A 144179-nucleotide genomic window follows, 5' to 3' on the forward strand; every position below is an offset into this window, starting at 1 on the left:
CATATATAGTTAAAGTCAACATGACTTATATGCTACTGCAGAATCTATACAAAGGTGTATGCAGAAATGTGCTACAGACTTATTATTACATAAGCTGCTCATTCGATTAAATAATAAGTCATCATCCGTCGGGACTGTAATGACTTATCCGTCGGGACTATAATTCTTATCCGTCGAGTACTACATTATTTCACTAAGTAAAATCTACTTAGGTGTTTTGTTTATGTCATCATCAAGTACACAACATATGCACAACAGAGTAGATGTTATTTATCCATCGAGTGTATATACAGCTCATCCGTCGAGTAGATGTTGCTTATCCATCGGTATTCTCTGGAGTTTGAATGACTTCTCGATAAGTCATTTTGGAGTTCTTGAATGACTTCTCTATAACATTAAATCTCTGACTTGTAGAGATCTTGACTTAGAACATTTTTCTCCAAACAGATTTATTCAACTCCAAGCTTCTTCAAAATTCTTCTGAGGCATGATCTTCTTGATCTTCTTTCAGATATAATCCTTAGGCCTGATACTGTTTTAGGAAAAAGACTCCAGTCCGCTCCTTTGCATTTTTACAGACTTTAAGTGTTACAAGTACAGAATACAAATTTAGATAACAATATAACTTACTTAGGGTTGACAAGTTATCTTAGTCTTGTTAAAGTACATGCATATCTTTTACAACAATCTCCCCCAATTTGTGAGAAGATTGCTTCACACAAATTCATGCCTGTTAACAAGACTAACCCCAAGTTTAAAACTGATGGGAGATAAGATTAAAACATAAAGCTTGATAAAATTATAACTTGTACAACATAAGATTCACCAAGTTCCAGGATTACAGGAATCAGGTAATGACAGTTTTTACATCTGCTTCCTCTCTAAGTTTATCCTTCAAGTGATCAAGAATTTCAAGTTCTTCTATTATGAGTGTTCCGCTTAGAGCTTTCAGAAGTTTTTGCCTTGCTGCCTTAGGGTACCCTTGGTTCAGATACTCTAGCCTGAATCTTGAGAGTTCACCAACTTTAATGTTTAGAAATCTACCATCTTTAAAAATTCTGCTCAATCCTTTTGCTTTCAACTCTTCTGATCTTTTTATAAACATATTTATTTCCTCATCATGTTTCCTTCTTCTTTCTTTAGCTTCAGCCTTATCTCTTTTCTTTGTTTCCTCCCTTTCAATCAACCATTCAGCCAAAGATGATCTCCAAGTACTTGTAACAGTGTCCTTCCCTTTTAACAAACTTAGCACTCTCTTAATTTCTGCAGGAGTCAAAGAATCCATTAAGTCTTTGTTTAGAAGAGTGAATGTACCATCCTTAAAATAGACTCTAACTTCTCTCAGTGACACAACTCAGATTTTGACAATTTCCTCAACTGAATTTTGGAAATGATCTGCATCTGTGATGCACCAATTTAGAGGTAGAAAGTCAGATTTTTTGAAGCAATTACAGATGGCCCTTTCAATGACTTCCATTTCCTTTGCAGGCTTGACTTTCTTAGGCTTTCTTCCCACAGATTTGAGATTGAATTTTAGTGAAGGTTTGGCTAAAGGTAGGGTTGTTATTTTCTTGAAGTTTGTGAGGCTTGAGGTGATTGGAATTTTTAGGAAGGAGTTGGCAGTGTGTCTGTAGAGAAATTTTGGCTTAGATGTTTGGGAAGATTTGATGTTAGAGATAGTTGATGTTGTGAGTTGAGCTGAGGTTTGAGGTGGTTGTGTTTGGATATTTAGGGTTGTTTGAGTTTTTGAGTCATCATGAGGTTTTCTGCTCTTCCTTTCCCTTTTTCCCTTTGTGTCTTCATCTTTCTTGTCATCCTCCTTCTTCTCTCCACCCCTGCTTCCAGATGGCTTAGTAGACTGACTTGAATTTAAGCCAGAAGAATTTTGATCATCTTTCTTCTGCTCATCATCATCCAAATCATCTTTGTTGATTTTTGTTTTGGGCAAGTTTGCTTCTGCATTATCCAGATATCTTCTCAACAGTTTTATCATCTCCTCATCTTCAACAGTCTTGTTCCTTTTTACTTTCAGCTCAGTTTCAAGAGTCATGATGAGCCTTTTATTTTCCATGACATATTGTTTAGGAACTTGAAAATGTTTGAAATATTTGGTAGTAGAACAAATGTATGCCACTCCCTTGCTAGGATGTAGATAAGCTTCTGGGAAAGTAGCTACTTGTGCATTCTTCAATTCTGTTAGTAAGAGAGTATCTTCATGAATTACAATTTTGACTTTGCTTATCAAAATATCTAATTCAGATGCCCTCCTAGAGATAAGATAGTTATGGGACACCTGCATACGCATACATCTGTCTACCTCTGAGTCATTGATGTTGACCACTATCCTTCTTTCCTTGAAATTGTCTTTAGTTACCAAGATCACTCTTATTGAGTTTATTGTCCTGTCCAGTGCTTTCTTATAGGTGAAGAAATTTTTATTGAGAGAAACTCTGAGTGCCTTAAGCAGTTCATCAAATTCTCTCCTTTGACTGGGACCCTCAGCTGCTTTAAAAAGTCTCTCCATTCCAATATCAATTTTTTGATTTAAACTCTCTTTAGCACTTTGGACTTGTTGAGATGACCTTGACTGTGCCAACCTAGCCTCTATCTCCCCCTTAGTCTTGTTGACAGGTATGAGAAGGGGAGTAGGGATTTCAGGTCTTACTTGTTCAGGCAAAGAAGGTAGTAATATGTTGAGTTTACCCATGATGTCTCCTAAAGCTATGGAATTTTGCATTTGAAGTTGCTTATGGGAGTCTACCAGAGTTTGGATGTCTGTTTGTTGGCTCTTGACAAGAGATGTCAAAGCCTGAACTTGTGCAGTGAGAGAAGAGTTGGAGTCTTGCAATGCTGTGACTTAATCCTATAGAGACTGAATTTGCAGATTTATTGAGGTGGATTCAGGCTCATAAGAGCTGCTAGATGTGCCAAAGTGTTCTCCTACAGCCTCTTTGATCCCTTCCATCAGCAGTGCTGAAGGTTTATATCTGCTCTAGTGAAGTTGATCCAGCTGAACCTTGGTCTCATTTAAGTGAGTAATTTGTTGCTGGATCATTGTATGGAGATTTGTGAAGGATAGTTTGAGATTTTTGACTTCCTTCTCAATAGAGGCAAGATCCATCCTAACCATTTGCTTAGAAAAATGCTTGAATTTTGAAGAGATCTGCTCTTGAGATGGTATGGTCATGTCCATTTTCTCATTCACCAGTTTTCTGATTCTGTCTTCATGACCAGTGAGCTTGATTTCAAGAGCCTTACCAAACAGATGAAATGCTTTAAGCTGAGCTTTGTATACAACTGTAATGGCATCATAGACAGCTTCTGGACTCAAGTCTTTTGCATTGCTTCCCAGAATAGTAACATACTCTTCTCTAAATCTGGCCAAAACTTGATTCATCTCCAAGGAAAAGTCCTCAGACAGCTATGCATCCACATTCTCATCTGGCTCCGCATAATTGACACTTTTCTCCTTTTGCTCCTCAACTTCTTCATTATAAGCAAGCATAATGGCTTGATAATCTTGGTTGCTCATGTTTGAAGTTAAAAGATGCTGTGAAATATTTGCTAGTCCAGAGATCTGCTCTCCTAGTAGATCATCTACAGGAGTTGGTTGAGAGGCAGATTCTTGTAGCCACTGAGAGAGTATATGAGGTTGTTGAGGTTGAGAGCTTGATGGTTCATCAGAATCTCCTGTGACTGAAATCACAGTTTGACTCACATATTTCTCTGTGGTTATGACAGTGTGTTGTCCTCTACTTGTAGTGGGAACCTCCAATTGAATTGGAGGGGATTTGACTGGTTTACTGTCATGTGTACCAGCCTCAAACCCTTGTGTGTTTTGCAACACACTGGCACTTGAATGTGCTAAGCTTGCCTCCCCTATGACGGGATCATGGTCAATTGTACTCCTAGCTTCAACTGTAGAGGCAATTTCTGCTAGGGTTATGAGGGGAGTTGTTCCTTCATAAGGAACCTCCAATTGAATTGGAGAGGATTTAGATAGCTCCCCCTCAGGAGTACCACCCCCAAACCTTTCAGTCTGTGAGGACTGTTTTGCACATGAAGGTGCATTAGAGATATCCATGGGTCTTCAGTCAGGACTGATGAACCCCCCATATTTGTGATGGTGTCATCAAGGTCTACCCCATCATGTAGCCTCTCACCATCTGAATGATGTGTCTGGGTGGTGAACAAAGCTTCTTGAGCTAATACACTTGATTTTTGGTGCACTTGAGAAGTGGAGTCAAGTGAAATTGGAATAGAAGAAATATTAGATAGAAGAAATTGTTGCTCAGTTATGAGTGTTGGCTGCTCCCCCTGAATAGATGAAGGAGCTTCAAGAGATGTGCTCTCACAGTGAGTGCCTTCCTTGTTTCTCCTACCATACACTTGAATTGCTTTTTGTGCAGGTTGTGCAGAGTCACTCCTTGTTGTTTTAACAACTACATCCTGTTGGGAGGAAGTAGAGGAAGATAGAGTGGTCAGCTCTGTTTGTTTACTTCTTTTGGATCTTTTGACCAGAGGTGGTACTCTTTTAGCTTTCTCCTCACCACTCTCATTTAGCACAACTAGGTTTATCCCCTTTCTCTTCTTTTTACTGATCTCACCTTTTTGAGAAGATGAGGTAGTTGGTTTCCTAGCTTCTAAAGGTTGTGAAAGAATGGTTGCAGCTTGGGAAGATCCCTGTTGGTGATCCTGTGTTTGTACTTCCACAGGTTCAGGAATCATAGATGTACTAGATTGTGCATTTGATCTCATGTCAGGCATAAGATAAGGATAAGTCCTAAATCTTTCCAACATAAATGGAGTGATTTTCAGACTTACACTGACCTTATTCTTTGTAGTAAGCGAGCCAAATATTATCTTGGACACTTGCTTACAATTGCCTATCTTAGTACTATATATACCATTCAACAGATGTATGTCAGCTACTTTATTATTTAAAGTGGACATAATAAATCTAGGAAAGAATATTTCCTTACCTCTAGCTGTTTGGGGCATAATAAGCCTGGTTGCAAGTTCTTCCAGGATCAGTAGACCACCATTCAGATGTCTGTTGTGGGCAATTGAATATACCAGCTTTTCCACAACACTTGAGATATTTTCAAATCCAGTTTTTCTGCAAGTAAAGGCCCTTACTACAGAGTCAAAGATGAATGACCACTCCCTCCTTAGATTGGTTATGTTTAAGCTTGACAGGTTCATTCTCCCACCATAATTGATGAAGTCCATAAACTCAGTCAGCTCATCAGGAGTTGGCACCTCCACCAGATTCTCAGCTGGCAGCCCCAAAGCTCTATTGACATCTTGATCATTGTATTCTATTTTTTGGCCTCCAATTGTGCATGTCATCACCAGAGAGAGAGAATTGTTGTTAACATCAGTCCTCACTACAGCTGTAGTCCAGAAATCATGCAGCATACATTACTGGATTTGCAGTCAAGGCACCTGCAAGATAGGATTCAGACATCAGTTTTACAAACCTCTTGAAACTATCAGGAGCTTGTTTTACATCAGTGAAAGCAAGATAATTAGTTCCTTTCTCCGGGATAGATGCCCTAGCAACATTTTGAGCCATAGTTGATTGATGAGAATGAATGGGTAGGAAAGATTTCTGAGAAAGAGTGAAAAATGAGAGAGAAAACGGTTATAGATTGAAAGCCAGGTCATTTTAGATCTCGAAAGCTGTAAGTATGTATGTATTGAGAAGTCTGGGTATTTATAGTAAAAGAAGATGACTTGTCGAGAACTCAAAAATAGACATTTGGAGTTGTCTATCGAGAAGTCATTTAAAGAAGTGAAGTACATGTCAAGAAGTCATTTTAAATTACTCTTATAGAGAACTCAACCTTGACTTATCGAAATGTCAACTAAGTACGCAGTTTGTCCAAAAATTGGACTGAATTAATTCTAACTTTTACTTAAATAAATTTAAAATAAAATTAGAATAAATTTTCCAAAAGTAATTTACCAAAATAATTTATCAGTTTAAACTATTTCAATTCTGAGTTATTTATAAGTCAAGAATTGTACTTGTAGAGAACTCTGTGAATGAACATTATTAGAGAACTCTGCAAGGACTTGTCGATAAGTCATTTTAAACTTATCGAGAAGTCTCTCGAGGAGTCAGTGAGTTGACTTATCGAGGAATCACTCGAGAAGTCCTAAAATGACTTATTGAGAACTCGGTTTGCTAGATACTTTTGGTTATCGTAATTCTGCCTTGAGTTAATTTTATATATTAAGGATGTAAATTAACACCTAAACAGTTTACTCAGAATTTGAAAAATTCCAAGTTAAATGAATTTGAAAGACAAATATACAGAGATTTATGAAATATTTATAATTCATATTTCAGTTAATTTCCAACTTAATCAAATTAATTTTGATTTACTGGAGATTAATCTACTGCACAACATTAGCTGAGTTCTTGCCTTAGGATGAAGAATTGAGCAAACCAATTTCACTTACAAGTCTAGTGAAAGTTTCTTCATCCAAAGGTTTAGTAAAAATGTCAGCTAGTTGTTTTTCTGTTGGTGCAAGAAGTTTTAATGCTAAAACAGGATACAGGTCTGAGAGAGACAGAATTTATATTTGCAAAACCAACAGCTCCATAAATGATTCCCTTGGAATGGCATGATTCTAAGTTGAGCTTCCTTCCAGTATCTGAAGATCCTCTTTCTCCCCCTGAGGCTGTGCAATCAAACTCAGGTGAATGAAATGAGCTTCCATTTGCCATGATTCTCTTGTTGGGTAATTTCTTCATTTCCTTAGTCTGACAAACTTTACAAACTTCAACTTGAGCAAACTTGTTTCTTTCTCCTGATACCTTGGTGTAGAAGCAATAAATACCATTCTTATTTTTTGAGTCAAAATCTTCAACAAACAAGCTCCCTTTCCTTGCTCCCTTAAGAGCAACTTTACCAGTTTTCTTGCTGATATCAGTGCATTCTCCTTGTAGAATAAGACTTGAGACCATTGTCTATAATATGCTAATTCTGAAAAGACCCACTTCAAGATCAGCTACCAGTGCTACATTAATCAAAGACAACATTTTCAAAACATTCTTACCATATCCCATTTTGAATCTTTTGCTGTTGTCTCCAAAGGTCACAAATGGGCCAGCTTTCTCCTCAAATTATGATAGCAGGGCTTTATCACCAGTCATATGCCTGGAACATCCACTGTCTAATGATCCAGATGACTTTCTTCACTTGCCCTGCACACAATGAGTCTTAAGTGTGTTTGGAAACCCAAGCAGTGTTAGGTAGTTTCTTCTTGGTAACTTTTTCAGGAGAAGTAGAATGAGTAATTTTAGAGGAAATAGAATTTAGTGATTGTTATGCATATTTTCCTTCTGATGTAGACTCATTTCTTGATTCTTTAATATCTACTCTCAGTTAATGGCAACTCTTCATTACCTTCATGTTGCAAGGAATGCGGTCAAACTTGTCACAGAATGAATAAAAATCATTAGCATTAGTTTCATTGTATTTGCAAGATCCTTCAGTTGGCTTGCTAACAACCTTTTTACAAAGGTGAGTTAGATGATTTGAAGAGCCACATTTTTCACACTTCTTTCTAGGAGCATTTGTAATATAGGCAAAATTATTGCTTTTGTTTATCCATATTTTTCCATTTCTATTTCTCTTTTTCTTTCTTGCATCTACAGCTTTGGTTTATTGAACATGAGTCTTGGGACTGTGTTTGTTCATGAGCTTCTCTTCAGTTTTTGAAGTCTGAACTGATTCTTCAGTTTTCTTTTCTTTGTCTACATCAGCAATTTCTTGCTTGATTATCAATTCTTCTTCACTGAAGTTGACTACACATGCTTTGAATGTAGGTGCATTAACCTCTTTCAAAAAGGTTGGAGCATTCTCAGTCTTCTTGGCTTTCCCTTTGTCACCTATAATCATCTTTTTTTCACTCATGTCTTCATATTCGAGGCCAATAGCAATGTTTGCACATGGCTTATTCTTCTCATGATATTGTTCAACCAGTTCAGATGCATTTTTAAAAGATTTCATCTTTACTTCATTCTTTTCTAGTTTCTCCCTTAACACTGCTTCAATTTCATTTGCACACTTAAGCTTGTTCTTGAGATAGGCATTTTCTTGTTTTAAAGCTTCAAGCTCAACCATCAATAATTCAGTTTCTTGCTTCTCACTCTCAAGCTTCTTATTTATCTTTGTTAATCTGCTAACTTCTTCATTAGCAGCAACCATGCTTTTATGAATGTGAAACATTTATGTGCTCATCTTTTCAACAATTTCCTTGTATTGATTTACATTTAAATCAATAGTGGTAAGAATTGGTGTTTGTCCTTTTGATGAGGATGATTCACCTTGCTCCAAGGCCATTAGAGCATAGTTTCCAACTTCCTTATCATCATCATTATCTGAATCATCCCAACTCTTTCCTTTTGCAATATAAGCTTTGCTCTGTTGCTTTTTCAGAAGAGCTTCATACTTTGCTTCCAGTTCAAGATAAGCTTTGTCTTTCTTTGCCTTTTTGGGTTTCCTGCATTCTGTAGCAAAGTGGCCTAGTTCATCACAATTGAAGCGCCTTATATTAGATCTATCAACAAATCCAGTTTTGTAACCACTCTTGCTGTCAGAATTGTACTTCCCCTTTTCTTTCCAGACATTGTCTTTGTTGAAGGATTGTCCTTTATTCCTGAAGTACCTTGGCTTCTTAACTCTAATGTTAGAGAATTTTCTAGCTATATAAGCCATAGACTGATCTAGCTCATCCAGTTCTTCAAGAGTGTAAAACTCATCCTATTCCAACTCTAAGATGACTTGCTCCTGTGAATCATTTGTTCTCTGATCACTTGATAAGGCATTTAAAGTTTGGTATCTTAGTTCATTACTGAATGAGTGGCTTTTATTAACAATTAAAGCACTTGAGCCATCCACCATATGTCCTTGACCAAACTTCAGCGATTGCCTTTGAATCATCTCTAGTTCATATGTTTTAAGAATCCAATACAAAACTTCCAGAGTTATTCTGCTCAAGTCTCTTCCTTCCCTGATTGCTGAGATTTTCTATTCCAAATGATCAGGAAGAGTAAGCAAGAACTTTAGATTCACTTCTTCAGCTTCATAGTATTTATCATGAAGCTGCAAGTCATTTATCGACTTGTTGAATCTTTCAAACACATCAGTAATGCTTTCCTTAGGCTTAGCCATGAAACCCTCATATTATGAAATCAGTATCCTTCTTTGATTTGATCTAACCTCCTCAGTTCCTTCACAGAGTATTTCAATGTTCTCCCATATTTGCTTAGCAGTATCACAGTTAACAATGTTGTTGTACATCACATTGTCAAGTGACTCAATCAATATCAATTGTAAACTGCTATCCAGGGAAACCTTCTCCTTTTCAGGATCAGTATACTCAGCCGGATCTTTTGGAGCATAATGAGCTGGTATGACAATGTCTCCATCTGTAGATTCCTCAACCCTTATCACATGAATGAAAGGTCCATTCTTGAGGATCTGAGTGTAGAGTGGATTGGCCATCTTGATAAACAACATCATTTTCTTTTTCCAAAGAGTGTAGTTAGCTTTGTCAAATGTGGGAATTTTGATGCTACTGATTTTCTGTATATTCATTCTTCCAAGATCTTGAATATATTTTCTTTCAGATTTTGCTCTGATACCACTTGTTAGGTAATGACTCACACACAGAGAGGGGGGTGAATGTGTTTTTCTGATTTTAGGCTTTTCTAGAAAGATAATGGTTGAACAAAATAAATTAAATCTTGTATAGAAAGGTGTTCATGCAGAAATTAAACTTGCATAAAATAAAGAACACAGATCTTCAAAACTCACTTAATTTAAGGCCGCCCTCATTGGGAGGATCAGGATTCATGCGTTTAAGGCCGTGCCGTTGACCTACCACGTGGTACTTAAGCCAGCGGAGGACTTGATCCCAATCCATTTGGATCCTTTAGACCAGGACAAGGTCACGTACGTTGGAGCATCTTTAGAGAAGCTCTTGAAGGGCCAACTAACTACGTTCTTGCAAGATAACAATGATGTATTTGCGGTGATAATAGCTGACATTCCTGGAATTGACCCTGATCTTATAAATCACAAGTTGAATGTCGATCCAATCGAAAGGATGTCAAGAAGAAGAAGGGAACTATGCCCCTGATAGGCTAGATGCCATCAAGCATGAGGTTGAGAAGCTCCTAGAAGTTGGATTTATCGAGAAATTGCAATTTCTCGAGTGGTTGGCTAACCCCGTGATGGTCAAGAAAGCTAATGGAAAGTGGAGGATGTATGTTGAGTTCACTGATCTAAACGATGCATTCTCGAAGGACTGTTATCCCCTACCTAGGATTGATATCCTAATAAATGCCATTGATGGGCATGAGATGCTGAGCTTCATTGATGGCTTCAGTGGTTACAATCAGATTAAAATGCACAAAGACAACATCCGTAAGGTATCTTTCATAACCAATTTTGGTGTCTTTGCCTATCTTATTATGGCTTTTGGACTTAAAAATGAAAGAGCTACTTATCAGAGATTGGTGAATAAGATATTCGCCCATCTAATTGGAAAGACCATGAAGCTCTATGTTGATGACATGTTAGTCAAAATCCTAGACAAGGACGATCATATTAATCACCTCAAGAAGGCATTCGAAGGGCTGAGGCACCACAAGATGATGTTAAACCCCATAAATTGCGCTCTTGGTATTGGGTCTAGAAATTTTTTGGGTCACATAGTCTCGAAGAGAGGAATCGAGGCCAACCCCGATAAGATCAAAGCCATCCTAGATATGGATCCACCACACTCCATCAAGGATGTTCAGAGCCTAACTAGAATAATTGCAGCTCTAGGGAGGTTTATCTCTAAGTCAGGAGATAAATGCCTGCCATTTTTCAAAACCCTGAAGAAGGTAAAGAACTTCAAGTGGACAGCTGAGAGCCAAGAGGCCTTTGAACAACTAAAGAAGTACATGACTGAGGCCCCGTTGTTGGCCAAACCAAGTCCGGAGGACATCCTTTACTTATACCTCGTAGTTTCTGAACAAGCCGTGAGTGTCGTCCTGGTAAAAGAAGAACATAAATTCCAGAAGCATGTCTACTATGTGAGCAAGGTACTCCACGGAGCGGAGTTGAACTATTCCACTACTGAGAAGTTTGAACTTGCCCTAGTAACAGCCTAGAGGAAGTTAATACCATACTTCCAGGCCCACAAGATCGAAGTCCTGAGGGACCAACCTTTGAGGAGCATTCTTCATAGCCCGAAAGCAAGTGGAATGTTCATCAAGTAGGCAATTGATTTGGGTGAATTTGATATCAAATAAAAGCCTCGAACAGCCATTAAGGCACAGGCCTTAGCAGACTTCATGGTCAAATACACCATTAATGACCAAAAACGAGAAGAGAAAGAGAAAGATGAAGGTGTGACTTTGAAAGCGTATTGGGTTCTCCATTTTGACGGAACATTCAAAATAAAAACTAGCGGTGTAGCTCTAGTCTTGCAAAGCCCCGAAGGATTTTATGATTGAGTATGCTTTGAATTTGGACTTCCCAACTACCAACAACAAAGCAAAATATGAAATTTTGATAGCAGGCTTAGGCTTGGATAAAGCCGTGAGGGCCAAAAACCTTAAAGTTTGTGGAGATTCAAGACTTGTGGTTGCTCTAATAAATGGAGAGTTTGAGGCCAAGTATGATACAATGCCAATTACCTGAAAGCCGTGAAGAGAATACTGACTTAGTTTGATGAATTGTGCGCTGATAATGTTCCGAGAGAGGAGAACACTACGGCCGATGCCGTATCTAAATTGGCCTCGTCTAAAATCGAGAACTACCCGAGAAGTATCTACTTCCAAGTCCTGAAGACCCATACTATACATGTCATAAATTTGATAGCACCAATCGGGGTGGCGAGTTGTTGGATCGATCCAATCAAGACTCACCTTGAGACTGGATGGTTCCCCGACGATGCCCAGGAGGCACACAAGTTATCGGTGATAGCATTGAGATATTCGTTAATTGAAGGCATCATGTGCCAAAGGTCTTTCGTCATTCCATACTTAAAGTGTTTGAGACCTCTTGAAGCAGAAGAGGTGCTTAAGGAAGCCCGTGAGGGGATTTGTGGACAACATTTGGGAACAGGGCCCTCGCTCACAAGATAACTCGATTAGGGTTCACTGGCCAATAATGCTAGTCGGTGCAAAGGCTATGTGAAGAAATATGACGGATTTCAGAGGCACACTCCCATAGTACGACAACCCCATAGAGGTTTACATCCATCAGCACACCCATTTCTTTTACAATGTGGGGAATTTACATACTTGATTCTGTTAGGTAATGAATCACACACAGAGGGGGGGTGAATGTATTTTTCTGATTTTAGGCTTTTCTTGAAAGATAATGGTTGAACAAAGTAAATTAAATCTTGTATAGAAAAGTGTTCATGCTGAAATTAAACTTGCATAAAATAAAGAACACAGATCTTCAAAACTCACTTAATTTTTTTATTAAAAATTAAGATGCCTTGCTACAAAATTTCTAAGCTCTTTGAAGTTAAAGAGCTCAGCTTCTTCTCGAGAGTGTTACAAGAATTTTTTATCTAAATTGTTACTTCTAACTAGAGGACCAGTGTTAACTTTATAGCTCAGTTAACTACTGGTTTACACAGTGGATAATAAACATGCTATTAGCTTTTCTAAACTGTCACTTGTCATTTCTATTTATAGAAAAGCAAATCTTCCATTTCTGGATTAGCATATCTTTAGCATCCCGTGTTTACTTTAATCTTTCTCTGTCAGTTAATATTTGCCATTGATCTTGCACACTCTTCAAGCTGCTTTTTGTAGACTTGTCAATCCAGCTGTTGGATTGTTTGTTGATTGTTTATCTTGGATATTAAACTGATCTGCAATTCTGTACTTTGAGACTGTACTTCGAGATCTCCAGTTTGATTCATTTGAACACTTGATGTCTCGATAAGTATTAAGGCTTATCGAGATCTCTAGTACTCCTTAATGAGTTTGGTTTGTAGAGGTCTTCAGCTCATCGAGATCTCTAGTCTTCATAACTTCACTTGACTTGTAGATATCTCTGAGTTCTCGAATGGATATAGACTCTGAGTTCTCTAGTGAAGGAATGACTTGTCGATATCTTTTGAGTTCTCGAGTAACTTTCCTGACTTCTCTACTCCCGGTGGAGATTTCTTATCCGTTGAGTAGATATTGCTCATCCGTGGAGTAGATGTTGCTCATCCATCGAGTAGATATTTCTCATCCGTCGAGTAGATGTTATTCATCCATCGAGTGAATATATAGCTCATCCATCGAGTAGATGTTGCTTATCCGTCGATACTCTCTGGAGTTTGGATGACTTCTCGATAAGTCATTCTGTAGTTCTCGAATGACTTCTCTATAACATTAAATCTGTGACTTGTAGAGATCTTGACTTAGAACATTTTTCTCCAAACAGATTTATTCAACTCCAAGCTTCTTCAAAATTCTTCTGAGGCATGATCTTCTTGATCTTCATCCAGATAGAATCCTTAGGCCTAATACTGTTTTAGGAAAAAGACTCCAGTCTGCTCCTTTGCATTTTTACAGACTTTAAGTGTTACAAGTACAAAATACAAATTTAGATAACAATACAACTTACTTAGGGTTGACAAGTTGTCCCAGTCTTGTTAAAGTACATGCATGTCTTTTATAACAGATTCATTTCCTTTGACATCGGGACAAAAGAAGTTCATTGTGGTAGCCATGGACTACTTCACCAAGTAGATTGAGGCTAAAGCGCTAGCCAAGATAACCATCAAGGAATTTACCTAATTCTTCTGGGAAAATGTGATATGTCATTTTGGAATCTCACGCATCCTTGTTACGGATAATGGGTGACAATTTGATAATGCACAGTTCAAGGAGTATTGTGACGATAACAGCATAGAGCTTTGCTTCACCTCGGTTGCTCATCAATAGGTAAATGGACAAACAGAAGTTGCTAACTGGATTATCCTTGATGGACTCAAGAAAAGGGCTGAGCGATCGAGGAACACTTGGGCGAACGATCTACTGCCTATACTATGGGAATATCGAACCACTTATAAAGTGACAACTGAAGCTACCCTATTCATGCTGGCTTATGGAGCCGAAATAGTGGTACCTCTAGAAATTACCCATGGATTACCTAGAGTTGAAGCATATGAGCCAGAGACTAATGAAGAAGTTATGAGACTCGCTCTTGATCTTATTGAAAAGGTCAGAGATGAAGCCAACGCCCGCAATACAGTGCATCAACGAAAAGCATCCCTCTATTATTATAGAAGGGTTAATGAAAGGTTCTTTCAGCAAGGAGACTTGGTCTTAAGGAAGATTGAGGCGTCATGAGTCGGGGAGAGAAGAAAGCTAGCCTCTAATTGGGAAGGGCCTTATAAGGTCAAAAAGATATTAGGAAGAGGATTCTATAAGCTAAATACCTTGAACGGTGATGAAGTGCCCCGCACTTGACACACTTCAAACCTGAAGGTTTATTATGTTTAGGACATTCATAACATGTTCCCAGTACTTAATAGTAGCTATATAAATAAGGTCGACGAAACCATCTTATGTAAGGGTTGAACCTGTTTTTCAAAGATATTACCTATTTATACAAGTTTGTTTCTATCATCTTGTCTACAAATTTATTTAAGTACGAGCATCTAAGCAATGTAAGTCCCGAAGGACCAAATGCCGAAAATAAAAAAACTAGTATGAAATCAAACCAATGATGCATAGATAAGATCCTGAAGGATCACGAATCGGTCCTAAGGGACAGTTAGGTTACAAACCATAAAAGTTCAAGTAAACAAAGTTCAAGTAAATAAGGCTGTCATGATCAATCATCTGAAAAATCCTCCTCATCTTCATTACCCGCTCCATGAGCTACTTCATCCTCCCCCTCGTCTTCCTCTTCCTCTCACCATCTACATCTAAGCCAGCCTTGGAGGAAGAGCTACTACTCCATGGAACTGGCTCCCGGATCTTCTCATTAAGAGCCTTCTTGGAGATAGGGCTTCCTGAAGGAGCTTTGCCTTTAGATCCAGAATCCCCGCGACTCAAACTGGATAGGGACTACTGGCGAGTGGTCTTGGGTACAGACCCGGAGGCCTGTCCGGATGGGTCAACCACAAGAGCTACCCAAGGACAAGTGAGATGGCTCGGGTCAACTACGTCTGCATACAGGCTATGGACATCCTTGGCACCCCTTTACCATCCAATTGCTAGGTTCATAGGATGCATTTAATCATCATGGTCATCCATCATCAGGAGAAACTCTTTAGACTTATGATACATATGCACGAGTTGTCTCCACTTCATCTTCCTCCTTTCCATCTCCTTCGAGTGCTTCTTCTCGAAGAGAGCATACTCTTCCTCCGCTTGATGTGCCTTAGGCTCCCACTCCTCTGAAGAGGTCTTCATCTTGTCCATGGAGACTTGCAGTGCCGTATAGTCACTCCTCATTTTGATGTTCAGTGTAGAGGATGCAGCAAAGTAGGCATTGTCCTGGAAGAGAAAACAAAAAGAGATGTCATAAAAAAGCTAAATCCACGAAAGACGGGGATAAGACGCTAAGACGACCAAGACTCAAGAGGGCCGAGTACCCAATATGGAGAGTCTTAGCTGACCAAGACCTTCAGAAAGGTATGGTCCCGGTCGACCAAGACTCAAGGGGGTCGAGTCCCCCACATAGAGGGTCTAAGCCGACCTAGACCTCACGGGAGGATGTCTTGGTTAGTTCAGGATCTGCTAAAGCTAAAAGAAGTGCTCTTGAACAAATTTTTTTATAATGTAACAGTACCTGCTACAAGGCGTGAGCCCCTAATACCTCGGCCTCGAGTAGCTTCTTACCCGATGAGATATGAACAAGGTCTGGGGGAGTAATGCAATTTTTGGACCATTATAGAGCAAGGGTTGGACTCCCGAACATCGAGTCATTGGAGGATATGCCCCATGAAGATTCAAAGGGGATTTTTATGTTTCCATCTGAGCCCTAGACTCTCTTCTTTCTGGAGCCAAAAGCCTCAAAGAATTCCACGACTTTGGGAATGCGGTTCGCCTTCTTGGTATCTTCCCTAGCCATCCTCCCGGTAATCATATCACTCATGTCAGTCAGCGCATCCAAGGCTTCGGCAGCTGAAATAAAACGAAGTAAAGATAGATATTATAACAAACTTGATCAAGTTTGAGATAGAATAAAAATGAATACCCTCTATAGAGAGGCTGCTAATGTCGGCCTCCACTAGTTTTGTCTTTGTAACAAACTTCAAATAAGGGGTTCATCCATCATCCTCGATAAGAAGGTCACGAGCGTAGAGCTCAACATCTGTGAGGTGAAAAATATAGCGAGCACTGTCTATAGGACATCTAAAATCACATTTGAAGTATGCCCCCTAGTCACCATTCTTCCACTCCAAGACCACGAACTTTTTATTCCACCGATGAATTGAGTCATGAAAAGAGTGAGTATTCAAAATATGAGGAACGAGGCCTGTACTGAATCAGAACCCAGCCGAGCCTGGAGGAAGGAGATGACTTCAATAAGAATATACTTCAAAATATCAAGACACTCAAAGTAATTCCAAGGTCATTGCACTTTAAAATGAAAATGATGATGAAATCCCATACGTTGGGGTAGAGCTGACAAGGGTGAACCTTCAACTCGGCAAGGAGTCTGGGAATGAAAGGGTGCATAGGGAACCTAGCCCAGATTTCAGCGCCACTTTATACACATACATTCTGATGCTACTTAGGTTGCAAGTCCTCTCATTGGACTTGGCCTTGAAAACCTGATACAGTCGGGCCAGGAATAACTTGACCTGATCACGTTAACATCCTCTTCACCGAGCATGCTTCTATGTTTGAAGGCATCAAAGTGCACAGTGCTCGGGTACTCAATAGCTCGCTCATCTAACATGTTCTTCAAGATGTTAGAACAATGATTAAGAGAGAAGGGAGAAAAGAAAGTTATACCTTTCAATGACCTTATCGTGGCTCGCTCATAGCCTCCTGAGCCGAGATAGATGGCTTGCTGTAAGGACCTTGGGACATCCTAAAAACTTGGGAAGTTGAGAGCTTTTAAGCTTGAGAGGATTTGAAAGAAGTTCAGAAATGAAGGTGTGAATGAAAATGAGCCATTCTCATCTTCTTTTATAGGAAAAGAGGCACTTGCTATAGCAGATCACAGCTCTGTCTGATTCGTGCTAGCAGGTAGCACTCGAAAAAAGACCGATGAAATGACAATAAAAGGATCAAGTATTGAAAGGAAAGTACATAATAAGTGATAAATCGATACAAAAATATTGGCTATCGCATCAGTCCTCCGAGAAAAGCTTGACAAAAGCTTAATATAAGACATTAGCCTTAATCCAAGGCTGATTATGCTAATCGTAATGATTAATGAAAGTATTATGGTCAGAGCAAAGTTTAGCTCTTAAGCCAACACTTATGGCCTTCTATAGCCACGACTCGATATTGAGAAGATTGAAGTTCAAGAACTTGCACGAAACAAGGTCCCAAACGTCCAGGAAGCTCTGGACATGGAGTCCCGGCCGACCAGGGCCTCAAGGGCTTGGTCTTCAGGCCGACCAAGACTCCTTGGAGCTGACTCCTCCACATGGAAGGGTTAAGTTGACTGGGACGTCCTCGAAAGAACGTCTACAGATGCCTGGAACCAATAGGGATGTCCCCTAAGTGAAGGTCCTGAGAAAACCATGAACTAGAGCCAATGGATGCTCCTGGTGAATACCTAAACATCCTTGAGAACAAGTTTCATGAAGACTATAACGTCCACGGAAACAATTTTCGTGAAGACTAGAACACTCATAAAAATAAGTTTTGTGAAGAGTCAAATGCTCACGGAGGTGAGATTTTTTCCTACCAAGAGTCAGTGATGCATAGTCCTCCACATGGAAGGGTTAGGACGACTAGAATCCTCGGAGGAAAATAAGTTTTGTAAAGTACAGAATGTTCACGAGAATAAGTACAGAACATTCACGAGAAAAAGTACAGAACCTTCACGAGAATAAGTAGAAAAATTTTTAGAGAGACTCCACGAATCGGCCGACCAGGACCACCACAGAGGTGGCTCCTTGGCCGACCAAGACTCCTAGGAGCCGAGTCCTCCATAGGGAGGTTGGAGGCCGCGTAAACCCTCTTGCAAAAAATAATAAAAATTGGAGAACGTTCACGACCCGGCCGACTAGGACCACCACGGAGGTGGCTCCTTGGCCGACCAAGACCAAGAGGCGCCGAGTCCTCCACATAGAGGCCTTTGGCCGACCAGAATCTCCACGAAGGTTGATCCAGAGCCTCTTGGAGGACTTCCCGTGACCCTCCTGGGAAAATTTTGGAAAATTTATGGAAAAAATTGGATTTTTTTTGAAATTTTTAGGATTTTAAACTTAGTCCCGATTAGGGCCAATTAGTGAGGATTAGCCCCGTTTAGGGCCGATTAGTGTATATAACACGTAATTAGCCTGAATTAAGGGTAATTAGTGGCTTATGTGATATAATTAGCCTTGTTTAGGGTCATTTAACTTATCTACGCACATGATTAGTGTGTATTAGGAATAATTAATGGCTTGTGCATACTAAATAGCCCTAATTAGGATAAATTAGCCTCGATTAGGACCAATTAGCCTCGATTAAGGCCAATTAGTGTGCTCTAGCTTAAAGTTAGGCTATTTTAAGCCTAAGCAGCTTGTACGGTAATTAGCCCTGTTTAGGGTCGATTAGCCTCGATTAGGGCCTGTAAGCAGCTTTCACCCTATAATTAACCTTGACGAAGGTTAAAAGGTGATCAAAGCTTGCTGTTTAGTCCTCATTAAAACTGTTTAGTGTCAAACACTATTCAATTAACTTGTGCTAAGGCCTTAAGTGTATATACTCGCACCAAAAATGCATAAGTCATTGTAAATGTGTAGGTCACTCCACACTTTACGATAAAATGACAATACCCATGAATGGACGATACTCATTAAGGGCCAATACCCATGAAGGGCCGATACCCGAGAAGGGTTGAAAGTACCTGAGTCACGAATAGACGATTATAACTTCCACGAAAGCTTGAATAGTTTTCACGAAAGATAGGGGAAAATGATATGGATAGAAAATACGTCATAAAGACACATTAAATGTCATATTAATTACTCTTGATATTCTTGTCCAAAGCCCAATACAAATCAGGTTGATCAAGACCTGTCACATACTAAAGACGACCCAAGTCGTCAAGGCCCACGAGTCGAGGTCGTCAAGACCCACAAGCAGAAGTCATTAAAATTCACAAACATAAGTTGTTCACGAACTATGCCCAATACGGCTGAAAGACCAAAGACATGACGTCCAACATGAACACTAACTCCTACAAGGAAGGATCTAGAATCACTTGCCTTACAGGAGTCTTAATTACCATCTAAGTTGGAGACTTGTCCAACAAGTCTCCCAGCACAAGTCTAACCTTAGAATCATCTCTATATAAAGGGATCTACCTCTCAACTTAGAACTACATTTTTGGCTTGATTCTCTATAACATAGAGATACGTAGGCATCTTGTGAGGACAGTCAGTCCACGATCGCGAGAACAACCATTAAAGCTCGAAGATCAGAAACCCTAGTTTTTATTCGACAACAATGAGGTTCCCAATAATGCTACTTTTAAATGCAGCTATCGTAGGTCCAGTTGTTACTACAAATTGATAACATGTCATGGTTAATAACATTTCACTACAAGAAAAAGGTTAATAGGCATCAGTTTCTGACCGATGTTTATGTTATTTCTTAACTGATGTAGATATCGGTGATGTCTATTATAGACATCGATCATATACCGATGTCTTTTACCCCTTTAGACATCGATTTTATCCTGAAAAGCTGATGTCTATCTGACCAATTAAACATCAATTTGTCCTGATGTCTATATAGGTTGTAAACATCAGTTTACACTCACGAAAACTGATTTATATTTTATTGGTTGACATCAATTTATACAAAATAAAAGTGATGTATATTTAATTATTACACTGCTTACACAATACAACAATCAAATTACTTTTGGACCAAAATAACAACAAAAAATGAATTCAATATTAACAAAAAAATATTCCAATATTATCATTCTCATATTAGTGAGTAAAACAAATATGACTTGCATATTCCTATTCTATTAAAACTAAATTGTTAATACATTGATCCGTAAAAATGTTTCAAGATTGAATTATAGCTTCTAAATGTTGCTAGAAGCAGGACATCACCCGACTTAGTGTATTATTCTCTGATTGAACGAATCTACCTCGTGATCACTAACTGCACAAACATATGAAACATTCAGTTTATCATATCAAATGGCACAAAAAATTGTAAAGTTTGAACACTAGTTGAAGATTTAAGAGTGGAAAAGGTAGAACGTACTTTCTCGGGAGGTTTTGAGCAGTCAAAGGTTGACATATACACTTCAGCAACTAAATCATATGCTCTCTAACACTCTGCTTCATCTACACTCTGCAGAACTTTAGACATCAAACACCTCCCCATGAATGAATTCGGGGCTAATCCCATTTTTTTCATGTGTTATACGTCCTGCCATCTTATTAGCAGATGAGGAAACCTTACTCATATGAAGAGGTCTGACATCAGTAAAATGGAATCAAGCCTTTTAAGATCCGAATATATAATGAGAAAAAATAAATTTACAGTCAAAAGAGGAACTCACAGCGTGTACATCTTGCTCACCATCATATCATGGATGTCTTTTATAAACTGTAAAACCATAAAGAACGCATAAGTCTCGAAGATATAAGACAATAATGCCAGTTTTCACATATGCAATGTAAGATAATGGTAGCAGAAAGCAACTCCAAAGAGAAGGGTATTAACTTAGTCTTCAAAATTTAGCAATACAGAGTACTACTGATTATACCTCCAAAGCCATAACCGCATCGTCTCTTGCACGCTGCTTGGCAATCAAGTCAGCACGTCGCAAATTAGCCTGAGCATGGGAAACAAGGTTGTCAAAAATAAGTTATACATTTTAATCAGAAAGCCATTTTATATATATATATTTTTTATGAGTATGAGAGATTATGTAAGCATCATATATTTTTTTGCCAACAGCAACAAAGGATTCATCTACTCTGGGAAACAAGACAGAAAGACAAACAGGTCTCATCTACTTTTAAAGATAATTTTAGAATCGACTTTGGGTCAGGCCTCTATCATAATAAGCCTTCATAACAAGGAAACCCACAGTCAAACTGTTGCTAAGTAACGACTTCCGTCATTTATCAATATCAACGGAAATGGAAAAATGTCTAGTTGTCTCTTCATTATAGGACGTGGAAGCATGATGGTTTTATAATGTCATAACTTTTCAGATAGGAAAATTTGGGAGAGAAGACTAGAGATTAGTTAAAACTTATTCCACCACGAACGACTTTACAAAATTAGTTAAATAAACTACATTTGGTCCTCTAGTTCAAGGGTGGAGGCAGGAAAATAAAATACCCTGGGCTACTAAATAAATGCAGAACATAATATAAAAACTACTTACCGACTGTAAGTTGCAGCAACATAAACCATCAGCCTTAAATCAGCAAATCAACATACTGTACATAGACCATACCAGCATTAGTACATGGGGATCAGGTGCTATGTACTGCAAGAAATAGCATGAAAATCATGTTCAGAAAATCAAAACTGCAGAAAACTGTACTGAAATTATAAAATTCAAAAAATAAATCAAATAGCCACTCCTAACACGTGGGAACAAATTGAATTTTAAGAAATCTTACATGTCACTTGAGTTGTAACCTTTGATTCTTCATAGAATAAAACTCATCTATTATGGAATCTGATTCTATATCTTCAACAAGTTCTCGCTCAATATTAATCAACATAGAATCTGCCAAGAACTCCTCTTCCATTTTATTACGTAGAGCAGTTTTAATAAGTTTCATAGATGAGAAAGACCTTTCGGCAGTGGCGGTAGAAACCGGTAATGTCAAAACAAGTTGAATCAACCGATCAATCAAATTATAATGTTGCACCTTATTTGTTTCAATTAATCTGTGACACAATTCATTGATAGTAGTCATATTTTGAAAGCTTGTATGATGAATCACATCAAGTTTATAATGCTCAAGTTGATTTCTCAAATAATGTAATTCTTGTTCACTAAAGTCACCTGGATAAAACTTTTCTGCCAGCTTGTAAATATCTTCAGCTTTAAATGATCTGAAGTTGTCCTTAGGGTCTAAAGCAGAGGTGAGTGTAAGGAGTTCTACTGCTTCATCACTAAACCTGGAATGCAACTCTTCTTGCTGAAAATCTATTGCTGAATTAAATATATCAAAATGGTAGTGCTGGCAGATTGTCATCGAGTCTTTTTGCTGGCATGAGTGTCCTGTTGCGCTTTTGTACAAAGAATTCATATCTGGAATTTCAATTCCATATTGCGTGTAAATGGATTGTACATATACAAAGAGATGATCAAATCCTTCTTCTCTCAAGGTAACAAGTAGTGATTTGGTAGTTGAGACCAGATACATGGCACTTACAATGTCAAGAGACTTGTGTTGTAGTGCCCGGCAAAGCAAGTCAGTAATCCCCATGATTTTATGCATCATGTGAAGTGTAAAAATAAATCAAAAGATTTTATAATTATCAAACAACCTCCGGCTTCTCCACGTAGTGAACTAGATGTACCTTCTTCAACAATACTTTCAGGCACTGAAATGGTTGCACCATACATATCAATTAAACTGCAAATAGAATCAAAATGCGAGCTCCATCGAGTGGCACCACTCCGATGTAGATTACCAATCTGATTAATGCCTCTACCTGTATCATGTTCACCTGAAATTACCATACGAGCAATTTCAATAGCTTGAGCAGAATGCAACTCAGTGTGCCATTTGGGAGAACAACCAATAAGATTAACAATGGCTGATAGTTTTGAAAAAATAGCCAAATATAAATCTCTTTTTAGAAGCTCCAACCAATGTTAGCTGTAATCTGTGAGCAAAGCAATGTATGTAATAGGCATAAGGACATTCATTAAGAAATAGAGCTTGAAGTCCATTTCAAAAAGCAGACATATTGCTAGCACCGTCATACCCTTGACCTCTCATATTAGAGATATGCAAATTATATCGAGAGAGAATGGTAGATATTTTCTCTTTTAATGTTGAAGCAACGGTGTTTGGAACATGAACGATCTCAAAAAAACGCTCCCGTAAGATACCAAGACGATCAACAAATCTCAAATAATAGACATCTCCTTTTTATTTGCAGAATCTTTGGCTTCATCAACTAAAATGCAAAATTTTGCATCTCCAACTTCTTCATGGATTTTGCTTCTCACTCTATTTGCAAAATATGCAAAATTTCTTTCTGAATACTTGGTGAAGAATATTTTGCATTTTTTTGAGCTCTTTCTAAGACTATATCACTATTGTCTTCATTCATCCGACCTGCAAATCTGACCAACTCTATAAAATTACCACAGTTGCTAGAATTTGGAGATCCATCATGACCTCTAAATGGACAAGCTTGCAAACTAAGCCATCGAATACTCTCAATTGTTGCTTTAATCGCAATTGATTCTTCTGGATTTCTTCTAAACTTTAGGTATTAAGCACTTTATCAATATGTCCCGTAACTTTCATTAAATCTTGAACACAATACACTGCATTACTATGTGGTAAAGATGGACCTCCAACATGCATTAAAAGTGGACATCTGACCCCATCATTAACCCTCTTCCAACAATTAAATCCATCAGTGGTAAATGTAGGATGTAGAGGTGCTTTATTTTGAAAAGCATGAAAAAAAATATTGAATCTTTTTTCGGAGAGTATTCTAACCAACGAAATTTTCAAACCATGAGTATTGAAATCTACGGTATTGTGTTTGTGACCCATATCTTGTTTTTGGATACTCTACTAATTTAGGTTGATATGGACCCATTTTGATATAAGCTCGTCTAATTTCATCTCGTTGATTAACGGGATGCTGCCATATAGGAATCCGAATTCCAGGATCCCGTTCAAGGGTATTAATATCAATTTCAACTTTTCAAGATTTTAAAATCGGTTCTTCAATTTCAATTTCCTCAATCTCAGCCCTAGCTGCATTTTCTTCAATATCAATACTAGATGGGGATTTTACCTCATTGGTATTAGTCGAAGAAGGTCCACTTGGTTTGAAAAATGACAATAATGTTTTCCCCTTTTTCCCTTGATTTTCCATATGCTTGCTCTATAAGGCTGTAACTCTTTAAACCTGAAAGATGAAGGCGATTAAACAAAAACTTAATATAATTGATTTCATTACCTTCTCTTGAATTTGTGTTCAACGAACTCTCCAGTTCTCCTTCTTTAGTTCTTGTGTTTCACTCTATTTTTTTCAAGTCAGTAAGTCACGCCTGTACATCAATTTGTTCTATATTTTTTTATCCAAAATAATTATATATGGGTTGGGCTAAGTCTTAAAATTTTGGGTCGGGTAATATAAAAATTTTGAATATTTTTTCCCCTGGACCGGAGCCCACCATAGCCTCTGCTGTCACAAGTTGTGCCTCCTCCCCTGCTCTAGTTAGATTGGCCAACATACGTAAAACTGCATAATACTAGTCCTCAGCTTCGGTATACAACACATATATAACTACATTTATTTATTGATTAAAACTTGTGCACCTATACATATATAACATGCCCAATGTATTTACCTCATGAACACAACTTCTATAAATATAGAGTGAAGATTACAATAGGAAACTACACAGAAACACAATACCTTTCGGCAAGTGGATGTAGGATCATCAGAATAAAATGGGGGATAACCCACAAGCATTTCATACATAATTGCACCTAAAGACCACCTGTATGTGTAGAAAGTTAAATAAAATTAAGACATAATGCAAGAACTATAACACTAAATACCAGAATTTAAAAAACCCTTCAGCAACTATAACAGAAATAACTTAGCTCATATATATTTAAATCCCGCTGAAACTTTTTACTGTTGTACCCATTTTGTTATTGCCTAGTTTTATTATCATGTTTCTTGTATATAATTAGCTAAATAAACTATTCCCTTGATGGCAAAGATTGAGCATCTTCTCAACCATACAGTTTTAAAAAAAGTCAGCAAACGTCATATATACTAATAATTGTCGTAAGGAGATATAAGGCAGGAAATGGCAAGTATCCATCTGGAGGCATACCCATCTTTAAATAATCATGTAGTTCATATATATAATTAAGTTTTTTTAATAATTGGACTTATACGATCCGTTCTAACAAATCTTGAGAAGAGCGATGATCGAACCCGGACAATTAGAGATAAGCCCTTAAATATTTGATTTATATGAGTTATCTCATCGCGTTCACATATATAGTTTAAGTTACTATGTAGGAAAAAGAAATGGCGGGAGATTGAAAAATTAACCAGTTCAATGTACAACATATGTGATGTTCGAATCTCAAATCAAAGTTTACTACTTAATTTTATTTTAAATGAAGGCTATAACTTCATTGATCTTACAAAAACTAAAATTTTGAATATATAATAAGTTCCTATTCCCTAATCTTCAGGCTTAAATTGGCAAAAAAACATATAGGAAAAGTAAGTAAACTGGCAAAAAATCTTATAGTAATTTTTAGAAATAACAAAATTTAGAACAAAAATTAATCATAATTTTCAGAAACAGAGAGAAACTGAGGCAGGAGCATGGTCACCAAGCCTTCTTTGAAACTTTACTAGTTGTTATAGGGAGAATTTCGTATAACAGTGTTGTGGAGGTTGATGGGTGGAATAAGGATTAAGGACGGTGTTTGAGGGCTGAGGAAGGTTATGTATGGTGGTGGTTGAGCTTGTATGTTGACTCCTTAAGAAAGAATAGGGGTTGTTATTCTCTATCAAGTGTCGACTCATGTCTCATACAAGTGCCTACGTACCCTATTTATATGGATGAAGCCTCACGTAGTTCTTGGGGAACAAGTCACATTGGCTAGGGTTAAGGTTCTTCAACTTGTGCAGCCCAAGCCCATGATAAAAGTCAGGCCTTCGGCCAATTAGTCACGTAAATCTCGACCGGCTCCACATGCTTCCTACAATCTCGCGACACCTCTGCATTTCTTCCCGTAATTGTAGGAACAACCTCTGTCGGCCCCGAAATCTACGAGCAACCCGATCATCTATGAGTCACTTTCCATGTTGCACACAAAGTCCTTTAATGCGGGCCGGCTTGGTCATCTCGACCCACACCGCCTTCCTTTTCAATTAATAAATACAATGTTTCCTTCGTTTTCATAAGATGTGGGATCATGGGTTCAGCTCGCGTGTGGGAACCTGAGCTCAGCTCGCGTGTGGGCGCCTGAGCCCAGCTCTTGAATGCGCATCTGAGCCCAGCCCGCGTGAAGGCACTTGAGCCTAGCTCGCGTGTGGGCACCTGAGCCCAACTCGCGTGTGAGAGCCCACCTTACATGTGTGAGCCCAGCTCGCATGTCATGAGCCCAGTCCGCATGTGCTAACCCAAGTCACATTAATTCACGATTCTCCGATTCTAGGCCATACATGAGGGTCCAACTATTCATTGTTCCCATGAGAACCTGTTTAGGGCCCATGACCAAAAGCGGGCCTAACACTAGTTTTGTGCAATAAGCAAATGCAAAGATCTGCTCAGTGCTTTTGTTCCCAAAATATGTTTTTTTAACTTTTTATATGAAAAGGCAGTTCATGTCATAAACTAACTCGATGTTAGATGAAGTTGTGGACTTGTGGCAATATTTCAAGGCACTTGCAGTTTAATTATCTTACCAAGAAAAACTAACAGGATTGGAATACCAGTTATAAGCAGAGCTGAATGAATGAAGAATGTAAAGTACCCAGGATACAAACCCAGCTATAAGTGCCAATACAGGGTTCGTTACAGGTATATATACATGGGTGTGTATTAACTTATATGAACTATCACGTGCTTTTAAATCCTAATATTTAATAATTAAATAAGTTTTTCAATTAAATTACTTTTATTTCTCCTGAAAATATACTCGATTGATGCATTTCATGTAATTGATTTGCTATTTAGCAGATCACGAATTTATATTTAATTAATATATACTAATTTTCTAACTACTAAATAGTGAGTATTTATTATTATGTATAAATCAATTATAAAAAATATGTATACACCATTTAAATATCAAATATAAAATAACGATATATAATATTATTTTTGTAAATCTTATGAAAACTTAATAAAATTTAAATAGAATTTTATATATTATTATTTAATTAATTAAATTAATTTCAATTAATACTCAATTCTATTAATTGCTACCAAACAATACTAGTTTCCGAATTTTACAACAATTAAAAAATTAGTTTGAGCGGAGATAAACCAGTACCGAAATGCCCATACAGGAGACATTGCATTTCACGACAGCGGATGACCCCCAAAACTGCATAACAACAGCCGGGTTCATTACAGGTATATATACATGTGTGTATATATATAGCATAGTTTGTTTGGAACATATGGGTATAATTATTTTTTTTAATTGAATTCTTGAATGTGAATTCTTATTATTGTTATAAGAAATGAAGTATTGGAGTTTGATTTTTATGCTGTTCTGTGTTGTTAGTTCTTGATCCTTATGTTTTAAGAATTAGATAAAGATTATTAGTGAATATTGTAGATTGTGTTACAAAGATTGCAGTTTTATTAATTAAATTTACCAAAATGTTCCAAGCTACTTGTTTAGTTTGTATAATTGGAGTCACAACTCACAAGATCCTGGCTTTATTGCTTCTAGTGGGTTTTCGAGTTTTGTTTTTATACTTATAACTGTGTTGAAGGGGATATCAGTAGAATCTGATTGTTTGCGTAAAGTTCGCATCATTAACTGTGCTGATTGCTTAGATTACACCAGCTAAATCAGCACTCAAATGCCAAGTTTCTCTTTTTAGTGTACCTAACCATATCAATTAACTGTGCGTAAATAAAGCTAGATTCACTAGCTGGATTTTTCGCACTGCTTGACGCCTTCCTAATTTTCTGCTCTTTTGCCTTGTTCCTCTTCTTGATGTTCAACAAAGTTAAATTCTGTTATTTCCATGTGCTAGAAGTACGTAAAGGCACTGTTATAACTTTTAACATGTTAAATGTGTGACTAGTTTTGTTGGGAAACTTTGTTTATGTTCCTGGCTTGGCAGGTCACAGCCTAGAACTATGAGTGTGGTTGCTCCGAATCTTTTGAATAAGATTTAATTATTCAACAAGAAAGGTCTTTTATTCAATTTTAGTGCTGCAATATGCAGAAACTAGATTCTGAAAATGGGATGACTTGTGCTAAAATATTATCGTTGGATATTTCCTTCGTAAACACTTGTGATATGCTTATGTAAGATTTTGGATTATGGTGCTTAATGTACAGTAAGAACTCAGATAATAATAGATTTATCAATAATGAAATTCTCTAATATGCCTCGACTTTAGCATATAGCTGTACTATTCTGAGGATTCTTGTGCCATGAAAGCTTTACCGGCACTTGAAACTATTTTGTTATTGCAGATTATACCATAAGTCCATAAGTGTTATTGTGATGCTTATATATTAATGTTTTTAGGTGATCAGTGAACTCGTACTTGTATAATATACTTCAAGATGACTTCATTGAGTGCAAGCCCTGGTACACGGCTGCCAGGTATGTAACCAAGTATTAATGTCGTAGAGTTTCCAGTTGTCTTGATACATATAAAATTTAGTCAGTAGCAATTTAAGAACTCGCCAACCATGCTCTTTCTCAAGTTCAAGCAATATAAAGTTGTTGCAAGTTGCAATGTCACCTAATCGAGTTGATTGCAGACAGACTGGTGGATGGTTGACAAGCCAAATATTCCTTTGTTAGTTGATAGGATAAAAATATGAAATATATAACATACATTGACACGAACTATAATGTGACAAATTTATAGGAACAAGTATAATGCTATCTAAGTCAATAGATGATGAATTAAGTAAATAAAAAATAATACGGTTATAATATAATACTAATGAGGTGTTATTTAAAAAATTTTGTAATAACTATCTAGTACAGCAGTAAGTCATGCTACTATGTACACACTTATTTAATAACTACCATATACAGCAGTTTGTCTTCAAGCACATTGATCTTCCTCAGGCGTTCCTCTTTCCCTGCAACTCTTGTGCTTCTTTCTTCCATTCTCCCACTATTTTCTCTCTTTTCCAATCAAATTGTTCTACATCACAAATTACCCGGATGGTGTTAGATAAATATGTAAACAACTTTCGCTGCCAGTGCATAACTTTATTTAAAATTGTAATATGCCTGTTAAAGCGAACATTCAAATCCCAAAAGATAGTAAATATATAAGTGTTACACAGGCTTAATTTAGTTTAGATTAAAGTTTTTCAGATTCTCATTCTAATTTCCTCTCGACAGTTCATACCTGTGGTTGATGGGGTTTCTTGAGAAGAATGAAATGTCCATATTTGACCTTTAAAATCGTGACCGTCTATTTAATTAAAAAAAGTAGGTGTCATTGCATAAATCTTCTATGCTTAAACAATGAACAGAATTTAATGTCATGCTACTAGAAGTCGTTTCAGGAAATGTTTTTATCTTCTTCATATTGTTAATATCGACTATTTAGTCATTAAATATATAAATTTTTATGTGTGTGTGTGTGATTTTTTATATTTTGTATACTTCTAATATCGTGATTCACTTTGTGGTTTGCGATTAAGCTCTAGGGAGCTCTTTTTACCTTTAAAAACTACAAATAAGACTTACATGTTGCGCATGGGAATCATTGCTATACTCTTTGATATAATTTGAACTGAACTTGATATATGTATAATTGTGTTGTTAAGGAATTTTGATAAAACAGAAATGATACTGTTACTTGAAGTGTTTATCGACCCTTGTTGAACACCAAGCACTGAGAAATTCTAGAATAACATAGTAATGCTGGATATAACCTCATTTTCAGGGTTTGCTTCCTTTAATTTTTCTAGCTAAATAATGATATTGTCTTAACTCTTCTATTGTGATGTAACACAGTTAGTGCGGTCAGCAGGCAAACCAAGCATATTGAGCATAGTTCATTAAAATTATGTCCGCTTCTTGCTGAAAATCATTCACTTAAGTTCGGCTCCCCTTTTGCCTGGTCTCCTCTCTCCGATGGAAGACAAGCGATCTCACTTTCTAGACAAAGGTGGTCTGCCTCAGTAATTTGCGCTGCTGCTCTTGTAAGTTCACTTTGCGATCAATTTGGAGGAATGTCAAGTAATCAGTTATTATATAAACATGAGAATAATGTTCCTACAGAACAAGAATATGTATAAAGTTTGGTAAATAATGGCAAGTATAAACTGCATATAGGTAGAAAATGTGCTATTATTTTAATGTATATATATAATACACACATAATCAGTTATAGAAACACGGCTGCGCTTTTCAGCATATATTGTCTTAAATCTTCATTTTGCAAGATGTAAATAGGATTTGTGCAGTTACACAGTCAAACATAGTCAATTTGTTGCTTACGAGCCATAAATTCTACCAAATCATGTTTTAATTTTGATTCTGGATTGGAGGAATAATTTATATTGGGGTAACTCTTTGTATAATGTTTCCAAGTATAATGTTTGAGTAAAATAAATTCTTTAACAAATTATAATGTTCATGTTTATATTCAGTTAAGAAAAAGATAACGTATATATGAATTTATTATAATGCTAAAGATATGGATAACGTTTTGTAACTTAACCTTTTTATGGTACATGATAAAATGGAAATTATTTTGTATTTATCAAAATTCTGCTTTTGCCTTGTATTTCTGTCAATCAAAAAATCAAATTATATTCTGAGCATAACAATGCGTTAGCATGCTTTGAGATGTCATATTAAATTTAGTATTCAGAGTAGATATTACACCTATTTTTGTTTCCTTGCCTTGCTGACTAAACCCTCCTAAGTAGGACCTTACTGGATTCTTAGAAAAGAAAGTTAAAAAAGAAGGCTTTGTTCTGGAAAAAAAAAGGGAAAATGGAATTAGAAAAGAAAGCTTTATAGGCGTAGTCGTTCTGCTTAGTGAGTGAATTATATCGAAATGTGTGTAAACTAGATCTTGATCTTATTTCTTTTTATAATGCAGAATGCAAGATGTTCTGCGGAGCAGACCCAAACCGTTACACGGCAGTCGTCTACCATAACTGTTGCTCCAATACAAGGTAATTTCCTCCTGTAGAAAGGCATGTTAAACGGTAGTTCTTGTATAGTATATAATTTATAGTACATTTGAGATTTTTTTATATGGTGTCATCATGAATGTTCAATATATGGACATACCAGCTCAATTCTGATATACATAGTTAAGAGCACCTATTTATGAAGAAATTTCAGCAAGTCAGTATTTTAAGAGTTCAGATGCTATATTTCATTTTGGGGGAGGGAAAGGGGGGGGGGGGTATGAGTAAACAGCATCAGCCATCAGCAGTTTTGATAACAATAAAAATTTGTCCTTGCGACTCGTATACGTATATCAGTATATGATTTCAGGATGCATGCCTTGATGATAGAACATTTCTTCTATCTATGAATTTAAGCACATAGCCTTTTGCATTCCTGTACTTCAAGGTTCTGCCATTCTATTCACGTGCGTCTAAAATGGTTCAAATGTTATAGGGAAGGAGAAGTCTCCGGATCTTGATGATGGTGGAGATGGGTTCCCTCCTCGGGATGATGGAGACGGCGGCGGTGGCGGGGGAGGGGGAGGTGGTTGGTCAGGTGGTTTCTTCTTTTTCGGCTTTCTTGCTTTTCTAGGTCTTTTGAGGGATCAAGAAAGTGAGAGTCCTTACAAGGATTGATCTTTGAAATATCAGGTTGAAATACCTCAACTTGTATAATTTTGTGAGTTCTGATTTTAGTGCATGTAACTTTTTGTGTTGTATCCCTTTACCTTATCAGGAGCTTTAACACCATGTAGCAGACTAGTAGCTTAGCTGTTAATTTAAACACAAAGCTCATGGACTGTGGTGTACAATCTCCTTATTTATTTATTTTTGTATAATTTTTGTATTATGCTACATAGAAAAAAAACTACCCTTTTTAAAATAATGATAAAAATTGTTCAAAGTGGCACATTGTTAATAAAAGCCCCCATTCTTTTAAATTACAACTATTAAGAGGGAGTTAGAAATAAAAAATGAACAGTGATAAGCGACACTGGGTTCTAATTTGTGCAAGTAAATGTAAAAATAGATTAATATTGTTACCATAATTAATTGCTCTAATTTGTCAAATATTTTATTAATATCATGAATAGCATATAATTTAATGTTTTTATTAATAGTATTTTAATTTCGAATATCCCTCGTTTTGTCAAAAATAATTAGTTACACATAGAAAACTGATATTTAGAGTTTAACAAATGGAACAGTCAAATTTATATACTAATGAAATATATAGCAGATCTAATCTTTTCGTTATTTAAAATAAAAATAAGAAATTGTGGTCGAGTATATATTATATGTTTTTCTGATAAATTACATAATATTGTTCAGTAATAAAGAGATACTGAGGTGAAAAATAATCAAAAGCAGACACTCTTGCTAGCTGCAAGCCGGGGACCTAATTGTTATTTGTAAGAAATATATCTGCTACATCAAACATATGTACTACCAAAAATCCCTTCTTGATAGTTTGCTTATCTTATCGCTAAAAGATAATGATCATGGCATAATGTAAATAATCAATTTGCTTGAAAATATAACATTCATGGTATATAACATACTTGAGATTTCAAAAATATTCGACAAATAGAAGGTTCCATTGATAGAGTAATACTATACCTAAACACCTACCAAGTTCCCCCACGACATTTATAGACATTTAACATTAGAGAAAAGGCATAGAACCACTAGGAATAGGAAGACAGCTTAGGCAGCTCTGCTTTTGATAACATCCATGTCCATTTCAGTTGGATCAGTGGCTTGCAACTCTACCTGAATACCATCAAGCTCTCTCTTGAACCTTTCCTTTGAACTTGCATAAATCATTTTGCTTCTCACCTTAGCTGTATCTGGAGACCTTTGATAACAAAAACGAAGAGAAACACGTAAATGAGAAGTAATGCGTAGCCTGCATGACAGATGACTTATAATTTTACTATATAATGGGAATGAAGGTTGCTACCAAGCAATAAAGAAAATCCTGCTCTTTTGGCAATTTTCCTGGGTCACAAAGTCATAATCATAAACAGCATATCGGCACTCGTTGGCAGGAAGGCTTGCAGCAAAGTCTTCGTAACTTTCAGCTGGATCTCCAACCTTTTCTACAGTGACCTGCTTTTGTATCTCTTCAATTTTGAAAATAATTGACCGATAAGTTCTTTTAGCTTTCAGTTCTAAAAACTTCAGTTTGCAGTCATCATGTACAGCTATACCAGATGCCGCATTCGCCTATACATTTCACATAATTGTTAATTATCAAATATCGCTGAAACCCCGCATGGCACCGATGCCATTTAATACAAGTACTGACCAATTAAGGGTAACATGATTCTTTTCTCCTATTCACATACAATATCCTCTTATACAAATTAAGAGATTCTTCTTCTGTTAGTATGCATAAACAGAAAATGATACTGTACTCGGTCAAAACCAAAATTAGAGTACAATGTTCTTATCTGTTTATATTAAAACTAGAGATGCTTTTTAGGCTAAAAATTAATACGTATTTCCTCATAAAATTATTAATTTGTAAAGAAAAATTGACTGATATTAAATCAACTTTATTCCGTAGTGTTATAAAGCAATCATTTTAGAAGCACACAAATGTTTTGATAGGTCTGGTTAAAAAATAAAAAAAAACAAAACCTAGGGTCTAGGGAGTGTAAAATCAGAATGTACTTCCTTGCTCCTACTCTGCTGTATGCAGAACAAAAAAAATATCAGTTTCAACAAAGCATTTCTGATTTTGCAATCGGCGTGAAATTATGTTCAAACGTTATAAAAGGATCAAGATATCAAACTGCAGAATAGAATATGGCCATAGCTAAACTTTCATTTTTGCATACAATTATCGAAAATATCTTAATAATGTATGCCAAACTTCTCATAGAGGGTTCAATGTAATCAGGACAAAACAACAAATTTAACAAGAAAACAAAAAAAATTAAACACTATGAAACTATGTTGCATACACAAACAGCGAAGCAACACTTTTTAGAACTTTAGCAACAAGGGTACAACTGACAGCACTGCCCACACACAGATTAGCTCCTAAAATTAAGAGAAGAATTCTTATGGAAAATATAAAATGATTAGAAGTAAAAGATCAACATCAATACGTACTTTTGCAAAAAAAAAACCATTAACATATACTACCACAGTGTACATAGTAGAAGATAGCATCCCTCATCCCCTTTCATCTCCAATTTTCCATTGATAACATGTAACATTTAGTTAATCAATAAGTACAGGCTATGTTAAACAGGACAACGCATATTCTACAAGGTGTTGATTCAAGTGCAAACTGATTTATCCTACAAGCCACAAGCTGGTGATTTGTATTACCGAGAACTGTGAGCTTTTTATTACTGCAACCGGTAATTTTGTAGCTAGCTTTGTAGAATTTGTAGGCTAAAATGGTTTAAAGTTGAACATCATCGTTAATTAGAATATTCAAATACCCATGGCGGACACTCGACCCTCCGATAGGGTTCTCTCGACACTTGTTTTAGGCCAAAAACACATAAAAAAAATTCAAAAAAATTGCCTGAGTCACTTACAGGTAAGAAAGGGAAACATGACCCGATTGTACGATGTCTACATTAGTACTCCTATGAATCACTTTCGGTTTCCAAACAAATACAAACTAAACTAAACACCACTGTTTAGTACTAAACCCTAAAATACAAAACATCATCAAATTATTAGCAGGCAAATCAAAGATCAAATTAAAAATCAGATTCTTATTTAAAAGATTCGAAACAAAACTCAATTATACATCAGTAAAAAAGAACAGTCAACAAAAATCAAAGACATATGGCACCGAAAAACACAAATTGAGAGAGAGAGAGTTGACTGACCATGGTTAAGGAGTCGTGATGGAGATAGTTTTGTGTTGCGTTGTGCAGTGAGTTGGTATATATATGAATTTGTAAGTTGCACGGTGTTTAATGTAATGGATTACACCGGTCAGTAGCAACTCACGTCTCTTCTATATATAATAACAGAACATGGTAATAATATTTATAAGATTAAAAAAATTTATTAAAATGATTAATTTATTTCTATATTTTAAATTTATATAAAAGAGGTTGTCAAGAGGAATTGAAACCTAGTATTTATATTTACAACCATAGTTAAGTTTTTATCATACACATAATATGTGAGTGTTGTAAAATAGCGACAATTTATTTAACTTCAAATATAATTACTAAAATATTTGCAGAGTTAGTTTTGAAAAATTGAATTTGAGATATAAATTTAAGTATAGTAGATAAACGAATCATTCTCTTATTTATTAAATAATTTTTAATTTGAAAAGTATGTCTCATACATTTTTAATATATATTTTTAATAAAAAATATATTATACATATATTTAATTTTTTATATGTTGACAAGAGATACACTTATATAAATAATATATATGTGTACTACATATTTAGATAAGTTATAATTAACATATTTCAATTTATTCGAATTCAAAATTAGAAATTGACCAATTTTTTAAAAAAATACTCGAAATTTGACTAAATGACCGGTCTGTAAATACCACGACACTTCCTAGGTTTAATTTAAATTAAGAGTTTGACTAAAAAATCTTACCAACAAAAAAAGGTTTTGTGATATCTTATGTTGGTAAAAATTAATATCTTTGAGGTCTTTATAGAATCAAGTCAATTGATAATATGTATCAAAATTACTAGTTTCAAAATCAGAATTTTACCCATTATGAAAAATACTCAAAATTTGACTACATGACCCAGCCGAAAATACATCATCACTATCTAGGTTTAATAAATTTAAATTACGAGTTTGACGAAAATATCTTACCAATAAGGATAAATTTTATAATATCTTATATTAATAAAAAAAATAATATTTTTGAGTTCTTTATACGATAAAGTCAATTGATATTATGTATCAAAATTAATAACTGATTGGTTTTACATTATTACATTTGGAACTTGACCCAATATTTAAATATATTCAAAATTTGACATGAGATGTCACAAGCTCTTTTAAAACTACGAAGATATACTAAATCGATTTATTTATTAATGTTTCAGTTTAAAAAATTAGGTTTAAAATATTATTCAATGATGGTGAATTTATAAAGAGGTGATCATAAAGTCCTATAAATTAAACTACGACTATAAAGTAAAATTAATAATTTTCATTAACATGCTATTTAAAAAATGGTAAGACATTTGATGCTTTTTCATAAAAATTGTTAGGAATATATGTATTAGTTTGATGATAAGTTAGACAAAACACTTAAGTAGAAATCTAGTGTTTGTAGTCTCAACGGATAAGACCACTTTGACTATCCGTTGATAGAGTAGCTTTACTTAGAAATAAGTTTAGTATTTTAGCACATTTCAGTCTCTGTATTTAAGTTATAATTCTTAGAAGTTGTGGAAAATTATAAGTCATGTTGACTACTAGTGGATATGCAAATAGGAGGGCTAATTGTAAATATTTCATGCCTTGTAATTTTGGATAAATGAAGTAGTATCAACTGATAGATTAAAGGCCTTCAACGGATTAGAAACAAATCTTCAGCGGATGTCTCTAAAGCATCAACGGATAACATCCATCAACGGATGAGTGCATCAACGGATAAAGCTTCAACTGTTAAAGCATCAACGGATGTCACTAAAGCATCAACGGATAAAGCCATCAACGGATGAAAGTTTCAACGGATGTTCAGTTCCATAGCAGTTGATAGTGACAATTCATAAGCTGACAGAGGCACATGGGTTGACAGAGACAATTGGAATGTGGTAGCCTCTTGGAGGAATCAAGAAAAAGCAGCATTTCCATTCTGGTGCAAACAAGGAAGTATTCAAAGATTTACAGATTATCTTAGATTGCATTGGATAGAGAAATGAAGAAGAAATATATGAAGAACTATTTTATAATTGTATTTTATCTTTGTCTTCACTTGTAAACTTGGTGATATATAAACCAAGTTGCAGCTAGTAATTAGATGTGAATTTTCCAGAACTGTTTAGAAAAATATAGAGAGAAAATCATCTAGTTTGTACTAGGAAGCAGCTGTGAACAATTATTTGTATCACATATTTTCTGAAATACACATCTCTGGTGGAACAACAAATCCACCAGAAAAGTTTTTAAAGCCTTTGTGTTCTTTACATTTATGTCTTGAATATACATCTGTCTGCACCTGCTCAAAGCAATTCACACACATCTGTTCATCATACACTTAGCTTTTGAAACTGCTCAAAACTTGAAAAAGTTTTGAGATTTACATTCAACCCCCCTTCTGTAAATCTCATTGTTAGTTCCTTGGGAATAACAAAAATATAGTGTATTTATCGTATTATTTAATTAAAGGTATATTATCTCATTGTTAGTTCAAGGTTGACTCAAAGTTACCTAAGTCAAAAGGTGCAGGAAGTGTGAAGTCTAGGAAAAAGACTAATAAGGCTGGACCCAAGGAAACTTGGGTACCAAAATCAACTTGATTTGATTTTGTTGTGTGCAGGGAAAAAGAAGGAATCTATGGTACTTGGACAGTGGTTGTTCAAGGCACATGACAGGGGATTTCACCCTGCTCACAGAGTTCAAGAAGAGAGTTGGCCCTAGCATAACCTTTGGAGATGACATCAAAGGGTTCACTATGGGATATGGCTTGATTTCAAAGGAAAATGTCATCATTGATGAAGTTGCATTAGTTGATGGTCTCAAACACAATCTATTGAGCATCAGTCAACTATGTGACAGAGGGAATACTGTTTTCTTCAATTCTGAAGCATGTGTTGTTACCAGTAAGAAGGACAACAAAGTGGTTCTAACTGGAGTTAGAAAAGGGAATGTGTATTTGGCTGACTACAACTCTACAGATGCAGAATCAATTACTTGTCTTTTCAGCAAAGCAAGTCAAGATAAAAGTTGGCTATGGCACAAGAAGCTGTCCCGTTTGAATTTCAAGACAATGGATGATCTAGTCAAAAAGGAATTAGTTAGAGGAATGCCTCTAGTGGAATTTTCAAGGGATGAACTGTGTGATGCTTGTCAGAAAGGAAAGCAAAAGAAAGCATCATTCAGTAAGAAGCTTGAATCAGCAATTGATGAAACATTACAACTGCTACACATGGATATTTTTGGACCAGTCAATGTATTATCAATTTCAAGGAAAAGATATTGCCTAGTGATTGTAGATGATTTTTCAAAGTTTTCATGGACCTATTTTCTTGGATCAAAGGATGAAGCTAGTGAAATCATTATCAATCATATCAAGCAAGTCAACAACCATCCAGATTTTAAAGTAAGGAATATCAGGAGTGACAATGGAACTGAGTTCAGGAATTCTACCATGAGGCTGTTCAGTGAAGAAAATGGGATCATGCATGAGTTCTCAGCTCCAAGGACTCCACAACAGAATGGTGTGGTGGAAAAGAAGAACAAATCACTAATTGAAGCTGCAAGAACAATGCTTGAAGAGTCAAAACTCCCAACATATTTTTGGGCTGAGGTTGTTAACTGTGCATGTTACACTCAGAATATTTCTTTAATCAATCAGGCAAAAGACATGACTCCCTATCAATTGTTCAAGAGAAGAAAACTAACCTTAAACTTCCTTCATGTCTTTGGTTGCAAATGCTACATTTTAAGGAACCAACCTTATCACAAAGGCAAGTTTGATGCAAAGGCTGATGAAGGGATATTTGTTGGTTATTCTGCTGGAAAATCATATAGGGTCTACAATCTAAGAACCAACATTGTTATGGAATCTGTGCATGTTGTGTTTGATGATAAAAAGATTGATGGACTAACAGATGAGGGACATCATGAAGGACTCAAATTTGACAACATTGAGATATATTGTGATGATAGTGAATATGAGAATGATGAAGAAGACACTTCAAAAAGGATTCAAAATTTGCCTTTGGATAATGCACAAAATATTGCATTAGTTGAAAGCCATAACTCAACATCCGTTGACAGAAGTAATGCAGCATCCGTTGAAAGACAAAGTGCATCATCCGTTGAAGTACATAATGGAGCATCCGTTGATCATAGTTCATCAACGGATAATCAATTTACATCATCAGTTGATAGAACATCCAGTTCCTTGCAAAGGACCAATAACTCAGGGGGAGTTTCAACCAATCAACACTCTATCTCACATTATGACAATACTGAGGCCACCTCATCTAGAGCTAATCTACCACCTCAAAGGAAATGAACCAAGAATCATTCCTTTGAACTAATCATTGGTGATGCAACATCTAAGGTGCAAACTAGAAGGGCTACTCAAGATGAATGTCTATACAGTAGTTTCCTATCACAGGATGAACCTAAGAGAGTAGAAGAAGCTATATTGGATCCAGATTGGATTTTAGCTATGCAAGAGGAACTAAATCAATTTGTGAGGAACAAAGTATGGAAGCTGGTACCCCAAGCCAAAGAACAAGAGTTCTATTGACACAAAATGGGTATTCAGAAACAAGATGGATGAAAATGGCATTGTCATAAGGAATAAAGCTATATTGGTTGCCAGGGCTACTCTCAACATGAGGGAATAGATTTTGATGAGACATTTGCTCCTGCTGCAAGACTTGAAGCCATCAGAATTTTTCTAGCCTATGCGGCTCATGCCAATTTCAAAGTCTATCAAATGGATGTCAAGAGTGCATTTTTGAATGGAGAATTGGAGGAAGAAGTCTATGTGAGCCAACCTCTACGGTTTGAAGATCCAAATGTTCCAGACCATGTGTATTATCTGTTGAAAGCACTCTATGGACTAAAGCAAGTACCTAGAGTCTGGTATGAGACTTTGTCAAAATTTCTCCTAGATAATTACTTCACAAGAAGTACTGTTGACAAAACTCTTTTCTTTAGAAATGTTAATGGCTCTACAATACTTGTTCAAATTTATGTAGATGATATTATATTTGGTTCTACAGATGATAAACTTTGTAAAAAGTTTGCTAAGTTAATGCAAAGTAAATATGAAATGAGCATGATGGGAGAGCTAACTTATTTTCTTGGTTTACGAGTTAAACAAGTTAGTGGTGGAATTTTTATTAGTCAAACTAAATAAATTTATGATATTTTAAAGAAGTTTGACGTAATGGAATGTTCATCTGCAAGAACTCCCATGGCCACTGCCACTAAGCTTGAATTAAACAAGGCTGAAAAGTCTGTGGACATTACAAGCTATAGAGGCATGGTTGGTTCACTTCTATATTTAACTGCCAATAGACCTGATATAATGTTTTCTACATGTCTTTGTGCTAGATTTCAAGCTGATCCTAGAGAATCTCACTTAGTTGCTATTAAAAGAATTTTCAGATATCTCAAAGGGACTCCAAATCTAGGAATTTGGTACCCAAGAGAGTCTGGTTTTGATCTAATTGGCTACTCAGATGCAGATTATGCAGGTTGCAAAATAGACAGGAAAAGTACAACTGGCACCTGTCAATTTCTAGGGAATAAGCTTGTGTCATGGTTCAGTAAGAAGCAAAATTATGTTTCTACATCAACAGCTGAGGCTGAGTACATTGCTGCTGGTAGTTGCTGTGCACAAATATTATGGATGAGGAATCAACTATTTGACTATGGGCTAAATGTTGACAAAATTCCAATATTCTGTGACAACACAAGTGCCATTGCCATTACTGAAAATCCAGTGCAGCATTCAAGAACCAAACACATTGACATCAAGTACCACTTCATAAGGGAACATGTGATGAATGGTACAGTGGAACTTCATTTTGTTCCAAGTGAAAAACAAATTACAGACATATTTACCAAGCCACTTGATGAATCAACATTCACAAGATTGGTAAGTGAGCTAGGTATGCCTAATTATTCCTAAATTCATGTCCTAATTGTAATTTGTAATGTAGCCTGAAATGAATTTGTTGCAAGAACAAAGTTGGCTTTAAGTAAAGTTTATTCTATCAATGGATATTCCCTATCCGTTGAAAGTCAAAATTGTTCTATCAACGGATGTCCATTATCCATTGAAAGACAAATACATTTCTGGTAATTTTATCCTTCAACGGATAAAACTGTGTTAATCTTCAACGGATAACTGTTTACCTCATCCGTTGAACTGTCACATCAGTCGTTTTGAGTGAGTCACAGCCGTTGATTCTATTTTTCTTAATCGTCGATACATATATATATATATATACAGTTGTATGTAATTGTATTAAAGGCAGTTTTTAGAATACATACAGTTTTTTTTTATTCTCAAACGGCTGTAATTTACTTAAAAATACTGTTTAATCATTCTTTTTATATTTTAATTTGAGAAAGTATAAAAGCCCCTTTGAATTCTTATTTTCACTTTACGCTTTCTTGCAATTTTCAAAAGCTTTTACTCTCTTTCTCTCCCAAAACTCTCAACTTTTCTCTACAACTTCTACCCACAACAATGGCACCAGTAGTAAAGATAATGTCCCAATCTGGGTTTGTCTATGAGAAAAACAATTTCTTAGCTTTGGTGGAAAAGAATGAAGCCCACTCAGATTATCACAAGATGATGGATTTCATCAAAACTGTAAACTGAGCTATGCAATGCTGGAAGCCCCCGTGATTTACTGTGAGGTAGTTGAGGAGATTTGGATAACTGCTGAGTTCAACCCCACTGATATAACCATCTCCTTCTCTCTCAAATGTAAGGATTACTGTATTAACTGTGATGATATACAGTCCTGTTTTAAATTACCTGAAAATAATGCCATGACACCACACACTGATAATGATGTATCTAGCATTTTAGATTTCATAGGCTATTCCCTTGATTCTACTAGTTTAGGCAGTATTAAGAGAAAAGGCTTAGGAAAGAATGAAGTTTTCTTAGTGATGCCTTTATCAAGGTTTTCTTTGGGAAAATTAATAATTTTGATGCAATAACTTCAGCTCTTGTTAATATGCTCTATATGTTGGTTTCTGATAGGTACTATAATTTTAGCAACTATGTTATGATAGAATTAGGTACTAGATTAGGTAACAAGGCTAATAGACCTCATAACTGAAAGAGATATGTCCTAAGTCCAATCATGTATGAGGATTTATGAATAACTTTTATGTAATCTGTTTTGATTTCATTGATATTAATAAAAGACTTGTTTTGTTTTTATTGCGGGCTCTATCTATTTTAAGTGTTTAAATAAGATATACCACAATTTAGAGTAAAGCTTTTTATGGATTGTGATGAGATCATAATAATGAGACCTAAAAGATGATAACTCTAAACTAAAATAGTTCCGGGTCGTAGGATTACTAACTGGTAATTAATAATCTGCAAAGATCGGTACATACTATGCTTGCTTCATTATGAAGGATGTCTGTTCTCATAGACATTTGTGTGGTGACACTATAGCTAGTATGTAGGTGCTTATTATAGAATAAGTTCACTGAATATGACTCACACAGCTAAACAACTGATGGAGTTCACTCACGTGTCAGCAGTTGTTCACATAGTGATAGTTGTACAAGTATCCTTAGACTTGAGGTCATCATAGTCATCTTGTGTACACTGAACTATGCTTTGGTTTAGTTCTTAGTCTCCAGGGACAATTATAAGGGCTCTACTGGCTATAGAAATTTGTACACGAAGATAGTGTATGATCAATAAAGGATCTACCCCTTCCAGTGAAGGAAGAGAATGTTCAATGCTGATCCACTTATGCTAGTTCAGGAATCTCTGGCTAGAGTGAATGAAATTAGAAAGGAGTTTCTAATTTACATTAAATAGAACTAAGCATAATGAATGGGAAAGCAAGTGATTAAATAAGATAGGTTTGACACAAGTTTCATGCCTTATATTTAATCATGACATTACAGGGTAGAAGGAATTGATTGTACGGTAACTACTCACTGAATAGGTTTTTGGTATTCTAAGCAGTGAATTCGTATTATCCGGATAGTCGCGATATGCTGAGAAGTATCCCTCACGATGTAGAATAAATATGATTAATTAATTAATCATATTTAATGAACTAGAGAATTTATATAAATAATGATAAAATAGTTTTATTATTATTTATTTCTACTACCGGCTTAATATTGAACCTACAGGGTCACACCATAAAAGAGAATGATTTAATGGTGGAGGAATTAATTAATAATGGCTGATAATTATTTATTTATAAAATAAATAATTAATTGGAAAATTTAATAATTGATTAAATGAGATTTAATTGGTTATAAATTAATTAAGAAAAAGTTCTTAATATTATTAATTAAGAATTTAATTTTTTGGAAATTAAATCAAGTGAGTGAATTATTTCTAAAGTGTTAGAAAAAGGATTAATAATTAAAAGGTGTTTTAATTATTAGTGAGAATAATAAAGGATTAATAATAATAATATTTTATGGGAAAATTTTCAGCTGAAAAATTTGCCTATAAATATACTATTATAAACCCTATTTTTTGCCTCAACCTAAAATTTACAAAAATCTCAATTCTCTCCACCTCCTTCTCCTCCATTACATCGATTTCTTGGTGGATATCGGTGGAGTGCTTCACACTTGAGGAGCAGCTGCTAAGGATCTCCGCTCGTGGTTCTTGGATCGCTTTTAAAGGTTAGAAACGATCCCTCGATTTAATTCATGATCTGTATGCGTATTATATGGATTTTATATCGTAAAAATTGTTTTACCATGCTTCCGTGATAGATAAATCCCTACAATGGTATCAGAATATGCATATAGATTTGTGATAAAAATTTCAGAATTTTATGTGCTTGTATGAATTAATTATGATTTTTACAAGTTATATCATGGATTAATTATGACTGATTAGAAATTGTTTCTCAGAATTATTTTGACTGTAGATCTGGGTTCTACAAGTGTTGTAGATTGTCTGGGTATTTTTTTCATAATTTTATGATGTATGGATTAATTGTTATGAATTTTTGAAGTTGTTTTAATTAAATTCGTAATTAAATATATATATATATAATCTGTAAAGTATATATATATGTTTTCTTGCTGTTGTGGCTTTTAAAGCTTTAATGGTGGCACGGAAAGAGAGAAGGCATCATGTTTTTCTGTGCGAAACAAGTACGGCGGCGACTGTCAGAACAAGGGGGGACCGCGCGTCTGACGTGCGCACGTGGGGCACACGCGCTCGTGTGTCATGCGCGGCGCGTGTCACACGCGCGGGTCAAAGGTCAGCGTAGTGTTGACGTCATGCTGACGTCATCAGATGACGTCATACTGACGTCAGCTTAGGGTTTTGGGCGTGTGAGGCGCGTGTGCGCGTGGGGGCGCGTGGACGACAGTCTGACACGCGCCTGACATCGCGTGTGCGCGTGGCGGCGCGTGGGTTTTCTTTTCGGGGCGCGTGTGAGCGCGTGCTTGGTCAGAATGGGGCGTGCTTGGTGCCGTTGGATTCGTCTTTTCGAGACGCATCTAATGGTATATTATATTGTATTTTATGAAATTGTTTCGGACTGTTTATAGCTAACAGAAGTGTTTTAAAGCATGTTTTCAACTGTTTTAATTACTTTTAAATGCCTCATGTGATACATAGAGATGTATAATGCTTAGACCAATATGCTACATAATTTAACATGCCTACCTTTACGTTTATTCATGATTATATATGTGATATATGCTTAGTTTATCATGCGATGATAGATTTAGGTGAACTTAATTAACATAAGGCGTTTGTTAGACAATCTAGTATAGTGAAATTATTTCATGACCTTAATATAAATATTATGAATACGATCATGAGATTCTTGTGTTTATGAAACACGTAATTGAATATGAATTTTCAATATTGAGAGAAAGGATGATTCTGTCAATAACATATTTCTATCTGTAAGAAAGGGTTATTAAGTGACGCCTCTTGACAATGCTCCACCCGATCTGGGAATCATCTGATTATCGATTATTGATTTGAAATATTTAATTTAAAAAGAAGAATCTCTTTAGAATATGATTATGATTGTAACGTAATATAATCCCTCTAAAATTAAATAATATCAAGTAGTAATTGGCCAATGACACAACGGGCTTGTGTCGGTCATAGCCTTCCAATATGGTAGAAAGTGGTTCTTATTTTTAAATCATTGTCGTTTCGTGCTACAGCCGAGGGCTTTGATTTCGAAATAAGAAATACTTGTCTATTACATAGAGATGTGTACATTGAATTAGAATCTAAAGGTCGTTACGTGCTACAGTCGTGGGCCGTTGGAGACTGATTCAATTGTACGAAATGTTGGGTTAGACTTGACTTAGAATATTGAGTTTGTCGTGCTACAGCCGTGACTCAATTATTCAAGAGGATAAAGTTATATTAGGGAATAACATAAGATGTAATTGACAAGAGTTGTCTGCCTATTGAACATCACATGACGTTTCTTGCTACAGCCGAGGTTGTGTGATGGAATGTAGGATCCCTATTCCCACTAGCATTATGAATGCTTAATTTTCACTTAGGGGTTGAATAAATTAGATAAACTAGTGGGAGACACTTATGAATAAATACCCGATTCATATAGTGTTTTGAAATGAAATTGAATATTTGCTAAGTGTTGTTATGTGTTTATCATTTACAGATTTACTATATTTGTCATGTCTTCTGCACTATCACTCCGGAGCATACTAGATGCTTGCAAGTTGACTGGTCCTAATTTAGCTATTTGCTTTCACTGTAACAAGTTGGGGCACTGGAAGAGGAACTGCAAGGTTTACCTTGCATAATTGAAGAAGAAGAAGAAGGGTAGTGAGACTACCGCTTCTGATTCAGGCATGTTCATGATCGAAGTTAATATGTCACTAGGTCAAATTTCTACTTGGGTATTAGATACCGCCCGTGGTTCTCATATTTGCAATTCGTTGCAAGGACGAAAGGGAAGTAGGACTCTTGAAAAAGATGAGGTGATTCTACGTATGGGCAATGGAGCAAGGGTTACGGCCATATCTGTAGGATCATTTAGTTTACATATGCATACGGACAAGACTATTATTTTGAATAATTGTTATTACGTTCCCTCTATTATGAGGAATATTATTTCTATTCCTATGTTGGATTTGGATGGTTTTTCATTTGTTATTAAGAATAATGAATGTTCTATTCTTAGAGATAATGTTCCTTATGGACGTGGTATTTTAAATAATGGTCTGTATGTATGTGACGTAGAGCATGATTTACTTCAGATTGAACAAACTAACAAAAGAAAACGAGATGATGAAAATCTGACCTATTTATGGCACTGTAGGCTAGGTCATATTAGTGAAAATAGACTGCGGACATTGCATAAGGAAGGGTTACTTGACCCCTTTAATTTTGAACCATATCCTACATGTGTGTCTTGTCTATTGGGTAAAATGACCAAATCTCCAAATAGTGGACATGAAGAGAGGGTTGTAGATTTGCTAGGATTGGTACACACAGATGTATGTGGACCAATGTCTACGCATCCCATGGGTGGATTTTCATACTTCATTACTTTCATAGATGATAGATCTAGATTCAGATATGTGTATTTGATGAAACACAAGTCTGAAGCCTTTGAAAAGTTCAAAGAATATAAACATGAAGTGGAGAAACAAACCAAACACAGTATTATAACTCTTCGATCAGATCGAGGTGGTGAATACTTGAATGAAGAGTTTCTAGATTATCTCAAAGAAAATGGTATAGTCTCCTAGTGGACTCTTCCATATACTCCACAGTTAAATGGGGTATCTGAAAGGAGAAATCGAACTTTGTTAGACATGGTTCGGTCCATGATGAGCTATACGAATCTTCCAGTATTCCTATGGGGTTATGCATTGGAAACCTCAGCATATTTACTGAATAAGGTGCCTTCCAAATCTGTTCCTCAAACTCTATATGAGATATGGAAAGAAAGGAAACCGAGTCTTAAACACGTTAAGATTTGGGGATGTCCAGCTTATGTCAAGAAAGTTGACCCAGATAAGCTGGAATCTCGATTCGTAAAATGTAATTTTGTGGGATATCCTAAAGAGACTTTGGGGTATTACTTTTACACCGATCATCAGGTGTTTGTCTCCAGACATGCTACCTTCTTGGAAAAGCAGTTTATCCTTGAAGGAAACAGTGTGAGCAAAATTGAACTTGATGAAGTTCAAGAAGCACAAACTACTACGGATCAAGTGGTAACACCTGTTCAGACTGAACAACCTTCTGTGAAAGAGCCCATTCGTAGGACAGAGAGAGTATCTCGCCAACCTGAGAGGTATTATGGCCTTGTCATTGAGAATGGCAATGAGTTGTCAATCATTGATGATGACGACCCTGTGACCTATAATGAGGCTATGAGTAGTGTTGACTCAGAGAAATAACATAGTGCCATGAAATCCGAAATAGAATCTATGTATACCAACCAAGTATGGACTCTGGTTGAGGCGCCTGAAGATGTTAAGCCTATTGGGTGCAAGTGGGTATACAAAAGAAAGATTGGAGCAGATGGCCAGGTGGAGACCTATAAGACCAGGCTCATGGCAAAAGGATTCAAACAAAGGCAAGGGATTGACTTTGATGAAACATTTTCGCATGTAGCCCTGTTAAAATCAATTCGGATTTTGCTTACGATTGCTGCTTACTACGACTATGAGATCTGGAAAATGGACGTGAAAATGGCCTTCCTCAATGTGGAACTTGAGGAGGAAGTGTATATGACACAGCCAGAGGGTTTTCTTTCCAAGGGAAATGAACACCTAGTGTGTAAGCTGTTGCGAACCATATATGGTTTAAGGCAAGCTTCTCGTAGATGGAACATCCGTTTTGATGAGATAATCAAAGAGTTTGGTTTTATCAAAAATATAGATGAACCATGTGTCTACAAGAAGGTTAGTGGGAGCGTGGTAACATTTCTTGTATTGTATGTAGATGACATACTTCTTATAGGAAATGATATACCGATGCTGCAATCAGTCAAAGTATGGCTATCAAAGAACTTCACCATGAAGGACTTGAGAGAAGCATCCTACATTCTCGGTATGAAGATCTATAGAGATAGATCTAGAAGAATGATAGGTCTTACCCAGGGTACATACATCCAGAAAGTGCTTAAAAGGTTTAGCATGGAAAACTCCAAAAGAGGTCTTATACCGACGAGCCATAGAGTGTCCCTTTCCGAGAAAATATCTCCTAAGACACCTGAGGAACGAGAGCGTATGAGTATGGAGATTGTTGAAAGAGGAGATGTCAACGTCGAGAGAGTTGACACACATAACAACATAGCAGACCCTTTAACAAAGCCACTTTCTCAAAGTCACTTTGATCATCATAAAGACAAGATGGGTATTAGATACCAGAGTGATTGGCTTTAGTACAAGTGGGAGATTGAAAGAGATATGTCCTAAGTCCAATCATGTATGAGGATTTAGGAATAACTTTTATGTAATCTGTTTTGATTTCATTGATATTAATAAAAGACTTGTTTTGTTTTTATTGCGGGCTCTATCTATTTTAAGTGTTTAAATAAGATATACCACAATTTAGAGTAAAGCTTTTTATGAATTGTGATGAGATCATAATAATGAGACCTAAAAGATGATAACTCTAAACTTAAATAGTTCCTGGTCGTAGGATTACTAACTGGTAATTAATAATCCACAAAGATCGGTACATACTATGCTTGCTTCATTATGAAGGATGTCTGTTCTCATAGACATTTGTGTGGTGACACTATAGCTAGTATGTAGGTGCTTATTATAGAATAAGTTCACTGAACATGACTCACACAGCTGAATAATTGATGGAGTTTACTCACGTGTCAGCAGTTGTTCACATAGTGATAGTATCCTTAGACTTGAGGTCATCATAGTCATCTTGTGTACACTGAACTATGCTTTGGTTTAGTTCTTAGTCTCCAGGGACAATTATAAGGGTTCTACTGGGTATAGGAATTTGTACACGAAGATAGTGTATGATCAATAAAGGATCTACCCTTTTCAGTGAAGGAGGAGAATGTTCAATGCTGATCCACTTATGCTAGTTCAGGAATCTCTGGCCAGAGTGAATGAAATTAGAAAGGAGTTTCTAATTTACATTAAATAGAACTAAGCATAGTGAATGGGAAAGCAAGTGATTAAATAAGATAGGCTTGACACAAGTTACATGCCTTATATTTAATCGTGACATTACAGGGTAGAAGGAATTGATTGTACGGTAACTACTCACTGAATAGGTTCTTGGTATTCTAAGCAGTGAATTCGTATTATTCGGATAGTCGCGATATGCTGAGAAGTATCCCTCACGATGTATAATAAATATGATTAATTAATTAATCATATTTAATGAATTAGAGAATTTATATAAATAATGATAAAATAGTTTTATTATTATTTATTTCTACTACCGGCTTAATATTGAACCTACAGGGTCACACCATAAAAGAGAATGATTTAATGGTGGAGGAATTAATTAATAATGGCTGATAATTATTTATTTATAAAATAAATAATTAATTGACAAATTTAATAATTGATTAAATGAGATTTAATTGATTATAAATTAATTAAGAAAAAGTTCTTAATATTATTAATTAAGAATTTATTTTTTTGGAAATTAAATCAAGTGAGAGAATTATTTCTAAAGTGTTTAGAAAAAGGATTAATAATTAAAAGGTGTTTTAATTATTAGTGAGAATAATAAAGGGTTAATAATAATAATATTTTATGGGAAAATTTTCAGCTGAAAAATTTGCCTATAAATATACTATTATAAACCCTATTTTTTGCCTCAACCTAAAATTTACAAAAACCCTAATTCTCTCCACCTCCTTCTCCTCCATTACATCGATTTCTTGGTGGATACCGGTGGAGTGCTTCACACTTGAGGAGCAGCTGCTAAGGATCTCCGCTCGTGGTTCTTGGATCGCTTTTAAATGTTAGAAACGATCCTTCGATTTAATTCATGATCTGTATGCGTATTATATGGATTTTATATCGTAAAAATTGTTTTACCATGCTTCCGTGATAGATAAAATCCTACAATAACATCTACTTTGCTAGATTCTTTATGTTATTGGCTAACCATGTTGCTGAAGGTTTGGTCATAAATAATGAGAGTAATAAACTCAAATGTTGGGCACAAGAGAAGAGGGTCCTTGCAGACCTTTTAAGGATTAACCTCAACAGTCAGGTGCCACTCGTATACTTACCAATCATGGATGCACCTCACGTAAGTGAGGTAAATACTTCTTCAACTCCTACTACTTCCAACTCCATCATTTCTTTGCCTTCAAGTTTGGCCATGGAATCTGTGTTAATGCCCCAACAGATTCCTACCAAGGCCACCAAACCTAAAGTTTCAAAATCCAAGTCAAAGAAAGCCACCTCTGTTGTCTCTCAAAAGACAACAGTTGTAATAACTATCATAAACCATGAGGGGAGTGAACAGGGTGTTAGTGGTAAGGGGAGGGGTGAACATCAAGAAAACCCCCATAATAAGGTAGGAGAGGTGAGTGGTACCCAAGCTAGCCAAGCCACAGTTTCTCAAAAGACTGTGGTGGTTGAAAAGGATTCAAACTCATCCCTAGTTGCATCCTCCCAAAAGGGTGCAGCTATGGAAAATAGTCCCCAACCAGGGACACATAACAAAAGAGGGAGGGACACTGAAGCCACACACTCACCTGTAAAAGCCTTGACAAGAAGAAAGAAGGTCAAAACCCTAGTTTCAACACAGGGTGCACACACTGCACAAATACAACCACCTGTATCTATGCCTTCACAAATTCATCTTGATGTGACTCCAACAAATGTGGAGTCACAACCCCATTCTCTCAAAATTGACACACACCAACCACCAAATTCTCCATCACCATCTCTGGATGTGGACATGATTTTCACATCAATTCCTGATTCTACCTCTTTACAACTCAGGGAGGAGCCCCACTCAAAAACTGGTGATCATCATCTTTTAGATGATTTGTTGGATCATCAGCCAATTCTTTCAGACTTAGTTGAAGAATCTGTGTCACCTAAATTAAAATCAATCCACACAGATTCAACAATTATGTCACTTTCAATTTTTACTTCTTTTCCTTCTTCAACGGATATTCCTCATCCATTGACAAGTGGTTGTTCTTCAACGGATAAGCTTAACTGCAATTATCCATTGATACCATCAGTTTCAACTTCAACGGATATTCCTTATCCGTTGATGGTCTCTACATATACAACTGAATTAACTCCAAGTGTACAAGACATGGTTACTGTACAATCACTTCTAGGGTTGAGGGAAGGGAGTGAAAACTTGAGTGAGAGGCTAGGTTGCTCCCAGGCAAAAGGAGAGCTTGAGAGTCTAAATATACATGCTATTTCTTCCAGCATGGCAAAAGAAAGTGAGAGGAGTACCACCTTAGTAGGTGAAGGTGAGGGTGTGAGGAGTGTGAGCCAGGGGGAGCCCCTGATGCAAGAAAAGAGAGAAATTGAGAGAAAAGCAGGTACATGAGGTATAAGGGTGGATCCGGCCATTGCTAGAGAGTCAATGATTGTGGATGATGCTGAAAAGGAAAGACAATTTCAGTAATATTACAAAGCTGTAATTGATAACATTTCCTTGGATGCTGACACTTTTACTCATCCTGTGTCAGCCTATCAACTGTTGGCTACTCAGGGCAATGAGGAGGCAGAAAAGACTTTAAATCTAGTACATACTTCAGAATCTCTACAAAGGGATAAAGTTGCTGTCAATATGATGCCTTCTACAGCTGGTGAGTCATCTGAAGAATTTGGAGTAAATTCTAAAATGATGACTCTGATTCTTTTGATGGAAGCATGAACTTAGGGGGAGATGAAGGCCCAAGTTCTATTCCAGAGTTACCTGAATGGGCATTGACAAAGGAGTCTACCCAGGGCATTTTAATGTATCCTTAATCAAACAAGTTATGGCTATCCAAAAGGCAATTCAGGAAACTACAAATGCTGGCACCAAGGACATTCTCCAAGCCCACTTAGATTCTCTATATCTCATGAAACTACAACAATTAAGACATAATCTAAGTGTGGATGAACTCAATAAGGATATAGCTGACTTGAAGTCCTACAATACTGAGAAGCTGGATTCAATCATGCCATTTGGTACCATGCAGGAACTATTACTGAGACTGAGAAGCGAATCAGATGCTGAAAAGAAGATGACCAAATTGGAGGAAAGAGTTCAACCTATTGAAAACTCTATGGTCACCATTCTTCAAAATCAACAGTCTCAGACTAGTCTTCTAGTGCAACTGGCTAAAGCACAGGGCTTGACCCCTCTCCTTGATGATAACAAAAAGGGGGAGAATAAAGGGGAAGGGGGAGGGGAGCCATCTACACACATTCAAATATCCAAAGTGCTAGTTCCTGCCATCACTACTTCTCCAACACTTCAAATCAAAGGAAAGCTTGATGAAATTGATCTAATCCAGCTAGCAGCAGCTGAGATGAAGGTGAAAGAGCAAAGGAGAAGAATTGATGAAAGGATGCAACAAGTGTTTGGCTCTACAACTACAAAATCCTTATCTGTGAAACATAGCACAAAAGTTGAGCCAATCATTATGGAGCACAAGCCAGTAAGGAGGAATAAGGTTGGAGAAACTTCTTTAAGGAACCTGAAGTCCATGGTACTCAAGCCAACCACTAGATTCACCAAGGACTCTACAAAGAACCCTCTAAGCTTTGCTCAACTAAAAGAAGTGGATTTTTCTCTTCCAAAGCCTGATGAAGACAAAGTTTTGGGTGGTAACATCATAAAGCACAAAGAGACCAAGGATGTAGTGGAAAGAATGAATATGGCTATCATCTATAGAGAGGGAAAGAGTATCTGTGTGATGTAAGGACATCCCAAATTCTCAATAGCCAAGAGGGAAGAAACCATGAGGTTAAAGGAAGAAGCTAAAAAGCTGAAGGCTGACAAAAGAGCACAAGCAAAGCTTGAAAAATAGCTACAGTCAAGTCAAATTGAAGAAAAGAAGAAGATGGAAGACAAGAGTGAAGGAAACAAGGCTGAAAGCATAAATATGGATATGGGGAATATGTTTGGTGAGAGTGTGGAGGAAAGAAGTGAGGAAAGAAAGGAATGGCAGAAAGGGAACAGAAAGAAGGCCAAAGCAAAAAGGAAGAGTGGAGATGATACTGAGGAAACCCAATCAAAATCTAAACCACTACCTTATATTCCTGAACCTGTTATGGCTGATCCCAGTATAAATATCCATGGTGAAATAATCATCCCTAAAGAGGAACCTATTAATTGGGACACCATAAAATTTCCTACCTTCTTAACTACTTCTCCACCACCAAAGAAACTGAAAAGAAAATCCAAATCAACACTTCCCCTAACCTCAAGTAAATTCACTCAGAAACATAAACCTAAGCCTAAGCCACAAGCCTCAAAGGATGATTATGTTCACATTTGTGACATAAAAGAATATACAGATATTGAACTCTACCTGGATGATCTGGAGAAAGTAAGGGGAATAAATGCCTATGGACAGCTACCAGAAAGGCTAGTGTTCAAGTATAAAGAAAGTGTGGAAAGGACTTGGCCTCTTCAAAGAATTCTAAGTGAGGGCTATTCTACCTTGATTAGAGTCTACTCAGCTATCAAAAGGGATATTGGCTTTACCAGGACTGCCAAAACTGAGATTCTCAACAAGATTGCCAGCATAAGGAAAACTTGGTGGGAGTCAAATTCCTTGCCTAGAACATTACTCATCCCTAAGCAATAAATTACAATTCATAAATCACCTCATTGGTTGATGGAGTTCAGAGATAATAAATGAGTCAGAAGATTTTTCAGACTTGAAGACCAGCTTAAAATTGCCAGTAATGAAACTCTCAAGGACATGCAATCTAAGTTGGATATCAGTGAATAAGATGAAGTTGAATTCTACAGACAACTCCAACTCCAAGTAGAGGAAAATGACAGGAGGCTGGGGAAGAAAACAAGGGAACAAATGAAAAGAAAATGATTTGCTCAGACTAAAGGAGCACCCTTGGAAACACTGTAATTCTTCAACTCTAACTCTGTACATACACTTTTGCAGCACTTTTGAATTTTTACTTGGTTTCAACTCATATATTTGTTAAGTATTTTGTTATCATCAAGTTAACCCTGAATTTATGCCTACAATTCTAGTAGATATAAATAGGGGGAGATTGTTATGAATATATGTATTAGTTTGATGATAAGTTAAACAAAATACTTAAGTAGAAATCTAGTGTCTGTAGCCTCAACGTATCATACCACTTTGGCTATCCGTTGATGGAGTAGCTTTACTTAGAAATAAGTTTAGTATTGTAGCACATTTCAGTCTCTATATTTAAGTTATAATTCTTAGAAGTTGTGGGAAATTATAAGTCATGTTGACTACTAGTGGATATGCAAATAGGAGGGCTAATTGTAAATATTTCATGTCTTGTAATTTTGTATAAATGAAGTAGTATCAACTGATAGATTAAAGGCCTTCAACGGATGAGAAATAAAGCTTCAACGGATGTCTTTAAAGCATCAACGGATAACATCCATCAACAGATGAGTGCATCAACGGATAAAGCTTCAACTGTTAAAGCATCAACGGATGTCACTAAAGCATCAACGGATAAAGCCATTAACGGATGAAAGCTTCAACGGATGTTCAGTTCCATAGTAGTTGATAGTGATAATTCATAAGCTGACAGAGGCACATGGGTTGACAGAGATAATTGGAATGTGGTAGCCTCTTGGAGGAATCAAGAAAAAGCAGCATTTCCATTCTGGTACAAACAAGGAAGTATTCAAAGATTCACAGATTATCTTAGATTGCATTGGATAGAGAAATGAAGAAGAAACATGTGAAGAACTATTTTATAATTGTATTTTATCATTGTCTTCACTTGTAAACTTGGTGATATATAAACCAAGTTGCAGCTAGTAATTAGATGTGAATTTTCCAGAGCTGTTTAGAAAATAATAGAGAGAAAATCATCTAGTTTGTACTAGGAAGCATCTGTGAACAATTCTTTATATCACATATTTTCTGAAATACACATCTCTGGTGGAACAACAAATCCACCAAAAAAGTTTTTAAAGCCTTTGTGTTCTTTACATTTGTGTCTTGAATATACATCTGTCTGCACCTGCTCAAAGCAATTCACACACATATGTTCATCATACACTTAGCTTTTGAAACTGCTCAAAACTTGAAAAAGTTTTGAGATTTACATTCAACCCCCTTCTGTAAATCTCATTGTTAGTTCCTTGGGAATAACAAAAATATAGTGTATTTATCGTATTATTTAATTAAAGGTATATTTATATTTAAATATTTGTGACACAAATCCTAAATTTTATATTATTCAATTCGATATGGTTATTTTAGGTAATCATATACATAACGTCCCTATTTTTTTATGGAGTTATGTAGTCTAAAATCCTAACTTTATATTACAATTCAATCTAATGGTTCAGGTTTTATGTTTCCAATAATTTAAAAACTAAAATAATAAACTACATGATATAAAGTGTGTTATGGTGTTATATCATTAATGTTCAGCAAATTGAATATTTACGTGTTTTACAACGTGATACGTATGTTTTTCAAACTGGTCATGTTCTATAGAATTATATGTTCCGCAATATTCAACTTGTCAAATGTATGAAATTTGCAAGATATTTATTAAAATAGTGATATTTGTAGAACATGATTCACATTATAATACGTTTTACAAAATTTTTTTGTACTATTTTATTTGCAGAACATATATGTACTCTCGTACTCAACTAAAAACAAGGATTCAATAGAACTTAACTTATATATATATATAGGGGAATGATCAAATACAAAATAAAATTAAAATACAAACTAGGAACCAATCTAAGCCATTAGATCTACCTAATCTAATGGTCTCCCTAAATTATCCCACCCAACTACTCTGCACCCTCCCACACCCAATTTCAGCTTTTCTCCTCCGTTTTTAATTTGATTTTTCCCGTCAAACCTTAAGTTTTTTTTAAAATCCGATTTCACTGTATTTTTCTACATCTTTCAACGATCGATTTACATACCATATGTGTTATATTTCGAATTAATTTTATAAAAAAAAATATTTTGTTTCTAGTTTTTATTCTAAATTGATTTCCATTGGAGTAACCCTTATATATATGTGTGTTATTTTTTAGTTTCTTTTTATAATCATATTGACAATATTTGATGTAATAACTTCAATCTTTTCCTTTCACATGTACATTGACTATTGTGCTTATATTCATTTAGTAAATACAAATTACATGACATAATATATTTGCCAAAGTTAATTTTAAAATTTTTATCAGTCTTAATTATTTTATTTTAATCCGAGGCTGCAAATCCAACTAATTGTACGTAATTTATTTTTATTTTTTATTTGTGATTAGATCAATAGTATAATTTTATTTCATATTATACATTATTTTGTTTAAATCAAAACCATTAAAAATATTACAATTCTATTTGTATTTATATAATTATATTATGAATATTAATCTATTTATGAGAGTGGTTTATTTTAAATATTACTATAATTACGGAAAGCAAATCGACTACCAACGAAAGTTTCATTATTTCGTTTTTAATATAATAGTATGGATAGATAGATAGTCAACATATATTAAAAAGAATTATCCATAATATTTTTAGAGAAATATTTGTTTTATTTGGAGAAAATAGAAAAATACAACATGTATTACTTGAAAAAGGTAAAGATTAAAAAGAATTATCTAGAAAGAGTTATTTTAGTTGGTGAAAATAAAAAAGCAATGTATTTTACTTATAAAGATAATTGGTTAGATATTAATAAAGTAAGGGCAATGAATAAAATATTAAATTTTTTAAAGAAAGGGCAATTTTGTAATTGAAGGAAGGACCGTAAAGTTTTGTATTTAATATAATAATATAGATAAATATTTCGACTTCAAAAATCAAATAATTTTTTTTATTTTGTTTATGTAATTGAATTGTAAGATAATACTTACTTCAAGTATATTTGTATTTACATAAATAGTAAAAATTAGATAAAACAAATATTTTTTACTGTAGACCCGTACAAAATATATTTGAGACAACTAATGGTTAGAGGTGCAGATGATTTTGACTTTTACATTGTTTTAAGAACAAAGGGTTTTTGTATTGTCTTAAACGATGAGATGAGATTGTTGTTATTGTCGAGTAATAAGGATGAAGATGTTAAGTTGTTCCTGTAAAGCAAGCAGTTAAGAATTTTTAAATTGCTAAAGTCAAGGAGCTTAACAAAGTCTTTAAGTAAAATAATAATTAATTAAAATAAAAAAGTAAGTAGCTGAAAAAAATAATTTATTAATTCTTAGTGGTTATAATATTATTATTCTATTTTATCAAATAACTTGTCCGTGATATTTAGAGAATTTGTTTTAATTGAGAGAAATAAAAAAGGTAAAATATTATAGTTGAAAATGATTTTTATTTCTTTTTCTACTATAATTCGAAAACTAAGGCTAATAAAACTTTTAAGTAAAATAAGGGTAATTTAGTAAATTCAGCGTGTACCAAAAAACAGGTACCGTACCAAAACTTTCAATGTTTCGTCTTTTATATAATATAGTAATAGATTTTAATCCCATATACTCGTATACATTATTTTAAAATATTATTCCAATAGAAACTCCCTTATAATGAAAATTAAAAATTAAAAAAAAATCTCAGTCATGTCAAAGTATAGCACATATGATATGCAAATTGATTGTTAGGAGGTTTTGAAAAATACAATAAAGACGGATTTAAAAGAAAATTATCGTTTGACGGGAAAAATCAAATTAAAAATAGAGAGAAAAACTGAGATTCTCTATGGAATTGTGCAAATTAGTTGAGTGTGGTGCTTTGAGGGGCCGTTAGATTAGATTGATCTAATTATTTAGAATTATTTTTTAGTTTTTATTTTAAGTTGGGTTTTTATTTGATCATTTGCCTATCATTATTTATTACTCTCAGTCTGTAACACACATTTACGTGCACACACAAGTCGGTATCCTTGCTGAAAACAGCCTCTTTATTCTTTCAAGTGAATGTAAGGTTACGTACACTTCACTTACGCTACTTTATGCGATATGAATTTGTTTGGTTGGTTGGTTTAATCGGATATACTCATATAACATTAAAACAAACCAAACCTAGGCTCCGTTTGGTATTGCTGTTGCAGACGGCTACAACAGCTTTTTGCTGAAAATCTGTCAGAAAAGTGTTTGGTAAATTCTAAAAGCTGCTGTGTGTAAAAGCGCTTTTGGTCTAAAAGCTGCTGTTAGCAAAAACATGTCCCCCATGCTTTTGGAAAAAGCTGTTTTCAGCTTTTGCAGGAAGTAGCTATCAGTTTCATTATCAAATTTTCTCAAAAACATTATTTTTATATATTATATCTCAAAATATGCATAAATTAAAAAAAATTACCAAACAGTCATCTAATTTTCCTGACAGCACTGTTTCCACCGGCACTTTTTCTCACAGCACAGCAGTTTCCAACAGCACTCTCAAACGGAGCCCTACACATTATATCCGGTTATAGCGGGCGAGGCTAAATGTACACAGATCATGCTTTTATTTTGAATAAAAGGGAGACCGTTTTTGTGAAGACTCCCGACTAATAATGGAGGACTGTTTACGTAAAGATCTCAGCTTATGCTTTATTGAGTATTGTTGTTAAAAATCTTGTAAATTGGGTTAAATAATAAAGAAGGGTCTTTGTTGTTAACTTTGTGTGTGTTTAATCTTATATTTATCTTATACTAACTTAAATCCCGTACAATGCACAGGTTATCATTAATATTTAATTTTTTTGTTTATCTCGTTATATTATAATTTTAACATTATTTATATAAATATATAATAATAATAAATTTATAAAAAAATAATAGAATAACGTGTTGTCATAATTTAGTAGGATAATATATTCATGTGGAAGACAGGAAGGGGAAGAGAATGCCAGGATGCTCACGTAAATGACACGTGTAAGAATGAAGGTTAAAGGCATATCCATGTCCTCGGGGGAAGTAGGCCTTCAATTTTCCACATACTGTCTAGATGCAGTACTATTGTAAATGGGATGGAATGTCCGTAGGCACGTGAGATTATAATGTCATCAATCACTTATTTATAAACTGATGTTAAACAGACTACAGACTTTTATCATCAGGTATATTGCGTGCCGATGTCTAAACACTGATGTCGTATGTACTAGAAAATTATTAAGTATGTTTTGGATTCCAATTAGCTATGAAGGAAACTTGAATGTTCTTAGTCCTTTACAAGTCTAGCTTGTGTTATCAACTGCAAGCTTAGTGCAACTACTAATTATTATGCTCCAACATTTGGAAACTTTAAGAGTTTGTAGGGTCGCCTTGGTCGGCTTATAATCAACTAATATGATTTTCGAGTATCATCTACCGACTCCGTGTAAAGTAATGGATTACCCTGAAACACATCTACATCTATGTTTATTTTTTCCTTACAATATGCACATATTGTATTTCAGAAGGTATACTTGATTTAAGATTTAATGAATGTTTGTGTTTGAGTGATGAAATCTTAACCATTTCACAAAGTGTTTTGCTGTTTGTTAAAAATCACAGATTTGATACAATTCTTAGCATCAACAGCTTAGGGAGAAACATTTGCATCAATGCACATCATAAAAGCCAAAAAAAAGGGCAAAAAGTTGAAAAAGCTGGCTGTTGGTTTTGAGTGGCTCATCAGGTGCATAATGGGGATTGTCAAGAATTCCACCGACAGGAGAGGGGAGCGATCGCTGCTCTGTGGAGCCAGCCTTACGCAGTGCCTTCTTCCACTATAAAGACCATGACACCCAGGACTTCGCCCCAGAAACATGGCACAACACTTGAGTTACAGGCCCACGTTACAAGGACCTTTCGTCCAATGCCCTCATTTTATTTCATTATATTGATCCTTTTATTATATTCTGGATGTGATGAGGGTCTTCTTTGTCTTGCTCATTAGTATTTCCTCCTCAAATTTAGGATTCTCTCTCCTCTCCTCACTTCATTTTTTTTATTATTGATACTTAAGATAACCATACAACAGAGCCTTTTGTTCATATATAGCACAACAGTAGTGTTCAGGTACACTACCTTTCTGAGCATCTATGTTCAAAAAATCATGGAGATACATTTAAAGAGGTGTTGAGATAACTATTGTTAGTTGAAGATTCTATTAACAAAATCTTTATCCGATGTGGGAGATTACTGTAAGACAGTAGATTTATGATAACACAAGGCATTTAATCTATAATTGTGCACAAGAAACAGCTTGAGACATTAGATGTTTATTAATAACAAAGCTGAGCGCGCGTTGCTTTCCAATGGGTTCGTTATGGCTTGATATTTTGACAGATTATTATAGTTAAATTCCTCTCTCAAAGTAAATCATGGAAGTATCAATGTTGCAGGTCACCAAAACTAAACCATTGGGAACATTAAAATAGCTATGAATAATAGTTGGGATCCAACAGTCAAGATTTCTTAATTTTTGAAGTTTAAATCGTGGCCTATTTATCATAATAATTTGGAACCCCTATATTATTTTATTATGTTTGATAATTTGACAAGTTGATTGAAATTTTTTAAAAAATATTTCGTGGTGAAGAACAGTTCCAGTTACTGAAAAAATTTAGACTATGTTTTAGTGGGGTGAGCCCGTCCTAAGCGGTAGTGCAACACTTGGGCGACTCTTGAAGACCCCAATAGCAAGCTATTGTGATGAGCCTTCCCCCTTAAAAAATTAATTTAATATCGTGTGAGCCAATGGCCCACATATCAGATATTAAACTGATAAGAACAGATACTACACTTGATCTTAGCCAAAAGGCCGAGAAAGGTATGCCTTGAACCCCAGCCCCGCTTTGAATTTATACAACACTTAAATCATAAATTCTCTGTTGAGTGCGATGAGGTACAAAAACAACGTTGTTGCAAACATAGCCTGTGTATTTAACTAAAACATTATCTTATCGCCTTTAACATCTTCATTATTCATTTGTTTATTCTGTCCAAAATACTGATCACCAACTATTAATTGCACTCAAGCTAAAAGTTTGTTTCACAATTTTGTTGTTCTAACTTTGTTGAGTACCTAGATGAACATGGATATATTGTCGTACTAGATAGACAGCACTAGCAGGAAAAGTGATCTTTAATTTGCTTCAGCTTGTAAACACATTTAATTGTTTCGGTTAGTCTTGAGTTTTATACTTGTATTTAAGTTTTGAATTAGTCCCATTCAGATTTTGATACACATTCTAGACTTGTGTATCCTGTTGATAATATAGACAATGGGTCTAGAGCAGAAAACTCAATTGAATTTACGTGTTGGGTGAAGACGGCTTAAGCTTCATGAGTTGCGTTTTTGGTTCACTAGTCAAACACTTCTTCTGAATGCGATGAATTGATTCAAGTCTTTATACTTTCAATCTATTCGTTTGTTTCATTAGATTTTAATGAACAATAAAATATTTAAAACTAGATTTGCATGGATTCACCTCCCAAATAAAGGGAGCCCTTCCAAAAATTGACCAGCGGGTGTGTGTTTAATTTTAACGAATGTGTGTGTTTGTGTTCGAGTGATGAAATATTGACCATTTCACAAAGTGTTTTGCTGTTTGATATTACTCATAAATGTGTCATCTCGAAGTGATTGTTTATTAAAGTGATTGTTCTAAGTGCTCTCGAGTTGAGTATCTAAAGCAAAGAAACTGAGCTCAAAAAGCACCTACATGACAAATGTAGTTTGAGACTGTCAAAACAGATGGTACAGTTTTGAAGCGTGCCTGCTCAAAAGCACCTACATGACAAATGTACTTCGATAACTCCGTCCACCATTGTCGGACTGGGAAGAGGCCTTGCCTACAAAATGGTAACTTATATACTTGGTTTTTTTTCCAGTATCTCTTCTATTCTACTGACCATTCTCAAGTAGCATGACTTATTGAATATGTTTGGTTGGTTTGATTTGGTTACACATTTTCCTTGTTATAATCTGGACTTTGATAGTTGGTACAAAATAGATTGGAGTAACATGATAGTGTAACAAATTTGGCATTGATTAGTGTGGATCAGAGATGGTTGCAGCAATAGCATTAACAGAGATGTCCAGTCCATTTCTTCACATGAGAGAGCTTCTCAAAGAGCTGGGTCACAAGGACTCTGACCCTTTTTAATTTTATTCTGTATACAATTCAATTGAATTATTTTCTCTAATTTACTCATAATTATAATTTAATATCAGATTTTATTTGGGGTGATATTCTCACTGGCAAGAATTGGCGGGGGAGCATACCTCACTTGCGTGACTTTGACTGCAGACATACCAATTCTTTTGAAGGTACCTTGTTGCTTACATTTCTATTAAGGTATGATTTTGTATCAAGTAATAATTAGTTCCTCTACTGCTTGGTTGTTTCATGTTTGTATAGACAATGGCTTTGGGGCTGCAGCTGGTTAGTGCTTTCTGGTTCTGCAAGATTGCTAGAATGGTCAAGTACAAACTTACTAAGAGGACATCTAAACAAGTGCCTTTGAAGTTAAACTCTCCTCCACGCCATAGCTTTTATCAAACAATTGTCTGTTTTAGAAGCTAGTTATTGTTTAATGTGGCATACAACATTTATTCTTGCATATCAAAATGAGTTTTATAGATTGGGTCACTTGACATTTAAGAAAACCCAGTCAGCTTAGGGAGAAACATTTACATCAATGCACATCATAAAAGCCAAAAAAAAGGGTAAAATCAGGCAAAAAGTTGAAAAAGCTAGGCTGCTCTGTGAGACAACTCAGTGCCTTACTTACAGGCCTTCGCCCAAGAACCATGGCACAACTCCATAAACTTTTAAGTGGGCAAGCCTGTGAATTCCTCAACAAAGCGCGACCTTATACCCTTAAGGAAGGTGCCAATCTCCAGCCAACCTAAAATTCTCACTCGAGTTACAGGCCCACGTTGCAAATAACAATTTCAACTGACTTCAGTTTAATTTGTTATATTGATCCTTTTATTCTATTATGGAACTGATGAGGGTCTTCTTTGTCTTGCTCATTAGTGCATGCCTCCATCCGTGTGATAATATAACAAATTGGTAAACTATAATATTGGTAATCTGAAATTTGTTTCTACTGCTATGAGTTTCCTACCTTTAATATGTAACTTATAATTGATGTTTATATACATTTGTTACCAATATAATTAAGTAGTATGTTGTAGGTGTTATAAGTATTCTTGCCCAAATATATTGTTCCTTTAATCACCGTTTCCCCCCATAACATGATACTTTCTATAGCTCAATACTTCCTCATCAGACATGCGACCTGGTCCGGTGAGATAATAAGTGACTCAAGATCAAAGCATGATTGACAGCCTTTGATGGTCCTAGTGATGGTGACTATTCAGATCATGTATATGATCGTTCTAAGTGCTCTTGACTCAGTTGGTGTTGCGGTTGTCTGAGAGACCCCTAATGCTTCTTTATATCCTAAACATTAACTGAAGACGACATGTACAAACTGTGTAAGCGAGGGAGAAGATTTTTCTAAATCAACGGAAAATGATCATTCTTGATCAGGTACTTTTGGCTCGGTTGGTCTTATGGTAATAAACATTAACTATAGCCTACAGAATGACCTCTCATCCACCTTTTTTCTTTGACATGTTTTTGAAAGATGTATACGGTAATCAACAAATCCGAACTATGTTTGAATTCAGTTATTTAGTGGAAGTTCATAGAAATGTGTTACTAGACGAACCAGCCAACCAATTTCTAATCAGGCCATAATTCAACTTCTCAAGTAACATGGAATTTACGGTAATAACTTTCTGTTTGTATAAGGTTCTGAAAATGACAATCTAGATAAGTTGCGCGCACACTGGCCGGTAAGAAATTTTTGCCATATAACTTGATCTATCAAAATAACCTATGACTGATTGTTACATAGCTACTAAAAAATTAAACTTCAGAACTCATTTGGTGGTGGCTGCGCGGACGCAAGCCACCCCTAACACAAATTATGATGTAGACTCCACCACTAGGGTAGATCTTAGACAAGCGCCCCTCCTGAGTGCAATGGAGGTCGCTAATCTAGGCCATAAGCCTTCTTGTTCGCTCATCGACCCCATCCAGGTAAGTAATTTGAGAGTTAGGAAGTATGTCCATATTTATAACCAGTTGGCAGTGTTTCCTGCTTAATATTTCGATGTGGGAGAGTTGTAATACAACTCCAAGACTAAAGCTAGTCATTCCAGCACCAAATATATGATTTGCTAATGTAACCCCGGCACTCCTACATCACTTAATTATAGATTATAGACTAGTAATGAAGTTTATAACTAAAAAATAGTACAACCATTTTTTCAACTAAAAAAATTGAACGGTTAATATTAAAAGTTCAACTAATATTCCAAATAAAATTTCCAATTATCGATTATATAACTTGATCAATACCTCGATCAATTAGTTATGACTCCTGAATTTACGGTCATAACTACAATGATGTTTTATTTTTATTACGGTTATTGCAAGGGTGCACATTAGGGTTGCAAGTGAATCAAATATCCAACAAGAAACAAAATACGAAATGAAGAATTTGTCTTTTAATTTAGTGTGGTTATGTCTAGAACATTTTCAAGAGCTATTTAAGACCTTTGAAATGCACAAAAAATTAGTGAAAATTTCGATATTTAAAAACGTATCGGTTTATATTTTCTCGAAACTATCTCGATCTTGTCCACGAATGAAAATTAGAACAATCATATTTTTAACAAAAAATTGAGCGAATATGATAGACACAAATTTATTTGGAAATCATCTTTCGTGTGTTATATGTTTTTTTCAATTTAATTGAATTTAACCGAATTAACTTCAATATATTCAACTAATGCTTCCAGGTAATATTTTCAATTATTCTATTAAAAATAGTTTGATCGATATATCAATTAATTAGTTCAAAATCCCGGCTTTTACGACCATAACTGCAAGGAAATCCTGTTTGTTAACTGTTAATGCAGGGGTGCCCATTTAGTCATGATTTACCTAAATTTCAAATATAGTTTTTTATTATTTTAAGCGAGTAGCATGGTTGGAGATGCTATAAATAATTTTTGTTTCTTGTTGTTTATGAGTAAATAGTCTTGTGTTTGTAGTGTTTCATTTTGAAATAGTTATCAAATCATATACAGTAAAATTTCAATAAAAAAATATTCGATAAATGAATAATCTCGTCAAAAAAAAATTCGGTTTAAACCTAATAGACAAAATATATTTTTAATCTCATTAATAAATATATATATATATATGTATATATATATATCGAGGTTTAACTGTATACGGCAAATTTGTAGATACCGGATAGTGTGAAAATACTTTCAAAATGTGTAAACGCTATAGATTGCTATATAATTGCTAAAAAATCTACACAAATTGTAATCAGACACTTGAATTAGAACATTAATTTTTGTTTCATGGTTAACTTTTTTCTCAATTAACTCTAGTTATATGCACATCATAAACTGGGAATTCCTTAAGTATTGATTTGTATGGCGCAAGATAACCAGGTGAGAAAATAAGTTGTGCCCAAGCATAACCTTAGTAGTGTTGAGTTTTGAGTTTTCCCATGAACTGGGAATTCCTTAATTCCCCAAGTATAACCTTAAGCATAACCTTAGTAGTTCTAGTTATACGTACATCATAAACTGAGAATTCCTTAATTCTAATAAGGTTTAGAGGCGCCCGTTATCATAGTATTGATTTGTATGGCGCAAGATAACCAGGCTGAGAAGGTAAGTTGTGTCCAAGCATAATGTTAGTAGTGTTGAGTTTTTCCATAAACTGATTTTTTTTATCTCTCTCTCCCTCTCTTTATCTCCATCTCTCCTGTATAAAGTTTACATCGTATCTCTAGATTCATTACTAAATGACTATTTATTTCCAAATTCTTTCTGTAGGCCAAAGGAATAAAGACATTACAATGTATCATCTTTTAAATAGAAGAAAATATTTACAACCATAACTACAAAAAAATCCTATTTTACTACTAATGCAAGGGTGCACATTGGGATTATATTTAGTCATGATTTATCTAAATTTTAAATATAATTTTTTTTTACTTGTATTTAAACGAGTAAATATGGTTGGAGATGCTATAAACAAATATTTGTTTCGTACTGTTGATAACTAAATATTCTTGTGTTTGTAGTTGAAATAGTTATAAAATCATATATATTTTTAATCTCATTAAATAAATAAATATATTTATCGAGGTTTAACTATACACGGCAAACTTGTAGACAATGATAGTGCTGAAATGCTCTCAAAATGTGTAAAACGCTATAGATTGCTAAAACACAAATTGTAATCAGACACCTAGGACATTGGTTTTTGTTTCCTCGTTAACTTTTTCCTCAATTAGTTCTAATTTTATAACTGTTTTCGCACATCACGAATTCAAACTGCTTAACTGAGAAAGTAAGTTTGTCACGCAATGAATTAGTTCATTAATAGAAGAAAAAATTAAACTTGAATTGTAGGGATTTACCCTTGTTTAGAGGGAGGCCCTTCCAGAAATTCTCAATGGAAACAAGGCAAAGCCAAGACCAAAGAGGGGGTTTGGAAATAGTTTTCAACCAGCAATTGACGCGCCTCGGTTAGTACCTCACTAGCTGCGTCATTGCCCCAAGCGCAAAGATGCCTTTAAACTAACTCCTTGTTCCTCTTTTAAAGTATAGCTTCCTAATTGTGTTCAATAAAAGAGCGATGTGGTACAATTGATCGACTATGTGCCTAGTAAAATTTCCAACTGCTGGAGAGTGTTTTGAACATTTTCTAAGCTTTGTGTCACTTCTTTCCTGAATTTTAATCTTTTTTCGAAGGAAAAAAATATTTTATACTCTATTTGACCTCCAATTTTACGAAGATTTTTACATTACATATTAATCTCCCTCGCTCTCCGGTTTTATCGAACTCGCTGGAATTTTAACTTATTTCATATTTTGATATATTGTCAATAAATCATATCAATGTAAACTACATCCAATCTATTTTCAATATGTTATTTAATGATTTTTTTAAATTTCAAGGAATGAATAAATTTTTATCTTTCCTCGTTAATTTAACCAAATGACATTAAGTTGAAAGTCTCAAAAATTCTACAAAGCTCACCAAGCAACTAAATTTCAAATAGCTCTGAGCATATCAAATTTCACAAAATTTTGGACTTGACTTGTAGGTAGCCAACCAAAAGGAAGACCCCTCCAAAAATAGGCGTATGCCACTTTGAGTGACAAGCACACGGTATTCTTTAGTAAAAGGCGAAAGAATAGTTCGCTTTGTGCTCATCACATGGCTGCGTGGTTTTAGAAGCCTGGGGCAGTTCTTTTTTATACTTCTGCTAGACGATGTCTCAGTAGTTGTTTTCGATGTGGGTTATTATAGGTAGAACGAGTGCTCCCTTGCACTTCACAGTATTGTCTTTTGCCCGGCCCTAATACTTGTCATACTTTATTTGAGATGAACCTTGAAATTTATATGAAATTCTTAGTATTGCTCTTAATGAACATCTATGGGTGTGATCAGTCACAAGTTCGCTTTCAGATGTATTAGGAGATCGATAATTCTTGACCGTTGTGATAACTTCTGAACATCTTGGCAATATGAAGACATGTTTTGATGCTGTATTTTTTTTTTTTTGCCAAGTTATGTACTGTATACCATGTGTCATGCCTTGACAGTTCGAACTTCTGAAAGTTTTATAATCATTAAGCTTAAAGATATGAACTGAGATGAAGAAAAGGCTTTGCAATTTTAATTAAACTAGATCCTAAGCTCTTGCATGGCACGGGCATGCTTTATATCACAAATATTATAGGCATATTACTTGCTTTTCTCGACTAATTGAACTATCTGAAGAAGTTTTCAAAATATCAAAGTACAACACACAGAATGTGTTAAATGCAGTACAATCCTTATCATTGCAACTTGAGAGAAGACTAATTACAGACATTTTCCCATACACATTCCTGACAATCTTCAACCACAAAAAAAAATTAAGAAAAAAAGCACACATTACCTATTAATACACTAAAAAATATTTACACCTTTATCTACCAACACACTATCCGTTTGATAAATCTTAATAAGTAACTTACGACTTAAAATGAATAAGTGAATTATAAATGGTAAGTCCATGAATACTAATAACTTAAATAAGGGCCTGTTTGGGGAAAAAAATAAGTGGCTTATTCACTTATAAGCTCGTAAGTACTTATCGACGAGTGTTTGTCGACCCAGCTTATAAGTTAAATTTACAACTTATAAGCTGATAAGTTAACTTATAAGCTGATAAGTTGAATGTTAGCAGTGACGTACTTTTTCTCAACTTATTTTTATTTTTCGATTTTTTGTTAATTTTTATTTTAAGATTTATGTTTTTACATGTGTTTCCGATTTAAAATTTATGAATTAAGATAAATATATTTAAAATTTATTTATTTTAGTTTATTTAAGTAAAAAAAAATATGACGTTTAACCAAACACTTATTTAACTTATAAGTGTCTATCTACTTATCACTTATAAGTTACTTGTTCATTTTAAGTCATAAGTTACTTATTTTAAGATTTCCCAAACGGGCACTAAGTGTTTGAACAATTTTACTTATAAGTCAGAATTCTTTTACTTAAATGAACTAAAATAAATAATTTTTAAATATAAATATCTTTAATTCATGAATTCTCAATTAGAAAAACATTTAAAATATAAATTATAAAACTAAAGCTAATGAAAAAAGCAAAAAAATCAAAATAAATCGTGAAAAAGTACATCGGGCCTGTTTGGCAATCAATAAAAACTAAAAAGTGACTTATTCACTTATTAGCCCGTAAGTACTTATCGACGAGTGTTTGTCGACCCAACTTATAAGTTATAAATTCAACTTATAAGCTGATAAGTTAAATGTTAGGACCCGTTTGGGATTTTTTTAAAAATATAATTTATGACTTAAAGTTGAAAAGTGTCGTATAAGTGATATAAACATCGTAACTTATAAGTTATTAAGGTGTTTGGATAATTTTATGAGTAAGTTACTTATAAGTTGATAATGTGTTTAATAAATCATAACTTATAAGTTATTATAATTTTTTTGAAATAATATTAAAATATAAATTACAAATTACATGAATTAAAAGTTTAATATATGAATATAAAATAAAAAGAGAAAATTTAAAAATAAGGATAATAATCTCGGGATAAAACTATTCATTTCAATTCGACGAAAATAAAAATTATATTATTGATACGGATTAAAAAATAAACTAAAATAGTATAATTAGATTGATTTAGTTTAGTCGGTATAATGAGCTCGATTTAAAACAAAATTATACAATTATAAATGGTTCAAATATAATTAAAATCAGAAAATAACAAACCATCATTTTAAAATATTAAAATAAACTATTTCATATTTTAAAAAAATCATCAAATTAAATTTAAAAAATTATATAATATTAAAAATATTTGGTACATCACACGAGTTTTAAATTTTAAAATTTAAAAAAACTAAAAATGCACATGATGCACAGGATGAATGAGAGAAAACGAAAAATGAAATGATGAATGTTAGAATATCAAACATTCTGAATATCATCATACATGGTGTGTTTACAGCTTTCACTTATTTAGCCAAACAGTATGCATGACTTGGAAATGGATCATTCTCCGTTTAAGTGAGATAATATGAACGACGTACTTTTTCTTAACTTATTTTGAGTTTTTTTTTATGAACTTTAGTTTTAAAATATATGTTTTTAAATGTTAATTTAGTTGAAAATTCAATAATTAAGATAATTATATTTAAAAATTATTTATTTTTATTTATTTAAGTAAAAAAATTCTGACTTATTAGTAAAATTATACAAACACTTATATAACTTATAAGTATTCATCTTCTTATCATTTATATGTCAATTATTCATTGTAAGTCGTAAGTTACTTATTTTAAGATTTCTCAAACGGACACATAGTTGTTAAAAAATTCATCTTATTAGCTTATAAGTTATAAATTCGACTTATAAGTAAATTGGGTCAACAAACAGTCATTATCTATAAGTTACGGGCTTATAATGAAAAAGTAACTTAAATAATGTCCACCAAACAGTACTATCTAGTATTAACAGTTGATTTATAGACACAATATTGGAGGAGACCTGTCAATCCTCATGTATTATTTGTTCTTTTATTGCCTGTAGTCGCGGAGCACTCTCTCCCTTTCTGCAGGATCAGCAGATAGCAGCCACTTGCTAAATTTAACTTCTTTCATACTCATAAACTTAGCAAGGAGGCTATACTGGCTCTTTTTCTGCATTTTGACAGGCATGTTTACCTTTTTACTAGCTTTGGCGATTTATCCTTATCCAGGTCAGTAGGGTTACTGGTTACTGATAAAGATGTCTCACCGGTCTCTAGACAAGGAAGAAAACATGTTAAAAGATCATTTGTATCATGTTTTGATTTATGAAGTTCTTCTTGGCGTCCCTGCTTTGCGCGTAGTTCAATGATCTCACTGGTAAACAGCTTGTCTGACAGGTCACAGAATAAATTGCAGATTCTAAAAAGTTCACCCTGAAAATTCTTGTTGTCCTGCAAAGAAGCAACAGTGTGTATGGATCTCATTTTATCCAAGAAAAAAATGTAAACCAAGTGAATTTATTCCTTACCTGGACACCTTCAAAATATCTTTTTTCCATTTTCCCAGAAACAGCAATATTTGACAACTGTTGTTTATACACTTGCCGAGAATAAACAAGTTCTTCAAGTGAACAAGCTGAAATAACAGTATAATATAGTGTTTAGTCAATATACTTAACCCGTTAATACAGGATCAAGTGAGGTTTAATTTAATTGCAACACAGATATTAAATGATAAGGGCCAAAATACTCGAGTACTAGACTTTTCTTTGCTGGAAGATATGTACTATATTATATACATTGGTTGATTGACTCGAAAGATTACTTATCATCTTTATAAAACGTCAACGTCTACACAGTCTGTAATCTCATGTACAAACTTGTATATATATATATCTATCTATAATATAAATCATGAATCCAAAATCCCTTTTTTTACACCCCATGCCCCAACTCTTTTACCTAATTTATGCATAATGCCACTAAACAATTAACCTATCATACATTATTATTACAATTTTCCTGGTACCCTTCAACCAAACTGAACCAGGCCCATGCTCCAACTCTTTTACCTAATTTACACATAATGCCACTAAACAATTAACCTATCATACATTATTATTACAATTTTCCTGGTACCCTTCAACCAAACTGAACCAGGCCCGCACGTGTTTTGTAGAAACTGAACACTGCAATACAAATATACACACAAAGGTGTTTATTCTTGTAAAACTGGGAAAACAAAATGTATTATCAGTGATAATAAAAAAGATGGTTACAACGTTAATAAGTAGAAACTGGTGCCTAATAAGGTGGCATGAAAACAGACACAACTACTGACACGACTACTAACATGTATCCATTACTGAGACCTTATTCAAACTTCCTAAAAACTCCCTATTGCTGCATGACCAAGTCATGTAAATAAAACACTTCACATAATAATTATTAAATAATAATAACTAAAACAAATAAGTTTAGATTAAATCCCAACAATTTCTCCCTTAATCTAAACTTGTCTCATGCAATTCTTCCATCCCGTATGGCTTATTCGACTGAGCCCGTATGGCTAATAATCTGAGCTCGTATGGCTATTCAACTGAGCCCGTATGGCTAATAATCTGAGCCCTTATGGCTATTAATCTGAGCTCGTATGGCTATAATAACGTTGGTCCATCATCCTCGACGACTGCCATGTTTACTTCTTGCCTTTTCTCTCTTTCCCGTCGTGATTTGCTACATTCTGATGCATAGTGTCCCAAGGTGTTACAGTTGTAGCACCTGATCCTACTCTTGTCACGGAAATAACCACCTCTAGTTTTTTGATTCTGAGATGCCAAGAGAAGTTGTTGTCTGTCTGCGCTCTCAGACCTGCCCTTCATCCTCTCCTCGTGAGCTTTAAGACGACCCACTAACTCTTCAACCGTCATAGCTTTCATGTCTCCGAACTGTTCGATATTTGAAGCTATCTGGAGAAATTTAATCAGGGACTACACGTAGGATCTTTCTCACAACGCTTGACTCCTCCATCACTTCTCCAAGAACCCGTATGTTGGTTGATATCCCGCTTAGCTTCATACAAAAATTATTGATGTTATATGTCTCATTCATGGTAAGAGACTCAAACTCTCCCTTTAACGTTTGTACCTTAGCCTCCTTCACTCGCTCTGCTCCTACACACATGGTTTTAATGGTTTCCCAAGCTTCCTTTGTGGTTTCTTTCTCAGCAATAGTCAGTAGTACTTCTTCTGGCACTCCTTGGTATATAGCTGCAAGAGCTATCTGTACCGTCCTCTCATCAACAACAGTCTTTGGGTCTTCTTCGATCGCACCTCAAACACCTTGAGCCTTCATGAAAACTTTCATTTTCAGGGACCATGTTGTATAGTTACTTTTTGTTAGAATTGGATAGCTTAAACCCACATAGCCTTCTTTTATCTTGGTTATCTCCGTGATTACGTTTGTGTGTTTGGGTTGATATTTGGGCATACAGCTCCTGGAGCTCGGATACCAAATGTAGAAACTGAACACTGCAATACAAATATACACACAAAGGTGTTTATTCTTGTAAAACTGGGAAAACAAAATATATTATCAGTGATAATAAAAAAGATGGTTACAACGTTAATAAATAGAAACTGATGCCTAATAAGGTGGCATGAAAACAGACACAACTACTAACACGACTACTAACATCTATCCATTACTGAGACCTTATTCAAACTTCCTAAAAACTCTCTACTGCTGCATGACCAAGTCATGTAAATAAAACTCTCCACATAATAATTATTAAATAATAACAACTAAAACAAATAAATTTAGATTAAATCCCAACATGTTTAACCTATGAATGCTTTGAAGCTAAAGCCTTAAAACCTGGATGCTTTTCACTTTTCTGTACCTAAAGTGTAAAAGTTGATTTTGCTAATGTCATATCACCCATCTGAGTATTCAAACAATTCAAATTTAACTTTCAAAATTCAAAGCACAGTAATTTAGAAGACCGTCATTCTTCATTTTCATCTCCAGATTATAAGTTATGAAAGAGGTGTGTAATTATAATCACTTGAAACTAGATAACTTCACTTCCTTCGTTTCCGATCTTGGTAAGTTTTATACCCCAGTTTTCGTAAATTCCTTTTCTCTGAATTAATTATCCTTACATCCTTAAATTTCTGATAAAAATTATTTTTGCAGGTACTAATAGGAAGAAATTGCTGAAGACCGGTGTTAGTAACAAAGAGAATGAGTTCAAATTTGCTTTTAATGGAGGTAAACCCATGCTCCCCAATTTAAGTATGATCTTTGTTTTTACTAGATCTTTGTTACTCCAGCTTTGTCTTTTTTAGATCTTCAATAGTCCACATATTTGATAATGTTCTTTTTTAGATGTACTACATAGCTCTACACAGCTTTATTCATCTTCTACCACCTGTCCACTACAAGAGAGAAGAAATTCCAGAGAAGCACTGAGTGAAATTCAAAATTTATGTGGTCCAGGTGGTAACAATGACAACAACAATCGTGCTAATTATCCAAGTACTCAGACAACATGTACCTCTTCTATCATATTTTCATGAGCAGCTTTAAATTTACCATGACAAGTTTGTCATACTTAATTGTTTGTAGATGTCTCGCCTGTATCGGATGTCTCAATTGTTAAGGAATGTATCAAAAAGCCAGGAAAATCCAATATATACACCTTCTCCCGGAAATAAGGAAAAATTTTATGGGCGGTCCCCATTGAGTGGAACTTCTTCGAATATTAATCCATCTTATTCCCTAACAAATAAGCCACCTAATTACAATCTATCTCTGCCGATTGCTTCTATACCCCTTTCGACCTCTTTAAATACCAAGGATGCGGTGTTTAATAGAGCAGGTATATTTAGGTTCTACAATCCTATTTAGAAACTTCATTAAGTTTATGATACAAGAATTGTAATTGCATTATAAATTTTGTCAGATACCGGTTTAAAGAAGAAGCATTTAACTTCCAAAAAGAATTCGCGAATAGCATCCGATCTTTCGTCATTATCGCCGTCATTTACATCCCAAGACAACTATGATGATACACCAGGTCTTTATATTATCAATTTGTCAAATTATTTACAGACTGTATTTTTCATTATCTTATATTTCCTTATAATCCTCTTTGCATTGTTACTTACTCTTTTGGAACTAATAATAATGTTCTACATACTAGAGATGACATAAAGGTTCCTTATTTTACCTACACTGTTCCATGCAGCTACATTTCATCCAATTTATACCCCTTCTCCCAGATATAAGGAAAATGTATTTGTCCGCTCTCCGTTAAGTGGATCTCCGTCTATTCTGAATCCATCTTCTTCCGTCCCAGAAACAGGACAGAGTACCACCTTACCAAAGTCCACAGGTTCGGTACGCTTTTCTACCATTGTTCACAACCCGACTACATCCTTCAAAAAAACAGGTATTTTTACCTGTTGTATTTGTGATTACATACTTCGTGGACTCTACATATGAACAAGAATAATTTCATCAGGTTGTAAAATTTTTATAATTTTTTGGCAGATGACCAGTTCAAGAAGAAGAATGTACATACTAAAACGAATAGTAGATTACAATCCGATATTAAATCAATATCAAAGTCATTTACATTTGAAGAGAACTATGATGACACCGGAGGTCTGCATATAATCCTCTTTTGCTATTATGTTTTCATTTTAATTGTCTAAATTGAAAATACATTTATTATGGACTTAATATTTTTGTGTTCCTATTTTATTTGTAGATGTATCGACCGTTTCTTTTCCATGAAATGATAAAAGTGACCTGTTCTGGGATGATGGTATAATACATTTGTTTGAAGATATATATTTTTCATACACGTACATTATGTTTTTTTTATCAAACATGCCGATCGACAAATAATTTTGTCTTGACAGATTATGAATACGGAAACGAAGAAGTTGAAAACAGTATGTTTGAAGAGTCTAACGTAGTCGAGAAAGAAGGTACTTTAATCCAAATTTTGCCTTTTTAATGCAATTAAACTTAGGAGGGTATGTATGAAAGAGGGTACTGATATGTATTATTTTGCCTTTTTAATGCAATTAAACTTAGAAGGGTATGTATGAATAAGGGTACTGATATGTATTATTTTATATCCACAGTGCAGAAGGGTATGTATTAAAAAGTTGCAGCTACTGAATGTCGTACAAAATGTCACACAATAAATTTTTTTGCTATGATCCACCATTAATATGTATTATTTTATATCCACAGTACCAAAAGGGTATGTATCTTTAGGTGCACCTACTGAATGTTGTACAAAATGTCATGCAATAATGTGGAAAGAAGAAATATCGAACAAAAATGTCAAATGTGGTGCACCCAAATTCAACGTATGTTGTCAGCAAGGACAAATTAAACTACCACATACTCGGCCAACACCATCTTATTTAAAGAATCTTTATACTCATCCGAAGAAAAGTAGAGCCTTCAAAAGATGTATTTGTTTGTACAATGCAATGTTTGCGTTCACGTCTATGGGGGTAAAGTTGATCACTCTATCAATTGTGGGAAAGCTCCTTACGTGTACCGTCTTAATGGTCAAAACCATCACGTTTTTGGGTCTTTGATCCCTGATGAAGGAAATGATCCCAAATTCTGCCAATTATACATCTATGATACAGAGCATGAAGTGGAGAATCGAATGAGGTGGTTAAATGTAGATAATGGTGACGCTGTTGAAAGTGAAATAGTTGATGGTTTGGTATAAATGTTGGATGAAACAAATGAGTTAGTAAAAAAATTAGGAAAGCACATGATCGTTTCAAGGATAATCCCATTAGAGATTTTGTAGTGAAGTTAAAGGTCTGTCGCTCGGAGAGTGGCAGGAAGAATAATATAGGGCCGTCTAATGAAGTTGCTGGAGTTATGGTTGGTGATGTTGAGACACCTGTTGGTGAAAGAGATATAATCATCCAAAAGCATAACAAAGATCTTGAACGTGTGTCATCAGTTCATCCAAAACTGATGGCGCTGCAGTATCCCATGTTTTTTCCTCTTGGTGAAGATGGTTACCATGACGAAATCCCATATGTATATTCTGAAACTCAGACAAAAAAGAGGAAAAGAATCACAATAAAGGAATATTATTCCTACAAACTGCAAGTATGAAAGAATGAAGGTATTGAAATATATTCCTAAAACAACATCATATAGTGTCACTGTTTATGCATTATTGTTAATTAAATTCATTTTATTGTTATCTCTTTAGGTGAACATGTTCGTTTAGCTGGTTGTCTTTACCAACTAGTACGTAGTTGATGCCTTCTCATGTGTAGAGCAAGCCCGCTTGTGGTGGTTGCGTACCCATCAGAAAAATTTGCGAAGTGATTTGTACAGTTCTGTAGCAAAGAAATTTGCCAGTGGTGTAACTGAAATAACCAATATTGGTAAAGGTTTTGTTCTACCTGTCAATTTTTTGGGTTCCCAACGGTACATGCAACAGAATTTTCAAGACGCGCTAGCAGTATGTAGAGTTGTTGGACATCCTGACATATTCCTCGCCATGACATGCAACCCCTTATGGGATGAAATTCTGCAGATGATGAAAGTCTTACCTGGATGCTCTCCAACAGACTCCCCCGATGTCATTGCACGTGTATTTCATTTGAAGCTCCAACAATTATTAGATGACATTCAAAAGAATAGCTTCTTTGGTACATGTATTAGAGGTAAAAGAAATCCAGCAAACTTCTACATTTTAATTTTTTAGCGTGTTGATAGTATTGTAATAATACGGCTTGCATTTTTAATGAAAACCTTTGCAGTCATGTACGTGGTTGAATTTCTTTGAATTGCAGAGATTGACAAAATTCTCAAGTCAATTGGAAAGTAATTGAAACAATTTAAGCAACTTCCTCAACCTCCATCCAATTATCTCCAATGTGGATCCAACAACTTGGTCCTTGATGAGACAAGTTACAACCTCTCAGAAATGGAAGCTGAGTTTCAGAAATTGTTTCCAAACATTAATCCAGAACAACTACAAGTTTACAATGAAGTATTACAGTCAGTTCAAATGAATGCTAGTGGAATTTTTTTTATTTATGGCAGTGGGGGCTGCGGTAAGACATTTGTTTGGAAAACTCTTATTTATAAATTAAGATCTATGGGGCTGATTGTACTACCAGTTGCATCTTCTGGCATAGCGGCCACCCTGATGCCCAGTAGACGAACGGCTCATTCCAGATTCAAAATTCCCATTATCATAGATGACTGCTCTTCTTGTGCCATTCCACATGATTCTGATATAGCTGTTCTCATAAAGCATACAAGTCTTATTATCTGGGACGAAGCCCCGATGCAGCACAAATATTCATTTGAATGTCTCGATAGATCTTTAAGAGATATAATGAAATCTATTGAGAAAACGAGATATTATATGCCATTTGGTGGCATTACAGTTGTACTTGGTGGAGATTTCAGGAAAATTCTTCATGTAATACCGTTTGGTTCACGAGGTGATGTTGTTTCCTCCACTATTACAAGATCACACCTTTGGCTCAAAGCAAAAATTATGGTGTTGTACCGTAATATGCGTCTTAACATGGGACAAAATGAAGAAGAGAGACAAAGCTTGAAGGAGTTTGCTTAGTGGGTATTACAGGTTGGAAATGGACAACTGCACTTTCCTATTGATTCTCCTGTGAAATTAGAAGATGATGAAATTCCCATTCCTCCCCAATTCCGTGACCCTGAAATGCATAATTCAGTTGAGAATATGATTAAATGGACATATCCTGATTTTGAAGCCAATGACAAGTCCCCATAGTACATAAGTGAGAGAGCCATTTTAACTCCCACAAATAAAGTTGTTGCGCATTTAAATTCTTTAATTGTAGAGACAATCCCAGGTGCTGAATTCACTTATTATAGTGTTGATAAAGCCGAAGACTTTGGTGGAACAACTGAGGAAATGAGTTATGCTTTCCCTCCCAAGTACTTGAATTCACTGAACATTGCAGGTCTCCCGGCCCATGAACTAAAATTGAAGGTAGGTATTGTTGTTATGCTGATGATGAACTTAAATCAGACTTTAGGCCTCTGCAATGGCACTAGAATGATTGTTACTCAATGTTTGAAACAATGTGTTGAGTGTGAGGTTATATGTGGTGCCTACATTGGAACTAGGCACTTCATTCCTCTAATGGAACTTATTCCTACAGACACCAAGTTGCCTTTCAAGCTCATCAGGAAACAAATGCCTCTTCAGATTTGTTATTTAATGACAATCAACAAGTCACAAGGCCAGTCGCTTCAACGTGTAGGTTTGTTCTTGCCTGACCCGGTTTTCACTCACATCCAGCTTTACATTGCTATTAGTCGAGTTACGTCTGCTGAAGGACTCAAAATATTTATCGAGGGTCGCAATGGTTCTCCCACCAATGTAACAAAGAATGTTATCAACAAAGAAGTTTTCTATCAACTACCTAATGCTTAGAATGCTGAATATTTTTATCATTTGATTTTTGATTACATACTTTGACAATGTAAACCAAATATCACCGAATTTAAATGTACATTATTCTTTATTATAGAATTGTAGGATTAGTTTTTTATCTATTACATATATATTATGATTGTAAAGGCTACTAAGGAAGATGAAGTAGACGCAAAATTTTAATTTTTGCACATAGAAGTAAATGGATATTAGTGGTCATATACAACATAAAAAAATGCCTAGCAAAATCAGAGTTGACCATAGCCTGTTACTGAAAGTTCACATGCATCATGTTTCTGAAACCAGCAGTACTTTTTTCTGAAAAATCAATTCACGAGTTGTACCCGGGAAATGTTGATTAATAATAGTAAATTATGGCAACTACCTCCACCATATATTATTTATTACATCACCTGCTATATATTACATAACTATATGTGCATAGTTATCTACATCTTCCTAATCATTCCAGTAATAAATTAGAGATGGAGAACAATCCATATCAAACACTTGACAAACTTGAAGTTATTCAGAAGTTTGATTGGAAAATAAAAGTTCAGGTGTTCAAGAAATGGAGAAGCATGAGTCGTTTCTTTCCAAGTACTGGAAATCTGAATCTCATTCTTATTGATGAGAATGTAAGTTAATATCATCTCCTCATTGAAGATTATTTTTTTAAATAATTTCTGACATTATTCTCTAAGTTTTGCAGAGAAATCGGATTTATGTTTCCATGTCTTCAACTGCAAGCACTATCTTCGACGACATTTTAGTTGTTGGTGAAACAGATGAAATTGAAAATTTCGCAGTTACGAATTTCGTTGGCATGTACAAATGTGTTGAAGGAGATAGACACATTAATTTCAACCACACTACCAAAGCCAAGAAACTAAACGGTGCCGATAGTTTATTGCTTGAAGAAATTTTCAACTTCACTCCTCTGTGTAATATGAATGCGGCTGATTTTCAGACGAACCACTGTATTGGTACGTACCTTTTTTTATGTAACATTATATGTAACTGGATTTTTTAATTTTTAACTTTGTTGAGAATCAGATATCGTAAGAATAGTTCATAGACAACAAAATTTGCGTACCATTACCAACAATGAAAACGAGGAGCAAAAGGTTCTCGAGCTGGTGCTGTCAGATACGCTATAATATCTGAAACATAACTTCGCATCTCTATCGGCCGTTTTATGCTCTTATATTCATCCAATATTTTGAATTTTTACAATATTTTCTCTAATGCAGCGATCATGTAACCGTCCTTCTATGGGATGATCTTGCTATTACATGTAACAATGCGTTGAATGATGCCGCAGTTCACTATCTTAAACCTACTATAATCATTGTTAGTGGTTGTACAAAGATAATGGACAATGTCCTAGGTCGTGTTTCACTCTCTAACTGCGCTTCCACATCTTTCTACATCAACCATAATAGTCCAATTGTCGAAATACTCCGAGATCGGTAAATTTTATAGCTATGTGGGTAATTTCCCCTTTTTGTAGTCATTAACATATTTTTCTTCGCATATACAGGTACTGGAAATATGGTATTATTCACTGACTGTTCTAAATAGCAATGCTAAGACTAGCTGTTCTGAAGAAGTGGACGATTTATCCCCACAATGCTAGATTTTCAGTTTCTATTATCTTTGTTAGGAGAACTATTTTCTGGATGTCCTTTTGATATGAATTATTGATATTTAAGTTTTGTATTGAACCAATTTAAGTTTCTGTTTTTCTAAACCATTTAAATTTAAAAGCCACCTGACCTATATCTGCTTATAGTTTAGATTACGATAGAATGTAGGATTATTCACAATCATTGGATAAAAGAAATTATATAAATTAAATGAAAAAACCCAAAGTTTGTTTTAATACACATATATAATATATAATCTGTATTAAAAGATGAGAACTAATATAATTTTATTGTATGTTTATTATAAATCATTTAATTGTATAGCGTGTTATTATTGAATTGGAGTAAATATAATATTATAATATTGTAAATACCCATATTGTCATGACAATAACAAACAATAAACATAGTTGTTTATAAAAATTACTGATTGACATGTGAGTAGAATCTAATTTTTCTCTTTGACAAATATAAGTACTGTAATTTTTTACTCTCAACTTTGATTTCCATATACAATATTGATGGAAATTTAAGGGAGTTTTCTTCATTTATATAGGATATCCAAAGTAAACTACTAATATTTTTCCAAATTTACAAAATTATTGTTATAATATAGTTTCATTAACCATACTGGCATGATAGTAACTGTCTAACGTGTTATTGTTCAATTTCAGTAATTATAATACTATAACAATACAATTAACCATACTGACATGATAGTAACTAACAATTATCTGAGTTGTCCATATACAGTAAGATTGAAATTATTATTTTATACTAAAAAATATACGTTATATAAGATGCGTATATTTAGTCTATCTATTATTATATGACAGTTGATATATATTTATATTTTGAAACCACCTTCGTAATATATGAGAAAAATGAAATTTTTACTGTTGTCAAATACAAGTACTATAATTGTTAGCTATCGACTACGTTTTCGTTGAATAAATACAAGTATTGTAATTGTCAACTATCAGCTTTATTTTCCTTACACCTTATTGAATAAATTTTAAAACTGTCTTCTTCATTTACCGAGGATATCCAAAGTGAAGCACTAATATTATCTCGAACTCAAAACATTATTCTTATGAAATGGTTGCATATTTTCACTGTTAGTCGATAATTAACTACGTACCAAGAATTAGTACTTCAAGTAATTCATAGTTTATAACGGTATTGTTATAATATAGTTTTATTTGAATCTTTATATGAACCTTCTTTTGGTTTACGATATAAAACTATGACTTTGTTACTCATCTCTACAATTATCCAAGCGAGAAAGTTGTTGATCTCGCATCCAAAATAAATTTGTATATGTAATATATAAAGGCTTTTGATGACTATAGCATTGCAAGTTTTTTGCTATAAGTATTTACTTTTGAATGATTAAACAATACTGTACAAACAAATTACGAAATACGGTTTGTAGTTCATATGAAGGTGTAAAAATATATTGACATTGAGAACTGTAAACTAATTATATGTATTAAAAAATGAGAACTAATATTAATTTTTAATGTACGTTTCAACAATTTGATGGTTGGTAATCTTCTCTACAACTATTCAAGTGAGAATGCTGTTTAAAAACTAAATTTTATTTTTGACAATTTATATGGGAGTGTTTGATCAATATACACAATCACCACCGAATGATCTTTATGCCAGTTAAAATGTTTTAACAATAATAACGGTAATGATGAGTACCAATATTACTTTCTTAATTGACTATTACAATTTAAGTTATTGTTAAATGTGTTATTCTTCAACTTTATTAATTATAATATTATAACAAAACAATTTACCATACTGACATGATAGTAACAAACATGTATCTAAGTTGACCATATACATTAAGATTGAAATTCTAATAAATAATCAGAAATATATGTTGTAATAACCCCAAAAAAATTTGGACTTTTTGTAACCCTTATAAATAGTGATTTTGCTGATTATGCTGATTAAGGAAATTTTTCATGCCACACTATATAGGAGTACTGTTATAGAAATTCTAAGATCTTATTAGTACTTTATATGGGATATAAGTGTATGTAAAGATCGTCAGAATCCAAATTCGAACACTTTGATTTTTCCCGAAAATCCACCAGATACCGAAAGAATTGAGTATAAGGTAACATGATTAAAAGGATTTAAATTCAAGGATTTTAAGAGAGGATCATAAAAGGAATATAAAATATTAAGAAAGGTTTAGGGGAACCCAAGTAATAAGATCCTGGATATGATCCCTCGAACGATCACCGAGAACGAGAGTGAAGCGAACCGTAAAACAAATAAGCGACCAAGGATCAAGCTTATATAAGTAACCAAAGGATTAATCAAATAATTAAGCACTAATCAAAGAGATTAGAGGAGGATGACATCATCAAACCACAAGGGAAGGACATGTGGCAAAGGAATGATGCAAGTAATGACATGTGTGAGTGATGTCATCACTTTATCAAGATATTTGTTCAAAAATCTCCTCCACCAAGCATTTCTTTTTCATTTCCCAAGGAAAAACAAGCAAGCAAAAGCTCTCCCCCATTTCATTCTTCTTCCATTCGGCCTTTTCAAGAAATGAAGAAATAGATTTTCAAAACTCAAGTTCTAGGCCATGGAAAATTACAAGGTTTGTTTCCTTGGATCCTATATTTCATAACTTAGTTATACCATGAGTTTAAGATCAAGATTCCATGGTTTGCTTAGCTAATCCACTCATCAAAGATGAGGATTAATAGTAGTGAATAGTAACTTACTTTGATTTTCTTGATTTTCATGAAAGCTTAAGGTTGATTAAGCATAGATCAAGGTTCCTAGAGGCTTGTTAGTGACTACCCACTCTCCAAGGAAGATATAAACTCTTGAACCCTTAGTTTTAAGTTTGGTTTGTTTGGATGATAATGGTGCTTAGATGAATGGGTTTAGTTTGATGTTGATGGATGTTGGATTTTTGTTTAATTGGTGATGATTTGGTATAGTTTAAACTTTGGAAATCGTTAGGTTATAGCCGTCGTAATGCCCGATTTTCTATAAACTCTTTTGTGATTAACTGTTGGACCCGAACACCCACTTCTATAAACTAACCACTTCCATGCTTAGATAGGTTATGTTTCAAGCTTCGTTTTGATATGTGGTTCGTTTGAATCCAATGTACGGTTTAGGAGAAACGACCGTTTTAAGTAACGGCGTTTCGCGACCGAACCATTACGCCTCGCCTTACTTTAAAACCTTGGTTAAGGACTTTAAATGACTAACTAGGGTATGAAACAATTAGGTTAAGTGGATTAGGCAGTTGTTAAGGTACTCGCGAAAGAATCGCTTTAAAAATCTTAATGGTTAATTTATTAAAAATGGTGGAGCCGAGGGTACTCGAGCGACGTAAGTGAATCATTAAGCGCAAAAGCAAACGTTAGGGTTCAATTGGTTAAAGTCTAGTTTCTTAAGCGACCGGGGTTTAATTCCGACTTATGTTGTTGTTCATAGGTTATCGGACCCACTCTAAGCTTAAGTCTATCCGGGAGCACTCACGCAAGTTTTCTACCCGTTATACTGTTGTGGTGATGTATATATGTATATGCATTATCTTGTGATAGATGCATGTTGGTTAATTAGCAGATTTTGTGATATATTGAAGCATGCTGAGATGGTATATATATGCATGTCTGTTTCGTAATCTGGTTATCTATCTGTTGATTTCAATGCTTAGAAGTTGAATAATACATATGCTAGAGATAAGTAGTAGTTGTGTATACCCTTAGGATAGAGGACCCAAAGGTGAACATTTTCTAAAATCGGGAGTCGATGTTCCCGAGTATATTATATATATATATATATTTATATATATATATTGATATAGTTTCAAAACTATTAATCGAATAAGGTTTATTCGATAGCTTTATTTTATTTAATGAATATTACTTTGAATATTCATTCGAGAACTTATGACTCCGCTTATTTATTTAATGAATATTAGTTTGAATATTCATTCGAGGACTTATGACTCGGTTTATTTTATTTAATGAATATTAGTTTGAATATTCATTCGAGGACTTATGACTCGGTTTATTTTATTTATTGAATATTCATTCGAGGACTTCTGACTCCGTTTATTTTATTTAATGAATATTATTTTGAATATTCATTTGAGGACTTATGACTCCGCTTATTTATTAAATAATATTCTTTATTTTATTAAAGAATAATGTTTCGATAATCAAACTTATTTTCGATTATTCAAATAAAGATAGTACTTTCGTATAAATATATCTTTGGTTATTTAATATTCATTTCAAGTATGAGTTGTAAAACTTCTACTTCAAATTATTTATATAGAGATTATCCTTATGGGAATATTATTTAAATAATAATATTCAGATATTTTCTAATATATCGGGACTGATTTATTTCATTAAATCAGCATTACTCCAAACATTCTTAAAAATGTTTTTGAGTCTTTAAAATGATTTTTAAAAGTTAGAGCGGATCCCAAAACTCATTTATATATTTAAGATCTTCCTTTCGAAGGGGATTTAAATACTCGCTCAAAACCTGAGGGATCCGGCTCAGTGGTGTATTTTACATTCGCAATGAGGTTGCTGTTTTGAGAAACATCTTGATTACTTGCCCATCGTTCGGGAAGTAAGTTCATCTATTTGAGTCGGCATAAGCAACATGGGCTCAGTGGGCGTCCATGAAAGTGTAAGTGGCTCAGCGGGAGTCCATCAAATGCGTAAGTGGCTGAGTGGCAGTCCAACATAAGGTCCTATTGCGGCCAGGGTGATGACCAGTGGGGAATTCGTCCATCTACTAGTAGAAAAGGTTACTTATTGATATCTTTGCCTGATCAGCAAGATATCAGGTTTATGCCAAGGTTTTCTTCTTTCCAAATTCATTGGATATTGCAACTCTGTTTATATTTTCATAACAGAGGTTTTCAAGGAGTGTATGAAATGTATATATATATGTGTATATATATATCGGGACTTAATGAAGTACCTCGTAACTTCATTATTTATAATGATATTCAAAGATTGAATCTATTCAAATCTTGTCTTGTAGTCTCATCAGTGTGATGAACTTTTGAAACTGATTATAACTTGAACGGTGGTAGTTCAAGTAGTATTTGGAAAAGATATAAGTATATTGGAGTATCTTGTAACTTCATCTTTTAAACTTATATCTGGTTAATGATTATCTTATGCATGACAAAGATTTTCACAAAAACGTTGAGACAAGGTTAGATATATGAGATCACATTGCAACGATATTTTTATACAGTTATAAACGGGAACTCTGTGTATATTAGGCATGGAAGAGGACTTCCAAGATTTTGAAAAGTATATAAGTATATATACTGAATATTTTGCGACTTCGTCGCATTAAGATATCAAACTTGGTTCATTTCTTCTTGATTAAGACTTTCATGAGTACTATGAGAATGCTCATATATTGTTAATTATTATACATATTATTTCGGTGAGCTTGTTGCTCACCCTTGCTTTTTTCTTTCATCACACAACAACAGATAGAAAAGATGAACAGGACCAAGCTCCCGATTCGCAAGCGGTTAGGAAACGTTCCGCAGTTTCCTGTAGGCGTTGATGCCGTTATAGCCGAGGTAGGATCTACCAATAGGCTAGGCTTTTAACTTTTGATGTACCAGACTTATGTATATTTATGAATTGTAATAATGGCAAGGAAATGTAAATTTATTCAGAAACCCTTTTAAGGTGTAACGGTTTATAATTGTGGAATAAAATGACTTGTGTTATTTTTGGTATTCATCTCTGAGACTATAACTTGTGGTATGTGTGTATATATTGTGGGGTCACGGTACGCAGTGGTTGGTTGTTTATTAAGATTAAGAGTTGTTAAGGGAATTGGAACTCGTGACAACCCGGATCCCCGACCCCAGATTTGGGGGTGTTACATATGCATTATAAAATACATATAATTTGTCTAGATATTATTATATGACAGTTGATATATTTTCCTAATTTGGAACCACATTCGTTATATATGAGAATAATCAAAGTTTTACAGTTGGAAAATACAAGTACTATAATTGGAGAGACAATTTTAAAACCACAATAAATATCAGTTGCCATATTAAATAATTAAACATATATTAGGTTACTTTATTAGCTATAAGTATTTAATATTGAATTATAAACAATACTAATACAATTATATTTTCAGTAATAGACTAAAAAATTGTATTTGGCTTTAAAAAGGACAATTGATATTATTATAGTGAAAATTGAAAAAAATAAATTATAACAGCTGTCCGCATTTCAGACATGTCAATGACAGCCTTTCAAAAAAGTAATGATCAATTTCTTGGACAAACCAAGTCCTTTTAACCGAAAAATATTTTTATGCATATAAAAATTTACTTCACCTCAATCAGAGGTCCCATATTTTTCTATGGTCCGTTACATCTCATACGAAGACAATGTTCTTTAGTTCATGTCTTAGACCCTTGGTTTGAAGCCGCTCCTATGTGTAAATGCACTTCCACTCTGCACCATATTACAATAATTAAGATAGCATTTAAAATGAAGCTTACTTCAATGACCTTTTACTTGCATCCTGTCTGAAAAAGTATGCCCTAACACTAATATAATACTTACAAAGGTGTAAGTTTCTGAACGCCGGTTGTCCTCTAATTTGTCAGCGTACCCTTTAAACAGTATACAATCTTACTTTTGAGACAAATTTTTTATTTATTACTCGAACTTTTCTATGCTTTTTCTGTCTCAGTAAAGCTTTCCTGTTGAGGTTTGTTCATAAATTGATCATATATTTATTCAGAGTGTGAAAGTTGTATTAATATACACAAGCTGTATCCATCATTTACAGTGATAATGATGTCTACCACATTCAATACCTTATGCAACTTGCGAGCATAGAAGATAGTTTACTTCGTTCGTGTAAGGGCGCAGGCGGTCTGGAAAGGAATAAAAAGGACAACCCAAGAATTTAAAGGCTTCAATATCATATTTATGGATGAATAGGTTAACTACCTTTTACTCCTCATGGTACGAATTAATTATCTTCAACTGCTTCAAAATTAATGTAATTATTCTTTTGCAGAGTTGCAGAATCCATGCATTTATTAGTGAGAAGTTGTGTGATGTGTTTGGAGAGGACCTTGAAGAAGGTCGGGTATACACTCTTTGTAATTTTAAAGTTAATGAGTACACCGGTGAAGAGATCAATAGAGCTGTCGGAAATGAGCAACATATATATTTCGACAACCAGACCAAGTTCGAAAGAGTGAAGGAAGAAGTTGTACTTATGAAACCCTATGCCTTTGTCCTATTTGCTTTGAAAGATGTACCACAGTTTTTGCTTGACAAGCATTTTTTAATTGGTAATGCAACCTTGAAAAATTTAATTTATTGAAATTACAACAAATGTAACCTAATAACATTACTATATATGTAATTGTAGACGTGGTTGGAAAGCTGAACACTTCTTCAGCAAGATCTGTTCCTGGAAAGGATGACTCCTGCAAGGGCTATATGAAATTTAAGATTACAGATGGGAGGTATTGTTCACTACCCAAATACCAAACTTACATTAACATGTTTACAATTCTGAACTTACCTAAGCAATGTACATATCTAATTAATCCATTTACAGAGATGAGGTTAATGTAACTTTCTTTAACGAGCTTGGGCAATGTTTTGAGCGCGATTTGAAAAATATTGACGGTGAAGAAATTTTTGTCATAATCTCCAGTGCTAAAGTAAACAAGTTTGAAGGTAAATACTAGCCTATAACATGTTTTTCAAAGAAAGTACTTGAAGTCTCATCTGTATAACATTATAAGATTCACTTTGTTAATCATTGTAGCTACAGGTGAGACATACCTGACTAATTACCCGGCTACACGATACTATTTTAACCCACAACACTACAGTGTCCAAATCTTGAAGAACATGTATTAGTGATTTTATTGGAAATGAAAATTAAATTAAGACATAAAAGATTTCGAATTTAATTCATTACATCACTACTCAATTAGTTTATTTTTGCACTTATTTTTTAGAATGACAATGTCGATGAAAGAAGAAATTCAAGATGCCACTTTATACACTGTCAAGCAAATTAAAAAATTTCACTGAGAAAGACGTAGAAGTAAATTTTCACACGGTTTGAATACTTAGATTAAAGTAATGCAATACCAGATTGCATGAAAATATTATTAATAAAATTCCCATTATGATCAATACAGATTCCTGTTTTGTGCCGACTAACAGTGAAGAAAGTCGAACAAGATTGTACTTGGTATGACAAATTTCATATAAAATGTGATGAAGAGGTCACCATTGTTGACGGAAGGTATCGATGTAACAACTGCCAAAGGAATCTACCAATTCTGGATAAACGGTATATTTGGCAAAAAAAATTGTAATGGTCATTATTATTATATTATATTACAAGAAAAATAACCTGCAATTTATGTTGCATATTTTTGTAGGTTTAGAATTGTTACAGTTTGCTCAGATGAAACATGATTCATTCCTATTATTTTCCCTGATGATGAGGTTCAACGGTTGATTGGGAAAGATGTTTATGAGGTGGAAAATGACAACCGGGAGGTATGCCATATTTCTAAATTAATAATTATATGTATTGCAAATTAACTAATTTTTATGGGTTATTATTAGGCCGGTGATGAATCGCGATTCCCACCAATTCTTAAGGAATTCGAGAAAAAACAATATATTATCATGTTAGTGCCAACAAAGGACAACATCAACAAAGAGTCAGATGTGTATGCTGCCAAGTATCTTGGTGAACCATTGGAACTTCTAGATACACATAACCCAGATGAAGTTATAAGTCATCAAGTTTTGGAGCTGACAGATGTGGTATTAAGCTTAGTTTTTATAATATGGAACAACATTCTGATTAATTGTTTACATATCAATTGTTTGCAAATGTATTATATAGGAACCTGATTCTCAATCAAGAATGAACAACCAGACAACCCCTCCAGCTGGGAAATCAACAACCAAGACAAGAACCAGGAAGAACAAGTCGGTAATCAAGACTGAATTGGATGAAAGTCAGCGGCTGGCAAAGATTAAAAAATCTTAAAAATTCAACTTTCCTATAAGTCGCATTGTTTTTCAGATAAATTTTTTTAATGATTATTAAGAACTACTAATATTTTCCAGGTTTACTCTGTAGGCTGATAGAAAGTCCAGTGGATCTGTAGTGGAATACTATTTCAAAATTTGTTTCATGTCTACTCATTAGAAACTTTTGCTATTTTCAATATCATGTGTTCAATTCATGTTTAATGTTATGTACAATTTAATTAAGGACATGTATTTGAATTCAAAATTCCAATCTACCAAAGAAGGTGGAAATTAATGAAGTCCGCAATTAAGACATTTGTACCATAATATTAATGTCCAAATCTACACTATAAATAACTGCCATGCCTTTTACATATGTACACTAAACAAGATAACAACTGCATTTTATCAACTATACCATAGATTAGTATGGCAACCAGAAAATATGATTCTTTCAAGGATCTTAGAAAAGGGAAATATGACTGGAAGGTCGAAGCCAGAGTTTTAAACATCTGGAGAGGTCAGACAAAGCAAAAAGAACCATTCAAATGGTTTAATCTTCTACTTGTGGACATCAAGGTAATCCAATTTCAATTTATGATACATTTTTACTTTAATATTACTGTTTTTTGATTAGAACTATTTTTTTCCATTCAGCGTTCACGGATCCATGTCTTTGTTCCTGGTACAGTAGCTCATGTAGTAGAACCCGCTGTTGAAGTTGGAAAAGTTTACCTATTCAAAAACTTCACAATAAAGGATTACAAAGAAGAAGATAAATTTCATTGCATCCTAAAAGATATTCAAATTGTCTTCTCAGGTGATACAAAAATAATTAAGTTGGAAGAGAAAGATGTATGCATAGAGCAAGCCGTTTTTGATTTTTATGACTTGGGAGACTTAAAGGAATTGTCTAAGCAAACTACATATCTAACATGTTATCAATTTTTTTAATTTCTATTAGTTTTTAAGCTAACATATTTGCCTAAGTTAGTTACTTATTCGTTTGCATTTCTAGAAACAGATGTTATTGGTGTAAATGTGATACGCATTTGACATTGTCAAAATTCAAAAACAAATTCCAACAACAACAAACACAGATAAAGTTTCAAATTTCTGACGGGAAGAATAGTTCAAAGGTCACGTTCTGGGATGCATTTGCAGAAGAGTTCGATGAAGCGCTGAAAGGAGATCTAGAGTACCCTCTCATTATCATAATTGGTTGTGGAAGAGTAACTGAATGGCAAGGTGCAATAATGTTCTTTATATCACTAATAATTTTTGTTTTCATTCTACTACAACTGATTTACTAAAGAACATTCACATTATACCTCAGGTCAGGTGGACATATCCAACGTTGCGGCAACCACTTTCCATCTTAACTCGAACCACCATAGTGTGCAACACATGAGACTAATGTATGATATATTCTACGTTGGATGCTTTTCAGAAAATTATAAGTAACTTGTTGTGCATATGTTGTGTACTTGATGATTTCATAAACAAAACATCTAAGTAGATTTTACTTAGTGAAATAAAGTAGCACTCGACGGATAAGAATTATAGTCCTTGCGGATAACTCATTATAGTCCCGACGGATGTTGACTTATTATCCATCGAGTGAGTAGCTTATGTAATAATGAGTCTGTAGCACAGTTCTGTATACATCTTTGTATAGATTCTGTAGTAGCCTATAATTCATGTTGGCTTTAACTAGATATGCAGAATAGGTTGATTAATTGTATATAAATGATGTCTTGTAATTCTGCATAAGTGAAATGAAGTCAAGTGCCAAAATAGCTACCGACGGATGATTAACAAAGCCATTGACGGATGATCAAATGACTATCAACGGATGTTTAATATAGCAGTCAACGGATGATCAATGAAGCCATCAACGGATGTTCAGAAAGTCGACGGATGGTCATATCCAACGGATGTTCATAAAGTCCAACGGATGATCATATAAAGAATTCAAACAACAGTTGAACAGTGAAAGCTGAGCATAGTCGTCGAGATGTATACAAATCTACTATGGAAGCCCATTAACTGGGTAATAGAGGACGAAAAGTAGCAAAGCTTAAGACTGATAGTTTTTATATTTATTCAGTCTTTTTGACTTTGTAATTTTGGTAATATATAAACCAAGAACGTAGCAAATAGAAATAAGAGAGTTGAGATACAAAAACAGAGAAATCTTTGTAAGCAGAATCTTTAGCATTTCCCTGTATTCTCAGTAGTTCAATTTGTAAGCAACTGTGAGCATTCTTGCACACAGAGTTCTCTCGATATATAATATATATCTCTGGTGGAATTGTTTAAATCCACCAGAAAGTTTTTAAAGACTCTTGTTTTTAATTACTTATATTTTGATTCAATTAAATTTCTATTCCACATTGTGCTAATCAAAACACTTATATCTATATTCGAGTTGAACATTTTTATTTCGAGAAAAAGGTTCAAGAATTCCATTCAACCCCCCTTCTGTAATTCTTGCTATATTGTTAAGGGACTAACAATTGGTATCAGAGCAAGCTCTTAATCTACAAAGAGTTTAAAGATCAAAACAATTCAGCAAGATGAACAAGAAAGACGTTGGAGTCAAGATTCCTTTTCTAGATAAAGATAATTACCATCATTGGAAGGTAAAGATGCATCTTCATATGCTTTCTCAAGATGAGGCCTATGTGGACTACATAGAAAGAGGCCCTCATGTTCCAATGAGAGCTGCAACAGGAAATGAGCCATCAGTTCCCAAGCCAAGGCACGAATGGTCTGATCCTGACATTGAACAAGTCAGGAAGGATAAAAAGGCCATGAACATTCTGTTCAATGGAGTTGATGTAGACATGTTTGACAATATTATCAATTGTAAAACTGCCAAGGAAGCTTAGGATACTATACAGATAATTTGTGATGGCACTGAGCAAGTTAGAGAAAACAAGATGCAGCTCTTGATTCAGCAATATGAGCATTTTCACAATGAGGAAAGTGAGTCACTCACTGACATGTTTAGTAGATTTCAAAAACTACTAAATGCTCTGAAGTTGCATGGAAGAGTCTATCAGACTAAAGACTCTAATATGAAATTCCTTAGATCTCTTCCAAAGGAATGGAAACCAATGACAGTCTCATTAAGAAACTCACAAGATTTTAAAGAGTTTACTTTGGAGAGACTGTATGGCATCCTGAAGACCTATGAGCTTGAGATAGAGCATGATGAAAGGATGGAGAGAGGAAAGAAGAAAGGAGGATCCATTGCACTAGTTGTTGATTTGGAAAAGGAGAAGGAAGTGAAGATGGAAGCTGTTGAGTCAACTTCTAAGGTCTGTGAGAATAAGGACAAGGGGCTTGCAGTAGAAAGTGAAGATTCATTGAGCCAAGATGACATGGAGGACATTGATGAGCACCTAGCATTTCTTTCCAGGAGATTTGCCAAGCTCAAGTTCAAGAAGAACTTTGGAGCAGCCAAGCTAAATAGAAACATGGTGGATAAGTCAAAATTCAAATATTTCAAATGTGGCTTGGCAGAACATTTTGCAAATGAGTGTAGAAAGTCAGATTCCAGTAAGAAAAGGTTTGAGTCTGTGGATTATAAGCAAAAATACTTTGATCTACTCAAACAAAAGGAAAGAGCTTTTATTACACAAGAGAATGACTGGGCAGCAGATGGTTTGCATGAAGATGAAGATGTCAACTATGTCAATCTAGCCCTATGGCCAAGTCTGATGAAACATATACAAGTTCCTCAATCAATCATGTAATTACTATAAACCTTGCACATTTATCTAAAGCTGAGTGTAATGATGCCATAAATGACATGTCTACAAAATTATATCATTTGCGTGTTACACTTAAGTCTCTTACTAAAGAAAATGCTAAAATCAAAGAAAATAACTTGTTTTTAAGTGAGAGGAATAATGTGCTTGAGTCTCAGTTTGTTGATTTTGAGAAACTAAGAGTTGAGTGTAAGATTGCCAAGGAGGAATTAACTGAGTCCTTGAAAAAGGAAGAGATTTTAAAGAAGCAGCTCGAGCTTGAACAAGAGGTGATTAAAGCATGGAAAACATCCAGGGATGTCCACGCTCAAATCACCAAAGTTCAAGGAATTGAGTCTTTTTGTGATGAAGCCTGGAAAAAGAGCAAAGAGAAACTAGAACCTAATTTGGTAGATGGTTTGCTAACAGATGTAGACTCGATGGATGATGAGGACTATCCGTCGGATAACAAAAAGTGTTATCCATCGAAAGATGAAAATCCTCATCCGTCGGCTGTGAGCAAGCCCATTAGCAAAGCCAAACTAATCAAGCTGAATGAGAAGTATGGGTCTGTTTCCAAGAACTTTGTTTCATGAGAGTCAAGTCAAGTTAAGAAAGGGAAAAAGGCTAATGTTGGTCACATGCTGTCAAACAGTTAAGTGACAGACTTGAGAAAATTGAGGTAAAAACAGAGACTAAAAGGAAAAACAATAGGAATGGTAAAGTAGGGATTAACAAACACAATAACTACACACCTGATAAATATGCTCCTAGAAAAATCTGTGTCAAGTATGGTAGTATAAATCATTTGTCTGTTAATTACAAATCTTCCATGCCTACTCCCATGTCTGTTCAGTCTCAATTTCCTAACATGAATGCCATGCCTCCCATGCCTGTTAATGTTATGCCTACACAGAACATGAATGCACAGTTAGCTAATATGCCATTTGCACCTAATCCATATTATGTTGCATACAGTATGCCTCAAATGCCATTTAACATGCCTTACCGGAATAACATGTTTACACCAAGCATGCCATTTTCTGTTAGCCATAATATGCATGATAATTCTGTTGCATTGAATGGTTTCAAAGGTCCAACCCAAATGACTAAGGAAGAATCTGAAATTCTTAAGTCAAATGAGATAAGACCTAAGAAACAGAAGAAGAAAGCTAACAAGGCAGGACCCAAGGAAATATGGGTACCAAAATCAACTTGATTTGATTTTGATGTGTGCAGGGAAACAGAAGAAATCTTTAGTACTTGGATAGTGGTTGTTCAAGACACATGACTGGTGATTCTACCCTGCTCACAGAGCTTAAGGAAAGAGTTGGCCCAAGTATTACTTTTGGAGATGACAACAAGGGTTATACTGTGGGATATGGCTTGATTTCAAAGGACAATGTCATCATTGAGGAGGTTGCCTTAGTGGATGGTCTCAAACACAATTTGTTGAGTATCAGCCAGCTTTGTAACAAAGGCAATTCAGTAACCTTCAACAAAGAAGCCTGTGTTGTGACTAATAATCAAAGCAATAAAGTGGTTCTCACTGGTGTGAGAATAAGAAATGTGTATCTAGCTGATTTCAACTCATCCAAAGCAGAATCTGTAACTTGTCTTCTCAGCAAAGCAAGTCAGGATGAAAGTTGGCTATGGCACAAGAAGCTATCCCATTTAAACTTCAAGACCATGAATGAGCTGGTAAAGAAAGAACTAGTAAGAGGCATTCCTCTAGTGGAGTTTATAAAGGATGGACTGTGTGATGCCTGCCAAAAAGGAAAGTAGATTAAAGCATCATTCAGGAAGAAACTTGATTCAGCAATTGAAGAGCCTTTGCAACTGCTTCACATGGATTTATTTGGACCAGTCAATGTATTGTCCATCTCAAGGAAAAGATTTTGCCTAGTAATTGTAGATGATTTCTCAAAGTTCTCTTGGACATATTTTCTAAAGTCTAAAGATGAGGCTAGTGAAATCATCATCAATCATATAAGGCAAGTCAACAATCATCCTGATTTCAAAGTTAGAAGAATCAGGAGTGACAATGGAACTGAGCTTAAGAATTCTGTCATAAGAGCATTTTGTGAAGAAAATGGGATTCTGCATGAGTTTTCAGCAGCAAGGACTCCACAACATTCTTCTGATTAATCAAGCAAGATGCATGACTCCCTATCAATTGTTCAAGAACAAGAAGCCAACTCTAAACTTTCTTCATGTCTTTGGCTGCAAATGTTATATCCTGAGAAATCAAACAGATCAAAATGGGAAGTTTGATGCTAAAGCAGATGAAGGAATTTTTGTTGGATATACTGTTGGTAAAGCATATAGAGTCTACAATATAAGAACCAACATTGTTGTGGAATCTATACATGTTGTGTTTGATGATAAAAAGATTGAAGGACTGAAAGATGGAGATTACCATGAGAGCCTCAAATTCGACAATGTGGAGATGGTTAGTGATGACAGTGATGATGAGAGTGATCAAGAAACAGTGTCTAAGGATAATGCAGATAAATCTACCACCAATGAAGCACAAAACTCAACATCCGTCGAGTTACATAATGCTTCATCCGTCGGAAGACAACCTGCCTCATCTGTCAGTACTCAAAATTCACCACCCGTCGGGTTATCAAAAGGAGTAGGAGGTCAAGACAGATCACCAATAGAAAATTCCCCTTTCTCAAATCAAAGATCCACAAACTCAGGGGGAGTTTCTAGCAATCAAAACTCAATCACACATCAAGACAACCATGAGGTCTCTTCATCTAGAGCTAATCTACCTCAACAAAGGAACTGGACAAAGGATCACCCCTTTGAGCTTATCATTGGTGATGTTTCTTCTAGAGTTCAAACAAGAAGAGCAACTCAGTAAGAATGTCTATACAACAACTTTCTGTCAAAGGAAGAACCAAAGAAGGCAGAAGAAGCTTTGTTGGATCCTGATTGGATTTTAGCTATGCAGGAGGAGCTAAACCAATTTGAAAGGAATAATGTATGGAAGCTGGTACCCAAGCCTAAAGGAAAGAATCCAATAGACACCAAGTGGGTATTCAGAAACAAGATGGATGAAAATGGCATAATAATCAGGAATAAAGCTAGATTAGTTGCTAAGGGTTATTGTCAGCAAGAAGGAATAGATTTTGATGAAACTTTTGCTCCTGTTGCAAGACTTGAAGCCATCAGAATCTTCTTAGCCTATGCAGCCCATGCCAATTTCAAGGTCTATCAAATGGATGTCAAAAGTGCCTTTCTAAATGGAGATTTGGAGGAAGAAGTGTATGTTAGTCAACCTCCTGGTTTTGAAGATCCAAATTTTCCAGAATATGTCTATTATCTTCTGAAAGCACTTTATGGACTGAAGCAAGCACATAGAGCCTGGTATGCCACTTTATCAAAGTTCCTTTTGGAAAATCATTTCACAAGAGGTACTGTAGATAAAACTTTATTTTTCAGAAATGTTAATGGCTCTAGTATACTTGTTCAAATTTATGTAGATGATATTATTTTTGGCTCCACAGATGAGAAACTTTGCAAAAAGTTTGCCAAATTGATGCAAAGTAAGTATGAAATGAGTATGATGGGAGAACTAACTTACTTTCTTGGTTTGTAAGTTAAGCAAGTTAGTGATGGAATATTCATTAGTCAAACTAAATATATTTTCGATCTTTTAAAGAAGTTTGATCTAATGGATTGCACATCTGCAAAAACTCCCATGGCCACTGCAACTAAGCTTGAACTAAACACTACTGAAAAGTCTGTGGATATTTCAAATTATAGAGGCATGGTTTGCTCACTTCTGTACTTAACAGCTAGTAGGCCAGATATAATGTTTACTACATGTTTATGTGCTAGATTTTAGGCTGATCCTAGAGAATCTCACTTGATAGCTATTAAGAGAATTTTCAGATATCTCAAGGGAACACCAAAACTTGGCATTTGGTACCCTAGAGATTCTGGTTTTGATCTAACTGGTTATTCAGATGCAGATTATGCAGGTTGTAGAATTGATAGAAAGAGCACAACAGGAACTTGTCAATTTCTAGGAAACAAGCTTGTGTCCTGGTTCAGTAAGAAGCAAAATTCAGTTACTACTTCTACAGCTGAAGCTGAATATATTGCTGCTGGCAGTTGCTGTGCACAGATTTTATGGATGAAAAATCAATTGCTAGACTATGGTTTGCAAGTTGAGAGGATTTCTATTTTCTGTGATAACACAAGTGCAATTGCCATCACTGAAAATCCAGTGCAACATTCAAGGACAAAGCACATAGACATCAAGTACCATTTCATAAGGGAACATGTGATGAATGGTACTGTGGAATTACATTTTGTTCCAAGTGAAAAACAACTTGCAGATATCTTTACCAAGCCACTGGATGAATCCACCTTTTCAAGGTTGATAAGTGAGTTAGGTATGCTTAGTTACTCTTAAATTTATCTGAGTTATTTTGCAAGTTATAATGTAGCCAGAAATTTAGTTGATTTTTAAGTCTTGGATGAAATTTTGGCTAAGTCAAAATTTGTATCTTGACGGATGACCCTTATCCATCGAGTTTAGTCATCCGTCGATATACTACTTGCTAATAAAAGTCAATTATATTTCTGGAATACTTTATATCTCGACGGATATCAGTTTATCCTCATCCGTCGAATTGTCTAAATCTCAACCGTTAATTCCCTGAACATTATCCATCGAGTATACTTACAGTTTGTAAGCATTACACGACGGATAATGGGTGGAATTTTTACAGTTTACTTTTAAACGGCTATTTTAGGCAATTTCTATTGGTTAATTTACTTTTCTTTATTGTTTTTATCAGTTATTTTTGAGATAGTATAAAAGCTTATTTCATTCCAATTGTTTTCTTTTATCATTCTCAAATTCAACTGCTTTTATTTCATTCTCTCTCAAGCAAATATTCTCTTTCTCTTCAAGCTTTCATTCTCTAATAATGGCACCTGTAGTAAAGATTATGTCTCAAACTGGGTTCATTTATGGGAAGAACAACTTCACTGCTTTGGTCAATAAGGGTATTCAGCAATCAGAGGACTATCACAAGATGATGGACTTTGTGAAGAATTGCAAGCTAAATTACGCCATGTTGGAGTCACCCACAATCTTCTGTGAAGTTGTTGAAGAGATGTGGACCACTGCTATCTACAACTCTGCTGACAAGACCATCACACTAACCATCAAAGGTAATGAGTTCTGTATCAATAGTGATGTGATAAAAGTATGTTTCAAAATTCATGATAATAATGTGACTTCACCACACAATGACACTGATATTATCAATATGCTTAATTCCATGCATTATGCACTTCCTACTACTAAACTAAGTGATATTAGGAGATTGGGTCTTAGGAAGGAGTGAAGTTTCTTGTGTGATGTGGTTACTAAAGTTTTCTCTGGAAAAGTCAGTAATTTTGATTCAGTGAATATTTCCATGCTTAACATGCTATACATGCTAGTTACAGACAAATTTTATAATTTCAGTGACCTTGTCTTGTTTGAGTTAGGTTTTAAACTAAGTGAGTTAGCTAAAAGAGGAAAGAATGTGTATTATGCTAGATTTTTCATGTTATTGGCTAACCATCTATGTCAAGAGATTGTGCTTGAGAACCCAAACAACAAACTGGCTTGTTGGGTTCAAGAGAGAAGACTCATTGCAGATTTGAACAGAGCCAACCATCACAGGGATGTGCCAATATTCTATTTTCCTGTAATGCAGGCACCTCAGGTAAGTGAGGTAAGTTCATCCATCCCTACAACTATTCCAACCTCCACTATTTCTTTGACTTCAGGAGTGGCTACGACAACTGTGCCAATGACCAAACAGTTGCCTACCAAAGCCTCCAAACCCTCTACAATTTCCAAATCTAAATCAAAGAAAACCCCCTCTGGCATCTCTCAAAAGATGCCAGTTGAAAAATCCACAAAAGCAAAAGAGGGGAGTGTTAAGGAGGGAAAGTCAGGTGAGGGAAGGGGTGAACATCAAAGAAAACCCAAGAATAAGGATGGAGAGTTGAGTGAATCCCAACCTAGCCACACTGCAGTTTCCCAACAAACTGCAGTGCTTAAAAAGGATAAAAGCTCACTTCTAGCTGCATCCTCCCAAAAGGATGCAGTTATTGAACAAAGCTCTCAGCCAAGAGCACAGGCCAAAAGGGTTAGGGACACAAGCTCACCCCAAACTTACACAAGAAAGAAGAAATCTAAAACCTCTGGTGATGCACAGGGCACACACACAGTGTAAACTGGTGCTAAAGACACAGTCCCTGCACTCTCTCAAATTCAGTTTGATGTGGCTCCAATAAATATGGAGTCACAACCAAAATCTCTAATAATAGAAGCATCTGATACACCATACTCACCAACAAACTCTCTGGAAGTGGATATGATAAACAATTCAATTCCTGATTCCCCTTCTTTAACTCTATTGGGGAAGCCAAAATCTAGTGCAAGTGAGCATCATCTTTTAGATGATTTGTTGACTCACTTGCCAATTCTTTCAGATACTATTGTGACATATGTGCCTCAAATACCTTCAATCAACACAGAGTCAACAATAGTTTCTCTTCCCACCTCATTCATTTCTACTCTCTCGATGGATATTGCTCATCCGTCGAGTAATGATTGTATCCCGATAGATAAGCTTAACAGTAGTTATCCGTCGGATAGCATTACCACTCACTCGATGGATATCATTTATCCGTCGAGTATCTTTGCACAACTTCAAACTTCAATTATTTCAAGTGCAGAAGATTTAGTGGTTGTGCAGTCACTCTTAGGACTGAGAGAGGAGAGTGTATTGAGTGAGAGGCTGGGTTGCTCCCAGGCAAAAGGAGAGGAAAAGAGTGAAAATCAGCAATCCATTTATTCAGGATTGGCAAAAGTGAGTGAGAGGAGTCCCACCTTAGTAGGTGAAGGTGAGGGTGTGAGGGTGGGGAGCCAGGGTGAGACCCTGATGCAACAAAAGAGAGAACATGAGAGAAAAGCAGGTACAGAAGCTATAAGGGTGGATCCAGCCATTGCTAGTGAGTCAATGATTGTGGATGCTGCTGAAAAGGAAAGACAATTTCAGCAACATTACAAAGCTGTAATTGATAACATTTCCTTGGATGCTGACACTTTTACTCACCCTGTGTTAGCCTATCAACTATTGGCTGCTCAGGGCAATGTGGAGGCAGAACAGACTTTAAACTTAGTACATATTTCAAAATCTCTTCAAAGAGATAAAGCTGCTGTCAATAGGATGCCTTCTCAAGCTGGTGAGCCATCTGAAGAATCTGAAGTAAATTCTAATGATGATGACTCTGTTTCTTTGGATGGAAGCATGAACTTAGGGGGAGATGAAGGCCCAAATTTTGTTCCAAATTTACCTGAATGGGCATGGGCAAAGGAATCTACACCAGGACAATTTGGTATATCTTTGGTCAAGCAGGTTATGGCTATTCAAAAGGCCCTTCAGGAAACTTCAAATGCTGGTACCAAGACTATTCTTCAAGCTCACCTAGATTCTCTACATCTAATGAATATACAGCAATTAAGACAGAATCTGAGTGTGGATGAACTCAAAAAGGATATAGCTGACTTGAAGACCTGCAATTCTGAGAAGCTGGATTCAGTCATGCCATATGGTACCATGCAGGATCTATTACTGAGACTGAGGAGAGAATCAAATTCTAAAAAGAAGCTGGCCAAGCTGGAAGATAGAGTTCAAGTTATTGAGAATTCGGTGACCATCCTTCTTTAAAATCAACAGTCTCAGACAAATCTTCTCATGCAACTGGCTAAAGCACAAGGCCTAACTCCTCAACTTGATGATAACAAAAAGGGGGAGAGAGAACCAAGTAAGGGGGAGAAAGGACCAAGTGAGGGGGAGAAACTTCAAGTTCAAATCAGCAAAGTAATTGTACCTTCAATTACTGTGTCCAAGCCACCAGTTGCAGATGGTATAGATCTCATTAAAGCAGCAGCAACAAACTTGAAAGTTGTTGAGAAAGGAAGGTTGAGTTTGATCAACTGGGATAAGATTGATGAGGAGATACGGAAAAAGTTTGAACTTGTCAAGGAGCCAGTTAAGTCAGCCATCCATCACTCTCAAGTCAAGCAAATCAGTGTGAATGAGATGAGCATGAATTATCTGGAAAGAGGAAAATCTTCCTGCATTAAGTCTACAAAGGCTGAAATAATTCTTAAACCAAGGGCAAACTATCCAAAATCATCTTTGAAGAACCCCTTGGACACTGTGTATGAGACACCCAAGCCTGATGAGAAGAAGCTTCTGTCAAGATCAATTGTCTTCTATAAAGATCCAGCTGATTCAGCTTCAAAAAGGAGAATTGCTAAGATATTCAGAATTGGAAAGGAAATTTGTGTGGTAGTTGGACATCCACAATTTGCTCAAGCAAAGAGAGAAGAAAAAAGCCAGATTAAAGCAGGAAAAGAAGCAAGCTGCTCTAGATGCAAAGAAGACTAAACAAAAGAAAGAGCAGATTGCTATCTTGGCCAAGCTACAGGTTGTGAATTCATCTCAACAAATTCCCTCTCAACCATCTGAAGCTGCTGAATCAAAGAATCAAATTGAAGAACAGAAGAAATCTTCAAGAAAGAAAGAATTGGATAGAAGAACAAAAAGGAAACTGGATATTATTGACAAAGATTTGGAAGATCAATTTCCTAAGGTACCCACACCAGCTACAACTCAAACATCAAAGCCCTATGTGGTATTTGAAGATATAAGGGTGGTGGATCCCTACAGGAATATTCATGGTGAACCTATTGTACCCAAGGATGAGCCAATAGAGCGGGATAACATACCAATTCCTGACTTCAGTTTACCAATCCTTAGCAAGCCAAAAAGGACAAAGTCAAGGGCAGTTAAGAAAGTGAAGTTGTCACCTCTCAAATCCAAATCAGTAGTTAAAGCTCAACCCAAAGTCGACAAGGGAGACTACTTGTACTTGTGTGACATCAAAGAATTTTCTGATCTAAACCTCTATCTGGATGAACTAGATGAAATGAGGGGAATTGATGCATACAGAAACCTACCTGAAAGGTTAGTGTTCAAGTACAAAGGAGGAAAAGAGATTGTGTGGCCACTTCACAGGATTCTTCAAGAGAGCCAAGCTGTACTGATTAAAGTTTATTCATCCTTCAAGAAGAACTTTGGGTTTAATGTAACTGCAAGAAGACTAGTATTGAAGAAGATTGAAGAACTAAGGAGTATTAGAGCTAAAGATGCACTCCCAAAGACTCTAATCATCCCATACACAGGGAGAAGAGTGCATCTAAGGCCCTACTGGCTGATGGAGTTCATAGATGACAAAGGTGTGAGAAGATTCTTCAGGTTAGAAGACCAATTGAGTATCTCTAGCAATGAGACTCTCTTGGAAATACAAGAAAAGCTAGATCTCTCAGAATCTGATGAACTGAAATTCCACAGGCAGCTCCAAAATCAGATTGGTGAAAACAACAAGAAGCTTGGAAGAAGATCCAGACCTTCAAGAAACTAGAAAAATATGCTCAGGCTAGAGGAGCATCTTGAAATGACTGTGAGCCAAACTTTGTACATTTTGATTATTTGAAGCACTTTCAGTATTATCTACTTGTCTTTAAAGCTGTATGTTTAGGATATTTTGTTATCATCAAGTATCTCTTAATTTATGGCTATAATTCCAGTAGACATAAATTGGGGGAGATTGTTGTGTATATGTTGTGTACTTGATGATTTCATAAACAAAACATCTAAGTAGATTTTACTTAGTGAAATAAAGTAGCACTCGACGGATAAGAATTATAGTCCCGACGGATAACTCATTATAGTCCCTACGGATGTTGACTTATTATCCATCGAGTGAGTAGCTTATGTAATAATGAGTTTGTAGCACAGTTCTGTATACATCTTTGTATAGATTCTGTAGTAGCCTATAAGTCATTTTGACTTTAACTAGATATGCAGAATATGTTGATTAATTGTATATAAATGATGTCTTGTAATTATGCATAAGTGAAATGAAGTCAAGTGCCAAAATAGCTACCGACGGATGATTAACAAAGCCATCGACGGATGATCAAATGACTATCAACGGATGTTTAATATAGCAGTCGACGGATGATCAATGAAGCCATCAACGGATGTTCAGAAAGTCGACGGATGGTCATATATCCAATGGATGTTCATAAAGTCCAACGGATGATCATATAAAGAATTCAAACAACAGTTGAACAGTGAAAGCTGAGCACAACCGTCGAGATGTATACAAATCTACCGTGGAAGCCCATTAACTGGGTAATAGAGGACGAAAAGTAGCAAAGCTAAAGACTGATAGTTTTTGTATTTATTCAGTCTTTTTGACTTTGTAATTTTGGTAATATATAAACCAAGAACGTAGCAAATAGAAATAAGAGAGCTGAGATACAAAAACAGAGAAATCTTTGTAAGCAGAATCTTTAGCATTTCCCTGTATTCTCAGTAGTTCAATTTGTAAGCAGCTGTGAGCATTCTTGCACACAGAGTTCTCTCGATATATAATATATATCTCTGGTGGAATTGTTTAAATCCACCAGAAAGTTTTTAAAGACTCTTGTTTTTAATTACTTATGTTTTGATTCAATTAAAATTTCTATTCCGCATTGTGCTAATCAAAACACTTATATCTATATTCGAGTTGAACATTTTTATTTCGAGAAAAAGATTCAAGAATTCCATTAAACCTCCCTTCTGTAATTCTTGCTATATTGTTAAGGGACTAACATAACTGTCTACACGCTGTTTGTTTGTATATCTATCTATATATGACACTTTGTTAATAACTCTATCAGGAAGCAAGAAACAGAGTTTCATAAATACAGTGAATCAAATAGGTTATATGAAGCTCCAAAATTATTTACTGTCCAACAGATTAAAGAGCTTGGAAAAGAATTTGTTCAGGTACAATAATCCATGCCAATCAGTTACAGTCATGCTTCATATCGATTATTTACACACTCAATGAGTTACTTCACAAAGAGAACCTATAACATTATATGATATTTTGTTTTGAATACTTTATTAGAGAGAGGTACTTTGTAATCTGAAAGTCAAGAATTTAGTTGGAGGTCAAGAATGGTATACCAATATCTGTAGTTCTTGCTACAAAGAAATGCCAATATCTCAGGAGATTAATGTTTGTACTTGCGGTCCAAGAGATGTGCCATATCCAATGAAATGGTAGAAATATTTAACTCCTTCAGTCCTTAATTTATTGAAATGTACATTCAATGACTTAAAAATTCTTTCTTACAAAGGTATAAAATGACCCTTAACTGTGAGGACCAAATCGGTGTATTGCAAATTTTGCTCAATAACAATGCATGTTAGAAATGCTACAAGAAAGATGTGTACGATCTAATTGAGGTGACATTATAACCTAACTATTTTATTTTTCTATAACCCCTGGTAAATATATGCATTGTTATACTTCTCGCCAACTATTTGCAAGGTTTTAATAAGGTTGCTTTAACAAGTAGTTATTATCTTACTTACCTTTAGGAGGTAGCAAAGGATGTTAAAGACCCTCTGAGAGAGATTGAAAGTAAAGACTTTATCATGAAGCTGTTAATCACCGAAGGAAACATATATGGAACATGTAACATGTACCTTGCCAATGATATAATTAAAAAAACTAAAACCAACAACGATTCAGAAACATCACAAGTTTCTTAGCCTAGACCACTTGAAGAATCATATACTGATTTAGAGGTAATATATTATTCCACTCCAAATTCTATTATATTTTGTTACCTTAATAAAGTTTGTTATTTAACTTATAATTACTTTGTCAGGGTTCGACAACAAACCATCACATCGAAATAATCTCAGAAAGCAACTGAGAATGGAATCCAAAGGCGCATCATCAAGTTTGTTATATGTTCATCACAATTGAAATATTCGACAAACTCTTATGATTTAACTACTTTTATGTGAGTGTAATATAGATGGATAATACTAATTCAGATTATCAAACTTTTATATGAAACAACTAACATAAGTTAAAGTACAATTACATTAAATCGAGTCATTGAAAAATATTAACTTAAGTCTTACTGAACCATTATTACATCCATCATGATACGTAGTCTAATGGCTAAAGTTAATTAAGTAGGCGACTTACAGTGAAAGTAAAATTTCCTTCATATCGAAAAAGCAGATGATCATCAACTGCAAGGTTATTATCACTGATGAAGTTGTCCCACCCTATGCCAAATCTGAATGTACCATTGGTTTTTATCACCTCAACAGCCCAGCTATGACCTTCCCACAGAAATGTTACCGCAGTCTTCATTCCCCATTTACAGGTTATGGGGTACATATTTGAGCCCAAGTACTGTAAGAGTATAAAAAACATCATATTAAAACTCAGATATTGTAATCACAAAAAAATGTCTAAAAAATCAATTTTTTTTAATTACCGCGCCATGATAATTTTGATGGACATGAGATGGTCTTAACACCACTTCTAAATTAACTATATCTTCAAGGTCACTATCTTCAAAGGCAAAACCATAAACATCTACATAAATTACAAGTCATGTATATGAGTAACAAGAAATGGTAGGTTGTACCATTTTCAATTCTACTAAGAAGTAATTGTATACTAACCTTCTTCATTTTCAGAACTTGCAATACTCATAGAAGATATTGATATTACTTCATTTTTCATATCAGCAACTAACAAAATAAATGTAATGGTAACATAATCAATAAAATCATTATAGAAGCAATGTAATTACACCGCAAAAAATTATATCAAAACTACTTCCTTATCAGCTGATTGTGCCAAATCCCCATGACTAGGCGGTGTACAAATTTTTGCATCAAAGTCCTCAAAACAGGAATACCCATCTAAATCACGTAGATGATCCAGACCCGCGGAGTCATAGATCAACACAGAGAAATACGATGTTCCCACATATTTAAATAAAATAATGTAATCTACTTCAACATGATATGATTTAAAAAATTCTTTTAGTCCATGCAATTTCTTCTCACAATGCAGATAATTGAAAGATGTTATTTTCCCAGCACCAATCATTACTCTAACAACGGAATTTAGTTGTCGACCATAAATGGATGCAAATACATGGGGTAGTACCTAACAAAAAACAATTAAGTTAATCCATTATTGAGAAATTTTTTTAAGGAATTAGGGTCATAGGTGAACTTACTATTTCTCCTTTGTTAACAGAACTTTGAGTTATGTACTTGAAAATTTTGAAAGACCTACTGACTCCCAACTTATCTGTAGAAAATTAGCATTAAATTTTAATATATTTACTTCAATGAACATGTTCTTTACTGAAGGTCTCTAGCAAAATATACCTGAGAGATACTGCTCTTTTGATGCAATTGCAGCGCGAAAGACAGATATATGCAAAGTTACATCAATGTCAAGTTTCTGAAATGTTATCGTGTCACCAAGTACTATACTTAAATTAGACAGAAAATCAACCCATTTTCTTCCAAAACAAGCACATCCATACTTCCATTTAACATCTATCATCCTTATTTTTTTACCAAATGAAACCTTTAACGTGTCTACAACAGTTGTTGACAAACCAATCTTGCCGCATCCATCTTCAGTGAGTACCTAAAAAGAAATATATTAAAAACTGCAAAAAATTGAAAAACAAACACATTTTAGACTGTATAATCACGCACCGGCATTGAGTGATCTCCGATAAAATGTTTAGGTTCTATTTTCAAGGTGTGGATCACAATTTCATTTGCAACAACATTAAAATTAAACTCACATTGAAACCTTTCTATATATGTCTCATTGCACAAAGAGGCCCCATGATGAATACAGTGGTCAAAGGGATATATAATCTCTACAGCATATGGATTATATATCTGCATTGCAAATTTTTTTACCCCATCATATTTAAGAACTACCAGATGGTAAGGTTTAATCTGGTAATAATCCATCAGGGTTTGTAACCCATCTATGCTTCTACCATCACTACTTATGTGTCCGACCCAGGTTTTAAATTTGTCAAATTCAACATGTAAAAGCACATGCTCGGGAATTTCATATCCGGGGTAAATTGAAAAAACATCCGGTAGTGCCTGCATGTACAAAGAATCAACAATCAAAAAATTTAATCTAGAACAAAAATGCTTAACCAAAAAAATACTTACTAATTACCACATTATCTTACCAATGATCCAGGCCTGTATTTTTCTCCAATGTTAGTGCACACGAACAGGATTTTTACATCTTCGGATTCCATAAGTTCTTGATTGCTCATTTTGTTAAATGGTAACAGAGTTTACAATTTGGTTTAGAACCCTAAGAGGATTGTGTTTTACTTTTTTTGAACTACTAACTTTACTAAATAGGCACAGTTCGGACAACTAGGTAGTTGGAAACTAGGTAGTTGGAGTTATATTAGCTTAAATGTGTTAATTAAACAAAGGTTCAATGTCAACTACAATAAAACAATTACAGAGGTACAATAATTCCTCTCTATTAAATTATGTTGTATCAAAATTGTCAATTTTTTTTGAAAATATGTAGTATACGGAAATAAAAATCACTTCAATGTTAAATTTAATTATAAAAAAACTTTTTGGTAATTTCTATATAATATAAGGAATATTATATATTCGGTTCTATCAAAATAATTAAGTACTTTGTTAATCATGACAAATAGTAGACAACTACATAGTTGGACTTATTTTCACATAATGTTCATTAAATACAGTTTCAATGTCACATAAATGTATCCGTTACAGAAATATTTTACTATCATCCCTCTATACCCAATTCTAACTGTTTCGCCAAAATTATTAGATTAATAAATTAAATAATTTTTATTTCAAATTCACCCCTTAAAAAGAAATTGGATAATCGTTGTGTAGTAATATGAAAATAATTTTATAAAATGTCTTAATTTTTTAAAAATCATATATATACAATACATGAAGGATAACACCCAATTTCATAAGAATATGTTTAATTTGATGTCTAAACTTATCATTCATTTCTTTTGCATCCAATTTAACCGAGTTATGCTCTCAATGTCATCAAATCTATACATCTTACACAATTATAATAACTATCCAAAAATTTAAAAGACAACGCAATCATGTTTGATAACTCAATTATATTTTTCAAACGCCATAACGCAGCGGGCACAATGACTAGTATATATATATATATTGACAACCAGATATTACATGTTAATTAATATTTTATGAACTTTGCATTATATAGAGCTAGCCATCTTTTCATTTGTGATCACTAGCCAATTTTTTTGGTGAGAGATCGAGACAAAATGACGACACCGCCGCCATCATCGATGATGTCATCACTGTCAACTGCCGTGGTGTGGCGGTCCGTGGGGTTGGTATTAAGAGTGCTGACAGTGATATGCTTGGTGGTATCCTCATCATCATCACCACCAATACCACCACCTTGCCTTCGAATTTTGGTCAGATCAAGATCCGTTTTAGGATGTCAAAGCTTATAGGTATGCATTTGCCTCCGCATGATTTATTTTTCGAGTTTTGCTTAACAAATTAGATATTTAACAAGTAGGTTGCTTGTAGTATTTGAAAGGCTTAAGAGATAGTTTGTAACGCATAATGAGTTTGATGATTATAATAAACCCAAAGTACGTGGACGCTAAAAAAACGAGCTTTTTCTGTTAAAGAATGGATGTTAAAGAATGGATGTGACTTATTTATCCGAAATTCGTTTAAAATATTGACGAACTTATAAATCATTTGTGCCGGGGCAACAAGTTCTTTTGTTTAACTCTCGTCTCCATCTTTTTCTTGGAAAGTTGAAGTCGAGGTGGTTAGAGTCGTTTGTTGTCAAAAATGTGTTTTCACATGGAGCGGTGGAGATTTTTGAGAATGATCCGGACCAAGCATTCAAGGTAAATGGTTAGAGGTTGAAGAATTACTATGGTGACACGGCAAACCGCGAGGTGGTTAGTGCCGTTTTATTGTCCGTTTGATCTCGCATTTCTACGTCAAGCTAACGACGTAAAGCAAGCGCTTCTTGGGAGGCAACCCAAGTTTGTTGTACATTAGTAGATAGAGGAAGAAGAAAGAAAGGAGAAAAGCACAAAAAAAATCAAAAAGATAAAAAATTTCGGGGCCAACTACAGTAGCACGGCGCGCCCGCGCTGAGGAAGCGGGGTGGTCGCGACACTTTTCCAGAAACAGAGCGTGCCCGCGCTGCCTAGCGGGGCGGTCGCGCTGAAAAGTCAGAAGCACGACGCGCCGGCGTTGAGGTAGCGTGCGGTCGCGCTGGCCCCTGAATCGGGAAAAAAATCAGAAAAAGAAGAGAAAATCGGGGACTTTACTGTAAAATCAAATTTTACCCGATTTTTACTCTCCACATCCCAAATTTCCCTCTCCAAATCAAACTCATTATTCCCATAATCAATTCCCACTTCAATTCCATATCTAATTCTCTTTCAACCTCCTATATATACACACACTTATACACAAACTTCTCCATCTCTTCTCAAATTCTCAAACATAATTCTCTCTCAAACGCTTATCTTTTATTCTCTCTTATTCAATCCCAATGGCACCCAAAATACATCTAACTCAAGTAAGCAGCAACACCACTGATTCTTCGAGTGCAGGTGGTGTGAGGCCAAGGTTTTCAACTCCCGAGGCTGAAGCGGAGTATACAAGGCTTCTCTCGAAGCCTATAGCCAAGGAGCGTGGTTTTCTGCTATCGGGGAAATATGGTAAGTTATTGGAGATGATCTTGGAGATGGGCTGAGTTGCTTTTTGCGAGGCACCCGCTGCTATACCCATGAGTGTGGTTCGTGAGTTTTATGCTAATACAAAGGCTGAGAAGAATGGTTTCATTGTAGTGAAGGAGATGACTGTGGAGTACAGTGCGGAAGCGATAAGGAGGGTGATTGAGCAGCCCGCGAGGAAGCCCGATCAGGATATCTGGAATGAGAAGACTCCGGAGGATTTTGATTTGGATTTGATAGTTGCTACTCTGTGTGTGCCTGAGACTCACTGGAAGTTCAAGAGGGGCACAACTGATTATTACACGTTCCCTGCTTCGTGCATGAACAGGTTTTCACGTGCATCGAATTCTTTTATTTGTGCTAATATCATGCCATCTTCTCACGTGCATGATGTTACTGTGGAGCGTGCACGCTTGTTGTAGGGTATTCTGTAGGGGGACTATGTGGACCTTGGTATGGTTATTCACAAAGGGATTCTGAGATTTTTGCGAGAGAGTACTACGGGTTCTATACCCTATGCGTCCATTGAGACAAAGTTGTGTGTGGCAGTTGGTGTTCATTGGCCAGCACATGAGCAGCTGCAGCTCCCTAGTGCCCCAATTGATAGTTCGACTTTATTGAACATGACTGAGTGGGGAGGAGGTAAGCCTGATTTGAAGGGGCTTGGTTACTCTTTTGACCATCTACCAGGTGGAAGGCCACGTAATCAGATGTATGCTGATTGGATGACATAAGCAAGTAAGGCAGCTTGGAGAGCTCAGTTGGGTGAAGAGGCTGGGCCATTGCAGCAGCAGCATGAGGAAGCAGAAGCAGATGTTGGAGTTGGCATGAGTTCGACGCAGTATAGGCGTTTAGCGAGGAAGATGGATTTTATGCATGACATTCATAGCAGGTTCGCACGTGATCTCACCCAGGCATTAGGGACTGCATTCAGAGCCACAGGTGTTGACATCCAGTGCCCAGTATTAGGCGAGGACTCCGTGTATCCACCTCCAGACATGCCTGACACTTCACCCATTGGGGGTGAGGATCTTGATTCCGAGTAGGTATGTCTGATTCCTTACTATTACCTTCACTGATGACAGTGAAAATTTTAAGTTTGGGTGTAGTAGTTGAAGGAATATGTTTTGTATAAAATATGTTTTTTGTGAGTCGCATATAGTTTGCATATTCATGATAGTATAGTGCATATAGTTGCATGTTTGCCATGTAGTAGTTTTTTTTATTATTTTTTGTAGTTTTTAATGATAGTTTGTTCATATAGTTTCATGCATGTGCATAATAGCATGATCCCTTAGATGATTTTCCGACTGATTTGTGATATTGATGCTAGTGTAGTGATGTCGTATTTAGTGATGTTAAGTCTTATCGAATTGATTTGCATGCTAGAGATAACTGTATTTCACTAAGTCTTATAGGTTGCTTGAGTGTTAGATCATGGTCATGGTTTATTTGTTTGTCGAGGTTTAATCGCTTGTTTATATTTAGAATTTAGGATATTCTCTTAATAATAAATTAACATGGTTATTCTCTTAATTGCTAGTTGTTGTGGCTAGGTGTCAAATGGCTAGTAGTCGGCTCATATTTATATAAATAGTCTAGGGTTGAGCGAAACGCACTCGTTCAGAATTTTGAAAAAAGAGAAAATATATATATATAAGTATTATATATAATTGATCACGAGTGGGCTCTTTAGTACTCGAGTTATTAAGTTCTTAGGCGACTTTGTGCCTAGTGACATAAGGTACTAATGTTGATGTAAAGTGATATAATTACATATGTACACTACAAGTGAACAGAAACAAGGGTTTTACTGATGAACCAACACCGATTGTCTCGAAACACGGACCAATATTGACCCAAAATATAATCAGCTAGCTAGGTGATCAAGTGGACCAAAGTTGTCACTACAACAAATCTGGCCATTTATGACGGTTTTTTTGAACTGAAATCGTCGTAATTGAGCCATTTACGACGGAAAAAAATCATCATTTTTGGTCGAGTAGTAAGTTCATTTTTTCGTCACAAGATAAAATTGCGTCGCAAGTTAGAAAGTAGGGCCCACGTGTTCAATAAAATAATAAATATACTTACGACGGAAAATATTGTCGTATGTTTAGAACTTACGACATATAATATTGTCGTATTTTTTGAACTTACGACGGAAAAAGCGTCGTATTAACAAAAATAAGAATTAAAAAAAATGTCGGAATGATTCCTTTGAGCTTCGTTTTGGCAACTTCCGGCAGCACCAAACTCAACAAAAATATCATTTTTAATGCAATTTAACATGTCAAATAACTATAAATCTATGAAGCATGAACGAGTTTAACCATTCAAAGAGTTCACGCCGGAAAATCTTGACTTCCGACCAACAAAGCACAGTTAATCATTACACTAAATGTCCCGGAAATACAGAAGTTACTAGATTTAACCATCAGGAACGTGAAAATCTTTTGTAAACTATAAATGGAATACAGAGATGGACAATACGTGCAATCACCACAACAATTACTTTAACCATAAACAACGTTTCTGTTTAATACAATTTGCAGTAGCGACTAATCACAATAAGATTACAAGGTTCGTAAAAAAGTACAACCCATAATATAATTTAATTGAAACACAGATGATGGGCATGCAAATTCGCCGGACACGGCCGTCGACCTTGCTGTGCCAGTCCTTCGCCGACGGTTTCTTCACCGGCACATGGACGACGCCTCGTTGTTTTGTGCCGATAATTGTGCCTGTGAGTCCATCAGAGTTTAACATGCTGAGTTAGTTTTAGATAAAGAAAGTGAGGGGTTTTAGAGAGAGGTGGGAGAAGAATGAGAGAGAGAGAGGAGGATGTAATAATTGAGGGGAGTGGTGGAGAGGGTAGAGTTGTGTTTTATTTTATTTGGTTTGCGATTTTAACAGTCAAGCATCAGTTTGCCTAGTACGGCTAACTAGTGTTTAATCCTGAATTGGTGTTTCGATTATTTTAAAAATATTTAAATCACACATTTAAATGCATATAAACAATATAAAATAAGATTAAAATTTAATACTTACATTGAAGATTGTAAAATTCGCTGTTGTTATGTCATCATGTATTTTGAATGATATGAAGATATATTTTTGTGAGAAAAAATAAGTGAAAAGAGTGAACTTTAAAAAGAGGCAGTAATATTTTGCACATATTTACGACGGAAATAAATTTTTGTCGTAAGTTTTAATAAAAAAATATTATTTTTGAACAGCTAGCCGGTGACATTTAATGTGGAAGGTGGGAAACTTACGACGGAAACAGTTCTGTCGTAAATACTACTTACGACAACTTGATTTCCGTCATAATTTATAATTAAACGACGTCGTTATTATAATTAAATTTTTATTATCATTTTTTGTAAATAAATTTAATAATAGAATAATAATGAAATATTTCAACTTACGACGAAATATAAATTCCGTCGTAAAGTATATTTCATAGTTGACTGATTGCATATTTGACCGTAAGTTTAATAATAAAATAATATACTTACGACGGATTTGTTCTATCGTCGTAAAAATTTACGACGGAATTTAAATTTCCGTCGTAAGAAAGGCGCGCACTTTTTTCCGTCGTAAGTTAACCGTCGTAAATAGTCAGTTTTGTTGTAGTGTGTAGCCAAAATAGCAGTTATCTCCCAAAAGAATGGCCACCAAAAGAATGGCCACCACTGCTGTCAAAAATAATTTCGCAATCTTCCAGTATTTCCCTCCTCTCAAGCTTCCTCTAGTTGAGCTCCGTGCAAGGCAAAGCTCAGGATTCTTCAATGACAATATTGAAGTACTCTCGTCTTTATAATCTCCACTTTTCTAACTTTCGTGAATCATATCAGTAATACAATGAACATGGAAATGGTGCTGGTTGCACTTGGATTTGTACGACCAACCCCTTCGAATTTTCCTGTAAGAGTTTTTCTTTTACACCAAATGCACTTGAATGTTACCTTCTCATTCAACTTAAATTTAACACCATCGAATACCATTTTGCTCTTAAGATTAAGAAAGCACGGATGCAAATCCAAATCCTTGACTTCACAATGATAAACAGAACCATTTATATTTTTTCCGAATGCATAATACCATATTCGGCGGTTTCTTGGTTCATTGGAGAACTTGAAACCGCGTTCGGGGTAAAAATCACGAGTTGCTGTTGAAATAATTAGATAAATGTTTGGTAATATTTTTGACATGCATATATTTTTATGTAAAAAATAAAAAAAATAATACTTTTGATAAGGTTTGAGGTTGAAATCAGCTTCCCGCAAAAATTGAAAAGCAGTTTTTTTCAAAAATATGGGGTGACGTGCTTTCTCTAACATATATTTGGTCAAAAACATTTTTCAGAATAACAACTTTTAAATTTTACCAAATATTTTTTCAGCTGTTTTAGCCAAAAACTGATGTTGGTGTATGCCAAACACACCCTTAGTGCAATACAAGTCTAGTTAGTGATATCGAACAAAAAAGAAAATAATGAAACTAACAATATATATTTTTTTGTCAAAAAAAATAATATAATTTTTTTAAAGTAAATCTGATGTGATAAATATCAAATCAATACGAATTCCAAACTCTTAGTTTTCATCCTTAAAGAATAGTACGAAATTTAGAACGAATTTTTTGTGGTTTTATATAATTGCTAGAGGTTTTTTAGTGACAGTTCATATTAATAAGTTTATACAATAGGTTGAGAGTAGTTCACTTGTAGAGCTATCATTGGGCGTCACCATATTCTGTATTCGATTCTCGTTTATATCGTAATTATATTTTAAAGTTCATATTAGCAAGGTTATGCTTGTTGTTAGATCATAATATGATGACTTGTCCACTTCTATAAGCATTAGCTCTTAAACTTTTTAGTGGTGCTGACTGCTGCAGATGCTGCTCTAGATCTTAACTCAATAACCAAAATACTTTTATACGACTATGGTTATATTATGTCGTGAATGTTAAGTAACTAGTCGAACTAAAATCTTAAGGTGGTAGAGGAAGACTCCAACAGAATCTTGTACTCTACAAGACTGAAAACATTAACGTACGTTGTAGCTTAAAAATTGAATTATATGATTTCTGAATCAGCGTATGATTACATGACACAATTTCCATTGCAGTTAAGAAAAAGTTTATCCGGAACAATTGGATTAGGGTTTTTCCAATTGAGAGATTCAGACATAAGAAACATCAAAAAAATTGTAATTAACAGCTAAGTACCTCTTGCAGCACAGCTAAGTTCCGGACCGGGAGGAGTAGAAATAGCGCGGAATAGGAAGCCAACATGGCTTGCATCCGGGAACTGCACTGAAGAAACTTGTGCTTGCCGGGGGTTTATCTTTAGAGCCTAAATGAATTGGTGCGTGTAGAAGAAGAGTTGGATTTTACGACCAATTGACATGAAGGTGGAGAAACTGTGAAAAGACCCCCCCCCCTTATAATTCATCAAGGATGGCTATGCTTGATATTGCATCAATGGTAAAATGTTTAATGCGATGATAGAATGATATTTAGGAGACCCGATGATAGAATAATATTTAGGAGACTCTAGTCAAAATCAGTTTAGGGGTCATATCATATACATATAAGCTACATATGTTATACTTTCATATAGCGGATGTTGGTTTCTTCGTCAGACCGATATATCCCACAAGATCAATTCATAACTCTTCCTTATATGCTGTGCAGTAGGCATACTATTATACATAAGTTCACATTGTTAGAGGGATGTCATCTCCCTGCAAATCACATATTGTCTTGTGATGAACATTGTTAGAGCCTAGTGGCTTACTTTTCATTTTCCATTCACTTTAGATGAATACGAACAGTAGCAACAAATAATATGATGGAGAAACCATCACACCATTCCTTTAGCTGCTAAAGACTAGGACAACAAATCATCTTTCTCATCAACTATTCAACAGATAATTATATCACTCTATTATCACATTAAACATTCTTTCAGATTCAAAATATAACAATAGAGCAGTTGTGTCAAATCTTCTAGCACTTGTAAAATTTTATTTAAATTATAGTATTAGTTTGTGTTAGAAATGTCTATCCATGAAGAACCAGTATATAGTGGACGAAATTGGTCCTGATCATAAGATTTGAATACCAAAAATTAAGAAAAGCATGAAACTTGTGAAAATAGAACATTATAAACTAAAAAGTCCGGTCAATCTGACCAGAAAAACTTTTAATCCATATCTAAATCCAAATTCAGCTTCAAATTTTTAGACAACTAAATTTTTATATTTTATAGTAAACAACAAAGTTGAAATTTTTGTCAAAAAAAAAAGTTGTAAATTATTCAAGCACCATGTATAGATCTCCAGTCAACTTGCTCGGATGCTGGACAAGTTGCAACCACAAACTATGTAAGGCTGAAGATATGGACATATGTGAGATCACCTGACCGTCATATCGTCAACTAGGACAAGTTTCTAGTTTCAAAGAACCCAACAGTACAAGAAGCTCTTCAAGTTCTTCATCCTACTTCACAATACATCTGATCACAATATCCAATATTGAACTCAAACAATTAGTTAATATAATGGACATCAAAGAATAGAGGAAAGAAGTGAAGTATCATGCTAGCGTTAAACAAATGCAAACAGTACAAAGTCGAATAAGAATTCACACAGATCACCAAGGAAAGGATTCCTTGAACTACGAACACATATGGAGGGTAGACAAGTGTAGTATCAACCACACATAAATTTTGTGAGGCTTCAAGCAGAAGCCTTCTAAATTTTATCACTATTTTAAGCAGTTATCAAGCATTTTTTTAAAATTGTTTGTGTCTCGGCATTAAGAATGAGAAGCAATTCATATACATACAAGATTTCAAGGAAACACTAAAGAATAACTAGCACTATATTATATATGTATATATATAACAGCATTTTAGCTGCAGTAAATACTAAATACCAAGCGGAATCCGTGCGTGCATGTGAGAGTTATCATAATTGAGGGATTTCTTGTCCTTCCAAAGATCAAATCCTATCTTGGGCAGAATCTAATAATTCATAAGTGATTTAAAACAAGGAAATTCACGGATTTGTTCATTAAATCAATTTGTTGTATCACTAGACATCGCATAGATGCAAAATGCAAATTTACATATAGTTTGATTCTATCAAGTATGTGCTATATTGGGAATATATTTAATTTCAGTTATTATAATAGCAGTAATAGAGCTACATTAGAACGTATATCCTTATTTAGTTATCCTAGGGCATAGGGGATTGTTGTTAGTACAAAAATATATTTAGTCACTATTAAATGTTATGAATTACTGTATGAGGCATCCACATATGTAATTACTTACAGAAAAAAACAGTACTGAAGTTCTATATTCCATATAAGTTTCTACTAATGTCATAAGTGGAATGATTCTAGCAATTTTTTTTAGTTATTGGCATGTATTAAAACCACGAGACAATTTCTTAATACGTTAGGAAGATAAAGATGATGTCATGATATCGTTTACCAAAACAGTTAAGGTCATGATGTACCTTGACGTCAGTTTTGTTGGGCACTAAAGATTAATTCTTGAGAGAGGTGGTTCTGATCTGAAGCAATCTCCTTCACGCTTTCAGTGGTAAGCTTATGCCTTAGTGCACTCCAACAGCTCTCTCTTACAGGAAAGTGTGTTTCATGTGTACTCCCAGATGATGCACATGGAGGAACAAACCCCCCAGTAATTGCTTTCTGAAATTCCTCATAATCAGCGTTGTATGAACTCACTTTTCTCTCGCCTGGAATAAGCTTCTTTGATGACTCAGTAACATCCACCAAGTTGCTAGATTTGCCCATTAGAGGAAGCAGACTGGAAAAAGCATCCCAGAAGTATGAAGGCTCTTCTCCTTCCTTTATAGCTACAACAGGTCCCTTTAATTTCTCATACCGAACAATCTGGCAAGCAGCTCCTCTTGCATCTCTTTCCATGATGGTTTCACATTTTAAACCAATCCAAACATAAATATCAGACGGTATATGTATAATAAATGCACCCCTAGAATCCAAAGCAGCTGGCGTAGGAGATTTTAGCATTTTTGGCACAAGATGCAACGGATCGTACGAAGAGTGAGGAGAAATCCTGTACATCCTCAGTAACGAATTGGGGCTCAGAGGAAAAGAATGCACCCTTTTCTGGCACTGTACCAATTGACATGCAAAACCAATATTTGGATCAGCAATTTCCCTAGCTGCCTTGACATTCTGAAATGCGTCATCAAAACTTTTCCTTTCTCTCCAGATAAGGTAAGCAATAACCAATGACGTTGAACGAGAGACCCCTTGACAACAATGAACAAATACACGTCCCTGCTGTTCCCTCACATATTCAAAGTAATCAAATACATCATACAATATGCTAGTAATATCTTCCGATGACCTATCACGTAACCACAACGTATGATACACAAAATCTGCCTTAAAATATTCTGGACAGACTAAACCAACACAATTCAGAATATGGGTGATTCCGTGCTTTCCAAGTATCTCCCTGTCACTCGCAACTGCACTGCCTCCAAGATAAATGTGCTCCGCAACCTTGGAACATTCCTTATCAAATATAGCACGCTTCTCCTTTCTAAGAAGCTCATAGTTATCTCCAACCCCATGAACAGATGACAAATTAAGCTTTGATTGCTCTCCATTACTATCTCTCCAAACAGGTTTGCATGGCGGCAACTTGCCAACATCATCAGACACAGGTGCTGGCTCTGATCGTCCATGAGTAACTGTGAGCGGCTGCAACGGAGGCAAATTCGACCTAGCCCTTAGATTTCCTCGAGTTTTAAAATTTGAAGGGACTTTAAACAGACCACGCCCACCATTGTCTTCATTTGGATCCCAACTATCATTCCCACCATTTGGATCATGTCGTGGTAACATTAATCCTGAATCAGACCAGGACCGCGAATACGTTTTTCTGGGGACTGGAGATGGACAAGGCCCAGAGAAAGAACCACCACTGTCACCAGCACCATCACTAGTGGCAGCATCATCCTTCTCCAACATCCCAAAATCACTCCAAACAAACTAACACCAATAACAACAACAACAAACACACCAAAATTATATGCAAGTATACAACCAATAAGAAAAAATCCTATCTTAACTAAAGTAAATCATTGCAAATTACAAAAAACAGCCTTTACAAACGATCATTCCATATCTTACACAACAAAGTGAAAAACACAGTGAACCAATTTTTTTTGCCCACTAATTTCACCATTGAAACGAAACAAAACAACTATTCAACAGTGAATACATAACAAAACATTAACAACTTACAACTAGTACTATACAAAACAAACAACAAGGGCAAAACCAAATTGTCATAATTGATATACAAGCAAATGCCACATAAATTTAAAGAACAGTCACGTAAAATTCAAGATTATAACATAAACTGAAACCCCATAACAAAAAGATCGAAAATTTATCAAGAAAAAAAATGAACAAGAAGAGAATTAACATACCTTATTAGACTTCAAATGCCTTTTTTCTCAATTGTTGCACAAACCCAAGTTTTGATTATACGAGTCTCTCTCTATCTCTCTCGTGTATTGCCAGAGTGCCACCTGTTCATGTAAGATGCCACCTGGTATTTCCAACTTTCTACTGCTTATTCTAAAACATTACCATCTGTTCAATACAAGGGCCCACTGTAACTTCTAACCCTCTCCGACTCATCCCCTTCATTGAATGCATAAAATCCACGGATTTTACAATGAACGTTTATGCATGAGATAAAGAGATAAAAGTGCCCGTAATTTATAACTTAAAATTAATAAAAAAATACTTATAATTTATATAAATGTTTGGATAGTTTTAGTAAGAATTTGACGGTCGATTTTGTCCTGTTTTCTTGTAGTGTAATCAAATCTAAAGTTCATAAATTTTAATAGTTTTATTAACGGTCGGTTTAGAGGCAAAACGGTCGGTTAAAATAGTCATAACCGACCACAGGGCATGGTCGGTTTTAGCCAGGTCGGTTACGACTTTTGGTCAGGTTTAACTCTCATAACCGATCAACATAGTGGTCGGTTAAGTGCCTGGGCATTTTATTCAAATGTGGGGTCACTGTGTACACGTGGCAACACGACCGACCATAGGTGGTCGGTTATGTATATTTTTAAAAAGTTGACTGGAACTCATAACCGACCGTGGTCAAAGTGTGCACATCGGTCGGTTTTATTTCATAAGCTAACTTAAATGTCATAACCGACCGTCCTAAAACCGACCACCCTCTAAAGGAGACAATCGGTTTTATGAAGAAGATGGTCGGTTATGTCCCTTGACGGTCGGTTTTCTAGGTTTTGTAATGGTCAAAAATGGTCGGTTATGCCTATTTTCGGTCGGTTTTAAGGTCTGATTTTAAAAAAAAATTGCAGGTTTTTCTGCAGTCCATGTATACCAAACCAAATCAATACACAAACCAATCACAAATCCAATCCAATCACAACCAAACAACCAAACAACAATGATAATCATTAAATTATACTACTCAAAATCATTCGCAAAAACTAGTAAATTTCACAATTAAACCATAGTAATTAAATCCAACGCAAACATTCACAAACTTCGATAACCAGAGGATTAAACCGTATCATTACATCATTATAATCAATCCTAAATAACCGACAAAGTATCAAACCATCACAACGTATTATATTTCATCCCATAACCATCAAATTATAATAGTCTTAAAATCGATCAATGTAAACTAATCCGACAAATCAACATCGGACGATCCACCGCCATCACCGCCACCATCACCACCGCCATCATCAAAGTCCTCGTCATCGGAGGTCTCATCCTCGAACGTGTAATCCTTATCGACTTCCATAGCACGCCGATTGTTTCCCTAGATACACAAGTTTAATTAACTAGTTAAAAAGAAGAAACAAAATTTATATGTGAATGAAACAAATAAATAAACAAGAAAGTCAAAAATTATACCTCCGCAACACGAGCTTTCGTTTTTTGGCCGATATCTTCAATCAAGGAGCCCACGATATGCACGATCTCGCCACCGATAAGGTTATTCCTTTACAACCTTCGGCTAGGATCGGAGGATGGATCCGAGGCCTCGATAGCGGTACGTGCGAATGTAGCTATCTCCGTATCGGAAAGTTGGCGAGCAAACCAATTTGGATTAGCACGAATCTCCGTAAGCACATTCCTCACGATGACAAGATATACATTGTCGGGGATGGCTTCACGTTGTCTCGGAGCGGATGAGGATGAGCCAGCTTCATTCCGTGTGGAATCTCGGTACCGGGTAGCAAGTGTAGGCAAGAGATCGGTAGTCCGAGCATTGGGGAACCCCACCACATAATTCTTTTTTGGCCTTGTACCTTGGGGGGACCTCCAAGGCTTTCATCCACCAATCCCACGGCTCATCCCGATCACCCGTTTGTGTAACCTCCACGGGCATGCGCTCGAGAATGGCGACATATCGTTCCTACACATTCATTTAAAATAATTAACGATGCATTTAAAATCAAATAAAAATACATATAATCACATATGAAAATGCATTTAAAATCACATAAATACATATAAAATCACATATTAACGATGCATTTAAAATCACATATTAACGATGCATTTAAAATCACATAAAAATGCATTTAAAATCACATAAATACATATAAAATCACATATTAACGATGCATTTAAAATCACATAAAAATACATATAAAATCACATATAAAAATGCATTTAAAATCACATAAATACATATAAAATCACATATTAACGATGCATTTAAAATCACATAAAAATGCATATAAAATCACATATAAAATGCATTTAAAATCACATAAATACATATAAAATCACATATTAAAGATGTATTTAAAATCACATAAAAATGCATATAAAATCACATAAAATGCATTTAAAATCACATGAAAATACATATAAATTCACTTATTAAATATGCATTTAAAATCACATAAAATGGTCATAAAATCACATAAAATGTATTTAAAATCACATGAAAATACATATAAATTCACTTATTAAAGATGCATTTAAAATCACATAAAATGGTCATAAAATCACATAAAAATTACCGCAATATGCATGGCGGCCGGTGTAGTGTAGATGAGATTTTCCGGATCGGATCCAACTTTCCTATGACATTTATCCCACACCTCGAGTCTCGTCGACTTTTTCTTGTTTTTGTTCGTCAAAACCTTTCAAAATATTAAACAACTTATATTAGCACGTCCTAATAATTAGTTGATTATATTAAATATGGTGAACGTGTATGTGTGTGTGTGATGGAATATAATAATATTACCTCCCGAACTTTATTGAATGACCTTGCACCGACACTATGCAATCTTTCAACTTGTTGTCGGTTGGCCGATCCAACCGATGACCGGTGCAAGTATCCTTCGTTCTTCTCCCAATACTCCAAAAGGTCCTTCCAAAAAGGAACGGACCAATAAGGCGGCTTCAAAGACAACTTACTCACGCCCTCCTCCCTTGCTTTTCGCCCCACCCTCTTCTTAAGCACGTTCAAAGTCCTTTTTATCGTCACTTTAATGTGATCTTCCACAAATTTTCGGGCCTTTGAACGGCTTTGCCCCTTAAGATGCCTATAATATTTCTAAAATTACAAAAAAAAACAAAGATAAATGTATCATAAAATCAAGAAATAAATGACACGATCTTGGTACTTCCTAAAATATAAACAAAAATTAACAAAAATCATGCATGTGTCATTAACAAAAATTATTACGCCTATTTTTTAAAGTAAGATTTTGGTACCTTAGATAAGGTTGAACTTTAGGAGAGTTTAAAAGAACATATTCTTCCGCTAACTCTCGTTCATCATCACTCATGTATCGAGTTCCTTCATTTCCAAGAGATTAAATTGGATATTTGAACACTTCTAAATTCTCGGAATTTTGCACATCAAATAAAACCTCGTTACGACGTATATTATTATGGATTGTGTCAAAGATAAAATAAAAGGAACAAATTTTATCGCTTTGCAATTGATTACCAATCCAACTTCGATCAATGGTTTCCATCTACAATAATATTTTTTAAAATTAAAAAAAAAACATATTTAACAAATAATTTATCATTAATCTCATAATTATTCATGTATTTCATAAAACACACACACACACACACACACTATAATTACAATAAATGAAACTAACTTACAAATTATCTACTACCAAACTTCAATTCTCACAACAAACATTATATAAAAAAAATAAAAATATTAAATACATACAACAACATTTAATACATACACCAACATAAACACACACACACACATTAATTACAAAATATGGAAAGAACTTACAATTTTCTAAAACTCCTCCACTTCAATCCTCAATCACTTGTGTCTTTTTAATTTTTTTGCCCAAAATCAAGAAATGAGGGATATAACAAAAAAATTAAAAAAAATAGATTAAAACCGACCGTTAGGCAGAAGAATAAAACGACACCGTTTTATATGTAACGGGTACTTTTTTATGTACTTTAAATTAATTTTTTATTATTCTACAAAACCGACCACCAAATATGGTCGGTTTTAACCTACAGAATTTGTGGATATAACCAACCACATGTAGGTGGTCGATTTTAAAAGTGACACGTCAGCAAAACGGTGTCATTTTGTTTCGGTAAAACCGACCACCAGTGAATGGTCAGTTTTATGTGTGCCACATCATCGATACAGTGTCGTTTAATTGGCATATAACCGACCACTGACGTCGGTCGGTTTTAAGGTGACCAAAATGACGTCGGTCGGTTATGTCCGATCGGTTTTACCCTGTTTTCTTGTAGTGTTAACATTTAAAAACATATTTTTTAAAAATAAAGTTAATAAAAAGGAGAAAAATCAAAATAAATTCGAGAAAAATTATGTCTTTACTAACATTCAACTTATCAACTTATAAGTTGTAAATTCAACTTATAAGTTGAATCGACAAACACTTGTCAATAAGTTGTTACAGAATTATAAGTCGTAACCTGACTTATAAGTTGGAAACAAACATGCCCAACAAAAGATTTATATATTAAAAAATTGTTATTATTCAATTCAAATTGTAAATATATGTTTTTATTTTTTGAATTTCACGTGTATTCAATTTAGTTATTGGTTATTTCTAAAATTTGACGATATTCAATAAGAATTATAAAAAAAATCTTTTGTAATCTTGGTGCGTTCAATTTAGAATCTAAAGAATTCATTAAAATTTAGTGATATTCAATTTTTTTGTTAGGGTTATTCAATTTGAATTCTAAAAATTACTTACAATCGTGAATACCACCAAATTGAAGTTCACATTTTTTTATTTAACAAAATGGGAAATCGTGATGAATTTTCGATGTATACTTCAAATCTTTTGAAATTTTTACTAAAATTTATGAGAATTTGAATTGTTAGGCCCGACGGGCTCTTACATAGCCAAAATATTATTGAATAGACAATTATCAAGACATGAGGCCTCATGGGTGAGGTGAGGTCAATTCACATCACTATACAAGGTGATGCGAACCCGACGAAGGGTCTCCCATTAAGACAAGTCACACTTCCCTGCCACAACTAGGGATCACACTGTATCTATGAACGAGGACTCACGATCATAGCTTATTTAGAGGCCGCACTCACAAGAAACGAGTCTACGTTAACAAGGCAAGGGAACACCTGAGAATATCCAATCTTAACTCTAAAAAAGGTTAGTTTTCTATCAACTTATATCGTACATACTGTTAACTAAAAGACACATGACCATGTCTTAACAGTGCGGAATGGAGAATCGCTACACGCGGGCAGATCATCAGCAAAATCTCATATTTATATTATAGGGTCGCATCGCATGAACAGGCTTTCAAAAGTCATATGCAAGGCCTTTAGGTGGTCTCATTTGTCACCGTGAGATATCTTTACCTAACTCCATGACAGTCTAGTTTAGGCCTCTCGGATTTGAACCATTGTCAGTTATGGGTTTTTTATGGATGGCTTCCACGATCATTGAACTTGAGCCTTGATGTAGTGCACCAAACCCTATCGTGTCTCGGTAACTTGTCAAAAATTACGTGTGACTTGAACCTCTATAAAATGGAATGCTCAACCTCTATAAATTTTTTTAGCATTCATACGAATCATCAAACATGAGTTTAGAACTTGGTTTATGAAGAGCCGCAGAATCGAGTCCTCGCCTTCATTCATTTAATTTAAATATTTGATATTCGTATATGTATTGATATTGGTCTATGTCAATGACGTGTCATTTTTAATAATTTTTGGTGCTCACTCTGATACTTATAGCATTATTCTTGGTAACATGATCATATACGTATAGAATTAAATATGAAGTAGATGAATAACTGTGTCCATAAAACTCAAGTATGTCACTCATTGCAAATATGACTCAAGCCGGTCATCAGTTAACTTAATTTGATCATTTCGTTAAAGTCGAAAATTGAAATTAGGCAAAATTGAAAAATTATAACACATGATGGCAGAGCTCTTTGTGGACTTCAATATGCTTACTAATTTTTTCTTACTCACGAAATTATGATGAAATATGGTTTTAATTCTTCGAAATCTAAAAAATAACTCAAGTAGTGAGAATTAAAGGCAGATTTCATCATGATTTCGTGAGTCAAATAGCAAATTTTAGTAATCATAATAAATCCCAAAATGACTTATACCCTTCTATGTTATCATTTTTCATTTTTGGATAATATCAATTTTTGACTTTAACAAAATGATCAAATTAAGTTAATTTATAATCAGTTTGAGTCAAATTTGTAATGAGTGACCTATTTAAATTTTTTGGACGCAGTTGATCACCTAATTGATATTTAACCAAATGTGTATAGCATTCTTCATTTTAAATTTTGAACCATTTACATATTTATGCATATTTATAATATTTATCCAAATAAACATTTTCTACAATTATATTTTTTTTGCATTTAAATCCAAATTATATCAATGTAATCAAGTTCATCATAATATTTGGATTTACTCTAAGATGATTTCTTTTTTTTTTGCCTAATTTTGGCTTATAGCCTTACAAATGAGTATCTGTTCTCAGAAATTCTCGGGGTGAGCCAGGATCGAACCCAGGATCTGGGACGACAGATGATTTCTAATTTAGTACATGAGTATAAATTTTTTAAATTTCAATTAAAAATTCTTTTTAAAAAAATAATTAGGGATATTTACCTTACAATTGATTATCTGATGTAATAAGTATTAGGATGATCGAGAATCGAATTAATAAACGAGGAAGACAAGATGAGCCCTACCATTCGAGTAATTTCATTGTAATCCCTAAACAGTATTTTCAAGTCCACCCAATTCTGTTAAGACAAACATTTATTATATTTGTAAGATAAAAATTTATTATATTTGTACTAGATTAATATTTTCAAGTCCTCCCAATTCTGTTAAGACAAACATTTATTATATTTGTAAGATAAAAATTTATTATATTTGTATTAGATTTGTCTCAAAATATTTGATTCATTTAATTAACCACACACATGTAATACTTGAAAATTTAGAAGAATTTTATATTCATTATGATAATTTTTAATTCTTAGTTGTCGTATAAATTGATATATCACAAAAATAATTATATGCATAATATGTAAATTATAAATAATTTATTTATGATTAGTTAAAATTTTAATTCAAATCAATGTTTATTTGGTAAGTTCTTTTTATCATAAAGAACTACGAATTAACTTAGTTTCAGTAAATAATTAGCACAAATATGTCATTCAAAATAAAGAATATAATATACTTTTTAGCAACCTATCCATTGATCATATTTGAGAGGTACGTTGCGAGAAGAATAATGATAGTAAATCAGGAAATAGTTTTATATATAATGGGTGATTCAATAAAAATAAGGCTATTAAAAAAACAAGAAAATAGATATAAAAAATAAAAACTTATATACAGTAAAGATTTGAACTGAACTACATATCTCGCATCCATTAAACTAATTCCAACATGGATAGAAGTTAAGAAACCAATGCTACCATCATTAGTTACATAAATCTAAACAATATTATTGGACATAAGCGCATAAATGCATAGGGGTAAATATGTATATGTAATATTCTTGTTTCTTGATTGTTTGTTATGAAAACAGTAGCTAAATTTATGCGTATTTTATGCATAAAAACATAAATGTAAAAATAAAAACACATAAATATACTTTTTATTTATTAATTTATTAGATCGAATCACTTTCTATAATATTTAAGTACATGTATTCTCAGCCCGTTGTTCTTTTGATATAGAAATCAATAATTTTCTTGCTTAAGACCTAACAACCGAGGGAATGTTGCTTGCATATTATATTGAGACATTTGCATACACCTTTTAGAGAAAATAACTCACAAAAGTTTGCAAAATTCAATTTTGGACCACATTTTCTATTGTCGGTGCAAGATTTCCTTGATTGTTAAATCGTGAATATCTTTTCAAACTTCATTGTAGATTTTACACGTACACATGGTAGAGATTGGAAAAATACAATTACATGGTTTCTTTAGTTTTGTCTTTTAAAAAAGACTTCAGAATTTTATATATTATATCATCTTAAAATTTTATCTAATTTCCTATGCGTGAACTCTATAAATAGCTGAACTTATCAACATAATTCATTTCTCGTTCTGAAATTTCACGATGCGGTGTTATATGATATCGTGAAGTTAACTTTTATAAATAAACTTTAGACTTGTCGATAAATAGATTTGATTATTTAACATGTAGACTTCACGATATAATACCCCCACCTTTACTATGTAATGACTTTATAACATGATCATCTTGAGTTTGTTAAATGGGGACTTCTTGACATAATTTTATTTAATTCAATATGTAGAGAATTAATGCCATAACTTTCTTGACATTTATACATGCACACTTCACGACATAGTTTTCTTTAATTCTTTCTATTGAGACTTCCGGACTTTTTGACATAGGTATTTATGGACTTCTCAATATTCGACTTAGAATATTATCTTCATTTCCGTAACTCCATTACTTCTAACCTTCTTCCAATAGTTTGATGCATGAACAAATTGAACTTCTACCAAGTCTTATTTTTGGCTTAGTTATAGATTGAAAATTTATCAGAATTTATAAAAATAAGGTAAGTACATAATCAATAATTAAAAATAACAAATTATTCCTCATAACATTAATAAAGGACTGTTTTACATGTAACAAACATTCTTTTTTTACTTGTGTATTCAATCAAGACTTTAAAGGATTTTTTGAGATTCTTGAAATCAAGAGATATTCAATTTGGATTTTAAAAAATTCTTTGAAATCTGATGGTATTCAATATAGATTAGAAAAAGTCATTTAAAATCTGAGTGTATTCAATTTAGATTTTAAAAAGTCTACTGAAATCTGGCGGTATTCAATTTGAATTTTTAAAAGTCCATCAAAATCTGATGGTATTAAAAAATCCATGGATTTTTTTTATTTGAAAAAGTTGTGGATTTTAATGGATTTTCTAGTTCATTTTTAATCTTTTGAAATCTCTTTAAAATACATGAGATTTTGAATGATTTGTGGAAAACTTCACAAAATCAGCAAAACTCTGCAAAAAAATTTCATCAACTCCGTCAAAATCCACGAACAATTAATATCAACGAAAATCTATTAAACTCCATGGATTATTATCAATCCTTTAAGATCCGAAATGAATAAACCCTATACGAATAGAAATACAAACATGGTAGTGGAATTTTGAGCCTTACTAATAAATTTTTAAACATAGTTTAAGAAATTTTGGAGAAGTAAAGATGTAAGATTTATTTATATGCCAATATATATATATATATATATCCTTATAACATTAATTGAAACCACCAATTGAAGATATTTGAAGAGAGGTTTTAAAGTAATGAGATTGGAAAAGAAGTTTCAGGGTTGTGTTCAAGGAAAGAGAAATTCTTTAAGTTGATTATAATATTAGTCTCATAGCTTGTCATTCTTTTAAATCATATATTCTCATTTTAAGTTTTTAAATATTACTCATAATGATTTTTTTAATGTTCTAGCTCGGGATGATGCAAATAATTATTTTACGTGAAAAATTTGTTGACGACTATAATAATAAGTTTATTATTGGGTTTATGTTGCTTAACTTTAATGCCTTTGCAGACGCTTTAAAAACTTTAAGATGTAATATATGATCTCATGACCTTATTTTACAGGATATGTTCTCACATGTGTGTATTAACTCAAACTTCATTATTTGTTAGTAAACATGGAATAATAAATACCGAGACCGCGTGTATAGCTTCAAAGACTTCTTATTAGATCTCTTTTAAATTAATTAATATAAACAAATAAATGTGTAATATAAATAGTTTTCCATAATAATTTGTGATATACTTGATCGCTATTATCATGCTAAAAAATATGTCTTTGATAATCTAATGGTTGATTTCTCTAGGGAGAGCTCTTTTCCGATAATAAGATTAAATCTTCTCCAACAAAATTACAAAATTTACCTACTTTGTAATTTAGGTGCAAGTCGTTAAATAAAAGAAAAAAAATATTTAACTCCACAAACATTGACTTGTTCAAAATAAGATTGTTAAACAAAACTAATTGATCAGGTAACAAAACTAATTATACACATTTACAATTATTATTGGACAACTTAAATTTCATGATTTGATTCAATATGTGAACTTAATCATATCTACCTATTTCGAAGATGCACTTAACTTTGCATTTTCAGCATTTTTTTCATATTTCTTGATTGAGAACTTCTGCATTATAACTTTTGAATTTAAATCTTGATAGGAAACTTTCAAATCAAGATCCTTAAATTCCAACTTTTAATAAGAAACTTTCATGTTAAAATACATTAAACATCGTTCATGCTTATTATATAATATTTTAAACTTATAAAACAACTATAAATTATCTACACTGTTTATGATTTTTTTGTTACAGGACAACTCATATGATTATAAATGCATACAATGATACAAACTGCAGAAAATGAGTGGAGTTAATAGTGAATATTACTAAGTTGGTACTCAAGTAAAATCATTATGGATATAATAAAAACATGGCAATTCTTTTAATGTATTTAAATTTACTCATAATGAATAAATGAATATTTTTTGAGTTTAAAGTTCTTATTTCTTTTAGAAACTAGTTTCAAATAAATTATTGTACACACACATACATACATATATATACTATACTTTTGCACAAAAGTCACAATATTTTAAGCAAATAATGATTTTGTACATTAAACATATCAGTAGTCTTATCACTATCATTTCTCCTTATTCCTCGTATTACAAAGTGTAATGCTAGAGGTATCAAATTAAGTACCAAAATTTGATCACAAATGACGTGGTATTGCTCAGTTGAATATTTAAAGTGACATTATTGGTGTAATTAATTTGAATACAAGAGACCACTATTATTAATTGATTTGTAACCAACTAGTGCATAATTCGTACCATTTGGGGTCCATTTGGGGATTAGTGCATATTTTGGTTTGAATTATTCTTTTATAAATTTGAAGTTTCTATTTTGGATTGTTTATTTTTTTCCAAATTTAATATTTGATTGTTTAATATTATTTAGAACTCTTCTTAATACTAATTAATTGAGAATCATTAAAATGGAGAATATAAAATATTTTTATACAAATATATAATTATCAACACTATTAAATCACATAACCATTGAACAAATACATCATATTATGGACAAGATAAACCACTTCTTTTAAATCTCTCATTTACAATCACATATCTCCGATGTTCCTCTGTCACAGTACACGAATACCGATTGATAAACTTTAAAAAAGATATATTTTCAAACCCTCAAAATCATAAAAAAACAGGCCTTGTTTGTAAACTGAATCATAAGGCTGCATTTGTATACATGGTGGAGTAAACTGAATCAATGCATCTATAATATCATCATATTGTTGTAGAGGTCGGCCGTCAAGTATTCAAAATATTATAATTGTTGGATAACATGAATGAGAACCACGAATAATGACAGAATCATGCACATAATAATGCGAAATGAAGTACTACGAGGATGATATGAAGTACAGATTATATAGAAAGCTTGTAGAAGGTCAGATACATAGAACTTGTTTCTTCTACCAGTGATTTTTTTTGCACAACTGATCAGACCTTATCTTTATTCCTTTGGGATGTTTAAATAATTATTTAATATTGACTTTCAGTTATAAATGAAAGGTTAATTTTGAAATTTAACTGGGAAAAAAGTCTAGCAAACCCGAAAATGAATTCGGGCCACGATAGTCTATTACATCCTAAATTTTAACTGTATACTTTAGGAAACAATTCTTCATGGAACATGTGCAGTCTGCCATACTAGAGAGAATTGCCTATATCATTGATTATAACTATTCAAAGTTAATATCAAACAAATCACTAAATTTGAAATCACATATTATAAATATCAGGTGAAGAATGCTAATGAACGTTTTTTATTTTTATAAACCATATTTATATACTAGAAATACATCAAACTCATGATAATGTTGGAAACCCATCAACCTTTTGATGAGTTAGTAAATTACATTACATATTTTAGCTACTTATAAAGTCCCAGTACATCTGTAGATTACCTTGGCTATGCATTAAAGATGTGAACAGTTTAGAAATTGAAAATTATGTTTGCATCATTTATTCGAGATATCATGTCAGAACCTCACGCAGTTTATGTTTATAAACGGGGACACCAAAAATATCAAATTTTCAAGACACTTCTAATCTTTACAAAGTTTAATAGCATATAATTAAATAACAAATTTCTTGTGGGGACAAAGTAAACTAGGTGACATGAATTTAAATAGTAATTTCAAAATTTAACTAGTTGACAAGAATTTATATAGTAAATTCAAAAGTTAGCATAGTAAATGTCAAATAATGAATTTGGATTTGTTTTAATTCCCTTAATTCCTATTTCATTCCGGTTTCGGTGTAATGAGATATGTGAAATCCGAATATTTAGATATTCACTTACAATGAAACGGTAAATATGGATATTACCGTCCATTCGTTCATATGACTCCCAGTGTTACGGATGTATTCATGATTGCTTGTTGGACTAGAATTATAGTGATTCTCACGGCCTGCCACTTTTCTAGTTTTAGTATGTTCTTTAGATGTGTCTTATCAAAAGCTTCTACTTCATTTATCTATATTTGTTGACTAGCACCACCACCAAATTGGTTCTTATGACTTATAACTATGTCATCGAATGTGACAAAATCAATCTTTGGATATCTCCTGAGAAGATGTGAGGCAATGAATTAGATTGGCGGCAATCTATCTTAGACAAGATAAGGATCGAAGAGCATGCTATGTAGAGCCCCTCTGAATAAATAAATGAAATAATCAAACAACACATTAAACATATGCCTAAATTAATTTTATTATACTAGTAGTGTTACTACCCTTATTAGGGTAAAATGAGTTTATATTAAAGTATTAAATCAAATTAATTTGAGTCAGAATATATTACAAGGTGCCTCATATATTATATTACCTAATGCTAGATACTCTATTAAGATATAAAAATCCAATATACATTATTATTTCCACTTTTATTAAAACATGAATCGGTAATTTGATTCATGTTTAAAGTCAAAATTAGTGTTAAATCAGCATGCTATTAACGAAATAACAACCAAATGTAATTAACTTTTGAAAAGTCATATGAAGGTAACTTTAGACTCATACTACATTACTAATATATTTTTATTATTAAACTTACATTGTCTCGGAAGCTAATAGACTCTCTCTAAAGACCTTGTACTCCTCAATTCTAGTGTCTTCATGACCTTGTTCAGCAAGACAATAAACCACATCACAGACGTTCATACTTTCACTACTAGAATTCTGTAATAAACATCGGTTACTCAGACGACCGATGTTAAAACTCTTTTAGACATCAGTTATTTTTAAAATGATGTTACTGCTTATATTAGACATCGGTCGAGAAAATAACCGTTGTCTATAATTATTTTTAAAAAAATGAAAATTATGAATTAGACATCGGTTTATAACATAACCGTTGTCAAATTTTCTTAGACATCAGTCTAAAATCACAACCATTGTCTATGGTTAATTTTAAAAAATTAAAAAAAAACGCGTTTACTTTCCCTCAATTCCCAAATATTCCCCCCCTTAGCAACAAATATATTTCCCCCGTTTATTTCTCCCTTCCAAAATCATTTCTTCCTTTCCCCCATTTTCTCACCTCTCTCTCTCTCTCCCCGTCTCTTTCCAGACTTGCTCTGTCTCAAATCTCTCTATCCATCTCTCTCTCTACATATATATTACCATCTCCCAATCTTACATTATGTGTCATAATCTCACATTATTTTTAATTAGGGTTCCAATTCAACCCCAAATTAAAGAACATCTTCGATTAATCAATTAGGCTTCGAGTAACTTAATTTGTGAAGAAACTGGCTTGGTTTAGTTGTTAGATTGGATTTTGCTTATTCATCTCGATTTAGTTTCTAATTATTATTGGGTTTGGTTTTTAATTTTTTTTTTCTTTTTTCAACAGGTTTGAAAAATATGGGACGGGTCGAAAATACAGGGGAAAATATGGGTTTGAATGCCAGATTGATGAAGCTTGAAACTGAGGTTTGAACAACTCTTTTTGTGTCTATATGTGTGTGTATTTATACGGGTTTGTTAAGACTGAATGTTATTTGGCTTAAGTGGTGTTCTTGGTGGATCATAATTGATTTATATGAGTTTATTTGTGCTTGATTTTGTGTGGCAGATAGAGTGGAATTGTTTATGTAAAATTGGTTTTATTGATGTTTCGAGTAGGTTGCTTGCTGTTGTTGTTGCTATTTATAGAAGTTTATACAAGAATTTGCTAATGCTTTTAGTTGAAAGGAACGAATACCTTTAAAGTAACACAAATGTTATTTGATCCTTGATATATGTTAATCATTCCCACCAGACAGAGCATAAGACGTTCTCGAGGTTGTTGGTTTATATCAACAATACTTCATTTGCTATTGTTTGATACTGTTGTTAGCTTTAAATTAATTACTTTTATCTTTGAATTAAATTTAGTTTACTTTTGGAAATACTTTTCTTAATTTTTTGCTTAGAGTATTAAACATTTTTCACCTGATACCTATTTATTTGATATATCATTAGCTCTAAGGTGTTCACTCTGAAGATATGATCCTGGTAATGTAGATGTCCAGGTCTTACTTGTTACTAATATATAGAGATATTCAGCATAGAAGTGTGCCCTTAGTTAAACTCGTGCAAATGTTTAGTAGCAAATAGCTCAATTATCTTGTGGGCATCTAATTTCAAATAGCTCAATATTTGGGGTTTTGTTTGAATGTTACTATTACGCAAGTCAAACGGTGAATCAACCTGATAATAAAAATCCAGAGAATCACCCTGTAATGGCGGCTGTTGCTGTTGGTGTTGAGTCAAATTGGGATTATATAAATCTCTTTTTTCTCCGTCTCATTCTCGCTATCTTATATGTGTTCTGTTTACTTATTCTGGGTATATTTATCTTGTGGGCAACTAATTTCAAATAGCTCAATTCTTAAAATGACTTACAAAGAATAGTAAGTCATGCACCTCCAGTTTGCTAATTTTTTTTATGCAGTGTGCTTGAGGCTGGAATTGTACCACATATTGCTCATGTTTTCATGCCACCTTGCCCCATCCAAGTTCTCGATTATGGACAATATCAGGAAACACATCTGTAGGACTTATGGCAGTATCTTTCTACGGCCTGTAACACTTTTCATAATGTACAATTTGATTGTTTTGCTAGCTTAAGTTAAATTGATTACAATATCATTGCTCTGCACTTTCTGATTAAGGTTTAACTTTTAAATAACATCTTTTTAATAAAAAATATTGGTAAATTTGGTTTAATCAACCTTCACGATGAAAATGAACTTGTGTTTAAGTGAGATTCTGTTGGTATAAGTGAACTTTCTTAGCACTGGAGGAGGTGAACTTCCCTCAAAAGTCTATACTTCAGGTTAATGGATGTGATTTTATTTCCCTCGCTAAAAAGGGTTAGCGGTTTATAATTTTCTATCAAAATAGTTTAGAATAGTATGCTACCTGTGTGATGTGACATTCTTTCGTGCTATGTTTCAGTTTCAGTCTCAGTGAAACTCCCGTGTCTGGTCTAATAAAGCCAAGGTATAGAATGTGGAATAGAAAGATCTAGAAAGGAGTGCTTACAATGTGATAGAAAGGTAAATGTCTGGAATTTGTTGTAGTAGTCAATATGATTAGTATTGATTTTTCTGTTAGATATAAAGTTCATGCTTGATTGACAGTAAAATATTAGAAAGACTGAGCTATATATGTCTCATATGTATCTTATTAAAATTTTCATTTGAACATTTTTCTTTCACAGGGAATGAATACTTGCGATCAGTGTATGAGAGATTTCTAATATTCGATGTTAATAACACATCTGTAGGATATCAACACATGTAAAAAGGGTAATAACATCTATTCTAGAATAAACAACTGATGCTCTGCTACAGGAAAACAAAGCTTTTCATATTACTAATAATCGCATCAGCATCATTTAGTCAATAAAATGTTGAATGTAGCTCTAGGTTGAACTTGTGCCTGTAAGAGAAAAGAGGATTGCACCTTAAGCTGGTTTTCAGATTTTTGTACAACTCCACCAGTTTTATATGGCAGCATTTTCTTCCTTTGTTTGTTTCCATCTTCCTTTGTGTTTGTATCCATCTGCCAATTGCTTAGATGAAACATTAAGCACACTAGATTATGCACATCGTGCTAGAACAAGCCAGAGGTCAAAATTGCTATTTTTGCTTCCTTTAAGTTTTCTTTTTGTTTTATCTTTCTTACCGAAAGAAGTCCACCTTTGCAGGAAAATCAGAAAGTATCCAAGGTTGTGCTGCTTAAGGATTTGCATATGGAAATTGACCGAATGAGACAAGGTTTGAGTGACATGAAAGCCTGTATTTCCATTATTTATTTTGTTTTGTGATATAAGTTTCACACTTGACAGCCTATGTATTTGAATAATATTGTTCACTCCCTGTGTTATTATTTTATTCATTTCAGCAGTGATTAGTGCCCCTGAGAAGGCAGATAATGATGAGACTTGCAAACAAGAGTTGACGAAAGTTTCAGAAAGGTTTGGAAAAGTTTTAGGCGAGACAAATATCTGTTTGTTTTGTTGATCGGAAGCATGGTAGAGAAAATTAGAGCTGACATGACAAGAAGACTAGCCCGCATGAAAGGGGCTAACTTGAGTACTTGGAACATGTTTGATTTTAAACATTGAGATTAATTGTACATATCACTGAAATAGTTTGTTTAGAATGATAGACGTATTTGTGATAAGTTGTACACATTTAGAATTTGATGATCTTGAATTCAATTGGATAATAATATATATGTATTGGTTGAATTTTGATAATCAAGTTTTTTCAGTATTGTGTAATATTCGATGTTAATATAGGGATATCATCCCATGTAAAAATGGCAATAACATCAATTCTAGAATAAACAACCGATGTCTATTTTTGAAATTAACATTGGTTATATTAAAGAAAATGATGTTAAAATAGGCTTTTAACAACGGTTACATATATATAACCGATGTCTAACCTGATATTTGACATAAAAAAATTTCCAAAACCGTTGTGAAAGTATGTCTTAGACATCGGGTAAAAATCGATGTTTATGAAAAAATACATTTAACATCAGTCGCGAAGATATCATACATTTTTTACATAGACATTTAACCGATGTCTAAGGTGTTTTTTCTAGTAGTGTTTGTTTGGGATGCCACAATGCACTAGAGTAGATTTGACATACCCTAGATGCTCTTTGTCCAAACAAGAAAGCACCAAGCCATCCAACCGAAGCTTAGTTGCATCAATAACGACATGCCTATTGATTCACGACAAGAGACTTAAAACGAATCATCAAACATAAATTATATGAATCCCGAAAATTATCAATAATATTGTTCTCAATATAAGTGTATAATCAAAATTTAAGTAATATATGGGAGATTACATCACTTAAATAGAGAATAAGCCCTAATATTAAACCTAATAGATTAAGGCATAATAAAAATTAAGTTTATAATATAATCTAGACTTACTTGCATTTGCATCACCATGTAGTGTTCACGATTGAAAACTGGATTAAGTTTATACATTGATGATATCGAAATAAAAGTAGCATTACAAAAAGAATAATTCACACAATGAAATATACACACATCCATCCAGTTTAAACTAAAGTTCAAACTAACACTTTCGCATGGAACTGATTAGTTATTTATATTTTTCACTAATCACTATGATTAGGGATATTAATACACATACAAAATTATGAACCGACTATTGACATGTATCTTGAATACATAAACTAAAAAGATTCACTACAATAACTGTATCTTCTGATGAAACTGATATGTATATAAGAAACTTTGGTAAATTCACATGTACACTATTCTGAAATGCTTTATTAGGATTTAGGCAAAACGTTGGCGTAGAATGTAACTTCCTTTAACTGATAACTTGTATGTGAATGTTGTGATACATTCTGGAAATCATCAAGCTAGTTCCATAACCACAAGAGATGTAATTTATAAACCTCCAGTTGTTGACACCAAGGTACCAAGATAAAAAATTTCTTGACTTTCTAGATTTATGTAATTTCTAGACCGTTGACATGTGTTTTTAACGCCTTTATAGGAAAACTGTTCAGAATAGAAGGGTTTAACTCATTTAGTGAACGAAGATTTTCACAATATGATTAAAAGAAATGTGAAAAAGATGGACAAGGTACCATCTCCCACTTACTTTACAAATTACATGATCAAATATATGTTTGATTAAGGGGCCATTTACTTCACTTGTTTTTCAGAAAAATTTTCTACAAAAAATATAAAAATTGAAAACATGTTCGAAACTGGTATTTTGCAAAGAAAACACATTATACTGGAGAACTAGGGTTTTCAACTTATAACTAGGTTCTAGAAAATTTTATAAATCACACCTTAATTGTTTTCTAACTTTTCCATTTAATTGAAAATCCAATTTTCTCACTTTAAAAAAAAATGAAAAACACGAGAATGGTGTCAAAGACACGTATCGAACTTGAACGACAACATAGATCGCTATCATATTATTTTATATTTATGATTTTGTTAGACTAATATACGTGTGCTTTTTATTCATTTAAAGATAAATGAACTAAAAAAAGATAAATGAACTAAAAAAGGAAAAAGAATAATAAAAATTGTTTTTATGTTTAATAATAAGTAACAAATTATTAGTAGCATGTCTTTTTTTTCAAAAAAAATAAATACTAAAACTAATGAATTTTTGATGTTAAAATATTAATATGATTAAAGTTATTATTATTCTCATGTCATTAAATCTTTACATGTTATATGACTTTTTAGTTTCACTAGTTTTAACAATTTGTTTAATATGATCATACGAGCCTAATTTAATTAATTTTATCGTTTTCTAGTTTCAATAAATTTTTATACACGTTTCGTTTATTTTTCTGTAATTTTCAAAAAAAAGGAAAATCTAGAAAATTTTGACAAAAATGAAAATTTTATAAAACAGAGCTTCTCAATTCCCTCTGATTTACTTAAAATTGAAAATTTTAAGAACTTTAAGAAAAAATGAAAATGGAAAAGTGGAAAACTTTTTTAATATCTCTTAATTTTTAGAATAATATTAATAATAAAATAATAGAACTTAAGTATTAAAATTAGATAAATATTAAGATTTAGAATTAGTTTAGACATTAAAATTTGGATCAGAATTGAATATAGATAACTTAAGGAATAGGGTTTTGTAATGTTATAAATACATCATATTCGTCTTACCCGTTTTAATTATTAAAATTCGTAGGGCTTTTTTTCATAAAAATCAGCATTCTTGTAAAATTCGTAAAAAAATCATCGTAAGTCGGAATTCGTTAGTTCTGGACTTTTCATAAAAGATCTTTTTGTTTTCTACAACTTATGTGATTCATGTTTTTCAAAAAAACTTCTTTTTGAGGGTAAATAAGGCTAAATTTATATATGGTCAGATTTTGAGGTAATTTTCGAAGATTTTGCCAGTATTTTCAAACTGTATGTCATGCGTGTATATTTGATTTTAAAAACTTAGGATAAGTGATGATATATTTGAAAGTATTATGTGTTATAGAATATGTATTGATATATATATGTGTGGTGTGCCAACGATAGTTTCAGATCTTTGATTTATGTCATGGTTTGTGAAAATATTGAATAAGAACTTAAGACCGTAATCACTGAATTGAAGTGACAGTTTTCTGAAAATTTAGGACCGTTATCACTAGGTTGTAGTGGTCATGGCATGAATTATGAGTTTGAATTATTGTTGTTACGTGATTATATGTATTGTATGCATCGAATATGAATAAGAATATGTATCGAAAGTGTTTGTTTCGTATATTGTATCATACAGATTATCATATTTTGTTATATGTGTATGTGTTACTTGGCCTGCTAGTTGAATCGATTGTTTTATTTTCGGGCTCTATAGGCCACTTTTACAATTTTCAGATTTCATCTAAGATTCGAGTTGGATAGGATAGGAGTTCAAGGACTTAGGATTCGAGTAGATTGACCTTTGGACTTCCGTTAGCTGCGCTTTTGTAATAGTCAACCATTGTAATAGATTTTTGAATCACTAAATTGTATTTTATTTTAGTTTTGATTTAGATTTAATAGTCCAAAAAATCGAGCTGTAACAGTTGGTATCAAGAGCAGACTGTCCATCGGAGTGTATTAGGTATGCGACTAGTACATTTACTAGGATCTGATCCCGTCGACCATAGTTTAAGTCTGATCTATAGGAGATGTGGGGTAGATTTGTCGCGAACTTTAGAATTGTTGTGAATTTGGGGACCAAATTCTTTTTAATGAGGATAGTATGTAATATCCCAAAAATTTTAGAGTAATATTAATAATAGAATAATAGAATAAAAGGATTAAAATTAAATAAAGATTAGGATTTAGCATTGATTTAGACCAATGGGTCTAAAATTTGGATCATAATTGAATACTGATAACTTGTATATTAATAAATAGGGTTTTGTAACGTTATAAAAACGTCATATTCTTTTTCCTCGTTTTAATTATTAAAATTCTTAGAGCTTTTATTCATAAAAATCAGCAGTCATGTAAAATTCGCGGAAAATTCATCATAAGTCTGAATTCATTGGTTCTGAACTTCTCGGAAATATCTTTTCATTTTTTACAACATAGTGATTCGTGTTTTTCATGAAAACGTCTTTTTGAGGGTCAAAAAGGCTAAATTCAGATCTAGTCTGATTTTGAGGTAAGTTTTTGATCGATATTGCTAGTGTTTTCAAAACTATATGTCATGCGTGTATATTTTATTATCAAAATTTGGGATAAGTGATAATATATTTGAAAGTATTATATTTTATAAAATATGTATCGATATATATGTGTGGTGTGTCAATGATAACTTTAGTCTTTGATTTATGTCATGGTTTGTGAAAATATCGAATAATAACTTAGGAGCGTAGTCACCGGATTGTAGTGTCAGTTTTCTGAAAATTTAGGACAGTTATCATCGGGTTTTAGTGGTCGTGGCATGAATTATAGGTTTCGAATTATTGTTATTATGTGGTTATCTGTATTGTATGCATCGAATAATGATAAGAATACTTATTGAAAGTGTTTGTTTCGTATATTATATTGTATAGATTATCATATTTGGTTATATGTTTATGTGTTACTTGGCCTGCTAGTTGGATCGATTGTTTTCTTGCTGGACTATGTAGCTCACTTTTACAATTTTCAGGTTTCTCCTAAGATTCGAGTTGGATATGATTGGAGTTAGGGAACTTAGGATTCGAGTAGATTGAACTTTGAACTTTCGTTATCTGCGCTTTTGTTATAGGCAACCATTGTAATAGAATTTTGGATCACTAAATTGTTTTTTATTTTAATTTTGATTTAGATTTAATAGTTCGAAAAGTCGGGTTGTTGCAACTTTTCTTGAAATAAAGCCCTAAGGGTTTACTTATCTCTATTTATTTATAATTTGTGCTATAAAATACAGAAATGAAAATTGTTCGATTGAGATACCTTTCAGTGATTAATCGAAAAATCGGTGAGTAACCGGAGCATTAATTAAAAGCAATTTAATTTAGTAAATAAATATATATAATTCTATTTAAATGTCATTAAGATTTCATAAGATTTACAAAAATTATACCACATATCGTTATAGGGTTAATAAGCTAAAATATAATTGAACTACTAGCTAACTTTCAGTCGGGTAACTGAACTCAAAAAGCTTGCAGTCAACTCATTAACTGATAAAAACTTGCAGTTAGGTAACTGAACTCGAAAAGTGTGCAATCAACTCATTAAACCGATAAAAACTTGCATTTAGGTAACCGCCGTTAACATACACTAACAAAATGAATAGAAATTTATTCAAATTTCTTAAATTCTATAATTTAAAATTTTATAAATTTCAGAAAAGGATAAGATCAAAAACTTTATAAATTTATAAGTATTTTTTAAATAAGCACGTAAAAAAGCAAACTAATTGATTTATTTAACAAAAAACTAACTAATTTAAGCAAAAAAAACCAACATGTTTATTTAGCATTAAAAACCCAATTGATGTATTTAGCAAAAAAATACTAATGAATATATTAAGAAAATAAACTAACATTTGGAAAAAAAATTGTAAAAATTAACAGATTTATTTAGAAAAAGAAACGAAGACAACTAACTGATTTATTTGGAAAAAAATAATAAAAATGAAAAAATAACGAATTTCGTTAAATTCATGATTTAACGTTTGTGCACATTTTTTAATGTTCAATGACTAAATTTCAAGTTACATGTAGTTCAATGATTTGTTAGCAAGTTTTTTGAGTTTAGTGACATACTTGCAAGTTGATGATGCGTTCAATGATGTTTTAGCATGTAAGATCACGTAAAAGGGCTATATTAAGCTCGAAGGGGGGGGGGTTTAATAGCTTAATTACCAATTTAAAAATTATTATGTCATTTTAAAATAAGTTAACCCTTTTTAAAACTTTTCCGAGTAGTTATGCAGTTTATATGTGCGGAAAATAAAGTGCAAGGTAAGAAAATACCACACGATGATTTTATCGTGGTTCGAGGTGGCGCAATCTCTAATAGATTTGCTCACCCCTACGTCCAGTCCCCGAGCTCCTTTCCCGGACTCGGGATTTTCCCTTATAATAAACTCGCTCATTTAGTAGGCCGAGAAGATTTTACACCCTTACAAATATTTGTCTTGGTGTGTAACACCCGGGCTATCACCTCAAAATAAATGTAATACCTACACAACTTATCTTAGACAATAACTCCCCGCTATTTCTTCAAAATTGATGTAGATCCCTTATGTAGACTTGGTTTCTTTAGCTTTTGTCGGTCTTGGATCTTAGTGATCCGGTATTGGATATTTTGTCTTATTCACGGTACAAAGACTACTAACTCCCCGTTAGTAAGTTTAGGACTTGGGTATTAGAATGAGAATCACCTCACGTCACTTCACCTCATACTTTTGGAAAACGGTCGGAAAAGTTCAACGGAAAAAATCACCGGAGGTTCGGCCGAATTTTGACACTTGGATTGAACTTTGGGTAGCCCTTTGGGAAGCCGCAGAGTGGTAGTGGATGAGCTCACTTGGCGGGAACAAGCTTGGTTGGGTGAAGCTAAACTTGCATATCAAAAACTTTGTCTATATGATAATATATCTAAAATAGAGAAGGTTTTTGAGAAGAAGCACGTGTTTAAAAATTTGAGAGAGATGAAAAGAGTATACTTCTTGAAAATCCCAGCAACTTTGTGACTCTTAGCTTAGTGAAAATGGGTTGGGGGTGGGGGTTTATTTATAGGAGAAGTTATTTAGTTTGAATTGTGAAGATTTAAGGAGAATGAATGGTGGATAATGGAAGTGGCATGAATTGATGACATGGAAAGCAAAGTGTGTTAGTTGTGTTTCTTTTCTATTTGCCATATGAGAAAAACAAGTTTATGGAGCTCAAAACTCAGCTGATTTATTTTAATAATAATATATTTTTCTTTTCTTTTAATTATTGTTTAATTACTTAATTAAGCATTAAGCACCATTAAATATGACCACCTTAAAAACTCCTAAATAAATATCATAAAAATAATATATTATAAATATATAAACATTATAAAATGATGTCCTGCAAATTTTGATCAACCTTGATCAATGGTAACTAGGTCAAACGTAGTCAACTGTGGGACAAAATACCTCGATTTTTGTGCCGGAAAAAAACTATCAAAATGTTACAAAAATTTTACCATGCATATAAATAGCATTTAAATGATCCATACCAAATTTTAAGTCATTCTAGTATGTGAAATTATTTTATCTAGATTTAAAACAGTTTTATCAGCTTTTCTTCCGAGTAAAAATACCATCGGTCTTGAAATGAAAGAGATGGATTTTTTATCCAAAGTTTTGACTTGAATAAATATTTAAAATATATTTTCTGATATATAAAATATATTTGGATGGTCTAAAATATTTTGGAGTATTTTTTGAATAATTTTCTCCGAGAAATACTGATTTTATGAAACGAGAGAAAATTACGTCAAGTATTACTTTGAATAAAAACTATTTTGATAGATGTAAGAATATATTTTAGAGCGAAGAGTAAAATATTTTTGTAATAGCACGAGTCTTCTAAAGAATATTTATGATATATTTCTTTTTCGAGCTTATTGCCTTATTGTTGTTGCAATACAGACCTAAAAATATCATGTTTTGA

At 34.1% G+C, this 144179-nt stretch overlaps 4 protein-coding genes, 1 long non-coding RNA gene, 3 other non-coding genes and 1 pseudogene across 10 annotated transcripts; 2 read left to right on the plus strand and 7 right to left on the minus strand.

Annotated features, from left to right (window-relative positions):
* Window positions 1-20534: 20534 nt before the first annotated feature.
* Window positions 20535-22632, minus strand: LOC141686320 (uncharacterized). The gene is made up of 5 exons (XM_074491363.1): window positions 21833-22632; window positions 21679-21733; window positions 20943-21011; window positions 20736-20782; window positions 20535-20649 (listed from the first exon to the last, which is right to left on the minus strand). The coding sequence occupies exons 1-5, from the start codon at window positions 22630-22632 to the stop codon at window positions 20535-20537; spliced, it is 1086 nt and encodes a 361-aa protein (XP_074347464.1).
* A 4751-nt stretch (window positions 22633-27383) lies between these two features.
* Window positions 27384-32194, plus strand: LOC141707085 (uncharacterized). Its single transcript, XM_074510068.1, has 5 exons — window positions 27384-27515; window positions 28655-28732; window positions 30113-30300; window positions 31209-31284; window positions 31739-32194. Exons 2-5 carry the CDS (start codon window positions 28693-28695, stop codon window positions 31918-31920), a joined length of 486 nt encoding a protein of 161 aa, XP_074366169.1. The 5' UTR covers window positions 27384-27515; window positions 28655-28692; the 3' UTR covers window positions 31921-32194.
* Window positions 32195-32787: 593 nt separating this feature from the next.
* On the minus strand, window positions 32788-35282 carry LOC141707086 (actin-depolymerizing factor 1-like). The gene is made up of 3 exons (XM_074510070.1): window positions 35145-35282; window positions 33248-33513; window positions 32788-33142 (listed from the first exon to the last, which is right to left on the minus strand). Exons 1-3 carry the CDS (start codon window positions 35145-35147, stop codon window positions 32992-32994), a joined length of 420 nt encoding a protein of 139 aa, XP_074366171.1. The 5' UTR covers window positions 35148-35282; the 3' UTR covers window positions 32788-32991.
* Window positions 35283-60919: 25637 nt separating this feature from the next.
* LOC141710358 (U2 spliceosomal RNA) lies at window positions 60920-61115 on the minus strand. The gene has a single exon (XR_012570884.1). It is a non-coding gene; the product is annotated as a U2 spliceosomal RNA (small nuclear RNA).
* A 3132-nt stretch (window positions 61116-64247) lies between these two features.
* LOC141710007 (U1 spliceosomal RNA) lies at window positions 64248-64408 on the minus strand. The gene has a single exon (XR_012570551.1). It is a non-coding gene; the product is annotated as a U1 spliceosomal RNA (small nuclear RNA).
* A 2399-nt stretch (window positions 64409-66807) lies between these two features.
* Window positions 66808-66961, minus strand: LOC141709497 (U4 spliceosomal RNA; annotated as a pseudogene).
* A 541-nt stretch (window positions 66962-67502) lies between these two features.
* Window positions 67503-67619, minus strand: LOC141709843 (U5 spliceosomal RNA). Its single transcript, XR_012570400.1, has one exon. It is a non-coding gene; the product is annotated as a U5 spliceosomal RNA (small nuclear RNA).
* Window positions 67620-116488: 48869 nt separating this feature from the next.
* Window positions 116489-119901, minus strand: LOC141705856 (protein-tyrosine-phosphatase MKP1-like). The gene is made up of 3 exons (XM_074508731.1): window positions 119744-119901; window positions 117770-119300; window positions 116489-116760 (listed from the first exon to the last, which is right to left on the minus strand). The coding sequence occupies exon 2, from the start codon at window positions 119277-119279 to the stop codon at window positions 117777-117779; it is 1503 nt and encodes a 500-aa protein (XP_074364832.1). The 5' UTR covers window positions 119280-119300; window positions 119744-119901; the 3' UTR covers window positions 116489-116760; window positions 117770-117776.
* Window positions 119902-133585: 13684 nt separating this feature from the next.
* On the plus strand, window positions 133586-136773 carry LOC141705857 (uncharacterized). 3 transcript variants are annotated; one of them, XR_012568509.1, is made up of 5 exons: window positions 133586-133955; window positions 134959-135379; window positions 135465-135565; window positions 136219-136288; window positions 136416-136773. It is a non-coding gene; the product is annotated as an uncharacterized LOC141705857 (long non-coding RNA). The 3 variants fall into 3 exon arrangements; XR_012568508.1 differs by having other exon boundaries at window positions 133586-133787; window positions 133876-133955; window positions 134959-135565; XR_012568507.1 differs by having other exon boundaries at window positions 134959-135565.
* Window positions 136774-144179: the final 7406 nt, after the last annotated feature.

Source organism: Apium graveolens, chromosome 2 (assembly GCF_009905375.1).
Source record: "Apium graveolens cultivar Ventura chromosome 2, ASM990537v1, whole genome shotgun sequence".
In the NCBI taxonomy this organism is placed as follows: domain Eukaryota; kingdom Viridiplantae; phylum Streptophyta; class Magnoliopsida; order Apiales; family Apiaceae; genus Apium; species Apium graveolens.

Bases quoted from the DNA above. Each gene is read 5' to 3' on its own strand.
- LOC141686320 (XM_074491363.1), bottom strand. From the start codon at position 22,632: ATGGGGATTACTGACTTGCTTTGCCGGGCACTACAACACAAGTCTCTT. The intron at 21,734-21,832 runs GTTACAACTCAA...TTATAATTTCAG, and splicing joins TATTCTATGAAGAATCAAAG to TACAGTTTTCTGCAGTTTTG. The intron at 21,012-21,678 runs GTACATAGCACC...TCCCATGCTCAG, and splicing joins TTTTCATGCTATTTCTTGCA to GCTAATTTGCGACGTGCTGA.
- LOC141707085 (XM_074510068.1), top strand. From the start codon at position 28,693: ATGACTTCATTGAGTGCAAGCCCTGGTACACGGCTGCCAG. The intron at 28,733-30,112 runs GTATGTAACCAA...GATGTAACACAG, and splicing joins CCCTGGTACACGGCTGCCAG to TTAGTGCGGTCAGCAGGCAA. The intron at 30,301-31,208 runs GTAAGTTCACTT...TTTATAATGCAG, and splicing joins TAATTTGCGCTGCTGCTCTT to AATGCAAGATGTTCTGCGGA.
- LOC141707086 (XM_074510070.1), bottom strand. The intron at 33,143-33,247 runs GTAGCAACCTTC...TTGTTATCAAAG, and splicing joins AGGATTTTCTTTATTGCTTG to GTCTCCAGATACAGCTAAGG.
- LOC141705856 (XM_074508731.1), bottom strand. From the start codon at position 119,279: ATGTTGGAGAAGGATGATGCTGCCACTAGTGATGGTGCTGGTGACAGT.